The sequence below is a fragment of the Hemicordylus capensis genome, chromosome 15 (assembly GCF_027244095.1).
Source record: "Hemicordylus capensis ecotype Gifberg chromosome 15, rHemCap1.1.pri, whole genome shotgun sequence".
Classification (NCBI taxonomy): Eukaryota; Metazoa; Chordata; class Lepidosauria; order Squamata; family Cordylidae; genus Hemicordylus; species Hemicordylus capensis.
This window is the reverse complement of record NC_069671.1, coordinates 13,418,385-13,561,261: the sequence shown is the minus strand read 5'-3', so window position 1 is coordinate 13,561,261 and position 142,877 is coordinate 13,418,385. Positions and strand designations below refer to the sequence as shown.

Genomic DNA, 142,877 nt, shown 5'->3' with positions numbered 1-142,877 from the left:
GCTGCTGCCTTTCAGCCTGGACAGATTCTTTGGCAAGAAGTGGGGAGAGATAAGAAGTTGGTTGGGGTGAGGACTTTTTCAGGCACTGCCTGTGCTCTTCTGGAGAGAATCTGGGGGAGGGGGGGCTCCCCCATGCACTAAAGAAGGAGCAGAGGGCTCTGGACTTGCACCCGGAAATCCAGCCTAGGTAGAGGAAATCTGTTGCAATGCAAGCAAAAATATTTTTACACAGAAAGACATTTTCTTCATGGCTTGCAAACGGCAGGCCATGTGTTGGCAGATGTTCACAAGTTGTTCTTGTGAACTGCTCATCCCGCAAGCCGTTCTGAAAGTGAAATGTTATGCATTATTCACTTGTGGCATTAAAGGACTGGAAATTCATGTGACCACTGATTCAGTGACACACCACAAATAAAAATGAAATGTGTTAAAATGGAGCTTGCTAAAACAAAACCTGCAGGAGGAAGAAAGAGTCGCATGTGCTTTGCTTCTGGTTAAGTTCTAGGCTTGCAAAATGGACCTTGCTGATCTTACTAATCTGATGAGGGGGTCAGAAAGACCTCAAATAAGTCACACTTTTAAAATGAAACAATGAGATTTATTTTACAATGTCTCCAATTTGGCATAAAATTTTGAATCAGATTATGGGTTGTACAGCAATACAGAGATGGTATCGGGTCTGTAATGGCTCATCAGTGTTAAATCCTAATGGCTTATTGCTACGTACATTTGAGCTGCACATAAAATTGTGAAGACTGGACCTCTTGCATTTCCCCCACCTCTGTTCTAATAGATCTGACAAATGAAGATGACATTTAATGCATCTGGGAGGGTGGGAGAATTTTGGTGGAAGTAAAATTCCACCAAATGGTAAATTCCACCATGGCTACTCTGTGCCAAGTTCATGATTTGTATCAGGCACCTAATTAGGTGAAGTATTTCACTAATTTAGCCCAGAATGATTAAATTAGAGAGCCAGCGTGGTGTGGTGTTAGAGTGCTGGACTAGGACCGGGGAGACCCGAGTTCTAATCCCCGTTCAGCCATGAGACCTGCTGGGTGATCCTGGGCCAGTCACTTCTCTCTCAGCCTAACCTACTTCACAGGGCTGTTGTGAGGAGAAACTTAAGTATGTAGTACACGGCTCTCGGCTCCTTGGAGGAAAAAGCGGGATATAAAATTTAATAAATAAATAAAATAAAAACTTACTTGCGCTCTTTTCCCTTCAACTCAAAACCTCCCAGAGGTATGAATAATTCTTAAAATCCTGAATGGCTAACCTCCAACTCATTTTAACTGTGGAGTGGCTACTGTGCTGTCGCCTGAGAGTTGTCACCATTTGGGGATCATTTGGATCTCAGGCCATTTGCTTGAATTGGCATCTACAACTGACCCTCAAAACACTCACTCCCCCATGATGTCTGGAGACACCACAGAACAACTGAACTCACCCCCTCCACGTCTTGTGGTGGTGTGTGGGGAATGGCACAGGTCAGGGGAAAAGGTTTTACCAAGGTGGTTGATATCTGTGTGCAGAAGCGCTCTCACCCCTGGACTCCACACACCCTGGGGGCTCCCAAATCCACTTTAGTCTGTCCCGGGTAGGTGTGGTTGCCGTGCTGGGGAAAAGAAATATGTGGGATGGGAATATGTTGAGTTGCGTGTTGAAATGTTTCTGGTAATGCCTATTTGCATAAATATACCTGTTTTATATTCTTACATTCTTGTGAGTTCAGTTGCTGTTTGTGCCCTCAAGAACCCCATGTGTTCAAAAATGCTGTGTGTGTGTGTGTGTGTGTGTGTGTGTGTGTGTGTGTAGGGGATGATGCTTAACTTGCGGGTGGTGGGTGGGCTCCAAAGGCCTTTAGGTCCAGGCTCCAAAATTACCTAGGTGCACCTCTGTCTGTCTGGGGCCAGTTATGACCCCCCCACCCATGTGCAGGCGGGGAGGGGAGTTAAATAGAAACCATTGAACAAGTTTTCTCTCTCCCCCACCCTCCCCTCTTTTTTCAGGAAAAGGGAAAAAGGGGGACTCTGCTGCAGGAGGGGAAGTTCAGCAGACCCAGCCGGTGCCTCTGACTGTGGAATTCAAAATGCAACACCTTAAGTGGGAATCGGCCTCACACATCCTAATAAATCTGAAATCTTCTGAATAATTGCTGTGTGAGTAGCACAGCTTTTACTAGAGAGAGAGCAACAGAAGTAACTGATGCGAATCCTGGTGCAGTAGGAATGTGAGGCCACCGCTCTCCCGGAGGTGGAGTATAGGGGCCTGTGGGCTAAGCAGTGCCCCTTTTCCTTAAACAGTTTTCTCGCTTCCGGGTCAGGAAGGAAAAGGGATCTTCATCCTCTTCTCTTCAAGTTAGCAACCCCCACCCCCAGAAAAGTGGCTCACCGCCCCCATTTCTGCTTCTGTGCCCCCTACTTTCGATATTTCCCCTGGTGCCACCACACTGAGAAGAAATCAAAGCAGCCCTCCTTGGGGGGTGGGTGGGGGTGGATATGATTCACCAAGGGAAGGTGAGGTGCAAAAGGCCTTCAGGGGCAGCAAGACGGGGGTGGGGGGGGCAGAGCTGGTCCCCTCCTGTATCCCCATCTCTCTGCATCTCCATCATCACTACAGGTCAGGGAGTCTAAAGGTTGGCAGCAGCAGCAGCAGCCGCCGCCGCCGCCGCCGCCGCCCCTTTTTGCGGTCCAAAGAGCCGGGAGTCTCAGAAACCTTTGGGGATTGGCTGCCAACCATCCCGCAGGTCTGTCTCCTGCGGCGCAGCAGCAGCCGCAGCCGCCCCAACTGGAGCGCGCGCGCGCGCACACACACACACACACACACACACAGCCCCTCGGACCGGGGGTCTTCCTGCTGCAGCGGCCGCGCGCCGTTGCTATGGCGACCCCGGCCCGGTCCCCCGGAGGAGCGGCGCGCGCCTCCTCCTCCTCCCTCCTCCTCCTCCTCCCCGCAGCCTGTGCGGCTCCTTTTAAAAGCCGGGCGAGTGGCGGCCGCTTCTCTCCTCCTCAGCGAGTGCGGCGGGAAAGGAGGCGGAGGCGGCGCCCGTGCTTCTCGCTTGGGCGCGGGAGGGGTTGCAAGAGGCGGCAGCGGCGGCAGCAGAACCCTGCCCGTGTGGCTGCCCAGGGAGAGGAGCCCGAGGCGGCGGAGGCGGCGGCGGCGCAGCCGGGAAGGTGAGGGCAGCGCCTCCTTCCGAAGAGGCATTGGGGAGGGGGGGGGCGTGCGCTTCTTGCAAGGTCGGGTGGTTGCAAAAGAGGCATGTGGGGCTGGCGCGGGGAGCTGAGCTCCCGCGGGCTCGCAGCAATGCCAGGCGGACCCTCCGCGGAAGGGGCAAAGCGCCACCGCCCGTCTCCCTGAGGTGGTCGTCCTCTCCTCCCTCCCCGGGCCGAAGCCTGCTCTGCCTGTCGCGTTTCGAGCCTGCCAGCTAGACCTCTTCCCCAGCTGTCTTCGGCGGCTGGGAACGGTTTTTAAATCTCAGCTGTTCGTGTCCTACACTGGAAAAGTCTTGCTGTTTGTGTAGAGGAGCATTTATTATTATTATTATTATTTATTATTATTATTAATTGCTATTTTCGTATACTTTGATGAGTCTCTCTGATGCCTTTTAGAGGAAAAAGTGGAATACAAACATGTATCCCAGTGTTTACATTTATTTATTTATCTATATACCACCCAACACGCAAGTCTCTGGGGCCCAGGGTTTCTTAACCTGGGGCCCCCAGATGTTGTTGGACTACAACTCCCATCACCCTCAGATATGGCCTTTGTGGCTGAGGATGATGGGAGTTGTAGTCCAAAAACATCTGGGGGGGCCACATTAAGAAACCCTGCTCTGGGTGGTTGACATGCTTGACTAACAAGCAGAAGGTTGCCAGTTGGAATCCCTGCTGGTACTTGGTCGGGCAGCAGCGATCTAGGAAGATGTGGAAAGGCACCCTCTCATACTGTGTGGGAGGAGGCAATGGCAAACCTCTCCTGTATTCTACCAAAGACAACCACAGGGCTCTGTGGCTGCCAGGAGTCAAAATTGACTTGACGGCACACTTTACCTTTGCAATGGGGCTTGCTCCAAAGGAAGCGTGCCTAGGGTCACAGCATTAATCTTTCTTGCATGAGACAGGCCTCATTTGTTGCTGGCCCTCCTAGCCTCTTGAACTGTTGCCAAAAACGCAGCAATTTACCAGTTGGAGCGGTAAAGATGGAAAAAAGGAAGGATGAATCTGCAGGATTTCTGCTTGCGGTTCCCACCTCTTGCTCAGCACTTCTGCGAGGTGCGTCAGGCACCTGTTACCCCCATTTTGCGAGCAACAGGGTGAGCTTGTGGCTGGAGGGATTTGAGCGAGTGGCTACCTTTCCAGTCAAAACTTTTTCTCCTGAGCTACTGTGCTACAGTGGCTTATAAGAAGCTTCAGAACACCTGGTTTTTAGGAAGCAGATTGAGTAATTATTGTTTAGTTATTAACTGAAGGCTGCTTGATGCATTTGTGCAGTATGCACAAAATGTGATAACGGAGGGGAGTAATAAGGATGTAATTTGAAATACTTCTATAGTAATTGTGTACATATGTGTACATGGCATGCAATGATTCCCTGCTCTCTGTGTACACTTCTTTAAAAGTATGCCTCCCCCCTGCCCCGCCACTGTGTTGTGTCCAAATGACCTTCAGGTCCTGACTGGCTATCCTTTTTGTTTGAAGGATTGCTTGGTTGATGCTTCACCAACAGGAGCTAATGGCAAAAGGTGTTTTTCGCATTTTTGGAATGCAGTAGGAATCCCCTGCTAACTGGGCAAAGATGTACCTTTTAAAAGTGATGATTCTCTTATATTTAGCAAGGGGAGAGCAACTGGCCCTATCCAACCCCAGCACAGCATACCTCCCATGGCTGTTGCTGGTGTCTACCTTATATTTCATTTTAGACTGTAAGTCTTTTGGGGACCAAATTTGACCATCTTTTGTTATTTACTTTTTCTGTGTAAACCACTTTGAGAACTTCTGTTTAAAAGCAGTATATAAGTAGCCCTCAGACTTTGGGAGGTGAGGTGATACCCTGCAGCTGGAAGGGATGGCAGGGGAACAGTTTGAGCATCTTTGGAGTGTGAGTGTGTGAATATGTGTATCTGGTGTGGGCTTTGCAGCAATGCTGTCTGCTTTTATATTTGCACTTAAAACAGATAGCATAAAATGATCGCACATCTCCAGTGCACTCTCATCCAAATGACACAAAACTTTAGTGTTGACCTTGGAACTTCTTGCTACTTGGAGAAGTGTATTGTATGAATGCATTACATAAATGGCATTCATATTGTATTCTCTGCTTTGGAAACTTGCAGGTTGCTGCTGGTATGTCCCTGTGAGAGGATGCCTGGGGGAGGCCCTCTTTTCATATGAGCTGCTTGATTAGCTGGCCCTTCACCCTTTTTGCTGGCAAATGGCTTTTCATGCTGCTGCTCATCAGTCACTTCTTGGGGCTCTTGGCTGCTGCCTTGCATGCTCCGCTGAGTCTTCAAGTTCTAACTGAGGGATGCTGGTAAATGCTGCTAATAGCGGCTTGCCTTGGCGGCTGGGAGCAGGTTCATTGGCTCATCTGCTGGGCTCTGCAGTTTCACAATGAGAGGCTTGTGTGTACCACAGCAGGTGGCCTGTCCAGCTAAATATAATTTGCACCATGCTGGTTGCGGAAAGCCAAGAGGGGAGTCCTGTTGTGCCCAGTGAACTGCGCTTGCTTCCCAAGCACCCCTTAGGCAGTTCAAAACTCTGGTCAAATCATGCAAATCCCTTTATGGCTTATTGACACTTGGTTATTTTGCATTGGCTTGCTCAAACAGTTTGCAGCTGGAAGCTCAGATTGGAGGCATCAGCAAAGATTCAGATCCTTGCCCAACAGATCTCCTTTATTCTGATGCTTGGGAGTGCCAAAATTCCCCATATTTGCCCACCAAAACAGTATGTTTGGAGGGTGCCATCTTGTTGAACATTATAGCTTTGGATGTATTGAGCAAGCCCTAGAAATGTCTACTTGCTTTTCAACACCTTATATTTTTGAGCTTGCTCTTTTTCTGCCAGACTTCTGAAAAATACAAATTTGAATGCAGGAGTGTAAACTGGAGCCAGTGGGGAAGAGATTCCGAAAGCAAGTGGAGAGGAGAGCTGGTCTGGTGGTAGTAATCTTGACTTGTCCCCTTAGCTAAGCAGGGTCTGCCCTGGTTACATATGAATGGGAGACTAGAAGTGTGAGCACTGTAAGAGATTCCCCTTAGGGGATGGAGCCGCTCTGGGAAGAGCAGAAAGTTCCAAGTTCCCTCCCTGGCAGCATCTCCAAGATAGGGCTGAGAGAGATTCCTGCCTGCAACCTCAGAGAAGGCGCTGCCAGTCTGTGAAGACAATCCTGAGCTAGATGGACCAAGGGTCTGACTCGGTAGAAGGCAGTTTCCTATGTTCCTATGTAAGTTACCTTTCCCATAGACTCCATTTGTGGGGCACAACCCCCCATAAGGAGTGAGGGTCCCACATCCTGCAGTTCATTTGGCTTTGAAATCACAGCACTCTCAAGGTTTGGCCAACCGTCTGTAGCATTTCAGATGCAATTTTTGCAGCCGTGAAGACTAGTAACCTTTTTTGTGTGTGTTGGGGGGGGGATGGGAGGCTGCCGCTCTCAGAATCACCTGAGTGAGCCCCTTATGTTGCAGAATGGCAGAAGATGAATGTCCCTGCTTATGCCCACGTTGGGAATTGTGTGTTGACAAAAATAGGAGCAGAGCCTTCAAGACAGATTGTGTATGAAATTCCTTCCATTTGCAGTGATGCTGGTAATCATAAGATGTGGGGTTGTGTGACTGTAGCAAGCCAGAAGGAATTGTATTTCAGATTAAATAAGCAGAAATGTGTTCTGTCCCCCCTCACCCGGCATGTGATTGGACTCACTTGCTTAATCTCTCTGCTGCATAGGACCTGGCAGTGATGTGTGTCTTTTTACCATACAGGTGCTCAGACCTCCTGCAGCGTTTGAGATGCAGCCCAGGACGAGAAGACTTGCAGTATACCTCTTATCTGTGTTGTTGCTTGCATTCCTGGTGTACTTAAGGAAAGACACCAAGTCAGTTGTGTCTTCAGCAAGCAAGAAACCCTACAGGCCCAACCAGAAGCGTGCTTTCAGGGCGCCAGAACTGGTGGAGTCTACATGCTTGCCAGACCTCAGCATTGCCAACTCCTCCACCAACCTTCCTGAGATTCACCGTGTTTTCTTAACATACAAGCACTGCCGGAACTTCTCAACTCTCCTGAAGCCTTCTCCATGCGACACTGAGACGTTCCTTCTACTGGCTATCAAATCGGCTCCTGTTAACATAGACCGTCGGGTGACCATCAGGAATACGTGGGGAAAGAACACCATTGTTGGCAACAAATTGGTGCGGTTAGTGTTTCTACTGGGCCGCTCAGAGGTCAAAGTTCAGGCTCACTCCCTCAGCCAGCTGTTGGCCTACGAGAGCCTGGAGTTCGATGATATAATCCAGTGGGACTTTGTGGACAACTTCTTCAACCTGACGCTGAAGGAACTGCACTTCCTTCGGTGGTTTGCAGAGGATTGTCCTGATACTCGCTTTGTGCTGAAGGGGGACGATGATGTCTTTGTGAATACCTACAACATTGTTGAGTTCCTTAAAGATCTGGATCCTGAGAAGGATCTCTTTGCTGGCGATGTCATCAGCAAAGCCCGGCCAGTCAGGAACACCAACATAAAGTATTTCATCCCAGAGTCGATGTATCCAGCCTCCTTCTATCCTCTCTACGCTGGGGGTGGCGGCTACGTCATGTCTCGGCTGACAGTGCAAAGGCTGCAGGTGACTGTGGAGGACACTGAGCTGTTCCCAATAGATGATGTCTTTGTTGGGATGTGTCTTGCAAAGATGGGCATGAGCCCAGCCCTCCATCCTGGCTTTAAGACCTTTGGAATCCAGAGGCCGTTTAATCCATTTGATCCCTGCCTGTACAAAGAACTGATGATCATACACAAACTGAACCCGACAGAGCTTTGGGTCATGTGGACGTTGCTGAAAGGCGACGGCCTCAGATGTGCCGTGTCAGGAAGTCACAAACTATAGAACCAATTTGCTTGTGTCTAGCCCAGTGCGACGGGCAGGGAGGGGGTGGGGGGTGGGGAGACCTTGACAGGAGATGGCTTGCCCTGATACTAACACATAACCTTTTAAAGTTGTTTATGGTAGGGTAACGTTTGCACGGATTACCTCTTCCCCCCCCCCCAAGAGAATGGTTTACAGAAACCTCCAAAGGATAGACCAGGATGGCCAATGATTCCCAATGGCTGTTACTCATAATTACTTAATGGAACCTCAATATTCAAAGGCAATATGCTATTGAATGCCAGTTGCAGACGACAGGCGGGGGGTTTTGTGAAGGGCAACAGCAGGCGAGGGTGTGGCTTGCCTCCCCCAAAACATCTGGTGGCCACTTTGGGAAACAGGATGCTGGACTTGATGGGCCTTTGGTCTAATCCAGCAGGACTCTTGTGTACTTAAGAACAGGTTTTGCCACTGGTGTGCTTACTTTGGATCGCTGTTCTTTTGTTCTGGACCAGAGCCTGCACTCATTCAGGGGGTCCTGGATACTGGACTGTAAAGAGCAAACTCCTGGGTGCTTTACTCTTTTAAGGTGTGGCACACTGAACATTGCCCAATATATACTCTTACCTGTCAGTAGTAATGTGTCTTGGAGTTTGTAACAAGACGCAGCATTTGTTGCAGCAAAACACTACAATGGGTCTTGTGGCGTCTTAAAAGAAGCTGCCCTCGTTGATAGCTTATGCTACAATAAATCTGTTAGTGTTTAAGATGCCGCTAAACTGTTAATTGCATCTGGACTTCGTATGGAATAACTTCACGTATCCTATTTTTCACTGGCATTTGTGCATTGAGGCCTATACTAACCCTGGCTTCTTTCCTTTCCTTCACAGCAGATGTGAATAAATTGTTTGGAAAATAGTGACAAACGCCTTCTGCAACGAAGGAAAGTGGATAGAGGGAATTAATAGGTGAAGATGGGTGGCAGGGCAGTGGAAAGTGAGCCTTGTAAACAGCCTCTGGCATCATCTCTTGTGACATGAATAACCCCACAGGTGACCACACAGGAAGGGGTGAGCAATTAGCTCTTTTTGTTTTCCCCTTCTGCCATCCATGACTCACAAAAGTATATGCTTGGTGAGCAGGCTGGAAGCAAATTTCTGCAGCAAGTAACTTTTCTGGACTTCTGTATTTGCAAGTTAATGCACTGCATTTCAAAGAGGCACTGCATTTCACCTTAAACAAGCTTCCCCCTGCCCCTTTGGTCATTTAATTTAAAACAGCTTGGAAAATTTTCTGGCTTAAAAAAAAAAACTATCTAAAAAATCCTCTAAGTGGCTTGTTTCATGGCAGAAAATTATAAAAACTTCTGGAACAAACAATATTATATTTATTTATTCATTCATTCATTTATAAATGCACTTATGCTCAAGTTGTTTTGCAACCCAGAAGGTCTGAGTGAGAACTGTGAAGCATGTGTGGTGCTTTTATTTTATTTTGTGTGTGAACTGCTCCCCAATAACTCGCAGGGACTTCAGGGTCAATCTGGCCAACATGTGAATGCAGCACCTCCATACCAGAGGAGATGTGTGTTAAAGGGCTTTAAAAGCCTCCTGTGAAAAACCTCCTGCAATCAAACTTTACTGAATTTGTTCAAAATTCTGAGAAAACATACATAGGCTCACCCTGCATGGTTGAAAGTCTCCTTTGCTAATCTGCGAGGGTCCCATTTTAATAATTAGTGTTTCTAGTGTTTAAACGGAGCACAAATATATAGTACTCAATGTATATCACTATATATTGTGAAGTGTGTGTGTGTATTCAGTGAAATATATTTCTAGGCAGCATACTTATTTTGAAATATCAGACTTAAATCCTTGGGGGCCTGGACTTTGAGAAGGGGCCCCATTTTAAAATCTGGTCTCTGGGCCCACTCCAAACTTGCTACACCCCTGCATTGACCCATTGACCCATTGCCCCTTTGTCCATTTGACCCATTGCCCCTTTGTCCATTTGACGCATCGCCCCTTTGTACCTTTGTCCATTTGACCCATCACCCCTTTAACCCTTTGCCCGTTTGTAACTTTGTCCCATCGCCCCTTTGTCCGATCGCCCCTTTGTATCTTTGACCCATCGCCCCTTTGACCCATCGCCCCTTTGTACCTTTGTAACTTTGACCCATCACCCCATTGTACCTTTGTATCTTTGACCCTTTGTACCTTTGACCCATCGCCCCTTTGACCCATCGCCCCTTTGTACCTTTGACCCTTTGTAACTTTGACCCATCGCCCCTTTGTAACTTTGTATATTTGACCCATCGCCCCTTTGTATATTTGACCCATCGCCCCTTTGTATCTTTGACCAATCGCCCTTTTGTAACTTTGTATCTTTGACCCATCGCCCCATTGTAGCTTTGACCCATTGTACCTTTGTATCTTTGACCCATTGCCCCTTTGTATCTTTGACCCATCGCCCCTTTGACCCATTGCCCCTTTGTAACTTTGACCCATCGTCCCTTTGTAACTTTGACCCATCGCCCCATTGCCCCTTTGTAGCTTTGACCCATTGCCCCTTTGTAGCTTTGACCCATTGCCCCTTTGTAGCTTTGACCCATTGCCCCTTTGTAGCTTTGACCCATTGCCCCTTTGTAGCTTTGACCCATTGCCCCTTTGTAGCTTTGACCCATTGCCCCTTTGTAGCTTTGACCCATTGCCCCTTTGTAGCTTTGACCCATCGCCCCTTTGACCCATTGCCCCTTTGTATCTTTGCCCCATTGCCCCTTTGTAACTTTGACCCATCGCCCCTTTGACCCATCGCCCCTTTGTACCTTTGTATCTTTGTATCTTTGACCCATTGCCCCTTTGTATCTTTGTATCTTTGACCCATTGCCCCTTTGTAACTTTGACCCATCGCCCCTTTGTACCTTTGACCCATCGCCCCATTGTAGCTTTGTATCTTTGACCCATCGCCCCTTTGTAACTTTGACCCATCGCCCCATTGCCCCTTTGTAGCTTTGACCCATTGACCCTTTGTATCTTTGACCCATCGCCCCTTTGACCCATTGCCCCTTTGTAACTTTGTATCTTTGACCCATTGCCCCTTTGTAACTTTGTATCTTTGACCCATTGCCCCTTTGTAACTTTGACCCATTGCCCCTTTGTAACTTTGACCCATCGCCCCTTTGTAACTTTGACCCATCGCCCCTTTGTAACTTTGTATCTTTGACCCATTGCCCCTTTGTAACTTTGTATCTTTGACCCATTGCCCCTTTGTAACTTTGACCCATCGCCCCTTTGTAACTTTGTATCTTTGACCCATTGCCCCTTTGTATCTTTGACCCATCGCCCCTTTGTAACTTTGACCCATTGCCCCATTGCCCCTTTGTAACTGTGACCCATCGCCCCTTTGACCCATTGCCCCTTTGTAACTTTGACCCATCGCCCCTTTGTATCTTTGACCCATCGCCCCTTTGTAACTTTGTATCTTTGACCCATTGCCCCTTTGTAACTTTGACCCATCGCCCCTTTGTAACTTTGTATCTTTGACCCATCGCCCCTTTGTAACTTTGTATCTTTGACCCATCGCCCCTTTGTAACTTTGACCCATTGCCCCATTGCCCCTTTGTAACTGTGACCCATCGCCCCTTTGACCCATTGCCCCTTTGTAACTTTGACCCATCGCCCCTTTGTACCTTTGACCCATCGCCCCTTTGTAACTTTGTATCTTTGACCCATTGCCCCTTTGTAACTTTGTATCTTTGACCCATTGCCCCTTTGTATCTTTGACCCATCGCCCCTATTACCCATTGCCCCTTTGTATCTTTGACCCATTGCCCCTTTGTAACTTTGACTCATTGCCCCTTTCACCCATTGCCCCTTTGTAACTTTGACCCATTGCCCCATTGTAGCCTTGTAACTTTGACCCATCGCCCCTTTGTAACTTTGTAACTTTGACCCATCGCCCCTTTGTAACTTTGTATCTTTGACCCATTGCCCCTTTGTAACTTTGACCCATTGCCCCATTGCCCCTTTGTAACTGTGACCCATCGCCCCTTTGTACCTTTGACCCATCGCCCCGTTGTAACTTTGTATCTTTGACCCATCGTCCCTTTGTAACTTTGTATCTTTGACCCATCGCCCCTTTGTAACTTTGTACCTTTGACCCATCGCCCCTTTGTAACTTTGACCCATTGCCCCATTGCCCCTTTGTAACTGTGACCCATCGCCCCTTTGACCCATTGCCCCTTTGTAACTTTGACCCATCGCCCCTTTGTACCTTTGACCCATTGCCCCTTTGTAACTTTGTATCTTTGACCCATTGCCCCTTTGTAACTTTGTATCTTTGACCCATTGCCCCTTTGCCCCATTGCCCCTTTGTAACTTTGTATCTTTGACCCATTGCCCCTTTGTAACTTTGTATCTTTGACCCATTGCCCCTTTGTATCTTTGACCCATTGCCCCTTTGACCCATTGCCCCTTTGTAACTTTGACCCATCGCCCCTTTGTAACTTTGACCCATCGCCCCATTGCCCCTTTGTAGCTTTGACCCATTGCCCCTTTGTATCTTTGACCCATTGCCCCTTTGTATCTTTGACCCATCGCCCCTATTACCCATTGCCCCTTTGTAACTTTGACCCATCGCCCCTTTGTAACTTTGTATCTTTGACCCATTGCCCCTTTGTAACTTTGACCCATTGCCCCTTTGACCCATTGCCCCTTTGTAACTTTGACCCATCGCCCCTTTTTACCTTTGACCCATCGCCCCTTTGTAACTTTGTATCTTTGACCCATCGCCCCTTTGTAACTTTGTATCTTTGACCCATCGCCCCTTTGTAACTTTGTATCTTTGACCCATTGCCCCTTTGTAACTTTGACCCATCGCCCCTTTGTACCTTTGACCCATCGCCCCGTTGTAACTTTGTATCTTTGACCCATTGCCCCTTTGTAACTTTGTAATCTTTGACCCATTGCCCCTTTGTAACTTTGACCCATCGCCCCTTTGTAACTTTGTATCTTTGACCCATTGCCCCTTTGTAACTTTGACCCATCGCCCCTTTGTATCTTTGACCCATCGCCCCTTTGTAACTTTGACCCATTGCCCCTTTGTAACTGTGACCCATCGCCCCTTTGACCCATTGCCCCTTTGTACCTTTGACCCATTGCCCCTTTGTAACTTTGTATCTTTGACCCATTGCCCCTTTGTATCTTTGACCCATTGCCCCTTTGTAACTTTGTATCTTTGACCCATTGCCCCTTTGTATCTTTGTATCTTTGACCCATTGCCCCATTGCCCCTTTGTAACTTTGACCCTTCGCCCCTTTGACCCATTGCCCCTTTGTAACTTTGACCCATCGCCCCTTTGTACCTTTGACCCATCGCCCCTTTGTAACTTTGTATCTTTGACCCATTGTCCCTTTGTAACTTTGACCCATTGCCCCTTTGCCCCTTTGACCCATTGCCCCTTTGTAACTTTGTATCTTTGACCCATTGCCCCTTTGTAACTTTGTATCTTTGACCCATTGCCCCTTTGTATCTTTGCCCCATTGCCCCATTGCCCCTTTGTAACTTTGACCCATCGCCCCTTTGACCCATTGCCCCTTTGTAACTTTGACCCATCGCCCCTTTGTACCTTTGACCCATCGCCCCATTGCCCCTTTGTAGCTTTGACCCATTGCCCCTTTGTATCTTTGACCCATCGCCCCTATTACCCATTGCCCCTTTGTAACTTTGACCCATCGCCCCTTTGTAACTTTGTATCTTTGACCCATTGCCCCTTTGACCCATTGCCCCTTTGTAACTTTGACCCATCGCCCCTTTGTACCTTTGACCCATTGCCCCATTGTAGCTTTGTATCTTTGACCCATCGCCCCTTTGTAACTTTGTATCTTTGACCCATTGCCCCTTTGTAACTTTGTATCTTTGACCCATTGCCCCATTACCCCTTTGTAACTTTGACCCATCGCCCCTTTGTAACTTTGTATCTTTGACCCATCGCCCCATTGTAGCTTTGACCCATTGCCCCTTTGTATCTTTGACCCATCGCCCCTTTGTAACTTTGACCCATCGCCCCATTGTAGCTTTGTATCTTTGACCCATTGCCCCTTTGTATCTTTGACCCATCGCCCCTTTGTAACTTTGTATCTTTGACCCATCGCCCCATTGTAGCTTTGTATCTTTGACCCATTGCCCCTTTGTAATTTTGACCCATCACCCCTTTGACCCATTGCCCCTTTGTACCTTTGACCCATTGCCCCTTTGTAACTTTGACCCATTGCCCCTTTGTAACTTTGTATCTTTGACCCATCGCCCCATTGTAGCTTTGACCCATTGCCCCTTTGTACCTTTGACCCATCGCCCCTTTGTAACTTTGACCCATCGCCCCATCGCCCCTTTGTACCTTTGACCCATCGCCCCTTTGTACCTTTGACCCATCGCCCCTTTGTACCTTTGACCCATTGCCCCTTTGTAACTTTGACCCATCGCCCCTTTGTAACTTTGTCTCTTTGACCCATTGCCCCTTTGTACCTTTGACCATTCGGCCCTTTGTAACTTTGTATCTTTGACCCATCGACCCTTTGTAACTTTGACCCATCGCCCCTTTGTAACTTTGTATCTTTGACCCATTGTAGCTTTGACCCATTGCCCTTTTTACCCATTGCCCCTTTGTAACTGTGACCCATCGCCCCTTTGACCCATTGCCCCTTTGTAACTTTGACCCATCGCCCCTTTGTAACTTTGTATCTTTGACCCATTGCCCCATTGTAACTTTGACCCATCGCCCCTTTGACCCATTGCCCCTTTGTAACTTTGACCCATCGCCCCTTTGTACCTTTGACCCATCGCCCCATTGTAGCTTTGTATCTTTGACCCATCGCCCCTTTGTAACTTTGACCCATTGCCCCTTTGTAGCTTTGACCCATTGCCCCTTTGTATCTTTGACCCATCGCCCCTATTACCCATTGCCCCTTTGTAACTTTGACCCATCGCCCCTTTGTACCTTTGACCCATTGCCCCATTGTAGCCTTGTATCTTTGACCCATCGCCCCTTTGTATCTTTGACCCATCGCCCCTTTGTAACTTTGTATCTTTGACCCATTGCCCCTTTGTAACTTTGACCCATCGCCCCATTGTAGCTTTGTATCTTTGACCCATTGCCCCTTTGACCCATTGCCCCTTTGTATCTTTGACCCATTGCCCCTTTGTAACTTTGACCCATCGCCCCTTTGTACCTTTGACCCATCGCCCCATTGCCCCTTTGTATCTTTGACCCATTGCCCCTTTGTAACTTTGACCCAGCGCCCCTTTGTAACTTTGTATCTTTGACCCAGCGCCCCTTTGTAACTTTGTAATCTTTGACCCATTGCCCCTTTGTAACTTTGACCCATCGCCCCTTTGTAACTTTGTATCTTTGACCCATTGCCCCTTTGTAACTTTGACCCATCGCCCCTTTGTATCTTTGACCCATCGCCCCTTTGTAACTTTGACCCATTGCCCCTTTGTAACTGTGACCCATCGCCCCTTTGACCCATTGCCCCTTTGTACCTTTGACCCATTGCCCCTTTGTAACTTTGTATCTTTGACCCATTGCCCCTTTGTATCTTTGACCCATTGCCCCTTTGTAACTTTGTATCTTTGACCCATTGCCCCTTTGTATCTTTGTATCTTTGACCCATTGCCCCATTGCCCCTTTGTAACTTTGACCCTTCGCCCCTTTGACCCATTGCCCCTTTGTAACTTTGACCCATCGCCCCTTTGTACCTTTGACCCATCGCCCCTTTGTAACTTTGTATCTTTGACCCATTGTCCCTTTGTAACTTTGACCCATTGCCCCTTTGCCCCTTTGACCCATTGCCCCTTTGTAACTTTGTATCTTTGACCCATTGCCCCTTTGTAACTTTGTATCTTTGACCCATTGCCCCTTTGTATCTTTGCCCCATTGCCCCATTGCCCCTTTGTAACTTTGACCCATCGCCCCTTTGACCCATTGCCCCTTTGTAACTTTGACCCATCGCCCCTTTGTACCTTTGACCCATCGCCCCATTGCCCCTTTGTAGCTTTGACCCATTGCCCCTTTGTATCTTTGACCCATCGCCCCTATTACCCATTGCCCCTTTGTAACTTTGACCCATCGCCCCTTTGTAACTTTGTATCTTTGACCCATTGCCCCTTTGACCCATTGCCCCTTTGTAACTTTGACCCATCGCCCCTTTGTACCTTTGACCCATTGCCCCATTGTAGCTTTGTATCTTTGACCCATCGCCCCTTTGTAACTTTGTATCTTTGACCCATTGCCCCTTTGTAACTTTGTATCTTTGACCCATTGCCCCATTACCCCTTTGTAACTTTGACCCATCGCCCCTTTGTAACTTTGTATCTTTGACCCATCGCCCCATTGTAGCTTTGACCCATTGCCCCTTTGTATCTTTGACCCATCGCCCCTTTGTAACTTTGACCCATCGCCCCATTGTAGCTTTGTATCTTTGACCCATTGCCCCTTTGTATCTTTGACCCATCGCCCCTTTGTAACTTTGTATCTTTGACCCATCGCCCCATTGTAGCTTTGTATCTTTGACCCATTGCCCCTTTGTAATTTTGACCCATCACCCCTTTGACCCATTGCCCCTTTGTACCTTTGACCCATTGCCCCTTTGTAACTTTGACCCATTGCCCCTTTGTAACTTTGTATCTTTGACCCATCGCCCCATTGTAGCTTTGACCCATTGCCCCTTTGTACCTTTGACCCATCGCCCCTTTGTAACTTTGACCCATCGCCCCATCGCCCCTTTGTACCTTTGACCCATCGCCCCTTTGTACCTTTGACCCATCGCCCCTTTGTACCTTTGACCCATTGCCCCTTTGTAACTTTGACCCATCGCCCCTTTGTAACTTTGTCTCTTTGACCCATTGCCCCTTTGTACCTTTGACCATTCGGCCCTTTGTAACTTTGTATCTTTGACCCATCGACCCTTTGTAACTTTGACCCATCGCCCCTTTGTAACTTTGTATCTTTGACCCATTGTAGCTTTGACCCATTGCCCTTTTTACCCATTGCCCCTTTGTAACTGTGACCCATCGCCCCTTTGACCCATTGCCCCTTTGTAACTTTGACCCATCGCCCCTTTGTAACTTTGTATCTTTGACCCATTGCCCCATTGTAACTTTGACCCATCGCCCCTTTGACCCATTGCCCCTTTGTAACTTTGACCCATCGCCCCTTTGTACCTTTGACCCATCGCCCCATTGTAGCTTTGTATCTTTGACCCATCGCCCCTTTGTAACTTTGACCCATTGCCCCTTTGTAGCTTTGACCCATTGCCCCTTTGTATCTTTGACCCATCGCCCCTATTACCCATTGCCCCTTTGTAACTTTGACCCATCGCCCCTTTGTACCTTTGACCCATTGCCCCATTGTAGCCTTGTATCTTTGACCCATCGCCCCTTTGTATCTTTGACCCATCGCCCCTTTGTAACTTTGTATCTTTGACCCATTGCCCCTTTGTAACTTTGACCCATCGCCCCATTGTAGCTTTGTATCTTTGACCCATTGCCCCTTTGACCCATTGCCCCTTTGTATCTTTGACCCATTGCCCCTTTGTAACTTTGACCCATCGCCCCTTTGTACCTTTGACCCATCGCCCCATTGCCCCTTTGTATCTTTGACCCATTGCCCCTTTGTAACTTTGACCCAGCGCCCCTTTGTAACTTTGTATCTTTGACCCAGCGCCCCTTTGTAACTTTGTATCTTTGACCCATTGCCCCTTTGTAACTTTGTATCTTTGACCCATTGCCCCTTTGTAACTTTGTATCTTTGACCCATCGCCCCTTTGTATCTTTGTATCTTTGACCCATCGCCCCATTGTAGCTTTGTATCTTTGACCCAGCGCCCCTTTGTAACTTTGTATCTTTGACCCATTGCCCCTTTGACCCATTGCCCCTTTGTAACTTTGTATCTTTGACCCATTGCCCCTTTGTATCTTTGACCCATTGCCCCTTTGTAACTTTGACCCATCGCCCCTTTGTAACTTTGACCCATCGCCCCATTGTAGCTTTGTATCTTTGACCCATCGCCCCATTGTAGCTTTGACCCATCGCCCCATTGTATCTTTGACCCATTGCCCCTTTGTATCTTTGACCCATTGCCCCTTTGACCTATCGCCCCATTGCCCCTTTGTACCTTTGACCCATCGCCCCTTTGTACCTTTGACCCATCGCCCCATTGTAACTTTGACCCATCGCCCCTTTGTAACTTTGTCTCTTTGACCCATTGCCCCTTTGTACCTTTGACCCATCGGCCCTTTGTAACTTTGTATCTTTGACCCATCGCCCCTTTGTAACTTTGTATCTTTGACCCATTGTAGCTTTGACCCATTGCCCTTTTTACCCATTGCCCCTTTGTAACTTTGACCCATTGCCCCTTTTACCCATTGCCCCTTTGTAACTTTGACCCATCGCCCCATTGTAGCTTTGTAACTTTGACCCATCGCCCCATTGTAGCTTTGTAACTTCGACCCATCGCCCCATTGTAGCTTTGTAACTTCGACCCATCGCCCCATTGTAGCTTTGTATCTTTGACCCATTGCCCCATTGTAGCTTTGTCCGATCGCCCCTTTGTACCTTTGTCACTTCGACCCATTGCCCCTTTGTACAATATAACCTATAACCCCCTGGTCTGCACCACCAGTGGAAGATGGCGGTCCCCTTTATGACCTCGCCAGATTATGATGGGCTACAACTCCCATCATGCCCAGCAACTTGCGATGATAAAAGCGACCCCCTGCTGGACTGGTAGACCTGATTTGTCCAAGGCCTGTCAGCAATTGCACACGTGGTTAAGTCCGAAATTCTGTCCAGAAAATTCAGTTATATCATCTGACAACTCTACTACCTATTAACTTAACTACACTGAGGTGTAGAACTATTAGGCTGCTAGTTGCCACTTGGGAAAGAAAGAAAGAAGGAAAGAAAGCTTCTGAAGTTTGAAACTGCAGGCTACGGAGCTATTAAAATCTTCCCCTTCAGTTACTATTAAGAAAAAAGGAGAAGTCAGACTGCTGAAGTTCTATTCAAACACACTCTTTACTGCAAGTTGTTTGAGTTCACATAATTAAAAAAAACATATCCTCCTAGCTGGCTTTCTGGCAATGCTGCTACTGAGTTCCAAGTGCAGTAGTCTGTGACATGACGTAGTTTCCTTTATAACATAAACAGCCCTCTTGGATTGGAACCTATGATTACATCCAAGCTTCAGGGAGTTAGGGATCTATTACTGAATCATCTCAATTAGCCATTCCAATAATAGATCTCAACAGCTAGGAAAACACACCTCCGCTAGCTCTTGCAATTTTCACATTTAAACAAAGGGGGGAAAACCTCCCAATAGATGTGAAATGCAGGCTTGAAAGTTCAGGGCCTACAGCTGGCTCGTTTGGTAACACAAAAAGAGGCTGTAGATGCCCTTCTGGTTCCCATCTTTCTGCCTCATGTCAACTTTCCCTTCAAGGCTGTCGCCACCTCAGTCTTCCCGCAGGTAGGCTTCATCTGCTTCTCCGGCGCTCCCTCGTTGACTGGATGGCAGCGAAGGTTCCTCTTCCTTCTGTTTCAGCAGCTCCTCGGTCTGTGCTTCAGCCAGCTTGGTCTCTGCCTTCTGGGACAACTGCCTTATATCTTGCACTTGGGTTTTCACCAGCTGAATGTGGCTGTGTGTTGACACAGCGGCCTGATCAGCTCCTGAAATGGTAATGTTGGGGTCAGAGTGGCTTCATACCACAATCCTGTCTGCACACATGCCCGGGTGTTCAAGGTGCGGTAGCTGGCGGTTCACAGTACAGCAACGTGACTGTACACATTTATAACCACTCCCAGTACTCTTACATTTTTACATATACACATTGACAACCACTCGCCATACTGTCCCCTTAATCCGTTACACTCTCCGTTTCTTCATGCCCGAGAAGCAGCAGCAAATCTTGAGACAGGCATACATAAAAGCTGCTTAAGTGTTATGTTTAGGAAGACGGATGGTCCGTACAACGCCCGCGCCCTTTTGGGGGCTGAACAAGCAATAGCAAAAGGATAACCACATTAAGATGGGAAGACATCAGTTCACAATACCTGATTGATATGCTGCTTCTGCTGCCATCTCTGAAAGACGCAAGGCGGTCATCCATCTGGATTCTAACTTCAGGTACTCTTGCTGCTTTGTACTCATCTAATAAAAACCAAGTATCACATTGACACTATTTGACAACTCCATTTGAGCTTGCTTATTCCTCTCTAAGTTGTATTTTACAAACAGATTAAATAAGCACACAAGCCCTTTCCTACCCTACTCCCACAAGGCCTTACAGTTGTTCACTTGTTTGATCCGGAGAGAAATCACTTCATCATGCCTGGTTTTATGGATTTGAGACCAAATTGACTCAGCAAGTCCGAATTCAGTGTCCTCTAATTCGCAATTCACAACTGTTTTAGGCTGGAGTGTTTGGATGACTGAAGGGTAAGAAGGTTGGTTCCTCACCTCTACTCGAGCACCAATGATAACCTGCCACACGGCATCCTCCTCTTTGGGATTCATTTTTCCAAGAAGATGTGTGTATTTCTGGTACAGCGACACCAGTGTGTAGACTGCCTACAGAGAGAGATGAGTCTAGTAATTGATTTAGAATGTATGGCAAGCAACAGAGAAAGTTTAAAAGCGGTATCAAAGGTAGAGTTTTTTGCACACACAAGACCAATGAAAAAGCACAAACAGCAGCAAGATGAGCCAATCTTAAAGGCAATTTGGTGCGGCAGAAAAGGCAGAAACCTGCCTTGATTTTCAAAGAGAGTCATTGGAACATAGGAAGCTGCCTTACACTTGAGTCAGACTATTGGTCCAATCTAGCTCAGTATTGCCTACACAGACTGGCAGCGGCTTCTCCAAGGTTGCAGGCAGGAGTCTCTCTCAGCCCTATCTTGGAGATGCTGCCAGGGAGGGAACTTGGAACCTTCTGCATGAAAGCATGCAGATGCTTTTTCCACAGCAGCCTCATCCCCTAAGGGACAGGGCTCACATTGTTATTTTATTTTATAACATATTTTTGTACAAATCAGGACCCAGCTTGATTTCCCAGCCACTTAAAGCATTAAGTGGCACTGGTTTAGATTATAATAGTATTCATATGATCTCCTGAAACAAGGAATTTCTTACCGTTGTGTACTCGGTTAGAGCATCAATTAAGGCATATGTGGTTTGACTGAGAAGGGTACCAGTGCTATCAGTTACCAAAGAGACAGCTCTTCGGATCAAGGCTTCATTGCTAAGAGAACCTGGGTCATGTTTCTGAAAGAAAAACATTACACTCTAGTCAAATTGCACTCTAAACAGAGTGGTTCTTCAGAATCTGGGGCATGAGAAAACGTTACAAATTACTGCCAACAAGAGAAAGCCCTAGGTGACATGAATACCATAAAAGGATTTGCAGTATCAAGGGCCCTTTTCCAAACCTATCACAAGCAGAAGATTAACTTTTAGTGTTTTAACATGTAATTCTCAAAGTTTTGTTTTAGTTAACTGAGATTTTGTTAGCTTCTATTTTATTAGTTTTATATTGCTTCACAGTGTGATTTTGTTAGCACTCCGAGCAGCAGTGTAGTGGAGGAGCAGGGCATAAATTTAAAAATAAAATAAAAAGTATCATGGGCTAATTTGAGGGTTTTGGATAATAGGTGATGTCATCTCTTTCTACCCATATTTACCCAAATAGAAGACGACCTTGAATTTAAGACGGCCCCCTTAAAAAACAGAAGCTGAATACATGTTAGACCTGCATTTACCCAAAAGGAACAGCACTTTGAATTTAAGATGACCTCGCAATTTCTAACATTAAATAACTTGAGGGGGGGGGGACGAAGTCTTGGATTCAGGTAAATACACTACTAGTCTTTTTCAAGGACCTGAAATGTTACTCTTCTCTCATTTTACACTTTGGGATGTAAACATTGGGATGTGGATCTGATGAGAGGTAACAGCTTTTCCAAGGCTATAGACAGCACTTTATGGTTTGGACAAGAGTTCGAACTTTGTTCTTCCACAGCAAAGTGCAAATTTTGGGACAGATTATAGTTCCTCCAGCACAGTAAGTGGTCAGCCAGAGACTCCCTCAGGGCTGCCACTTCCCTACCACTGTCTTCATTCAAAGGGCAGAATATAAGTGACTCTTAACACTATATGCATTGGACGTCAAGAAATAATTGGTTTTGCTCATCTCATATTGCGCTTTTATCTTTCAACATGGCATGGTGGAAAATGTGTGCCCTGGCAATGTAATCAAGTTGTATGTGCCAGAAGGTTACCTGTGCAATAGGAATTGCAGACAAAGTGATGCCAAACCCCAGTGCTGCTACTTTCTTCCATGGTCCCCTCAATCCCAACACATGGCGAGTCCTCACATTTGCCAGGACTGGAAAACTCTGCCTAGAAAAGATACCCATTTTAGGTACAAGAGCAGCACACAGAACACACAAAGAAAGCTACATTCTGGAGGAAGAAACACCTCCAACCCTAAAGCGCTGCCACTTTCAGCTACAAGGGAAGGTAACATTCAATATGATTGCAAATATGCTGATTTTGGTGGCTGCATATGCAGAAATGGCTTAAAAATATAAGGAGTAGAAATAGCAATTATATGTTTCTTGATTTTCCACAACAAATCCTCAGCTAGGATGGAGGAGAATGTTCAACAACATGGCTTTCTCTAAACATACTGGTTTTGGTGGACAAATATTGGGAATATTGGCATTTTACAGACATCCTGCAGAAAAAGAAATGGCATATATATGTATATGTATGGGGCAGGAATAGAAACTCTTATTTTTTTCCTGGTTTTGTTCAATATATCCTCAGTTACGGGGGAAGGGAAGCTAACATGATGGCACCTTCCAAATATACCAATTTTAATGGTAAAATATGGGGAACCTAGGAAACTGCTACATACTGAGTGAGACCATTGGTCTATCTAGCTCAGTATTGTCTACCCAGACTGTCAGCGGCTTCTCCAAGGTTGCAGGCAGAAATCTCTCTCTCAGCTCTATCTTGGAGATGCTGCCAAGGAGGGAACTTGGACCCTTCTGCAATTCCAGAGTAGCTTCATCCCCTGAGGGTCATATCTTCCAGTGCTCACACATCAAGTCTCCCATTCATATGCAACCAGGGTGGACCCTGCTTAGCTAAGGGGACAAGTCATGCTTGCTAACACCAGACCAGCTCTCCTGTTGGCTGTTTTCAGAAACCTGGCAGAGAAAGGAAGGACTTAAAAATAAAGCGGGTTTCGAGAGCAAATAGATTTTTCTTGGGCTTGCTCAGCACATCCTCAGCTATCGGAGAAAGGAACATTCAACATGATGGCACCCTCCCAATAAATAGCCAGGGCTATTTTTAAAGGAAAATTCATAACGGAATAATGTTATACATATGTAATTTGCGTGCACTAGTGCAAGCTGCATCTGTGTATTTTCCTTGTCTGTGCACACATACTTTTTTTTTTTTTTTTGCCTAGAGTCACATTTCATCACATTTAGAAGCCTATATACTATTGTCAAATTCCCAGTTCTGAGGATTTTCTTCCACTCTATTGCAAGAGAGTGTCTGCAGCAGGAGGAGAAATGGGTACATTTGACTAAGGTCTGGGTTCCAGAGGAGCTCCTCACTTTACTTTTCCCACTGTTATCAATCACTTTTTACACCATCTAACATAATACAGTTTTTGCATGACATTAATTTTTGAACTGCAGAAATATTATTTTAGAACTGTGTAATTGTCTTTAGAACTGCACATTTTGTATTTGGTTGCACACTGAAGGAGCCGTGTACAGGTGTTTGTACTCATACACATGTTTTTGTGTGAATTTACTATACATGTGTTAATTTAAGAAAGCAACCTCGGCATGGTTGATTAAAATGAGAGATAACAGCCTTATCAATCCTGTTCTTCAGGTTGTGTACATGCAACACAAAAAGTCAAGCTCCTTGCCCGCCACCTCTAAAAGTGCAGAGTCATTAGGCCCATTCATATGTTATGTCCAAAACTTGTACATCTGTGTACAGTCTACACAGGTACAGATTTGTACATGAGTTCACATGTTATGTTGAACGCAGGTACAGCAGTGCACTTCCTATCTGTACCATGCATTTGAAGAGCCTGTATCCAGGTTCACTTTTAAAATGAACCCAGGTAGAGTCATTCACACAAACATATGTACAAGTGTACAGACATCTGTACACTCATACAGCATAATGTCTAAATCAGGCTGAAGAAGGCCAATGAACGGATAGAAGATTTGGGGAAATGATGGAGTAGATCTGAGCAAAGAGGAGACACCTGCCTGGATATAAGTGCAAGGGATAGGGGAAGGGAATAGAAAGTGAAACAACAAGTTAATAGAACGTATTCATGGAAACGTTTTCTGAGTGTATTCTCCATCGTAAAAGGGAAACACGTATCATGGCAGCAGGCCATGAGAGAGACCCTGTTTCAGAACATTTTTATGATGTTTCTGTACTGGTTGGTAAGATAGGCATGCGTGTGAAATGAAATGCAAACCTGGTTGCCCAAATGAAAAAGCATTATGAGAAGTGTGTTCCTACGCTCTAAAAATGAAACCTACCTCTATCTCTGAATAAGTATTAAGGTCCTATTAGACAACAATAATGCACTTTTACTAGAAAGTGAGGATTTCCTAGATTTACTAGAAAATGATAATTTCCCTGACTAGATATTTAAATGAAAGAGCATTATGAGAAATGTGCACTTATTATAGTGTGTACCTACCTTCTAAAATTTAAATCTAACCCTGAATATGTATTAAAGTATATTAAACAACAAAAATTACTTTTACTAGAAAATGATGATTAAATAGCATCTTCCATGCTCGTGATTTAAATACGATAAATAAAATGAGTCCATCCATGAAGGGATTTAAATAATGATTTAAATCAAGTCAAACCTGAAAGCAGGTGCCAACCCAATATGGCAAGCTCTTTGGGCTATCAGAGTTGCCCATGAACTATTACGGCCATCACATACTTACTATGTACATGTAAAATATGCAAGTTGTATGGGCGTACAGATCTACATGTATACAGAATGCTAATATTATACAAACTTTGAATATAGCATCTGAATAGGGCTAGAAGCTTCTAGTTCTGTTATTTCATGGCTTGATTTCTCTTCTGAACAATGCAACACAAAGTGAACATGCAAACACAGTTAAAATGCAGAACTGCCTCAATTAAAGTTAGTTAACAAAAAGCCCCAATTGCATTTTGTCACCCTGGCAAAATGGATCCCGCCCTGGCTAGGCTTAAGGGGCGCCCTTTCTTTCTTATCACCACCCCCACCCCACAACACGGGAGGCTCAGCCTCTTGTCAGATAATAAATCCACCACAAAGAATAAATTCTGGCCTCTCAGAGAATAAATCCACCACAAGGGATTGGGATTCGGAGGTGTGGACACCCCCCCCCGTTGCTTCCCCCCAAGGCTGGAGAACATTTTCAATTTCTTCCGTCTCCGGCCTGGGGCGGTGGGGCTGGGAAACAAACACCCCCTTGCCGGGCCTGCAAGTCTCTAGTCTAGAGAGCCTCATAGATGGCGCGGGAAGCCGCTTTTACAGGAGGAGGACTTAAGAGCCAAGAAGCGGGCTTGAGGAGAAGGAAACCCACTTCTTACTGAGAAAAAGCACCTCCGTTACTCGGTGGCGGAGCGTAACGGGGAAGAGGGCGGCTCCCACCGCGGGTACCTGAGGAGGGCGCAGCAGTTCCTCAGCCAACGTCCACTCGCCGCCGCCATCTTGGTTCCGCGTTAGTAGAGTCGCGCAGGAAATTACGTCACACGGCGCCTGGGCCGATACCATGGAGTTGCGGGCCCGAGGGCCAGTGTAGCAGTACGTTCCCGTGTCTATCAACGAGCCTTGCCCGATGCATCTGAACATGCTTAGTATGGTCAAACGAAGCTCCTCTTCGTTTTCTGCCCGAAACCCCTCTCAGATTTTTAATCCTGGAGTACACATCTGATAGAAAAAGAGAAAATGCGGAGGAAACCAGGCGCTACTAAATAATGGAGAGTGTTGCTACACCTGTAGCAGTAATTTCCCCTGTCCATCAACGAGCCCTGCCCGGTGCATCTGAGCATGCTCATAAACATTCGAGCATGCTCAGTATGGTCAACCTGCCCCATAGAGCGATCTCTCTCTCCTAACTATTATAGAGCATCGCAGAAATTCCAGAGTGACATCTACCGTTGCCTCTACAGGCGATTTCCGCAGTTTCACTCAGGACACTTTTTTTATAATTCGCCCCCGCGACGGCAGTAAGAAAATCAATTGAGAACTCCAGGATAGCTAACGGAGCTGGATTTTATATCTTCGTGATAGCAGATTTTTTTTTTTTTTAAAGGAAACAGGATAGACGTTGCATGTGCCTCTAGCCTTTTTTCAGCCTGTATGTGCTGCTTTTGAGAACTAGATTTTAATGTGTTTTTTATTCATTGAGATTTTCTCTGTTTTATTAATTTTGTTTTATACTGTTTTATGTTTTAATTTGTACACCACCTGGAGATTTCTATATTGTATTTCGGTATAGAAATACAATAAATAAATAGTAAACGTCCAGAGTTGGTAAACACACACTTCTAAATATTTCCTGAGAATTTAAAAAGTGTCTGCTTGGTCATTGTAGGAGAAACAGGAGGCAGCCATTCTGCCCTAGTCGTTTCTGGTAAATTTAAGGCTGTGCATTTAGGAAAATTCAGATCTGCACGCAGACTCCACTGCAACTCCCCACGTCAGCGACTTCTCTAATGAATATAACTCTTTTGCAATATTGATCTTAAATTCCCAGTTCGCAGGCGTTCCCCCTGACTCTAGAGTAGGCTTTTAAATATCATAGAATGTGCCTCTAAGAATGTCCTATAGCTGTTCTGGGGGAGACACTTGCACATAATTGTGCTGCATTATGGCCTTCATGCTGGACAGATGCTTATTTATTTGCAGGTATTGTCTTTTAACAACTCCAGCAACTGGTAAAATTGCACTTAGATAACATCTCAACCTCACACTTAAGTATGATAAAATTAAAACAAACAAATATTCAGAAATAAAAAATGAATACCTCTCTTAACTGTCACTTTTACTGTGATTTGAGTTTACTGTATACTAATGAAGCAGTCCTAGCAGACTTGCTGCAAGAACTAAACAGTCTTATAAAATTCTGTGCCATGGCTGGTAATATAAGGAAGCAACAGAGTAAGTCCTCTGTTAATTGTACATAGAGTATACAGACTGTTTATCTAGTGGTGCTAGCCTGGGGTAATGTTATTGGGTTGGTTGTGTATTGCACTTCATTGGTACTGTATTTGTATTCTCATTTTTCTTATTGGCTGGTCTTGGACTATAATAATAAAGATTGATTGTTTTAGGTAACAAAAAGTGGAAATAGTATAGCTGTCCCTGGGGCACGGGAGAGAGAATCACAATTACTACAAGAAATCTGTATCAATCACTTTTCGGTATCTGCAGCAGTCCAGATTTTCAAAACACTGAAGGCTTATGGATGAATTTCTGTAATGTTGGATCTTATGGAATTAATTCCCACAGAGTGTGGTGGGATCCATTCTTACGTTCTTATCTGACGATTTGTTTTTGGGCTTAATGCACACAATTCAAATCTGAACAAAAGAAATGAGATAAGCTCTGTAGTTCAATTTATTGAACTTTTCAAAAGCGAAGAACAGCACAGTGTTTTAACCCTGAACCCAGCTCAGTTTTAGCTCACAAAAAAACCCAAAACACACAGAAAAACTAAAGGTGATGTTTATAGAGTGCCCTGAGCAAAGTCAATAAACAAATACAAAGAGTTGTAGTAGACATCTGAGCCTCTACAATTAACTAAGACAAGTTACAGCTTGATCAGTCAGCCTCTGCTTTTATAGAGGCAGTCCCATGGAGAAAAGGGAGAGAAAGAATGAATTTAAGAGGATTAACTTGTCATCAATCCTCACTAAATGAGATGTTAGTTCCTGAGAGAATATGTAACAAAAATAATTTGGAAAAAAATGATCTAGTTTAGCAGGAGCCAAATAAGAGGTCTGCAAAAATTTGTGGACTAAAAAGTGGTATCGTGTTTATTGATCAGGCATCGGATGTAGAACATTATCTAGATGAAATCTGTTGCTGCAGGTGGAGTACAAGAGCAGCGGTCATTTGAGCACCAGAAAATAAGTGGTCCATCCAGCCAAGAGCAATGCACCCAACAGCACTGTGTAACTGAACAGCACGAAGGCCAGGAGTTCCTTCAGCACCTTCAGGAAGTGGACAGCGAAGGACTCCTGCATGATTCTGGCTTTGTAGGTTGGTGGAGTTAAATGCATGGGCATAGCCTGATCTGTAAGGGGGTGGGGAGAGAAAGTGAGAAAGAGAGAGAGAGAGAGAAAGCACATCCAATAGACAGGATTAAGGATGTTATAAAGCAGATATTGAGCTTGTGAAGTGTCTAGAGCTGTAGTTTAAACACAACGTGGGTTACAAATTACTTTTACAAGTTCATGAATGGCTGGTGATCTGTGTTCAGGTTGTTGGTGCCAGTAGTAGTACTTTAGATATGGAACGACTGTTTTTATGAAATATCTATTTAAATTATATATTTTATATTGTGCTATCTATGTATATGGTGCTTTACAAAGTACAAGATGACGGGTTTCTGCCCTGAGGAGTCTTCAATTGATAATTCAACACAAGAGAGACTGAGGGAAGAGAGGAAAATGGCAGGGACAAATGGGGAAAGAGTATGCATTTAAATCTAATCATGAGTTCAAGACATCAGGTGAGCTGTAAAATATAGATTTTAACCACCTACCACTGCAAGGGGTCAGCCTAATGTAAGAAATCAAGATATCTGAGCTACTCTCTCTCTCTCTCAAATGGGACTGTGTGCAGTTGGAGAACAAAATCTCTACATAAATGGCCGATAATGCATTGGTACCAACTAAATGCACTAATCAAAGTAGCTGATTCCTCCAAAGGGATTCTGCTTTAATATTTAATGTTATAATTGCATCTAATGGACAGGCTGGCAGAAATAAAGGCTTCTGTTTATGATTTGGGGGCTAAGTACAAATTGTTTGGCTTGCATTCTTTATGTCTACCCAAAATAACCAGAGAAATAGGAGAAAAATATTTCAGATTCATTCCTGGTGAAATCAATATGCACCACTCACGTACTACAATAAGCTGCAGGGATTCAACAACTTCAGGAAAGTAAGAGGGTAGCCCTCCCAACCCCAATATTTTGGGGCAGATCTTTGGCTGCTTCATTAATTCTGCAAAGTATTGCCTTTACTATTTCTTTCTCTCTTTTTTAGGTATATCGATATAAAAGTAAAAGATTCCACCTCTTTCTCGGGGTATTAGGTATACGGAACTTTCATAAATAGTAAAAAGAAAGGAAAAAAACACCCAGGTTAGATAATAAATAATCCTATCTTTGTCTAAGCAACAGAAAAACCAGCCAGCAGAAGTCTAGAGCTGATCTATGAGGATTATCTATCTTCCAAACAATAGGAAAGCTCTTGTAAGCAAACTGAGTTTCCAACGTACCAAGCACTTACAATAATTTTTAAAAGCTACCAATAGTGCAGTGTCAAGTCAGTCTCTATTAAATGAATGTGTTAATTATTTCCAATATCTCTTGCATGATCAAATATATAAACTACTATTCTAAAAGAAATAGATTTATCAGAGTATAAGCATTTAAAAATATTTCACGTTAAAAGAAATTAGTTAAGAGGGAGCAGTTGCTTACCCTGGACAAACAGCCGCATTCACTTTAAGTTGCTCTTTAGTTTTGTTCCTGGCTTCTTTGTCAAATGCCTGGCTTGCAGAAAGGCTCGTGATGTAGCTGGGTCCTCTTCTTGTCTGTTAATCTGAAGAGGCAGGCGTGATGAGGCTGTATTTGTAAGGCTGCTCTCGCACTAATGGACTAGGTGTGGTCAGCAATCAGTTCTAGGACAGAAGATACAATCACTCCTTTGTTCACCCTTCATTGTTTGTGCAAACAATACTCCCAATATATGTTTTTTTCTAAACATGACCTCCAGTTACAACATTTTCTTAAGCTGTCATCCCTGTAATTTATATATTTTTTTAAAAAAGAAAGAGGATGGCTGATCTGTATTGCTGTACTTGCGATATGTTAAAGATTAGCCACAAAAATGCCCCAAAGCATTTCTCTCTCTTGGCTTTCACTTTAGTTTTGAATTATACATGCCCGTAAACTTGCTAAAAACTTGCCTCCCCTCCCCACCAAAGTGGTGTTGCTGATGGCCGTTAGTATACTTATGTAATATCACAAATATCATTTAATACCATGAATATCATTTTTAGCACTGACCAGCTTTCTCTCGAGGCACAGAAACCGGCTCCTTTCATTAAGGAGCCTTTCACTTTGATCATCCAGAAACAGTGACACACCTTCGTATTAAGCTGCAAGCGAACAGATGTAAGCATTTTAAAGTCCCATGGCAGTCCACTACACACTCTTTGGGGGCAGCGAAATCAAGATGTAAGGCAGTTTTCCCTCCTGTGACTTGAGCTCTGCTTTCCCCTAACTTCACAATGCATCTGACAGATGTACTAGAAAGTGAAGTGAACACGAATTCAATAGTCCGTCTTGTCTCTTCTCCCATTCTTCAGGCAGATTGTCCACTATTTTATTTGCATGTAAATTTATCCCTTCCCCTTAAAAGAAGAATAAGTGCTTGAAATGTTGAAACCCTGGTTTTGGAAGGAGGGTTGGTGATGTAACTGGTTTCTAGCCACATATACACATAAGTGCAGGGATCTGGTTTCAATCCAAAGAGAGAAAAATTGCACATCTAAAGCAAAACAAAACCCAATGGCAAATGTGCTTCTATGGCAGGCTTACTGCTCAAATTATGTTATGTTGGTGCTTTATCTGACAAGGCACTGTGCCCACCAACCCTTTTAAAAACATTTATTTTTTGGCTCTTAATGATGCCTGCCTCCTCCTGACCATTTCAGATGAAGACATCTCTACCGCAAATAATTTCCCTCCCATAAATGAATTATAGCTTGGCAAATGGACTCTGAATTTAATCAGGCTTTCCTGTTATCAAATTATTAGCCTTGTGATCAGCAAAGCCTTCACCAAGCAGCAGGTCACTATCAAGTTGCTCAGGAAACCTGTTGGGTTGTAATTACTCCTCCAGGAATTTGGTCAAGGCTGTCTCCTTTCCCCCAGAAACAAGGAAGTCTACTCTAGTTTAGGGATCTGTATCAAGGCTCGACAATTAAATAAAGAGAAAACACAGTAAGATACATAGCTGCCTTTATAATAATGATGAAGCATTAATGGGAAATTACTTCTTTAAAAGTTCTTGTTTAGAAACAAATGAATTCCCTCTGTTACTGGTATCCGGCGATTACTGTAAACTAACAATTCCATTCTGCTTACATTTGTGCCTGGATTAATAATCTGGGCACATAGTTTTCCTATTTATATATAGTTTCACCTTGTTTGGAGGAAATCACTGTTTCCAGTGAAGTCAAAGACAAAATATTAATTTCAAAGCAAATCTATTTTAAGGTTTGGAGTTCTCAGCCCATAAAGAAATTGACTTGGTCACATCAGAGGCTTTACCCTACGCTTCCTTTGGAATATTCACGACAACATGACAGAACTTGAAATGCAACACAAATTAACAGTTACGGGCAATCAAGTCTCTAGGAGAAAAGTGTGAGGCAGCATAGAGGGAAGGTGAATACTCAGAGACAAAAGCTGTAGTTAACCCTCCCCTTTCTCATCACACATGGAAAATGAGTTCTGCCACCTTAAACCAGATAAAATGGGTTTGAACCTAAATACCCTCTACGAGAAGCAGTGCACTACAATATTAGATAGATTTAGGGGAGAAGCTTCTCTTTCCCTTCATATGAAGCACAGCTACCGAAAGGTCCTATGCTCTTTTCTTCCATTTTCTTTATGGTAAATTTTACAAACTCATTTGATACAGGGCCTGGAAGAAGGAAACACTGACATTCAACAAGCAATTCAGTCATTTTTTTACAGCCTATAGTGAGAATAATTTTCTCATTTTCCCACACAGACAATGGAAGAACACAAATTCACTGCTCAGGATGCACACGAGGCCTGAGGGAATACAGGGCAAGAGGCCTTGGATGCTGCAGTCACTTGCACACTTTACAAACACAAGGAAGTCTGTGGAGCATGTCTGTGGACTCAGAGGTTTGAAAGGGATTTTAGAAAAGTGGCACCAAGAGGGAAGGCAGCTCTGTAAACCTGGGCCTGTTAACGTGACGATTTTGTTTGGGAAGGAAGTGTAGGAAGGGTGAAGAAATGAAACAGAGTGCAGAGGGGAGCCAAGTATCAGAGGGAGCCTGGGAAGAATGCACATCCTTTGGATGCCAGCCAAAGCGGCCGTTTTACGTTGCCTCCCATATCAGTGTTTCAGAAACCTCCTTTCTGAACTGCAACACTTCTTCACGCTCTACCAGAAGCATCAGCTCCTTACAAAAGTTCTGAACACATCAAAGCAAGAGAACTGTACAGAGAGGAGAATGCTCTGGTTGTTCACACACTGTACCCAGCAAATGCCAGAAGTCATACTTCACGCCAGAAGTCATACTTCATGGCCAGCATGTTTCTCTACTCCTTACGAAGACACTGGCCTGTGACAGATAACGGCCTCACGTGATCTTTGTGCAATATTCTCATTCTAAAAAGGCGGAGGCTCCAGCTTCTCCATCAGAGACTTGATCCAAGTTGTTCCGTTGATCAGTTTGGTTGCTGCAATTACATATTCTGTGCCCCCATCTTCCATCTGAGAGAGAAACCGGAGGGCTGCGATTTCAGCGTAGGTCACACCACCCAGGAAAAATACCAAAGTGACTCTGTTTTCTCCATGCTGACCTGCAGTATTGATAGGGAGAGAAAACTGCAAACTGGCTTCCACACAATCTTTTGTGCTCTGCCACTTTTCCACCCACCCACCCACCCCCTCATTTTCCAAAGCCCACTTTAGCAGACAGTATAAACCAGGGCTGCTCAACTTTGGCCTGCCTGCAGATGTTGGCCTACAATTCCCATAATCCCCTGCTATTGGCCACTGTGGCTGGGGATTATGGGAGTTGTAGTTCAAACACAGCTGGGGGGGGCTAAGTTGAGCAGGCCTGGCATAAACAAACAACACACATATAAGCAATGTGTATCACTTAGATATGGGGTGCAACGCAGAGGCTAATACATGCCTGTTGCATTGAAATCTATGGGGCTTGTATGCAATCCTTAGATTGAAACCATGCACCCAGTCCAGAGCTCCGTATGTTCTGCAATGTGCACACAGAGCGTCTGCAGTTACAGGGTTCCTTGTTCAAAATATGCATGGAAAGCTACCTCTCTCTGGGGACATGGAAACCCTCATATGTATGTGTCCACAAGAGATCGCTAGATCCCAGGAAAGGCATGGGTGTCATTAGCAGCCTTTTAAGCATTTAAGAGCAACGTTTCCCCACGACAATATTACAAGGCCAATGGCGTGTCCAAAGATACTTACGCTTTTTTTGAAGCCCGGTAGGTAACTGCTGCCTCTCTTCAAAGTGTGGGCCAGGAAGCATCTTTAAGACTTCTTCGATGCTTCGCCACCCGGGGCGAGCCAGCAGCTGTGCCAGGCGTACACTTAGAGGAGCATAACCACTGTATACGTAGGAAATATCATTTGGATTCTGCAGAAAGCAAGGGGAAGATGAGGAGCAGCATAGTAGCTAATGATCCTTCATACAACCCTTTGCACCCCACTGCAGGGCTTAGGGCTGGCAGGTCATACCAGCAACACAGCTCAAAGACAGACACTTACTTGTTCATTAACGTCATCCATCCATAGGCGCATGGTTTTCCGAATTGTTGGGTAGTTGTTTCTACTGCTTAATTGGGGTTTCAGGAGTCCAGCTTTTTCTAGGTTATTTAAGGTCAGTATGTGCTCATAACCGTAAGTCTGTAACAAGACATCTGGTTCTTAGTACTGGCAGATGTTTATTTCACACATCATATATGGAATTGTCTGTTCAGCTGCTTAAGATAGATGCTGTCTATCTGCAAGGAAGTGGTATTTTTCAGAACAGATCTAAGTGTTAACTTCTCCCAGCTCTCTGGGACTTCAGTCTGCAAACCTGTGGACTAGAACTAGAACTAAGAGGATGGTGAAAAGCTAAGCAGCAAACAAGCAAGTTTGTTGAAACACAACAAAACAATGAATGGTAGGAAGATGACATTTCTTGGTAGTTGCTGACAAAGTTTTTCTTCCACTATCCACATCCACCCCAGTTCTGCAGATCTTACAGATAATGTTCAATTTCAAGTACTTGAGTTACGTACACACCCCAGACAACTGTGCACACAACCTGACCCAGAGCTGACTTTTCCAACAGGTGACCTCTCCTTAAGTCTCACCTGGAGGATCTCTCTCCTGTAATAATCCAGGACCTTCTGCTTCAGCCCACTGTTGCACACCGACTGCAGACAAACAAGCCTTAATATCTTGATCAAAGGATGCTTTTGGGCAATACAATCTTCAATGAAAGTGTTGACCTGCAGAGAAAGATAAACTATTAACACACCCACCCCAGAAGAGATGTTGAGAGAAGATAAAAAGAAGTATAGTTTTAATATTCAGGGACACAGCAAACTACGTTAAAGTATTGTTCACCTACCTTATCAGTGTCTATTCCAGACATAAACTCTTGCTCCACTGTTAAGTTGTCGAAGAAGTCTTCTGATGCTTTAAAACAAACACACACCAGAACAGTAAATAAACAGGTGGTCTTTATGTGAAGAGAAGTGCCAGTATCCAGCCAATGGCACCTTATTTAAATGGATTCGTCAGAGTTGTCTTATACACAAGAAGTTCACAAAGAAAAAAGGTGAAGCTGCAACACTCACTAGTGATGTCTTTGATGAGCTCCGCAATGGAAGTGTGGTTAGCTAAAGAGCTTTTGGCTGCTTGCATATGTGGCAGTTGCGAAACAAATTGTTTGATCTCTCCTACTGTTTTTGCATGGTGCCTTTCCTGGGAAAACGAAGAGAGCAGTCACAGCTTAGAGTTCAGCTCCACTGGCACAAAGACAAACCATACGTATATTCTATGCTTTCCTGCTTCACAGTTTTATGTCGAAAGATGTCCCCTTCCCCTTGCCCAATACTCCCAATTCCTTCCTCGCTATAAAAATATCACAAAAATCTGTCCAAGGTTTGGAATTTCCAGAGTCAATTTTGCAGTGTATGTAATTGCCAAATGAAGGGCAAGATTCATCTGATGGTGCAGGCAGCTTCCTTACTCAAACTGACGGGCAGCTTCTTTAGGGAGGGGGCTGTAGAGCTCAGTGGTGAAGTACGTGTCTTGCATGCACAAGGCGATCCTAGGCTTAATCCCCAACATCCTAAGCTAAAAGGAGCCGGCGATGGGAAAGGCCTCTGCTTGGAACCCTGGAGAGCTTGCACTATACAGACCAAGGGTATGACTCAGTCCAAGGCAGCCTCATATGTTCACATAGGTATTTTCACGTGTACAGTTGGTTTACATGTTGAAAGAATTCTAACTTTTCTAATGTCCAAAAAACAGCTATTGTGATGCGGTTAGGGTCATAGCCAGCGGTGTCCCCACGTGCCCTCTGAACACAGGCTGCCATGCCCCCAGGAGCCATCGGGGCCCTGTCATTTGCTGCCGTCTCCTTCCTCCCCCTCCTCTTGCCGCAGCCACCACTGCCTTCCTTCTCTTGATGCCACCATTGTTTGAGAGTAAGCAGCAGGAGGGATGCATGTATCCATCCCCCTCCAGAACTCCTGGCAAACTCTTGGAGGCGAGTGATGGGGTCTGCTCCCCCTCCCCGCTTACCCCAAAACAATGAGGAGTGGAATGACAGCAGCGAGGGAAGGTGGGGGGGATGGGAGGGAGCAGGCAAGGCAAGTGGGGTATGAAAGGATTAGCATCAGTCCTCACAAACAAGGGGGGGGCGCGATACACAGGCTGCCGGGAGCTTTCTACACCCCTGGATGCAGTAGACCGTATGCCTCAGCATAATGCACTTCACAGCATTCCAGCAAGGTTAAGATCGGGAGGTTATGGTATAACTCCTGTGGGGCTCTCAAGACAGGGTGGGACAGAAATGCAAATAAAACAGAAGAAACTGGCCCAAGACCTCTCCCTTCCACCGCCAAACTGGTGGAATACAACTGTTTCCTTTTATTAGTAGGTCACATCTTGTTTTCTGTTATTAGTAATATTGACTCTTGCAGTTATGAGGTGTCCTTCTGCCTGTTTTGCTGCTTGCATTTTATTGTTTTTGTTTTTAAAGTTCTGTTCCCTGCTTTGGGAATCCTGATTGAAAAACAAGTAATAAATTTTCTAAAATAAAAACCACTGATCCATTGTAATGGTGTGAGACACTATCTACTGACAAACCAGACACGTAAATTTTGGGCGGTATTAAAATATGTAAAATAAATAAATATAAATAAATAAATGTTTCCCCAACTAGGCAGAAATCTTGTTATCTCAATTAGGATGAAAAGCCTAGAGCTGAAGTCTAAGGAGTATATTGTCAGAGGCGTGTAGTGGCCCATTAATAAAGATAATCCAGAAGTTCATATTCTATGTCCAGCTTCAATCAAAGCAAGAAGACAACACATTTATTTAGAAGCGGTACTTGGCTGGCAAGCCTGGACAGGAAAGCAATAATTAAGTCTGCCGTTAATAGGCCCTGTGCTGCACACAGGCTGCTGTTTCATTATCACCTATTACATCTGACAACCTTGCATCTCTTTTTCTTTCCCTCCAGCACAAAGCACTAATATCCCTGTAAGTGCCAATTATGGAACTCAAACTTTAAATGGGGTCCCGTGTTCAACAGACAACTGCTCAGGCTTTTAGATTGGCTGCAGGAAATGCAGAAGTGGTAAAAAAAATTTTAGCTGAGCAATTGTTCAGCTGAGCAACCTGAAGTGTATTCCTTCATCTGCAGAATAGCAGACATGATGGCAATTCCCGCAACTGGCAACTATCTGTGGGATAACGGTGACACATACCCACATGCTGTTAGCCGCCTAGAGATGGCAGTTTGGGGCGGTGCACAAATCCAATGAATGAAATCATTTTGCAAGGCACAAGATTTCAGTCACATTTCCTCAAGGTTAGATGTGGGACCTCAACTCCTTGAGATAACACCATGTTGGGAATTTTTCCACTGTTTCTAGCACACACGGCCTTGGCAACTGATAGCATGCAGGACTCTTAACCATGGCCACCTCAGAAGAAAAAAAATGTAGATCTGACACCCAAACTGACCAGCATCTGAAATGGCAAGGTGTATCGCGTCAAATCCTTTCAAGGTTGACTGGACAATGCAGATAGATCCACACTCTGGAAATGCAAGATGAATATTCCATGCTTTGGAGGCTAGGATGGTGCAGGTTTTATTACCTCAAAAGCTGCAGAGATTATTTTCGCCCTCTTGCTAAGCACAGAGCCCACGGCATTGAAGTTCTTATCTCTGATTTCTGCATAGAGCTCCTCAGCGGAATTCAGCAGCAGCTTCTTGGGCTCTGTGGGGAGATCTTTGCTGCTCTCCCCCTGCTGCTTAGGAGCAAACTTTTCTGGGGGGAGTTTCACATAAGCTGCCAAAACACAAGTTTTTGATTTCTTTAAAGCATCCTGGAGGCTTTTAAAGCATGTGATGGGATACACATGGGGAGGCAGCGGAAAAACATGAAATAATTAAATAGGGCAATGCAATATCTTTTCATTGACAGTGTTAAGCACACTCCTGAACCTCTTGTGGCAGCCGTTTCAATTCTTTCCAGCAGAAATGGAGCCACTGCCTAATTTTCTCTTTCTCAGGGACTACCATGGCAACTACATCTCCACCACACTAACAGAAGAGCAAAAGATTTATCCACGAACCCCCTGTGAAATATAAGGGAGCTGCAAAACTGCTGTCACTGATTATCAGGCACAGAAACATATGGCAATGTGTTTCTTTATAGTCATGTTTAGAATATTAGATCCACACCAGGAGAAAGCAAGTTCTTATAGCCCACTGATGGATCACGATCCACTCTTTGGCAAATAGGGTTACACAGCAGTAGACAAAGAGGACGGGGGCCTGTTCTTGTCCTCCCAAATCTCTCCCTAAACCTCAGAAAGAGATACAGAAACTACTAGGTAGAGGAGGAGCAAGAGACCCTGAAAATCCCTTGAGGAAGAGAAAGAAAGACAGGTATGAAATTAAAGTTTGAACACTATTTGGTGGATGCTTTGGATAGTTGAGAGGCCAGCTACTGAAGCTGGACATCTCTAGGGATTGTTAACCCTTCCCTGGACAGGACACTTGTATTCCCCCTGGCCAAGGAAGGAGCATAAGCCATATCTGGAAACTGTCCACTGAGGCATGAAGAAAGAATCAGGATTTATGGACTAACCAGAGAGGGTTGCCCGTTTCCCAAGTAATAAAGGATTACTTATCCAAAGAGCTGAGGTAATTTCATTACATCCTAGCTGCACCTGTGTACTTACTATTCTGAATTCCATAGATTTCATCAATAAGTCCCTCATAGGTCAGCTGTGTGGCCAGAGGTGATATCAGGTCTACATTGCGGTCAAGCAGCAAGAGGGTATCAAAGACAGGGAATATTGGATTCTGGCTCCCAGAGAACTCTCTCTTCATCCTGATCATCATATTTGCTACATGCTGTAAATAAAAGTATGCAGGAAGTTATGGACCAGGCCACAAGCAGTGGCTATCACATTGAACATTTTAGATTTGCTGAATAGGCATTTTTCATGTTCTGCTGTTGCAAATGGCTCTAGGTTAGGATTGCATTTTCTTCAGTGTAGGAGACAGGCACAATTTGACTGGTGTCCCTTGATTCCATCAAGGAAAGGGCCAGATTAACCAACACTCCCAGCTTTTGCTCTTTTAGTAAATATACAAATCAAAGATACAGAGAGTGGATTCCTTAGAAGTGAAAAGTGGACAGTCAAAGAAATGAGCAATTTCATGTAGACTGTCATGATTTTGACAGTTGGTACAAAGAGACACAGATACTGTGAAATGGCAGGTTAACCAGGTTAACACTACTGCTAAGAAAAGGAGAAATTTCCATTCATCTTTACCCGTGCACACTCCCCCTTCCCAAAAATCTGTGGGATGGTTCCATAAAGAGCCTGGAGAGTCATGAGTCCTTTTGCTGCATGGTAGAGGCTGGTCTGGTCATTTTCCAAGTAGCACTCCTGCAGGAAACACAAAACAAGAACACAAGGGAAGAATGGTAAGAGATACAGGATGCAGTCGGTATCCTTGGTTTAACACAACAATGATTCCAAAGTAGGCTGCAGAACTGGGAGAGGCTGGAGGAGCTGCCTTCCAATCCTCCAGTGAGCCCAAAATCTGCTGTGGCTGATTATTATATACCAGACATTTGGCCAGCCTCCCCTGAAAAACCACCAAGGAGAGAGAGGAATATGGAAAAAATGGTTCTAACATATGGACCTCAGTTCAATGGAGAGTCCAAGACACTGCTAGCACTGGGAGGCAACAGCTGCAGTGAGTTGCAGGCTAACAGTGACTTGGACTTTCCACTGGACTCCGAGAACCTTCATACTGCTAAGACAACCTCACAATATACTACCCGTACAAAGAAACAAAACACTGACTTTAAAGGCACTTTCAGACTCCATGGATAACAGGTCTCCATCAAATGGAATGAGGTCCAGGCTGTACTCCTCTCGGTGGATGAAGGAGCCTAGGACTCCCTGCTCTTTCAGGCGCTGCTCACACAACAAACTGCGGCGTGGCACGAACAGGATGTGGAAATCCCTCAGCGGGGAACGGATTCTGTCTTCACTGGAAAGGGACAAGATGACGGCGTCAGAAGTACCAAAACTACCAGAGTAGCCCAAGAACAAGCTTTCAGGCAGGGAGTCTGTCCCAGCCCTACCTGGAGATGCTGCCAGGGATTGAACTTGGGACCTCCTGCCTGCCAGCAGATGCTCTCCCACTGAACGATGGCCCCGTCCCCTAAGGGGAATAACTTAAGGCAGACAGTGCTCCCACATAGTCACCCATCCAAATGCAGACCAAGACAAACCCTGCTTAGCAATGGGGGCAATTCATGCTTGCTATCACAAGATCAGTTCGCCACTCATACCGTACCTGAGCACGTTTTCAGCAATAATATCCATGAGCTCTAGTCTTGGTCTGACAAAGAAAATAATATTCTTGACATCAGCAAGGGGCAGGCGGCCTGCTTTGAGGGTGAACATTTTCTCCACTTCATGTTCCTGGAAGGAGACGAAGAAGAAGAAGAAGAAGAAGAACCATTATCAGACCATGGGTTCCTCTAGCTCTACAATGACAGATAGCAGCTCTCTTCAAGGTTTCAGGCAGGGGTCTTACAGTCTGGAGATGTGCGAGGGATAGAACCTGGGACCTTTTCTGTATGACCAATTTCCTATATTGCTGCATACATTATATGGAGTACTACGGGCTATCTGGGGTATTCTTGTGAGAAAGCTGCTAGATAAAACACATACAACAGCACATGTCTTCTGCAACATTTCCAAATGCTAACACTCACTGTGACACATTCTGCTTGTGCACTGGTAAAACACTTATTCATTTCAACAGGGCTGGAAATAAGGGGCATTCACTGTGCACTGTGCCTTCTGCAGTATTTAAGGATTATTCCAGAAGGTTCAACAAGTTCTTTAGTTCTCCTTTTCAAGCCTTCCTATCCTAGTATGTATTAACATGCATGTATACTGCTTTTCCTAAAGTAAGACAGTTTACAGTAGGAGTGACTAACCTGCAGCTCCCCAGCTGCTGCTGGACTACATTTCCCATCATCCCCAACTGCAAAATTGCAATTGAGGATGATGGGAGTCATGGTCCAACAACAGACTCAGGTTGTCCACCCCAGATTTACAGTGTATCGATTACAACCAAGGGTTTCTGATATATCAATTACAAACCAAGGGGACAAAAACAAAAACAATGATGCAAGGAAGACGACGACATCTCTTTTGCACAAAGTTATGTACTGGTTCTGTGCTGCTCTATTTCTACAGGAGTAGGACGAGGTAAGCAAAGTGGCTGACATCCAGACTAAGAGACTCACGAGCAGACCCACTGAATTTAGGGACTACCCACAAGCAGAGCTGCTCTTACCTCTGGACTTCCGGGCCAAAGTCCAGGGAATCCACACCCCCTGGGGGCCCCCAAATCCTTTTTAGTCAGTGGTTTTGTTAACAATGTATTAAAAATACTCTCTGTGTGGCAGGGGGGACTCCAAAATCTGTTAGGTCCAGGTGCCAAAACTACCTAGGTGCACCTAGGTAATCAAGCGTGTGCATGCGTGTGTGTATTTTATATATAACCTCTCAAGACTCTCCTGTTCTCACAAGCTTTTCATTAGAATTACTTTTAATAATTTGTTTTAGTCACTGTTTTATACGTTTTATCGTGTCTTGTGTATTTAGGAACATAGGAAGCTGCCATATACCGAGTCAGACCATTGGTCCATCTAGCTCAGTACTGTCTTCACAGACTGGCAGCAGCTTCTCCAAGGTTGCAGGCAGGACCCTGCTTAGCTAAGGGGACAAGTCATGCTTGCTACCCCAAGACCAGCTCTCTAGTACACCACCTAGAGATGCACATATCAGGCAGTATACAACTATGATAAACATATATAACTATATTATACATAGAAAGTGTGTGTGTGTGAGATTTAGTCTAGCTGTCTTTGTTGTAGCACCCCGCAGGTACTCCTGCCTGGCACCATCCCCTCCTCAGCCATCTCTTCTCTCCCTCTCGGAGAGAACAAGCCGTGTGGGTTGGTAATCCCGGGGCCCAGCCTTACCTTCAAAAGCGAGTATTGCGCGATGAGTCCAAAGGGGCCTGTCAGATACTCGTCCCACACAATGGCCTGCCAAGGAGCGGGGAGGAGGAGGAGAAGCAACAACAACAACAGTGTCAGCAGCTGCTGCGGCCCCCGCACGGTTATTTGCGGCGGGCTGGCTGGCCAGCCCGGGAGGGGAGCATCCCCGGCCCGAGGCAGCCACCCCCCGGAGGAGGCCGCTCCCGAGGGGCTGCGGCTGGGCCTACTACCTTGGAGCCGGCGCACTTGTCCAGGAACTCGCGCAGCTCCTTGCGGCCGGCCTCCCGCAGCGCCGTCAGGTTGACCCGGCCGGAGCTGAGGTGGGCTGCGCCTGCCGCCATGTCTGCCTCGCTCCCTCAGGGCTCACTCGCTTCTCCCCAGCGGGCGGGCGGGCTCTCCCTTCCGCTTCTCCCCCCCAAGCCAGGCCCGCCCAGCGGACGGAGTGGAGAGCCGGGGAGGCCGTCCTAGCGGGCTCCGCCTCGGCCCCGCCGCGAGTCATGTGAGCAGGAGGCGGAGGCCGCTGTCTTCGTCGTCGACGCTGCCGGTGTACCGACCTGGCACAGAAATTAACATTTGTCCTTGGGGAGCCCTGTTGTAGTCGTTCTTTGTTGTTGTTGTTTCAGAGTAATTCAACTACAACCCCACTGGATTTTTCCCTGCAGAACCTGGGTGTGGCCTTTCTTTGGTATTTATTTTAAGCGGGAATGAAAAATCTGAGAGAGGGTTTGGGCGGAAAAGGGAAAGGAGCTTCGTTTGACCATACTGAGCATGCTCGAAGGCTGATGGTGACTGAGCATGCTCAGATGCACCGGGCTGGGGAAAGTGTGTGTCTCGCTCGGTCTCTACGCCGGCTCATGCGCGCTGTCTGAGACAACAGGGAGGCGGCGGCGCCGCCTGGGGAAGGGGATAGGGGAAGGACAGGCCGCCGCCTCGGGTGGATGAGCCCCGGAGGGGCCGCGATCCGAGGTAAGCGCGCAGGCTTACTTGGGAGAAAGCCCCATCAGTACTAAGCATGACGACAGTGGGCTCTGCTGGGGAGCATGAAGCTTTTTAAAAAAAAGCTCCTTAAAAAAAAATTTTTTTTAAAGGCTGTTGCAGCTAGGGATGCTGGGAGTTGTAGTCAACATCAGGGAATTCCAGGTCGAGGGGACACTGCACCAGTGTCCCCTTGAACAGGGATTCCCAGATATTGACTACAACTCCCCGCATCCCCAAGCAAAAGCCATTCTAGCTGGGGATGCTGGGAGTTGTAGTCAACAATATCTGGGGATCCCTGTTAGAGGGGACACTGGCACCTTTTTCTTCTTCTTCTGACTCCTCAGAGGTGCACGGGGTAATTTTGGAGCCTGGCCTGGACCTAAAGGCCTTTGGAGCAAGCCTTCCCCTCCCCAAGTTAAGCACACACACACCGTGACACACACAGTATTTTTAACCCATGGATTCTGGAGGACACACACAGCAACTGAACTCATGAGAATGGAAGAAGAGAAAACAGGTCTGTATATGCAAACAGGGGCGTAGCCATAATTGAGCGAAAGGGTTCAAAGAACACAGGCCCCCCAGCTCCTGAGCAGGGGCGTAACTACCATTAGGCAAGGGGAGACAGCAGTCTTAGGGTCCCCCAGAGGCACATCACATGACTCCCCACCTGCCCATGTTGCACCCCCTATGAATTATGTTGAGTCTCTTGGAGATCGGCAGTAGCAGAGAGTAAAAAAACTAGATTCAATGTGAACTAGATATTCACCATATTCATGATGGGGGTGTGAGTGCACTATATATATTGTGAAGTGTGTTTTTGTATATCAGTGAGGGGCCCATTTTAAAATCTTGTCTCTGGACCCACTCCAACCTTGCTATGCCCCTGCTCCTGAGGGCTCTCTAGCTCCAACCCTTCCTATATTCTTCATTATCTACCTCACTCTGGGGGGCTGCCAGAGAGAGGGATGAACACGGCCCCCTCTCCCCTAGCTACGTCCCTGTATGCAAATATGCATTTGCAGAAATGTTTCAACAGGCAGCTTAACATACTCCCATCCCACATATAGGGAATAAGCAGCCATCGCGGTGGCAGCCGGGAGGAAGAGCCCGCCTGGTCAACTGTTGCTGCTCCTGTGGGGAGGGGGAGGGGAAGGAGCGGGACTTAGGTGAAGGCGGGAGGTCTCTGGAGACAGGGGGCAGCAGCTTGGCTAATAGGAGCCACAACGCTGCAGCCGCGACCAAGAAAGGTGAGTGGGATGGAGTAAAGGAATGGAGCAGGTGGAGCAGCAGGAGTGCAGCTCAGGTGAGGGTGGAGAGATCTCTGAGGGGAGGGGGCTGTGGCAGGGGGTGAGGGGAGCAATCCAGTACTAGCGTGCAGATGCTCTGTGCGGGTTAAGCTAGTTATCCCATCCCACACAGAGCATCTGTGCTCTAGGGCTTTATTAAAAATAAAGAGCAGTGAGACCCATCAAGGGGGTCACTTAGACTTCCCACATCCATCCCTGTGTCAAAAAATGTTGGTAAAGCTCTGGTTTTAATAACTCCAAGGCAAAGGAAGAACAAAACAAGTGTGACAAGAGAATAACCATTTTATTAAAGATACAGTACACTTAGTTTAGTTTAATACTGATTTCCCTGCTTTTTGCTTCTATCACTATAATACATTCATTACTCAAAATTTCAAGCAATTACATTAGATTGGCTTTAGATTCATATGCCAAATACTGTCTGTAATCTGGGGGAAATTAAACAAGAGGTGTATGTGTGCGCGTGTAGATATATATATCTATATATCTCTATATAGCTATATCTATATACATATATATATATACACACATACATATTTACACACATTATACAAGAGTTAAATTCCTCTTTAATGTACAGAGAGCAGGGAAGATATAATTTCTCTCTTTTACATTTATGTTTGAGACATTCAAAAGAAGAGAGAGATTTAAATCAGGTTTTGTGGTATAATTTTTACTTATGTTAAGCAGAACTCCATGACAGAGTAATCTCACCAGGAACTACACATGCAATAAGTAAGCATGGCACAGTTTCACCCATAACAGTGCGTTCCATTGGTTTTTAAAGTTTTCTTCATTCCTTGTAAGGTTCTTGACTTTAGAAAATTCACAATTATTAAATATTGAATTTTCTGTTTTACATTCATCTGGAACAAAATTCAAACCAAGGATGGGGGAAAAATAAATAAACTACTTATTTATCAAAAAAGGCTTGATTTCTGAATGGACTTTAAATTTTGTAAAAAAGCCTGTTACAGGATACAAATTCCACAGTAAACAAAGAAATCTCCCAAGCTTGAGGCTTTTTAAAGTCATTGCATCAAGTTACTAGGCTGTGCACAAGGGAGTCCGAGGAGAACAGATGAAAAGAAGCACTGAAGAAAATAAGATAAACTTTCCCAAAATATAAACCTTTTCTTAAATATATATCTTTATATATGTACGTATGTACAATTCTACAGAAGCTGAAAGGACACGGAAAAGGATGTTGCCAGAATGTGCACAGCGCAAGAGGTTTCTTTAGAAAAAGGTTTTCCCACAGTAGCTTGTTTGCTTACCTGCTTCATGATATTTTTTTAAACAAAAATTTCACACTGTTAAGAAGTCTTGTTGAAATAAAGGCACTACTGATCTCTAGGTAGTGCACCAGAGCTCACGGGTTCAAGAGATAACTGAGCAGTTGAAAACAATTAAAAAGAAGAGTTCGTCTCCTAACTCATTCCAGTGTCAAAACTTTACAAAATCTAAAAACATACAAATGCAGCTTGAAGAGCTTAGTGCAAATATGAAAATTAACAGCATAATTTTTAAAGGTCTTTAAATAACCTAAAACATAACTAGAGTGGTGTTTTGTTTTTAAATTTCCTATAGGTGACATATGGGAAGTTTCCCTTTAAAGATGATGCAAACCCAGAAGTTGGAAAAGAAAATGGCAGAAACCTGCCTAGTAAACTATTTATTTGAAATTTGATTTTAGCTTATGCAAGGGCAGAATAAAATATTTTTTTCCTGTGGAAGATCAAAATATCTTTCTAAGCCAGTTGGTTGTGAAGAGTCTGGGAGGGCAAGAACAGCCATCCTCAATTCCTGACGTCGGCATGCTTGAATGCTGGTGGTGGTCATTGTCCGGCTGATGTGCAGAGCAAGGTTTTTTCTCCCTGGTCCTCTCCCGCATCAGAAGGTCTCATCATCATTGCAATTTGTAGCCCAATGCCCAAACATTTCACAGATTTCACAATAGGGACGCTCTTCTTTCCGGCTGCCATGGTAAGTCGAATGTGGAGGATCGTCCGATGCCTGGGCTTGAGTTGGACAATCTTCAGTGTCATGGAGATCAAAACAGTCACAAATGTCACAAAAAAGACGAGGCTTCTTCTTGGTTTGGTTTTCTTCCTCACTGTCAAGAGAACAATTTAGCAAATAAGGCTGGAGTTTCACCATTATGTCTTTGCTAAAGAAATGGGCAGGGCTATGGGGAAAGATTATGTAAATCAAGACACCTGTGAACAGGCATATTTACATAACAAAGGAACATAAGAATAGCACTGCTGAATCAGGCCCAAGGCCTATAAAGTCCAGCATCCTGTTACTCATGGTGGACCACCAGATGCCTACGAGAAGCCCACAGGCAAGAGCTGCTCTCCCTCCTGCTGTTGCTCCCCTGCAACTGGTACTGAGAGACATCTTGTTTCTTAGGCTGGAGATGGTCTATAGCCCTCAGACTAGTAGCCATTGATAGATCTGTTCTCCATGAATGTATCTAAACCCTTCTTAAAGCCATCCAGGCTGTTAACTGTCACCACATCTTATGGCAGAGAATTGCATGGGTTAATTATGCATTGTGTGAAAAAGAACTTCCTTTTGCCGGTCTTAAATTTCTTGGCAATCAGTTTCATGGGACTGATAAGGGCCGAGTGACTCTGCCTGGACTCTTGTGGGGGAGGGGTGCTAGGCAAGGGTTCCCTGAAGGTATACCACTTGAAAACCATTACCAAATGACAGTGGACCATAGCACATTTTGAAGAGCCAAACATGCTCAGCATTTCGGTCCTATGGGGTTTCTGGCTGGCGTTTGGTGGAGGTTGAACCCAACAGCCATAACAGTGAATGCAACCAAGATTCCCAAGTAATATTAGAAGTGCCCAACCTGTCGAAATTAGTAACTTCTTCCTCATTGCCATTGAGTGCTGCCTCAGACATCATTTCCACTTTCAGTTTCAACTCATTGTTTTTCCTTTGAAGATCCACTATGACAGAGTTTAGGAAGTCAATCTGAAGGTTTATAGGGGAAGGAGGAGACAGAATTAATAACTCAGAACATGTAAGGTTTTCTTTTGAAGAAAACATTAGCTAAAAACAAAGTGTGGCATAAGCAAAGTGCAGAAACTGAGCATCAAAGCAAAATGAACTGAGTGGATTTTGAAGAAGGCCTAAAAATAATCACACACATGAGTCACTTTTAAGCATTAAACCGTGCTGATCAGTCTCATTCTAGAATAAGGTGGAAGTGTGAGTTGTCACACCAGGGAAACATATCTTACAGGATAGAACTGTTTTGAGATAAGCATGCTTTGATCTGCTGCCAGGAGTTTCTCTCTTCAGCAGCTCTCTTGAGTAGCACAGCATAATCACAAGGCTGGCTGAAGGCCTCACCCCAAGTGGCACATTTGGATGGCAAATCTTAGAAAGAATGAGCTTAGGATCGACATCAGAACGTGAAACATCAGAAAATCCTTGCTGGGCCAGACCAAAGATCCTGCAAGACTAGCACTCCCTTCTTCAAAGAGACCAGTTGGATGCCTCCAGGAAATAGGATATGAAGGCAAAACTCCTCTCCAGCTGCTGCTCAACAGCCAGGCCCATAGCCAGCTGGAGGCATGGTGTGTACCTGCCACACCAAAAAATTATCTTTCTTCCCCAGCCTCACTGACTGTTTTCACTGAACATTTTATAACCTGCCTCCCCTGACTTGTGCAATCCCCTCAAAAATTTGTTTTGAGGCTGGTTACAGGCCTGTCAACAGCTGATATTCAGGGTCTACTGTCTCTGAACATGGATGTTTCAATAGCCATGATGACTAATAGTCATCAACAGACTTCAAGCATTTGTCCAGTTCCTTTTTAAAGCAATTTTAACCAGCAGCCGCCACCACATCTGGGCGCTTTCCAGATCAGACCCTGCAACAGGGTCACGTCGTATCTCGGAAATGTGCTTCCACACTTCCTGTGTTGTGACACCACAGTCTGTACGCAGACAGCAGAGCAAGGACATCAGATATCCGGTGTAAGAAAGTTGCTGTTTTTTCAGGTTGTTCGCTTCCACAAGACTGCTGCCCTGCTGTTCACTTTTTGAATGTGACTTGCTTGAATGGAGGCATTTTGTTGCCGTTGAGCAGCTAGCCTGGAAAGCGCCCTTGAGGATAGTGACTTAAGCAAGTTAAAATTCTGCACTGTGTGAAGAATTCTCTTTTGCCTATCCTGAATCTATGGCAAGTTTTACTGGACAACCTCAAGTTCTATATTATCAAGAAGAAACCTCTCTGTCAGCTTCTTCCACATGATGCATCATTATCAGTTATATATCCTTCCGGGCATCTTTTTCCTTAAATTAAAAAATCCCAATGCTCTATCCTTTCCTCATAAGGAAGGTGCGCTTACCCCTCAATAACATTTGTTACCCTCTTTGTCTATTTATTTAATAAAGGAGTTCTTGAACTTGAGTCCCCAGATGTTGTTGACCACAACTCCCATCATCCCCAGCCACAACAGTTCAGCTATTGTGGCAAGGGATGATGTGAACTGCAGTCCAACAACATCTGAGAGGACCCATGTTTGAGGACCCCCAATTTAATACATGTCTGTTCCACCTTTCATCCGCTGGGGGCATACATGAGGTTCCTCGGTGGTCTCTAATCCAGGCACTGGTCAGATCTAGCACAGGGCTGCACTGTGCCCTTTCTGCACCCCCCCTTTCCAGCTCTACAGTACCCCCACCCCCGTTCCTAACCTCAGTGCTCCCATTGTCATGGGCAGGGGAAGGAAAAAAAGAAAAACTCTAAGATGTCCTTGACAGATTGTGCAAATAGTGGTCTTGGTGGCTCAGCATCCCACAAAACCAGTGTAATTTAGTACACAGCACCCACATTACTCTCCTGGGGACCTTATAAGCCCTACTGTCACCCCCAGGGTCTGGACACTTTACTCATGGAAAGGTTGCCAGAGCTCGTCCCACCCTTTGGCTTGAGTGCCTCTGTCCACTAAGGAGAAAACGACTCCCTTTCTAGACGGCGTAGCAGAGAACTCTGGGGCAGCCTCACAAGAGAAGAGAGACTAAAGCTTGCCCTGCTGGATCATACCAAGCTGATTAAAACAGACAGGTGGTCAATTTTTTTAAAAAAGCAGAGAAAGCAGAAACAAACCATATGCTGATTGGAGGAAAATGTTCGTAGCAGCAGTTGAAAGCAAAAGCCAAAAGAGGAAAGAAGAAAGAGACCAAGCATTAGTATGCGAATTATGCTCCTTACTATTACTTAGTATGCGCAATATGTTACCATGAATTAGGCCTGGGGTACACATAATCTCTGACACACACACACCCACTGTATTTTTTAAACAGTCCACATGTTGTGAAATCTGCTGAAGAATTGGAAGTTACTACTACCAGTTATTAACTGGTAGTTAAATTTCACCATTTAAGGGGCAGGGGCAACCTTGTACAAATGCTGACATCCCAGTGCCTTGGCAGGGCTGACTGCCGACACCTGTCATAAGAGGAACACAGAACATAGGAAGCTGCCATATACTGAGTCAGATCGTTGGTCTATCTAGCTCAGTACTGTCTTCACAGACTGGCAGTGCCTTCTCCAAGGCTGCAGGAAAGAATCCCCCTCAGCCCTATCTTGGAGATGTTTCCAGGTAGGGAACTTGGAACCTTCTGCATGCAAGTAGGCAGATGCTCTTCCCAGAGCAGCCCCATCCCCTAAGGGGAATATCTTACAGTGCTCACATGTGGTCTCCCATTCAAATGCAACCAGGGCAGACCTTGCTTAGCAAAGGGGACCAACGATGTGCTCTATCACTGTGTTATGGGCCCTCACCCAGGATGCTTCAGGCTCCCCGCAAATTATAATTGGCTTTAAGACGTCCTCCCTCACCTCCACAGCTGGCCCCTTTTCTCACCCTTCTCCCTCATTCCCATTAGAAACAAAGTGAGGGAGAACCACCGACCATGCTAACACCGTGTAGCATCTAGCAGGTCAGCTGCTTTGCAGTTAACAGGCTGCTTGCGAAGTGGGGCCGACAGGGAAGAAACAATACCTGGCTTTCATGGCTGTTTTCGTCCTGGAGGGTGCCACCAGCTGTATCATCTTGGGGGGAAAGAAAAGCAAAGTGTCAAAGTATTTGAGGGGGAAAGTGGGGGTATTTGAGCTTCCTTTCCTCTGTGGTTCTGGCAGTGAGCTTGGGAAGAGGGCAATGCTCCCAACTTCCGGTTCCCTCGATCTTGAACACAGTGTGCATGACCAGGGGATGAAGAAATACTGGAAATATCAGCCAGACAAAATATTTTACTCGTCAAGCGATTATGGTACATTGCTCATCAGGGCTTTTTTCACTCGTCAGGCATCATTTTTCACTCATGGCAGACTAGTACATAGGAAGCTGCCATATACTGAGTCAGACCATTGGTCTATCTAGCTCAGTATTGTCTTCACAGACTGGCAGCAGCTTCTCCAGAGTTGCAGGCAGGAGTCTCTCTCAGCCCTATCTTGGAGATGATTCCAGGAAGGGAACTTGGAACCTAGATGTTCTTCCCAGAGCAGCTCCATCCCCTGAGGGGAATCTCTTCCAGTGCTCACACTTCTAGTCTCTCTTTCATATGCAACCAGGGCGGACCCTGCTTTGCTAAGGGGACAAGTCATGCTTGCTACCACAAGACCAGCTCTCCTCTCCATAAGCTTGGGCCCCTCTCTCGGGGCGATCCCATTCCAGGGCGCCCTGCCCCTCACAAAGAAAAGAGAACTCTCCCCGGGGCTCCCGCCAGCTTCTTGGGAACTAGTTGCGTTACAGCACTGGATGCTTCGCGGTGCCCATCTCCGCCACTCTGGATTCGGGGATCTGAACCCGACTCCCTTTCAATCTACTAGTAGACTAGTGGATTTCGGCAGCCCTGTGTAGGACTAAGACTTTGGTCTTCCCTCTGCAGGGGAAGTGGGGGCGGGAGGGGCAGAAGATTTTGGCAGCCCTGTGTAGGACTAAGACTTTGGTCTTCCCTCTGCAGGGGAAGTGGGGGCGGGAGGGGCAGAAGAGCCATGGCGACAATTTTTTGCTGGCTACCACGGCCAGCCCAAATCTTAGGACCCCGGTAATGAGGGAACTTACTACTTGGGAAATGGCTGAATGGAGTCACACTCTAATTAGAGAAGCAGGTGACCATGCTGTGAAAAAGCATGTTTGTGACAGGGAATTCTTGTCCATAAATTACTGGTACGTTTTTTGTGTAGACACTCAACAATATGGACAGGTGTATCCCCACCCCCAAGATCACATGACAACCAACAGCAGTTCCACATATCAGGTGATAACTTCAAGAAATGTAACATAATGAGAGATCTCACCCTAGCTGAACCACTAACATCAAGTGAGGATAGATTCCCTTCTTTGAGAGGACGATTTAGACCAAATGGCTTTTACCACCACAAGGAGACTCTCGCTGTCACCACATGGAGGGACCCCTGCTTAAGTGATGTCATCTGAAGGGATCCAGCATATGATAAACAGACCAGAGCTGGTTTTACCTGAGGAGCTGGGTTTCTGGCTCTCTCTGAGCTTCTGCTCCAGGTTCTTTACTTTTAGCTCAAGTTTTAGTTTATCAGACTCAAGCGACTGAACGACGGAATGCAAATTCCTTGCAGTGGCATTCTCTCCACGCAACACTGTGACCTGCAAACGTTAGAGACAAAGAGAGAGTAGGCACACCCGAGGAAAACAAATCTTGTAAGGGGACACTGGAATCAATACATTAAGGGTATATACTAGTCATAATATCCTGCACTGTTACTTCTGCCATATACTGAGTCAGGCCCTTGGTCTATCTCGTTCAGTATTCTCTACACAGACTGGCAGCAGCTACTCCAAGGTTGCAGGCAGGACTCTCTCTCAGCCCTATCTTGGAGATGCTGCCAGGGAGGGAACTGCTCTTCCCAGAGTGGCTCCATCCCATGAGGGGAATATCTTACAGTGCTCACATGTGGTTTCCCATTCAAATACAACCAGGGCGGACCCTGCTTAGCTAAGGGGACAAGTCATGCTTGCTACCACCAGACCAGCTCTCCTCTTTCTTCTGTTTAGAGATGGTATTTCTGAGTACTGAATACTGAAGACTAGCAATAGGTGTTAATATTATTAGAGATTTTGGAGACACCTGATAGACTTTGGCCCAGATATGAGCTCTGGGAGCTCACACTCTTTAAATTAATTCCCTGTTGAAAGAAATCGTTGCTCCTGAATGGCATTGCAATTGTGTTTTGTTGCTTTTAAAGAATATCGTGTCAAGTCAAGTCTGAAAAAACATGAAAGGGTAACACAGAAAATATTGGACTGCAATGATCTGTCAAGATGTTGTCTGGATTCTCTGTAAAAAGTGAGCAAATGAAGAACAGGATTTTTAGAGAAAAGGGCTAGGATGAAAGCACCTCCGTCATTTTAGAAGATAACTTTTCCTTTGAATCATTTGGCGGAATCTGGTACAGTATTTATACATTCCAGTTGATTAGTTTTCCATGGAACATCTTTGCACAGCAAATCTGTGATCAGCTGATTCACCCATTACATTTGCCCACGTTCACTACATGCCAGAGAAAGGCTGAGATTGCAGTACTTCCATAAAATTTAAATTTTAATGCTGGTTTTAAATTATTTTAATGTTAATGTTTTTAATGTTTCAATGATTTTAATTGTTTAATTGATTTAGTTTTGATCTTAACTGTTAATTGATTTTGTTTTTATTTGTTGTAAACTGCCCTGAGCCATTTTTGGAGGGGCGGTATATAAATCAAATAAATACACAAATAAATCAAATAAATAAATAAAAGGGAGGAAAGGAGGTAATTTGTGAACCAGCCAAAAAATAAAACACAAATCAGCAGATGGCATAAATCATACACTTCTAGAACAGTACCTCATTTCTGAGTTTATCCAGTTCTTCATCTTTTTCTGTGATCAAGGCACTAGTAATACTGATGGATTTCTGTAAAGAAGCTCTCTCTTCATCAATTTCTTTTTTAAAGTTGGATTCTCTAAAAGAGAGTGTCAAATTGTTTCAGGAATTAGGTGAAGGCAAATCCTGTTGATGTTACTCAAAGCCCAGACAGGGGGATAAGGGGGAAAGAGGACAATTTCTAAAAGAAAGGATATATTAACGGAAGCGATTCTTAACAGAAGTTTCAGTTCTGGTTTAGTGGACTGAGACTTTTTTATTTGGCAAGATTGTCTGGGATTTTACAATAGTGGAAATAAAAGTGAAAAGTTTTACCTACGTAGATTTATGCCAGAATCTGCATATCATGGTATCCATTTGAATTTAAAGAAAAATGTTAATAGAATTAGGAGAGAGAGAGTTGGAAAGGGCTGGGTGGGGAGAAGGGTTGCATGGAGTGAGCCTCACTCCAAAGTATTGTTACTTCTTGGAATAGTTGTGAACAAGCAACAAAAAACAGACATGCAAAGCTCCATTACACAGTTGTCATGCAAAGCATGGATGAAGCTGGAAATATTAGATGGTCCTCACTAATTTCTGTAAGGTCAGGAATTTCACAGCAGGCCTGTTTTATATCTGCTGGGCCTTAGCAATGGGGCATATTTGATCAGAGTGCAGTTTTGTTGTGGGAGGGGAAAGAAAGAGCAAGGAATCCCTAAGATTGTATCCTAGCCTTATTCAACGTAGAAGACAAGGCTAACATCTTCCTCTCTCACAGAGTGACTTCCCGACACATGGTGGTTAAGACAAGGCACCATGTGGAAAAATACTATCTGTAGAATGGACCCTCTATTGGTGGAGCCTCAGTTCATCTTTACTGGACTGTGGATGAAGCAGTTTCTATTTGCCTGTATTGTAAAAGCTGTGTTGTGGCATTTGGGGTGGAGAGAGGGAGTTTGACTTTACATCTCTCTCAGAATCAAGGGAAGGCTTGGCAGCCAGTATGGTGTAGCAGTCAGAGGCTGCATTCACATGAAATGTGGAACTGGGGGGTCCAATGGACCCATGGTCCTGCTTCCCAACTCACTCTCCTGTCCACATTTTGACATAATGGAGAGCAGGGAGCCTGCTGTCAGTGAGACTGCAGAGAGGAGGGGGAACTGGTGCTGCGGGCTTCCTTCTTGCACGAAGGACAGCCCGCACAGCCAATCACAGCCAGAGAGAGGGAGGAGCTTCCTCCCTCAACTTTGGTCACAGGAAACGGAGCCTGTGGCTCCAAATTCAAATGTAACGCAGGCTGCGTTTAACCCTGGGTTGGGGTGACAAATTGGAGTTCTAAAAAGAAAGCCTCAGGCTGGTTGAATTTCCTGCATTCAGATGTGCAGATTTGGCAACCTCTGGCCCCTTAAACTCCGGTTTTGCCATGAATCTTGGGCCACTTACTACCTCTCAGCCTAACCTAGACGCCTGTAAACTGTACATCCTGAAACCCACATGAAAACACTCAAAAGCCAAGCTAATTTGAGCAGCTACTGAAAAAAACAAGTGGTGGTGAAAATAATCAACAAGCTGCCTCCAGGCTTCCTTTAAGCCAGGCACAAGCTTTTCAAAAGAATTGGAATGCAGCGCCTTTTCCGTACAATTGGATTATATGAATACTACTTCTGGGGGACAAATTCCACAATTTTAAAAAACTCATCTAGAAGCCTCTCTGAATATATTGAGATGCCGCTGTATCATTCCTGTTTGCTACCATGGGGCCTGCACAGGAGGCAATTCCAATGGGTTCACGTCCTTTAGAGGAAAGCAGTCTACTGCTTAAAAGAACTGTCATACAAGGAATATAAAATCTAGCAGAACTGAGCAGTGAGACAGAATATAAACATGCATGTCTTGGGACAGCACAATGCAAATCCAGAAAGAGAGATTCAAGGGGCCCAATCGGTGAGTGTCTACAATATCTCTACAGTTAGTGAGAACCACAATAACCAGCGTGCAAAATACAGTACGATCCTTGCAGTAGCCCAGAATAAAATTTCAGAACAAGCAATGATGGAAATACAGCACAGAAGTCCTTTGAATTTATGCAGATGTTTATTCTTAGTAATGGAAGCAGCAAGTAGAGAATCTGGGATGTACAGACACAGAGGCACGCAGCACAGCTCAGATGATTGTTTTCGTGTAAAACACAGTGTGAAAGAGTTGAAGAAATTAAGCCACAGCCCTGAACATCTGCCCGGAGTGGCTTTCCTAAACATCACAAGTGTCAGGTTTTTGTTTTGTTTTGTTCCAGTAAAGCTCAATGATATTTAAACCTAATTCTGATTGTGCAGAATACTGAAGCACTTGAATGCATTCACCTAGATTTCAAGGGCTGAATCTTGACCACACATTTAGTTAGTTGTAAAGTAAAGTGTGCCGTCGAGTCGGTTTCGACTCCTGGCGACCACAGAGCCCTGTGGTTGTCTTTGGTAGAATACAGGAGGGGTTGACCATTGCCATCTCCCGCGTAGTATTAGATGATGCCTTTCAGCATCTTCCTATAGCGCTGCTGCCTGATATAGAACATACCAGTGGGGATTCGAACCAGCAACCTCTGGCTTGGTAGTCAAAGAGACTGAAAATGGCAGAGGCAGTGGCATAGCAAGGTTGGAGTGGGCCCAGTGACAAGATTTTAAAATGCCCCCCCCCCAAGCTCAGTTCACGAAGTAAAGAAATCTTAAATGAGGCTGAATAGTGGTAACAAAAAGCACAGTAAAATTTATATATATATATATAACCTATGTGCCACAATAGAACATCATCCTAAATTATTTTTTAAAAGGTTTTATAAATTGTGGACGATGCAAGTCATTTAATGGTACTAGAGAAAGACATGCTGTTCTGGTAGCTCCAGGTTACTTAACACTTACATCAGTTTTGGAGGATGAATACAACTGAAGGAAGCCTGGGCAGGTGCGTGGCTGGGGGAGTCAGTCATGTGATTTGCCTCTGTGGGGGGCCCCCCAACGCAGTGGGTGCCCAGACAGCTGTCTTCCCTTGCCCTATTATAGTTTCGCCCCTGGGCAGAGGGCAAGCGCATGGAGAGCTTTATAAGCTTTTCTCCACACCATGAGGACTAGTAACTTGCTTTAAAAGAAAAGCTGAGCTTCTCAGGATGGAAAATGTTGTGCTTCTGGGCGATCCCATAGGTGTGCAGAATACACATAGTTTTGGAGATTTCCACAGCTTATCATGAAGGCTCTCCTTTAGAGCATTAGCATTCTACGCTCCTTCTGCAAACTGGGAAGTGCAGTGCCAGTAACTACTCATTTCACCAAGTGCCCTTTCTTCAAACATCTAAGCTCCCTTATACAGAGCCAGCCAGTTGGTGTCTCTAGCCCAGGATTATCTACTCAGACTGGTTGTGGCTTTCCAGGGGCTCAGGAAGAGGTCATTCCTATCCCTGATACTTGAGATTCTTTTTAACAGGAGATGCCAGAAAGTCTTTCTGCATGCAAAGCAGGTGCTCTGCTGCTGGCCTCCTTCTGTCCCTCTGTCATTTATTCTCAGTTTTAAAACTGTCCCATATTTCCCTTCCGCCTTGACTTTGAACAGTCTCTCTGCTGACAGCTCCAAATACTCCAAGCAATGTCAGGAGACATTCCTAGTGGATTGCAGACAGGTCTGAACAATCCATCCAGATCACATGGATTACTCCCAATAACCCCTTGCCAGAATGACCACCCAGATTCTTCCCTTGCCACAAAAAAAACCAAGAAATTCCAATAATGAAGCAAGTACCTTAAAGTGATACTGGGCAAGCTTTAAAAATGCAAGATAACAAGAACCACATGTTAGAAACATGGAAGAGAAATGCAAAATACAGTAAAGGAAGAACTAAATTTGCACTGAAGTGGATTCTGTTGTTGTAAAAAAATTAAAAAAAAAGATTTTTTTTGCTGAGTATTTTACAAAAACAAAAGAAAAAAAGCAAGACACTGAGGGAACAAAAGGCAGCCAAAAATATGTACAACAACTTTATTGGAGAAAAAAAAGTTATTTATTGTAACGTGGATAGACTTTCTTTAGTCTTACCATTAAAGACACACAGATATAGCAAAGGAAGCAAGGGTAGGAAAGGGAAGAGAGAGGAGTGGAATGAGTATTGAGAAAATAGCGCAAGCTCAGAGACAGTTAGACAGTTAGCAAATCCACAATGGGTCTTAATGAGCTGAAGTAACATTGTGCCCCCTCGTTAGCTAGAGAGTCCTAAATAGCTGAGACAGCCATCTAATTTTATACATCACAAGGAACACTTTTTGGAAATGAAAAAGAAGAAGGAAAGAATTCTGGTGGGTGGAATGGTAATAGGGAAAAGGTCTCAGAGTTGGAGATCTGACCACCCCACCCTGCCCCTGGCCTCTTGTCTTTTGCAAATCTGGAGGGGCTGCTCTAGGGGGCCAGCATCTTGACCATCAAACAGACCCCCCAACTTCATCTGCAGCTCCTTCTGCCCTCTCCCCTCTGGCGAGAGGAGCTTGGAACCTGGTCTGCATTAGAAGCCAGAAGTCGCTGTCCACTTGCCCCTGTTCTAATTGCAACTTGGTGTAAATTCCAATTGCCTGCTTCTTAGGGAGTGAATCTGGGCTTAAAGTGCAGGGCATCAATAAGAAACCTTTGCATCCCAGATTAGAAAGAAAACCTCTTGCAATTTTTTAAGTCACAGAAATAGATTTTTTTTAAGTGGGTCTCTGGTTGGTTTAATTCTTTGGTTTATTGTTGTAGAAATAATACTACGACTGAATAAAAAGACAGACATTTTCTGTAGGCCAGCTGTATGCACAGTTTAGAAATACAACTCATTCATGCTTCCATGCAAGTGGGGTAGCTATTTTTTTTTTGTTTGTTCCAAAACTAAGTAGTGCCAGTGCTAAGTGTAGGATTCTGAGAGTGTTAATTGGGTGGCTGCAGCTGAAGAAGGGAAGCATCAGGAACTCAGGATAATTATACATTTTCCTGGGTGCTTTCTGTTTGGAATTAGCCATGTCCCTGGGTGGTGCTAAAATGTCAATTTGAAGATGCTGCATTCTCAGGCTAGGCTCTTGGCAGAGCTACTTTACAAAGGATTTGAAGCTCATCAGTGGGGATGGCTTTGTGCATTTTCTAGAGCTCCAACTGATACAAAATTTAGTGCTAAAAATAGCACTAAATTATCTGGGTGCTGAAATGCAGAGAACAGAGGGAAACATCTAACTGAGGAACAGAGGATGGGACGTGCTAGGGATGTTAAATGCTTCTTTAAATCAAGCATTTTCACACAACTTTTTAGTAATGAGAAGGATGCAACTATTTGCATGTGTGTAGTATTTCACATGCAAAGACATTTTGAAAAAGCCGAAATGTGCAGTCCCGGCCATTTCAACTCCAAATGGGGAGCAGGAATCACAACAGTCCTATCACAGTTTTATTTTGTCCAATTTCCCTAATTGTCTGTACGTACAAACACACACACACGAAAGCATACCTCTTTTTCATCTCTAACAGCTGATTATTGAGGACAGATCTCTCTTCGTCCAGCTGAAAGACACACAGAGAACAAAGCGGCATTTACTAAGCATGTTACAGACAGAAAATGACCATCTTCCATTGCAAACATTCCATGCAATTTGCAGAGTCTCAGTGGCAAAGCAAAAGCAATCCGCTATTTCCAGAGGCACAAAGAGGGAAAAAAACCAGTTTCTAACTTAGTCTCGTTCATAGATCTCGGTCATTCCCAGTGACGTGAGGTCAACAGGTCTCTTTAACACATACCATATTTACCCAAATAGAAGACAAGACTGAATTTAAGACGAACCCCTTAGAAAACACAAGGTAAATACAATTTATAGCTGTATTTGCCTAAGAGGAAGAGGACTCTGAATTTAAGATGACCCCCTGATTGGTAACATCAAATCTTGGGGACGAGGAGTATGATACTGGTAAATAGGGTTCAACTCTGAACCACTCCCCCCAATCTTATTTGGCCTGTGGGTTTCTTGTGCCCCAACATAAGAGGTCCTCTTTTGCCTCTTCCAGGCCCACAGATCCAGTAACTGGGACAACCCCACCAAGACCTCCCTAGCTAGTTGTTCCCAACCATGTCCCTTGGTGACCCTGGCTCTTCGATCCTAATGGGTTGCTGCTTCTCACCTAAAAGAAGTGACTGCAATCCACAGGGGGTCTGGCCTAGAACAGCCTTCCAATTGTATTAAGAAATGTGCTGGAAGTCAAAAATAGCTATTTTGGTGACAGCACAAAGCACATCCCCAGCTTCTGAGGACAGCTCGTCTGCCTCCCCCACACAGGCAGGCTAAATGCATTGCTGTACTCAATTTCAAGGCTTGCCATACAACCAAGAGAAAGAAAAGCACTCTGTAAGGGGAGGGAAAGGAGGATCTGGAGGGAATCGGTTCCATCCTCAAGTCCTAACGGATACAGGCGACAGTGTTTTTAAAGTTAAGACTTCAAGAAGAGAAAAACAAAGATACGAAGGTATGGATTATACTAGAAGTAGCTGATTCCACAATTGTTTTTACTTCACATATAAGCACAAAATCACAAGCACGAACAACCTTTGTAGAAAGGACGTTTAAGAAGAGAGTCACTAAAAGTTTAAAGTACAAATAATAATGCAAAACATCTAATTTTAAATTGCTCCAAGGCTGCAACCCTCCAATTCAAAATCCAACAAACCGGAACATTTCCCCAAGCGAAGGGCGCTATCTGGCTGGAAATCCCTTAATTAATTAAGAAGCAGCTAATTATTTGTCCAGCCTCACAGATAACCATCCCGCCCCCCCCCCCCCAGCACAGAGAGCAAAAACTGCTTTAACCTTTAGATGTCAGTGTAAATCATTCATGAAACAATATTCATTAAATTTGCAAAATGTGTCAGGCATACACTGATTTGTTAATACACAGTGGCCAGACATTTATATTGATACCATAGCAACTGCTCAGGAACACCTGCCACTTATGTTAAAACCCATCACATTTATCTTAGAAGGCACTGATTTTTAAAGACTGGAAAAGATTAAGACATTTGGTTGACCATTTTCTGACTTTCTCTGGACAAAAGCAGGCCTGATGCTCTGAATTTTATGGAAGTCCTCTTCTTGCATACACTGAAGATCTGAGCTTTCCAAACCTTCTAGATTTAGGGAACCCTTCCTGTCCACATTGGCTTCCCAGTCACAGCACCCCCATGCATTTCAGAGTGCTCTTCTAGGTCTCACTTATGCCCGAGACCACTGCAGTGTTCTCTATAACTGGGATTCCCAGATGTTGTTGACTACAACTCCCAGCATCCCCAGATCAAATGGCCTTTGGCCGGGGATTCTGGGAGCTGTAGTCAACAACATCTGGGAATCCCTGTTAGAGGGAACAGTGGACCACTGTAAGGTATTCCCCTTAGGGGATGGGGCTGCTCTGAGAAGAGCACCTGCCTGCCTGCATGCAAAAGGTTCCAAGTTCCCTCCCTGGCAGCATCTCCAAGATAGGACAAGATTTATTTATTTTTAGGGCTGAGAGAGATTCCTGCCTGCAACCTTAGAGAAGCCGCTGCCAGTCTGTGTAGACCAGTGTTTCTCAACCTTTTTGGAGTCAAGGACCGCTAAATTCTTCGTGCAGAGTTTCAAGGACTGCTACATTCTTCATGCGCAGTTTCCCGGACCGGCAGTTAGTAAAGGGGTTTCAAATCTATCTATCTATCTATCTATCTATCTATCTATCTATCTATCTATCTATCAGACTTCTATACTGCCCAAAACTTGCATCTCTGGGCAGTTTACAATTAAAATAATATAAGCATTAAAATAATTAAATTTGGAATCTTTTGCAAACATGGAATATTAGGGGTTCTCAACCTTGGGTCCCTCAGTTAAACTCCCATAACCCCCAACCACAGTGGCATTTGGCCATTATGGCTGGGGATTATGGGAGTAGAAGTCCACCAACGTCTGGATACCCAAGGTTGAGAACCCCTGAATCTAAAAGCCTGGGTGAACAAATCTGTCACCAGTATGTCTTCAGTATGTGTGGGGTGGGGGTGGAGGTGCTTGTGATTACTCAATGGAGAGGGGATGTTGGGCCATTAGAAAAATTCAAAAGCTACATGGGGGCAATGAAAACAACACACAAGCAAGCTTTTGAATCCCCCAAAATGCTTCATCAGGCTGGATGTCAAGCAAAGCAAAAAGGAGGTGAGGAGAGGAGAGCAGGGCAAGCTCAGTAGAGCCGGAAATCTACAGTTTAACCCTCTCATGATGGAGGTGGAGTTTTAGCAGGAGTTGTGTAGTCGCAGGGCAGGATCCAGACAACGTTAGTCACGCCCACCCACTGAAATTAATTTAATCATCTCTCATTTGTGTCAATGCTGCTTGGTCATGATCACCTGACTTGATCTGGATCCTGCTCTTAGATGTGCACTTTGTGAGGTGGACCTAATGAAACCCGTGCAGCTCCTCCAAAACTCGTTAAATTCGTTACATGGCAGGTGCTGGGAATTGGGTTTTTTTTAATGGTGAAAGAAAATGTGAAGAAGAGCGGTGGAGACCTGGCATTAAAAGAAAGGGGGTGATTCTGAGATGGCGGAGGGTATGGGGCGTTGTAGTGGTAGATGCCTCATTTTCCTCGCTGGGGAGACGAGGCACTGTTCAGGGTGGGTGAGGCAATGGTGCACCGGACTGCACTCGGAAGGTCGCCTGGGTCCAAGAGCTGCCGCCACTGTGCTTGCGCACCAGAGTGTAGCAAGTGTTCCCCATCCTCTCTCACAATGTGCACTTCTGTGCCCCCCTCCCAACTCCCCTGCGGGAGCCAATCACACCAGCCTGCCTTTGGGGCCACGCAGCTCACGTGGTCCCACATGCTGCCCGCGCATACCTGTGAGGTGAGCCAAGGCGGCCCTCCTCCCTCCCTCCTCTGCTTAGCCCTCACCGCGGCATGATCCCGGCCAGAGATTGTCCCCCGCACCCGGCGAGGTCATAAAGGGGACCGCCGTCCTCCACCGGCGGTGCAGACCAGGGGGTTACAGGGGGCAGAGGGACCACAACACCCCACCGATGCAAGAGGGAAACAGCGTTCCCTCTCAAGGCGCCTCGACCACAATAGGCAGCTGGGTTTCAATCAATCAACCTTTGGCTGCAAACAATGAGCATGCAAGAACCAGCAGCCCTTCAAGTGGCAGCCCTTCAGGTGGCATACCTTTTCATGCCCCCACACCGCATACAGTTTGAAGCTGTAAAGATAGGGAATAAAATAGCTGTAGGAAGATCACAGCAGCACGTGGAGGCAAGGGACAAGAAGGTGATACTCTTCCTCTTCCATACCATGTGCAAAATTGAGGAAGTGAGTGCCTTGATTGCAGTTGTTGGGGGGGGGGGTGTTGACTCCCAGTCAGGGACCGGCGCTCAACCCTTCGGGGACCGGCAGCGGTCCCCGGACCGGTGGTTGAGAAACTCTGGTGTAGACAATACTGAGCTAGATGGACCAAGAATCTGACTTGGTATATGTACCATTCCCAGCACTCCTCTACAGCCGCACACTACAGAGATATACCAGTAATGACATAATCTCCTGCAGCACCTTAAAGATTCACACATTTATTTTGGCTGCAGTTTTTGTGGGCTAGAGTCCACTTCATCAGTGGCATGCCATATCTGATGAATTCATCAGTTCACTTCTGATGAAGTTGGCCATGCAAGCTTTTGCTACAATAAGTCTTTAAGGTGCCAGAAAACTTTATGTGGTTTTTGCTCCTCTGGACTAACAATGGCAACCCGTCTAGAAGTGACAAGCAAGTTGTATCACTTAGGGGAGGAGAGCTGATCTTGTGGCAGCAAGCATGCATTGTCCTTTTGCCAAGGAGGGTCGACTTTGGTTGCATTTGAATGGGAAACTACATGTATGAGCACTGTAAGAGATTCCCCTTAGCTGGTGGGGCTGCTCTTGGAAGAGCAAAAAAATAGCATCTGTATGCAGAAGGCTCCAAGTTCCCTCCCTGGCATCTCCAAGAGAGAGAGACTCCTGCCTGCAACGTTGGAGAAGCTGCCACCAGTCTGTGTAGACAATACTGAGCTAGATGGACCAGTGGTCTGACTTGGTAGAAGGCAGCTTCCTATGTTTCTCCCTATGTCTTTCTGATTATACCGAGGAGCTCCTGGCAAGATTCAAAGGAACCCGAGGGTTGCCTGGAGCATGGCATGAAAATCCCTGTCTTGCCAACCAGGTTCCTTAACTGAATTTTGGGCCAGGCCATTTTGCACTGCCACCTTGGAGCAGATGCTCTTCCTGTGCCAACACACTCCCTCTCCAGCCACCAGGTTTCCTTTGGACATTGCTCAAGCACACTCGGGACTTGAGGTGCTGGCCATGGTCATGAGAGAGATGGAGGGGCGCCAGCAGCAGGAGATGGAGGGCCACTCACAAGGAGGCTTTAGGCAAGGGCACTGCTTTCTCAGCCTCAGTCCTTCTACCCCCACTACAGCCTGCAGGCATTTCTACCAACCCAATCCACAAAGTGATTTCTTGGTGCAAATCCAGGTCTGCAGCTTGAACATGCAATAAACTCTGCATTCAATTTCAGCTTAAGTTAATTAGTCTGGGGACTCAGACAGAGGGGCAAGGACTGCTGTAAGAGGCTGAAACACAACGCCTGGGCTCCTTGCATCACTGCCCCGGTTTCTTCCTTGCTTCACAACAGCAGTCGATACAATTTTGGTGCTCAAGTGATACTAAAAGCAGAACTGTAGGCATTTAACCCATCCCTAGGTTGCTGCCCAAGATAAATCTGCTCTTCAGAGCAAAATCTGTCACTCTGGAGGAGGAGATCTGATTTTTAAAATTAATCGTAAAAAAAAAAGAACAAGCTAGGTTCCTAGTCCTCATGTTTCCAAAAGAAAACTTTGAAGAAGCCTCCATACTTTTCCTCTGTTATGATTATCCTGCCACTTCGAAAAATTGATAATTCCAAATTATTTGATAAAGCCTGACTCATGGAGACAATATTATTTAAAAAGACACACGCACCTAAGTGTATGCAGATACTTGGGTTTGTTCCAACTGCAGAAACTGAATTATTTTGTTATTTTTGCACAGAAAACACTTAAAACCCTGACCTGGGAGGACAATGGGCAGGTTGCAGGAACACAAATGTGTCTTCTAAGGAGTTGGGGTCATTATGAAGCCCAGGTTGACTACACTGCATTCTTAGATTCTTGATTCAGAAGTATTCTTGGGTGTGGCTAAATCCCTTTCCCAGTTTAGTAGCATAATCCTAAGCACGTTTACTCAGAAGTAAGCCCCTTTGTTCAATGGGACTCACTTTCTCAAATACATGTGTTCAGAACACAGGTGCAGCTCTTACTTGTTTTAAAACAGGGCTTTTGCAGAAGAAATCCCCAGCAGATTTGTGTGTGTGTATTCTGAAGCATTCAGTACCTCTTTAAAAGACAATAAATCTCTCATTAAGTCTATGCAGGCACTCAGACTGCACCCCTATCTGAGCCTTATAAATCTCTCTGCAAGTACAAAAAGACTCATTCACATGTATTCCAGGGCAACATTCATCCACATACGCTCACACAGCTTTCCAGTACTGGAAATGCACTCTTTCTCACTCAAGCAACCTCCTCCGTAAATATTAGTACGGATTCATTTTTAACAAGTTGCTGCAGAATCTCATTACAGAGGTGTTAAAGCCAGAAAAACCAATGAATCGGGAAATTAGAAATGCTAAGAGGAGGCCGGCTGTCTTCTCAAATGCCCTATATAGAGACCTTTCATTAAGACTCACTAGCAGTTCTTCCCATCAAACTCGCCTGCAAAGGACTCTTTATGTGTTATGCAATTTCCCCCTCATCTCAGATCCTTGTGCAGGTGATGTGCAAATACTTGAGAACTGAAGGGATCAGCTACCTGGGCGTTCTTCACACAGCAGGCTTTACTCTGAACTGAAAGTTGCCCCAAAAAACCAACACAAAAAGTGGATTTTTAAAAATCCCAGATATAAATTGAGGTACAGTAACACACAGTGAAAAACCCAAATCGTGTGTGAAGTGCTCCCTGACAGCTTGCAGGGTCTTGGGGGTAAATCTGCCCGATATTTGAACATGCACACCCTCCATTCTGAAGGAGATATGAGCTAAAAGCCCTGTGTGAAAAGTGCCCTGGAGATGAACTGGTTTTATGCAGCAAGATAAAGAGATACAGTGTGCCATCGAGTCAGTGTAGATTCCTGGCCATCAAAGAGCCATGCGGTTTTCTTGGTAGAATACAGGAGGGATTTACCATTGCCATTTCCTGCACAGTACAAGCATCTTCCTATATTGCTGCTGCCCGACAGAGGTGTCTCCCATAGTCTGGGAAATATACCAGCGGGGATTCGAACTGGCAACCAGCAAGAGTGCTCTTTTATCAGCTACAACTGCCTATGAGAGTTCATGCCACAATAAAACCAGCTTATCTCTAAAGTGGCTCCGCTTCTGTTGCCCTCCTGCTGCTACTGGCTAACTCCCCTGGAATTTGTAACCTGAAAGGTAAATTGCCTAAATCATAAACATGCTCTGCTATGCTTCTCTCCCCTCCACCCTGGAGCCAGCCCAAGCAAACGTCACACCGGGAAAACCAAACCAAAAGGACCTACCTTCTGGTGACTGGTGACTTCCCCTTTGCCCAGCTCCTCGGCAAGTTTAACGTTCTCCTCTTGCAGCGCGATGAGCTGCTGGGACTTCTCAGCCTCTGCCAGCTTTAGCACTTCTCTGCGGGGACAGGGAGCGCATGGTTACCATAGGAACAAGAAGGGCAAGAGGGGGGAAAAGGCACTGTGGGAGAGAATCAGCCTGGCAGCTTGCAAAAATAAAAAAATAAAAAAGCAAGTAATGTGCTTAAGGAGACCTTTAATAAGGTGACAACACACAGCCCAAATGCACCTCCTCCATCGCGTCAATCCTCGAAAGCAAATCCGCGGGCGTTTGGTTGGAATTGTATCCAATATGTCCTTTGGAGTGAGGGAAAAATCCATCCAGTGTGCACACTGAGAGCTGGGTGGGCTGGGTTAAAAATAAATGGATTGGATTGAAAATACAGGGAGTGTATTCCAGGTTTCCTCCCACCCTTATGAATGGCGCGAGCTGAGAGAGACCGATCGAGAGGCAGCAGGACCACATGAATGCCTGCACACGAGACTGACCAGATCTCAACATTTGGAAATAACAGGAGGCTTGAACAACTCATTTCCAAAGATTAAAAACCAACAAAAACCCCTAACACAAGTGAAGGCTGAAGTGCCCAAGAAGGATTAAGTTACATAAGACAACCCACAAGCATATTATTGTCGTGGCTTGAGCAGATGGTTGATATTTCAGGGTTGATTTCTAGCATTTAATGCAGCTGCCAGATGATAGGGGTCCCTCCTACTCCTCCCCGCTGCCTCACACCGCTGACTGCTCTCTGATGATTGCTTCTGTCACTGCTCGTCAGCGAGTGGTGGATGTTAGCAAACCAACTGGAACCTTGACAGGCTGGGCGCAGAGCCCACCAGCCGCCTTTTGTGTGTGCATGGGGATATTTACGTCACACACACACACAACTGCACTGCTTGCCTACTAGTGGCTCCCTGATGCCAAACAGCTATAGGGAAACAGTGGGAGAAACAGAGCCACCCCACCAGCCAGACACACCATTCACTGTGTTCTTGGGTGTGTCCGAGATGCTTTCCAATGCCAAGAATTGGCAGAAGATTCGGGATAGACTAAAGAGAACACTTCTTCACACAGCTTAGGGAATTGGTTGTCTGCCTGTCAACTTAACTGTGGCAATACATGGTGGTTTATTCCAGGAATTTTTGGCAGGTGATCTTATGGATGAAATTGATGTGCATCTACGTGTTCTAAAGTAGGATTAAAACAAATCCTAGACCACAGGTCTTCAGACATCTCTTGATCAATAGCAAGTTTAGAAACTATCCTCAGTCATGCCAGATTGCTTTGTTGTGCAAGCATACTAGTGAATCGTGAATCAAAGTTTCAAGTCTCGATATTTTTTAGAGACAAATGGTTCCCCATTCCCCTTTTAGCTTATCTCGGGGTTCTCACTTCTGATATGTGCATTAGTGTGGCATAAATTAGGTGCAAAATTTGCTGGAGAGACTTTGGCCCCCTTCAGACGTAACGCAGGACCATTGGACCCGCTGTTCCACGCCCCTCCCTCCACTCTCCCTTCTGAGCAGGAGAGCTGCCTCTCTGCAGTCAACGAGACTGCAGAGAGGTGGGAGAGCTGGCTGTGCAGGCTTCCTTCTTATTTACATTTTTTTTTTAACATTTCTATCCCACTCTTCTTCTGAGGTGCATGGTTATTTTTATCCTCACAACAACCCTGTGAGGTAAGTTAGGCTGAGACACACATGACTGGCCCAGAGTCACCCAGTGAGTTTCATAGTGGAATGGAGATTCGAACTCAGGTCCTCTAGGTCCGAGTCCAACACTCTAACCATTAAGCTATGCTGGCTCTTGACAGGACGACAGCCCACACAACCAATCAGGTTGGAGTGAGGGAGGAGCTTTCTCCCTCAACTCCAGCTCTGTAGGGCTGAATCTGCATTTCGGCCTCTGTGGGGCATTCAGATGTAACGCTGGCACCGCAGAACTGGAATTGGAGGCACCCAAACTCCACTCTGAACTGAAGGTTCAGAGTGGAGTTTGGGAAGGGAAACAGTGGGCCCCTTCTTGCCTTCAGTTTCCTGAATTTGGACATGTGTCCAAGGAAACCAGAGGTGAAGGGGCCTCTAGTTTCTGGTTACGTCTGAATTCAGCATTTGCATGGGTTTTAAGAAGTGTTAAATGAGACTTAAAGTCTCCACTAAAACTTCTGAAAGGGGGGGGAAAACCAATAAAAATGGTTGCTGAAGTTTGGTTAGCGGATCACCGTGCTTCAGTTCCATCCAGTTGCACAATGAATTCTAGGGTGAACAGCGGATGTCCTCTTTACGAGCAATCTGGTTTTAAAAACTGTTTGTAGCTGCTCAACCCTATTTTAAATCATATAGCAGCAGTATGCCTGCAGAGACAGCCGCTCTTGAACACAACACCCACGCACACACCTGAGAACTGAGGGTGCCCCAATTATGGCATAAAAGTGGCACAGGAAGTCTAAGTCACTGAGAAGCAGCCATTTCAAAGGCTGAATTCTCCACTGCATTCTGCAAGATCTAGCGGTTTATATCATAGGCCTCGGAATCCCCCCTTGCTGAAAATGCATTCCCTATGCACAGTCCTGGCAAGCCTGATTTCTTCTTCACGTCTGCTAGATCTCTCACTGCACATACCGAAGGACAACCTCAGGGAAACAGGTGAATAGGCTGTGAGCCCTTTTAACCTTAATCTGATTCCCAGTGACTTTGGGTTGACCTTGCACTTGCCCATGCCTCCCCTCTTATTGTCTTTTACTGCTTTTTATTTTTTTTAATAATTTTTAATCTAGATTTTACCATTTTATACTTCCCTTTTTATCTTCTCTGTGCATTTTTATAATAGAAATAGTATTTTATTTTTAGCAGTTTTAGTTCTTTAGTATTAATGGGCATATATGTAATTTTTATCTATTTTAGTTTGTCTCTTTTTAAATTGCAATTATTTTTAATTTTAGCCTTTTCATGATATTTATCATCATATTTGCTGTCACCTTTATCCTCCTGTATTTTTTTAAACATGTAACTTTTAACTTGTACTCTATATTAGTTTTTTTAGTATCACCCTCATTTAACATATAATTTTATGCTGGTCCCCGACCAGCATAAAGGTTGATTGATTGATTGGAAAACAGGTGTCAATGAACTCAATTCCTTCTTACCTGCAAGGCCAACTGGACAATTGTGATTCTGATGTGTAATGCATTTTGTTATCAAGAAACAAAAGACTGAAACAGTAGGACACAGGGGCCTGCTCTTGGTCAAAGGGATGGACTCTAGCTCAGTGGTATAGCACATACACTACACGCAGAAAGTCCCAGGTTCAATTCCTCAATTCCTGGCATTTCCAGGTAGGACTGGGAAATACTTCCCCTGGAGAGCCGCTGCTAATCCTGAGCTAGATAGGTTGTTGTTGTTGTTATTATTAATACAGTGCCATTCATGTGCATGGTGCTGTACAAAGGATAAGAGGACAGGTCCCTGCCCCTGCCCCATATCAACACAGGAGGAAGTGGAGTGAAAAGGGAGGCAGGAAGAATATGTCAAAGTCACAACTCAGTATGGGGACTAAGGGGTTGAGCCAAACACTTCACAGAAATGGTGGGTCTGAAGAAGTGATCTGAAAGAAGGACGGACGGACCAATGGCCTGATTCAGTAGAAGGCAGCTTCTTATGTAAAGGCAGGTCTGAGCATCCTATTCAGCATCAGCTCCCTGTATGACTATTCCACAAGCCATCAGTAAAGAAAACGGACATGTGGCATCTGCCCTAACTTCTTCGACAAAAACACAAGCCGCTGGGGGGAGAGGAAGAGCCAGATAATCATTCCTCTTTAGCTTCTTGAAATGAAGACTACAGAGTGCTTTCTATACCGGCCATTTGAACTCAACTTATTTCTTTCGCATTTCTTGCAAAACCTAGAAGCAGCAGCAGCAGCAGCAGCTACTCCTGCTTGTTTCAGGAGCGGAGTCTACCTACAAACAGGGACTCTCCACAATCAGGGTTTTCAGTTGGTTTTCCCCACCCTGCTGTAAAAAGTGAGCTGAGTTTGGAACAGATGGTGACAGAGTCTCACTCAGAGTCTGGCTGTACAGTACCTGCATCCCCCCCAGAGCCCACTGCGTAACACACATTTGCTTCAGATAAGGCAAAATTTAAAATAGGCACCCACCCACCCACGTCCTCCACTGGAAATTAAAAATAAAGACATGTTTGCAAACAAGATTTCTTCATCAATTTGCGTTGAGCATTCCACATACTCTGCTGTCTCCGCCAAGACATTAGTTGTGGTTACTCTTGTAAGGCATTGCCCGTAATGCTATTAGGAGGATTAGTAGCAGGCTGTGCAATGAGAAGGCAAAAACGAATAAAGGCTGTACAAGGCACAGGTGATGGGGAGAGGGGGAATGGCCCCTGTTTAAAAAGAACTGGCACCCCCCAGTGGAAGAACTATAAATGGCTTCAAAATAAACACAGACACATTAGAATCAATGCTCCAGGACTGAAATCCATCACCAGATTAAGAAATCCAATAACCTCCAGTGACCCATAATTGTGTTCCGTTTAGACATTTCAGGAGACAGAATAGCTGTTTACATACAAATGCCCTCTGGCCCTTTTTATACTAACCAAAACACCAGCACCCTGAATAAGCCTCATTTGCTCTCATGCATACAATTAAAGCCTCCCATCAATCACAGAGTCACCGAGTTAAATACTCACAGTTCTTTTCTAATCTCGTCTACTTTCTTGTTCTCCGCATTCAGAAGCTCCTTGGACTTGTTAAGCTCCTCTTTATTTTTCAGGTTGTTTTGTTTGAGGCTATCCAACTTGCAAGAGAAAAAGAAAAGAAAATCATTCCGGGCTTCAGATCCCCTGGGGACAGAAGGGCCAGCTAGATGAGGCTCTGGAGATCTGGGAGTGGGTCCCCAGTCCCCTTTAAAAGCTGCTGCAGGGGTCTCCCAGTTGGATCAGGACTGTGGGGAGATGATCCTTTCAGTAACAAACACTGATGAATGTTTAGAATCAAACTGGACAAGATGTCGAAAAATTGCGGGGCTGGAGAAGGAGAGGCTTAACCTACTTTCCTGGAGCCACTTTCCTCCTGGTCTAAATTGCGTCCCAGGTTGTATGTTTCCCCTAATGGTGCTAAGAACTGCTTCGGAGGGCAACTTGAATCAGAAAATGATACAGGCGGGGACTGGATTAAGCCCCTCCTTCTCCAACACTAGAGCCCTGATCCAATATTCATCCTCTCTCTCTCTCTCTCTCTGCTCTAAAGATTCAGAGGTTTTGCTGTGACTCTTATAGTGTGGACTTTTCCAAATCTAAAGCTGTAGTGCCTGTTTTATTTTAAAGGTAACCACACTTGCTGAAAATATCACTCTAAAAGAGGGCTGTGCAGCCCCAAATGTACTGATCCTTTGCTTACACAGTTGGATTAATGAGAGTTCCTACACAGCTTCATATCTCTTTTAAATCAAGTGTTGGCAGTATCACCCTCTCTTGTGCTTTCTAAAGATTAAATATATGAAAAGGAACCAGCTTCAAACCAGAACATTAGGGTTAAGTGGCAGTAGCCAAAAATGCCAGGCAGCCAAAGGCAGGTCTTTCTATCACCGGTCATACAAACCTGAATTGCAACATGTTTAGGAAAAAGAGCCAGATGGTGCTTTCACAGGAAAAAGAAGGTCCTCTACTATGAGGCATGACTGTACCTTAGTCTGTGAAAAGCAGAGCGCTGAGCATGGAGTTTGTGGTGCTGGGAATACCCTCATTTCAATGGGCTGGATGGTTCTGGCCCAAACTGAGTGCCATGCTGCATTTTAGAGCCTCTTCATCTAACTTGTAAGCGCCTGCCTCCAGCTTGTAAGCCTCATCTGTTCACAGGCACCCAGGGATGTATTTGATTATGTAACAGATAATTTCCGGCCACTCTTGCAGAATTACAGGGAGGCCAGATTTTAATTTTAATTTCCCGCTATCTAGAAAGCGGCCACTGGCATTAACTGACATCAAGTCCCTTAATTCTCTGTGATCTACAGCAATACTGATGGCTTATGCTTTGACAGACACCTGTCTCATTTAAGCCTTCTTCCGGGAGGCCTTAGCTCAGTGGCAGAGCTCATTAGAAAGAGAGAGAGAGAGACCAACTGAGACCAGCTTCCAATCCCTGGCATCTCCAGTTGGAAGGATGTTGAGTAGCACAGGGAGAAGACCTTTGCCTGAGACTGGTTGCTACCCAGAGTAGACAGTAAAGCATAAGAACAGCCCTGCTGGATCAGGCCCAAGGCCCATCTAGTCCAGCATCCTGTTTCTCACAGTAGCCCACCAGATGCCTCTGAGAAGCCTAAAGGCAAGAGGGGAGGGCATGTCATCTCTCCTGCTGTTGCTCCCCTGCAACTGGGATTGAGAGGCATCATGCCTCTGAGGCTGGAGGTGGCCCATAGCCACCGGACTAGTAGACACTGATAGACGGTCCTCCATGCATTTGTCTAAGCCCCTCTTAAAGCCATCCAAACTAATAAGTACATAAATACTGGGACCAACAGACACCTCATTATAAAGCAGCCAGCTTCTTATGCTTACATAATTTAGATAGCTGAACAGTTCTTTACAGCCACCAAGAGAAGTTACGCAAACTGCAGGCTCCTTAAAGCTTGGCAGGCTGAGATGAGAGAAGAACGGGCGGAAGGGACTGGTATCCCCTCCCTGAAAGCAAGTTAAAGTTCAAACTCTGACCAGCAGCCGCCACATGTGCACTAGTCCCTTCAAAACCATAACACCGACCAGTCCACAGAAATGGGGCAATGATCTGCTGTGAACGTTGGAGCAGATTCGAAAGGTCTGAAGGTGGATACCTTTAAGGACTGCGGAGGGTGGTCTTCCCGGCCCCACTGCATTTCCCCTGCTGGCGCTGCCGTTTAAAAGGGCAGCATACCTCCCTGCCACCCCGTTGCCTCCTTGGACCAGAAGTGATTGGAAGTACCTGGCACGCATGCGCACATCACACTTGCCGGGTACTTCCAGTAATTTCTGGTCTGAGGAGGCAATGGGGCAGCAGGGAGGTACGCTGCTGCCTGGGGGGGCAGGAGGGGAGAGCCCCCTCCCCAGTCCCTTAAAGGTATCCCCCCTCCACCCTCGAGCAGCCCCCCGCCGCTTCCGTGCATATCCCTACTTCGTGGAGAGCTGGTCTTGTGGTAGCAAGCATGAATTGTCCCCTTTCCTAAGCAGGGTCCATCCTGGTTGCATATGAATGAGAGACTACATGTGTGAGCACTATAAGATTTTCCACTTGGGGGATGATGGGGCCACTCTGGGAAGAGCATCCACATGCTTGCATGCAGAAGGTTCCAAGTTCCCTCCCTGGCAGCATCTCCAAGATAGTTACCTCCTTCTGCAGCTTCTGATTCGCCTGTTTTGAAGCCTCCAGCGAAGCCAAAGTTTCCATCTTCTCGTGACTGAGAGCTTCCTTCTCTTTGGTCACTTGCTCAACTATCTGCAAAGCATCTTCTGCTGTTTTTGCAGTCTGGAAAGATAAAAACATTCGTGTGAAGGCCGGTGCAAAACTGCTCTGGTTTCGGATCTATGAACCACATACTCCATGGTTGGTTCTTCAAATAAATGGGATTCCTCTTGAGTAAGCAGTGTGTGGATGGCAATGTAGTTATTTTATGCAGCACTTAGATGCAAGCTGCAACCAGATACTGACAGTTCGTCTGCAATCTGAAGCATCATAAAGTACAATTAAATCTATCAGTCTTATTCCATGCAGAAATTACAATTCTCATGCTAGTGTCATTCTTGAAGTGAGATTGGTGGCCTTAATTAAACCATCCCTTGAGAATATTATGGGAGTGGGGGTTGCCATGGTGGATATATATATATATTTATTTTTAATAGGAGCAGTTCAAGGTATATTTCACTACCAACAGACTGGACCCTCTAGTTTAATAAGGCTGAGAAACAAGGGCCACAAGACCTGATGTTGGTCTTGTCAGATGACATGGTAGTTAAAACAGGTCAGGACAAGGATCTGGTTAAAATATTTTAGTATCGTGATCTCAAAAGTCCTCTGGGGAAGTAAAAGCAAAGATTCAGGTTGAGGCAAGATGATCTAAAATAGTTCTTGCAATACATGGTTTATGAAGCCCAGGAAAGAACAGCTCAAAATTCCATTCTGTCCTCTGTTGGTGGTGAACACAAACCCTACTGTGAATAAAAAGATACTAGAGATTGCCAAATCCTTTGCTACATTAACTTCACAGGCAATTCTGCTTGAAGATTGCCCCTTGCCTTCTGTCCAATTAGAGCTACAGCCTTAGGAGGTTAAACAGCTCAACGTTTGGATTCCAATTTAACGTGCACTACAAAGATATTCCATATAAGGCCGCATCCAAGGCTGTGCCAAAATATCTCTGTCCACTCTTAGCTCCTACAGATCTGGAAACCTGCCTTTTTATTCACAACTGAAAAAAATTATCTTGCAACATTCAGTCGCTAGGAAGCTCTTCCTCCCCCACCCACCTCCCCACATGATTACAGCAGTTAAGCGATTAATCAAACAGGTGGGATAAATACATTGAGAACAAGATCATTAAGGAAGGTGCCCAGGCTGCACCAAGGTGCCAGACCGTGCAAAATTAAGTGCAGACACCAACACAAGTGGCGTTAGTGCGAGGTGTTAGTAAATGTACTTGACTGATTTATCAGTGCTCTGATACCTCAAATCTTTGCGTGACCCCATGTGCCTGAAGAGTCTCGATTTCTTTCAGTTTCAAGACAAGCTCATCCCTTTCTGTCTGCAGCAACAGGTTTCTGTTCTGAGAGGTCAAAAGACTGGCCGACATCTCGTTGTTTTCCTGTGCCAGGAGCATTACTTCTTCGTGCAGTTTGTAGTAGTCATTGGAGAACTTTTCCTTCTCTTTCAAGATCTCTTCCTTGATTGTGATCAGATGCTTCTGCTCGGAGAGCAGGACCTCGTTGTCCTGAAGAAGCTTGGCACGCTCCAGTTCAGACCTCTCGTGGCTGGATCGGAGGTCTTCTAGGATCCTGGAGACGGAGCCGTGCACTTCCTGAAGCTCTGCTTTCGACTTTGTCAGGGCTACAAACTCGCTCTTTAGCTTCTCAATGTTGGACGCGAGTTGGTCTGTCTCAGCACTAAGGATCTCCTTTTCTTTCATAATCTCCTCTAGTTTGGATTCCGACTTTAGCTTTTCTTGCTTCAATTTATCTCTTTCAGCCAACAGCTCTTTGCTTTTAGATTTTAGCTGTTCACTCTCCCTCTCTAACTGGCTGACCCTGTTATGAAGTTGTGTGTTTTCTACCACAAAGGACTCTTTCTCCAGCCTCCTACCTTCTCGTTCTATTGTCAGGTTATTGTGAACCGTTTTGAGCTCCTTGCTTAACTTCTGGCATTCTTCTTGCAACTGAGTTTTCTCTTTGCTCAGTACCTCCTTCTCAGAAGAACTGCTTTTAAATGAAGCCGCAAGCAGCTGTTTCGCATGAAGCAGGGCAGAGTATTCATTTTCTAACACTGTTTTGGCACTTTGGGCCTCTTTCAAGATTTTAGACAGCTCGCATTTGTAACTGGCCAGCTCGTGATTTTCTTCCATTTTCTGGTCAAGCTCTCGCTTCAGAGTCTCAACGCTGCCCTGGAGCCTGGCCTTCTCTTGGGTCAGCACTCTCTTGGCCGAGATGTCCAGCTCGTGCTTCCTCTTCAGGTCACACAGAGCTTTGGTAGAGGACTGCTTCTCAGTATGGAGCTCAGCACACTTCACCTCCAAAGTGGCTTTTTCCTTTGTGAGGCTTTCGTTCTGCTTCTTCAGCTTGCAGGCCTTCTGAGAAGCCAGTTCCTTCTCTGTGCTCACCTGGCTCAGCTTCTCATTCAACGTTCTCTCGGTGACAGCCGCATCTTCCGAGACCTTGGCCAGTTTTTCGGAAAGCGCCTTGTTTTCATTCACAAGCTCTTCTTTTTCACCCAAGAGTCTCGCCTCGGATGAAGCCAAGGCTTCCTTCTCTTGCAGCAACTGAATGCATTCTGAATCCGTTGTCTCCCGGCTGGCCTTAATCTCTTCCAGCAGCTTCGAAAGGCTGGCATGAGAGGCCTGCAGTTGTGCCTTGTCTTTGGTGATCACCTTCAGCTCTTTATTGGCCCCTTCTAGCTCCGCTTGCAAGACTTCGGTCTTCTCACTGAGCTTCTGTTTCTCATCGAGAGCCTGCTCTAAGTTTTTACGCAGCTCCTCCTGGCTTTGCAGGAGAGCCTCCTTGTCCAATTGTAGATCCTGGCTAGTCTGCAAGAAGATATCCTTCTCCCTTTTCAAAGTCACATACTTGTTTTCAAGATCCAAGTGTTCTCCCAAGAGTGAGTCCCTCTCAGCTGCCAGGGAAGTTACTTCCTGAAGGAGCTCCTTTTGGTCTCTGGCCATGTCTTCGTAAGAACTCTTCAGCTTCTGAATGACGTCATCCTTGTCTTTGAGAAGGGCGGCATTTTCCTCTGAAAGCTTCCTCTGACAGTCCTCCAACTCTTCCCTCTGGCTGACGTGCTGCTGACATTCCTGTGCTAAGGCATCACTACGGGCCTGGACCTCGTCCACCTGGTGGAGCAGAGCTGCTTTGGAAGAGTGTAGCGTGTCATTCTCTCTCGCTATCTTAAGAAGATCATCTTGGGCTGCCTCAATTTCCAACAGCAACTTTCCTTTCTCAGAAATGAGGTCGTCGTTCTTTGCTTTTTCCTCCTGGGTTTTACGTTCAGCTTCTTGCTTCTCCTTTATGACTTTCTTGTTCTCTAGATTAAGCTCTTCATTCACTGTCCAAAGTTTTTCCTGATCTTGTTTTAACAACCCAATCTTGGACTCCAACTCTACAAGTTTTGAGAGCAAGGAACCTTTCTCTAACTTTAAAGCATTCCCCTCCTGAGCCAAGGTTTCTTTCTCTGATATCAAAGCCCTCATCTCGTCTGACATTAGTTCAATCTCTTTCCTGGCTGTTGCTAACATAGAGGTTAAAGACTAAAGAAACAAAGGTCGGGGAGGAAGGAAACAAAAAATGGAAAAATGAAGTCAAGCAGACTAGCGCAAAGTGTGGATTAAAGACAAACAGCATTGATACTTTTAAAAATAAATGCGTGTATATAGTGACACACACTGCCCTGCTGAAGGGCTTCCAAGTCATGCCAATGCCATGATCCCGGAAAGGCAAGCTCACACATCCTATGGGTTTTATTGACACTTATGAGCTCACTCACAATCACATCCCCAAATGTTAAATGAGAGCTTAAGGCGACACTGTAACTGGACTATTTCACAGGGTTATGACCAGACAGGGCCTAGTTTAGTCCTGGGAATGATTGGTTAAGACTCCGAAACTGCCTCCTCCCTGCTTGCTGGCCCTCCCCTATATTCTCTTCACTGAGTAAATGTTGGAAAAAGAAAACACTGGAAAAAAACCAGCAATAAAAATCAAAAAAGGCCTTGAGACTGCCTCTGGTGTGAGGGGAGGTGAGGCACATAAGATTGCCCCAGTGAAGCAGACCTCCTTGGTTTAGGAGAGAGCTGGTCTTGCGGTAAAGGTAAAGTGTGCCGTCGAGTTGGTTTCGACTCCTGGTTGGCTTTTGGTAACAGGAGGGGTTGACCATTGCCTCCTCCTGTGCAGTATGAGATGATGACTTTCAGCATCTTCCTATATCGCTGCTGCCTGATACAGGTGTTTCCCATACTCTGGGAAACACACCAGCGGGGATTCAAACTGGCAACCTCTGGCTTGCTAGTCAAGTCACTTTCTCACTGCGCCATTAGGTGGCAAGAATGAGTTGTCCTCTTTGCTAAGCAGGATTTGCATTTGAATGGGAGACTACACAACCAAGCCTGAGATGGGTTGCCAACTTGGTCTGCTGTTGAGTTTTTGCAAATTTCTATCAACCAGTTATCAGTTGACTCTTGTTGATTATGCTTTTGTATTTAGGCTTCTGAAAATTCATCCCTTGGTATATGGTGAATTACTGTTTATTTCCAGCTTCTCTCTATCATGAGCTGCAACTCATTATACCAACAAATCCAATCATCATAAACTTGGATATCAGCCCACAGCTTTTTGGCCAGTGTGTCAATATATACACCTAATATTTTGCTACAGAACAAACAAAATGTATAGCTTAAAAGCATGGAGGCAATGAACAGGAGATGGACGCAAGGAACAATGTCAAGGAAAAGCAGAAAAAAGGGAAAAAAGAACACAAACAGAAGCTCTTCAAGTCAAGCTTAGGGTAATGCAGGACATAGATAGCTTTTGCAGGAAATAAATCCATAATAAATCTTTGTAAAACCCACCACCTCTAAGCCTGCTGTGCCTCTTTCAATAGGTTTTCTAAGCATCCAAAGAATGGAATAAGAGTAAGAATGTTAGCTTGCTACAGAACGGCAGAATCAGGAATTGTAGAGGGCTGGAAAAGGTCTACAAAATATTACTGCCCAACCTTTGTGCAGGCCGGGGGTGGAGTGGGTGGGCGCAAGACTAATTGTCCTTCACAGTGCTCCTGGAAAATGCTCCTTGTCCTTATCACAGGGCTTCTCAAAGTGGGGTCCCCAGATGTTGCTAGACTACAACCCCCTCAGCACTAGCCACAAGGGGACCCCACTTTGAGAAAACTATATGGAGGATCAATGTCAGCTGAGAGAGCCACAAACAGGAAACAAAAAGTGGCTGCAGGATAGAGGATTTATTCTAAAGTGTTTCGATTAATATCGTTTTCAAGGAATATTTTCACTAAACTGCCTGGAAGAGATATTTTCTTGCACAAATCCTAGGCAGACTGCCTGGGGTCCATCTAGAATTCTTGGAAGATAGTATCTCTTCCAGGCAGCTCAGTGAAAATATCCCTTGAAAACGATATTAATCGAAACACTTTGGAATAAATCCTCTGTTCTGCAGGTGCTTTTTGTTTCATTGTTGAGGCTCTGCAGTATCCCTAGAGCACCTTTTCTCTCTGGCTGACCTTTCCTATAACCATAACAGCCTCCCATTGTTGAAGTTATAAAACTCCTTTCTTGCTTCTTAACTCCTCTTTTCAAAAACCAGAAAGCAACAGTATGAAGCGGAGAACAGCATTTTTATCTTGCCCTGAGGGTGAGGGTGTGTGTTTTATGCAAGAGGGAGAAACACACACACATGTACACATCCTTTTAAAATATAGATTATCTGATCGCTGTTGAGCATCATAAAACTTGGCAGTCAACAGAGTGCTAGACTCCATCCTGGAAATTTCTGTGTTCAAGACATTAAGCGGGCTACTACTGATAAAGGGGTGCCTGCTTTACAAAAGTCAGCCTGGCCAAGTATCCAGTGCAGGGAACCCTGGCAGGTCAGAGGCCACAAATCTATGCCATTCTCACACAGTGCCCAATGGACCTTGATTTAAATAGTCAAACGTGTAATTGATTTGGAGCCAGGGGTGGATTCATGGAAATAAAGAGTCCAGATGCTGGCTCCCTGCTTCAGACAGATACATACCTTTGCGCGCTCCGCTTCCTTCTTGAGCCCGTCAACTTGCTTTTCCAAGTCACCGTTTTTGCTGTGTGCGCTTCTTAATAGCTCTTCCATCTCCTGCAGTTTCTGCTTAAGCTCCTTGATAGCTGTGTCATGCTTGGCGGCCATCTCAGAATGGGTTTTTTCCTGCATGGCCTGAAGGTCCTTACACTGATTCTGGCTGGTGACAATTTTCTTCTCCTGTGAGGACAGAGGGAGGCATGATCGACCACTGCTGGAGCAGAGGAACCTCTCTTTTCTCACACAAGTAGACACAGCAGCCTACCCTTAATTGTCTTTCCAGGTCACCTAATTTTTTCTTGCATCATAGAGCTGAAAGGGCAACCTTGTGCTAAAGCTGGGATTAAAGCAAGCAGGACTTCTGAAGTCGTGTGGTTTTATAAAGAGCAGAACAGTCGTGGGGGCAAGGGTGCTGATGAAGCAATACAAATTGGGGTGGCAACCAGTGTTCCTTCTTTATGTCTGTTCAGTTAATTTTAGTTTAGCTCAGGTTGAATCAGGAAGGCCCCGTTCTGAATGCACATGTGCACACACTGCCTTGATACTGCCACCCAGAACAAAACTCATCCACAGCTGAAAAAAATTAGAGGAAGCATTGATGGCAATCTCTCGGACAGGGTTTCTTAACCAGATGTTGTTGGACTACAACTCCCAGAATCCCCAGCCACAAAGGCCATGTCTGGGGATTCTGGGAGTTGTAGTCCAACAATATCTAGGGGCCCAAGGTTAAGAAACTCTGCTCTAGGAGACAGGGCTTCAGACTTGGAGGCAAAAGTAGCACTACGTTTCAGAGTGTATATTGGCCATAGAAAAGATCATCGGGCTTGACACCAGGGGTATAGCAAGGTTGGAGTGGGCCCAGAGACAAGATTTTTTAAAATAGGCCCCTCCTTCACTGAAGCTCAGCTCATGAAGTAAAGAAATCTTAAATGAGGCTGAATAGAAAACATTTTTTAAATTGTGGACGATGCAAGTCATTTAATGGTCCTAGAGAAAGACATGCTGTTCTGGTAGCTCCAGGTCTTAAGACTCACATCAATTTCAGAGGATGAATACAACTGAAGGAAGCCCGGACGGGTGCGCAGCTGGGGAAGTCAGTCATGTGACTTGCCTCTGGGGGGCCCCCCAAGGCAGTGGGTATTATAGTTATGCCCCTGCCCCCAATACCATTCTCAGTGAGATTACTAACTTTATCTAGGAGGGGATACGGTAGCAATAATGCAGAGTGCCCATTTATGCTGGTTTCCTGGTTACTGCATCCTGAATCCTTCTCTGAGGAAATTTCTTCCCAGGCAAGAAGCCTGGGAAGATCCCTACAATAGTTCTTACCAGGTGGCCCAGTTTCTCCCGCATCTTTTGCAGTTCTGCCTGATGCTTCTTATGCGTTTCCTGTTGCATGTCTTCGGCTGTTCGTGCTGCACTCTCCATGCTGGCCTGCAGCTCATGCTCTCTCTCATTGGCCTTGGTGAGCTGAATATGGAGTTCCTCTAGTTGCCTAAAATTAATTGTAATGCAGAACATCAGGACTGGAACCCTCAATATCTATGCTTCAGAGGAACATCAGTCAATGGCTATCCCACTCAAACACACACACACCCTTTTCTGGGATGCTTTTGACTTCACTTCTTAGTCCTCCGCCTTAATGGAAATGAAGTCAAAGCCCACGCGTAAGCCTTTGCATAATTGCATTGGTACATATATTTTCCACTCTCCTCCTGTTGTCTTTCCCTGTCTCTAGGTTTAGACAATAAGCTCCATGGGGCCATCTTTCTTGCGTATTTTACTTTTGAAAGGTATAAAGAATCCAAGTTCTGTTAATGCATGTTTTCATGGTGAAGAATTTAGGGGTGGAGAATAGCAGATGGTATGAACTACATTGTCTGTAGATCATTCAGATGGGGATTTGCAAAAAAATGTTTGTAGGGGTGGACCAAGGCAAATAAAAGGAAATATTTCCCCCTTCCACACACTCTCTCCACGCATCTTTTCTCACCCTTGCGACAATGGAGGAGATCTCTGCATGGAAGCAGACTTCTATGTGTACCGTTTGCAACATCAGCAACTATAGGTATCATCCAGAGCCTAACCTTTCTCCTTTAGGCTTTTGTTTCCCCTCCAGCTAAACTCCCAGCCTTGGCTGACTGAGAGCTTCTGTCTGCTGATGGCTCCCTGACGACAAAGCATGTGCTACCCTTACTTATTCATTTAGTAAATTTATTGAATGCCTGACTTCCTTAGACTCGGAGGCAGTTTACATAAATTAAAACAACAATGAAGATAAGAGAAGAAGGGGGGGAAAGGGTGGGAGAAAGAAAAAAGAAAGAACACATTAAAAAACTAAAAGCCTAATATAAAACTAAAACTAAAAGACTAATAGGTTGTCAGGAGCTTCTTAAAGGACAGAAGAGAGGAAGCATTACGAATCTCAGGAGGCAACAGAGTGTTCCATAATCCTTGACCTGATAATTTCTTGGGGGAAATTGGGGGCCTTTTTTAAAAAAAAGCAATATTCTCCTGCGTGCCTCAAGTATTCTCCTGGTATATAAGAACCCACTCTTGTTCTTTCTGGGCCCCTTTTGGGCTTTTGGCACACAGCATGCCTGCACACGACACCCTCATTGTACTAACTGGGGAGCCGTGAAGCTGCCTTTGCCATGAATGAGGCCACTGGTCTATCACTGAACCCTTTTTCACGATACGCAGTGAGGAGCAGCACATGCCCGTGACGTCACGGGCATGTGACGCTCGATACTACTGTGCAGGCACACCCGCCATTTACAGGCCAACCAGCCGCTGTATCTGTGGCCCACCACTGCTGCCGCCCCCACCGGGGGGGAGGCCTGCTCCACACGGCCACTTCCCACCCCCACCCCTGGCCGTGAGGATGACAAATATCGGCAGAGCAGGTGCAGGGAAGTGGTGCAGCGGTAGGGCTCTGGCAAGGCCCCCCGATCACTTGCAGCTTCCCCCCCGTGACAGGAGCAGCAGTGGCTTTAGCCACAGGTAAACACAAAATTAATTTGGGGGGGGGGGTGTCCAAAGCCCTTTAAAGTCCGGGCTCCTTTTTGCCCTAGGTGCACCACTGGTTTTAAGCAGCATTATTTCTCAAGATCCAGTCAAAGGGAGTTTGATAGCATGAAAATACTGCAACGCGCTCTACGTTGGGCTGCCTTTGTATGTAGTTCAGAAACTGCAGATAGTACAGAATGCAGCAGCCAGGTTGGTCTCTGGGGTTGCCCAAAGAGATCACATTACACCCATCTGAAAAGAACTGCACTGGCTGCCAATATGTTTCCGGGAGAAATGCAAAGTGCTGGTTATTACCTATAAAGCCATGGACGGCTTGAGGAATTTAAGAGAACACCTTCTTTTTCATCAATCATACCACCTATTAAGATCATCTGGGGAGGTCCTGTTGCGGCTGCCACCGACTCAGTTGGTGGCGACTTGAAACCAGGCCTTTTCTAGAGTTGCCCCAAGGACTCTGGAATGCACTTCCTAATGAAGTTAGCGTTTCCCCTTCGCTGAATGTTTTTTAAGAAGGACCTGAAAACATACCTGTTCAGCCAGGCTTTGAGTTTGTAGTTTTAGAGCTTCGGTTTTTCAAATTTATATTTGTATCTCAATTGGTTTTAATCATATTAATGTTTTAATGGTTGTTTTGAGATTTGAACCACCCAGGGACTTCTATATGGGGCAGTATAGAAATGCACTAGATAAATAAATGTACTCTTTCCCCCCTGGCCCCACCATCAGTGACTCGCAAAAGGGTAAGGACAGCAGAAAATGTTATGAAGAGATTGCACAGGAGAAGGGAATTACTTCTCTTTTAACCGCAGCTCATCATTCATCTTTGTAAGTTGTGAGGAACTGTCTCCTGAGGATTTCATTATTTCAGCGATATCGTTTTCAAGTTTGACTTTAGACTCAATCAGCTGCTGTTCCTTCTCTTCTCTCTCTTTCAATTTCTTCTCCATGGCTGAAGAAAGACAGACGTTCAGCAAATAAATGAATGGCAGGTTCAAAGCAAAATGCTACATGTCCTGAAAATCTAGCAGAGATCAAGCATAAGCCTCACGCAGCAGATTTCCAATGGAAACTGGTACAGAGAGGGATTCAAATTTGGAATGGTAGGTTATGGTGAAAAGGAAGATGCAAAAGGATTCCATTAATAAAGGGCAAGGGGCAAAGTGACTCCTGTACTAAGTAGCTCCAGAGCATAAAGCTGCAAACAGAACACAAAAACTCTCCTCCTGGCCACCGGGGTCATAGCTTCAGTTCAGTGAAAAAGCACGTGGTTTGCATGCATCTCCAGGAAGGGCTGGGAAAGACTCCTGCTTGAATAAAAATACGATGAATATTTATATACCGCTTTTCAACAAAAGTTCCCAAAGCGGTTTTACATAGACAGACAGATAGGCTACCTGCCCCAAAGGGCTCACAATCTAAAAAAGAAACATAAGATAGGCACCAGCAAAATCACTGGAGGGATGCTGTGCTGAGGTTTGACAGGGCCAGTTGCTCTCCTCCTGCTAAAGTTAGAGAATTGCCACTTTAAAAAAGGTGCCTCTTGCTCAGTTAGCAGGGGACAAACCCTGCTTGAAACCCTGGAGAGCTGCTGCCAGGTGTAGACAAGACTCTAGATGGACCAAGGGGCTGAATCAGTATAAGGCAGCTTCCTATGCTCAAAGGCTTGTACAGTCTGAGAGTGAATGGGAGAAGCTAACCCATCCCAGTCCCCCAGACAGAAGCACCCATGGGGTTGATCGAATGAAGAATCTGGACAGGAGTCCTGGCACCTGCCAGAACCTGAGGGGTATACTCGTGGGTCAAATGGGCCGTAACCAAAATTTGGCTTTTAAAAAGCCAATCTGGGGTGGTGATGAGATTATACTCAAGGAGGTTGTTTGACGTCATGGTCTATTGGTCCTTTGCAAAGTCTATACTTCCTAGTGAAATGGCCAGGCGTCACATGCAACCTTCCAGGGCTCAGTGCAGAATTGACAAACACATTCATGCACCTCCTTGTAACAGCAAACACATCACAAGAAAACACATACATCATTTCTTTTGCCCCACCCTGCTTACCTGTCAAGTTAGTTCTGAGCTGATCTAGATCCGATGACATAAGTGCAAATTGCTGTTCTTTTTGGTTTAGTTTTTCAAGAGTTTCTAAGAGAATAAAATGGCGGTGTTAGTCAAAGGCCAGTCCCACTTCTTGGAAGAGCTATTCTTATTTCGTGAGGCATGTATGAGAGAAAGATTAACTTAAATTCTAAAGAAACCTACCTTGCATAGATTTTTGTACACTTTCTGACTCATCAGCAGCTTTAGTAAACTTTCCTTTCTAGGGGAATGAAAAAACATTAAGAAGCACAGCTTAAATACTCGGTTTGATATGTCTGGATGTACAGACCACACTGGAAAATACCACCAACATTTTTTTTTAGATCCAATAGGCTCAATATAGCTTTAAACCAGATTTCTTTAAAAAAAAAAATCTCCTTTTCATATTCATCATAGCACCTGACAATTAATAATGAATCTGAACAAGAATTTTTTATTAAATGATCTCACAGATAAGTTACAGAGGAAAGATTGCTAATATTGCAGAGGGTATGCAAAAGTTTTCATAACACTATTTAAAAACGTTATTCTCCAGATGTCAGCTCCTGTGCAGGATGGGTACAGCGGGAGGGCACACAATAAGTGAAGAATTAATAAGAAAAAACCCCAGCGTTTCAACCAAATGCCACAGGAGCAGCGTGTGCAGGAGAATGTGTTGCGTGTCCCTAATTTTGTTTCAGACAATACCCAATAGATGCCTGTGATACTCCCACCACTACATTAGCAGTGAATATTCTATGGGGAAGAAGGAAGAGAGCATAGCTTTTTGCCAGATACACAATATTGCACTTGAAATGCTTAGAAAAGATGATGTGCCTGAAACGACAGGAGAGCCATGCAGACTACCTGCAACAAGAACAACAACTGGAAAGCAAAGATTCAGTTGTGCAAATATCCCCCCAAACCGATCATGCAGAAAGGCTCCTCAGTGTTCCCTCTAACAGAAAAACCCAGATGTCCTTGACTACAACTCCCAGCATCTTCAAGCCAAAGCCCATTGCAGCTAAGGATTCTGGAAGCTGTCGTCAACAACATCTGGGATTCCCTCTTACAGGGAACACGGATATTTCGGGCATACGCTAAGGTGGCAATGTTCAAAGTCATGGAGTTTGAGCCTACCCGTTCTTTGCTCTATGTCACTCAAGAAACAGAAGCTTGCCCGTGTAAGGATGTGAAAATCTTTCCCCTCTAAGATGTCCCAAAGCAAAATTTAAGAGTATAGAGCACGATTACCCATTGTTACTCACCAAATCTAGAAGTTCCTCTTCCAAAGAATCTTTTAGTTGATTTACTGCAATCAAGTTACTCTCAAGACTAAGCAGCTTTTGCTCTTTCTCCTTAAGTTCTTTGACAGTATTACCAGCCTAGCAAGAATGATCATGTGAGGTGAAAAATAAAAGTCACAAAAGGAACAAAATGAAGGATGTTGTTGAAATGGCAAATTATATGTATATATATATATGTATGTGTGTGTGTATATATACAATAATTAAAATAAAATTACACACACACACACACACACATCTGAGATGAAGCTAAATAAACACAGACATAAACTGAAGAGGAAAATGGTATATTAAATAAATTTGAATTGTGCTCAGAAGTGTTATTTATAGTATTATTTATGCCTAAAGAACATATTGTTGCAATTTGAAAGTCCTCTCCTTTTAAGGTTCCAGTCCAAAAACAAGTTCTATTGAAATCAACTGAGCTTAGCTCTAAATTTAAGACTCAGCAGATAATTATTTTGATCACACTGAAAATATTATGGTGTATGTTATTATGGTCACATTATGGTGTATGTTAGTGGGACCAAAACTGTGAGCTATTGTGTAGAAGAGGAATAGCCTCTGAATGATAAAGATTTAACTTTAGCAACTGGAGGAGGAACTAAAGCTGTCAACTTCTACAAGATTTTGTTCCCAATTTCTAAAGATGTAGGCTCTCTCTCATTGGGTCAGGGAGATCCTGTGTTCCAGGCATAATGGGGTGGAGGATAAGGGCAGGGAACACAAGCTCAATACCTACTCCTTAGCTCAATCTGGACAGAATACTGAGAGCCAAGTAAATTAGCTAGATAGAGCTCTCCCTCCCTCTCTCTCTCTCTCTCTCTCTATATATATAACTCTCTCTCTCTCTCTCTCTCTCTCTCTATATATATATATATCTATATATCTAAAACTCTCTCTATAGATAACACTCTCTCTCTCTCTCTAAATATTCCAGAGAAGGAGTGGAGGAGAGGGAGGGGGCGAGAGGGAGGGAGCAAGGGGGGCAAGAGGGAGGGAGCGAGGGGGGCAAGAGGGAGGAGAGTTTGGAACCCTAGAAATCAAGATTTTTAGATTAGGAGTCTGGAAACTAGCAGTACAAAACACATACAAAAAAAGAAGTGTGCCCAATGCTACATGAAATATTCTACAAAAACAGTCTTCCAGTTGCATTGTGTATGTGGTGCCTGTTTTGTGTATATATTCTTAAAATTTCAGATGAGCAAAAATACTATTTCAAAACACAGTTTTGTAGAGATGCTTGCCTGAAATAGAGCACATCAAATTAAAGTTTAAAAGAAGGGAAAAAGAGGGGGAAATGCAACAAAATGGATGGATGATGGTACGAACCTGGCTACTTTCATTATTCCTTTCGTTCTCTAAGTTTTGTATCTTTTTTTCAGCTGCCTCAAGCTCCTTGCTAAGTTTCTCCAACTTCAGTTTACCTTCAGAACCAGCCTTCTGAAGAGCATCAAGTTCCAAGAGCTTCGCTTCAGTGGTTTTGATCTTGGCTTTGAAATCATCAATAGCCTTGGCCTGTTCATTGCACTTGGCCTGGAACTCCTCTAGCCCCTTTACCTTGATTTCAGCTTCCTGCAACTTATTTAGAGCGTCTTCCATTTCTACCAGATGCTGATCTTCAGCGCTTTCCAGCTTGGTCTTTAAGGCCTCCAGGTTTCTCTCCTTCTCGTCAGCGACCTCCAGCAGTTTCTCTTTCAGAGCGTTCACCTCCTTCTGGTGCAGTGACCTCTCACTTTCTTGCTTGAGCTTCAAATTGGATGTTTCACTCTGGTGCTCTACTCTCATCTTCTCAATCTGGGTCTTGAGCTCTGCAAATTCAGCCTCCTGGGCCCCAACCCCTTTGCTGAAAGAAGTCTTCAACCCTTCCATGGTTTGTTGGTGGGAAGCAATAGCAGACTCTAGCTTGGATTTCCACAGCTCAGTCACTTCTAGATTCTCCTTGTGGGCATCATCCAGTCTTGTTTTCAGAGACTCATTCTCTTTTGTCATCTTTTTGTGGGATGCCAGCAACGTTTTGATCTCCTTCTGATAAGATTCTCCACTGGTCTCAAGCTTCTCTTTCAACGACTTCATCTCATCCTGATGTTCTTTGCTTAGCAATGCCATTCTTTCTTGCAGAGTGCTGATTTCTTGTAACAACGAGAGAGAAGTGTCCACATTACTGACGGGTTTACTGGACTCTAGTCTTGCTCGTAGCTCAGTTACTTCCTTTGCCCGCAGTGCTAGATCCCTTTCTAATTCCATGATTCGAGATTTTTCAGATACAGTGGCCACCTAGGATCAACAGCATATATGAGAGAGAGAGAGAGAGAAATTACAATAGATGACACTTAAAAATACAGAGGGATAAACTGCTCAGCATCTCAATGTAACAATATAACTTTTCTAGGACCTTGAATGCGGGCTTCTAGAAGGTGAACTATGTATTGGCAATCTAGTTTGAATGTCTGTTCTTGATGATATTGCTAATAGAACTCTATAAAGGCTATACTAAAAGTAATTGAACATGCCCTTCATTTTGCCTCTCTTTATACTAAAAGCCACAGTCCTCTTGCATATTCAATATTTTGACTCCAGCTGAAAAGAAGGGTTGGTTATCTGGCTGAAGTTAGTGAAAGACAGACAGATTATTAAGCAATAAGCTTAAAAACTGTAGCTTGCAGATGTTATCAAAGTTTAGCAGACCACCTCACTGAGGAGTTGTTTTTAAGTGAAAAGGTAAATGTTGAGAATAGTGGAATGTTGCTATTTTATACAGATACTGAAAGCAGCATTATCTTATAAGAGACATTAACTGGAGGGTTTAAACATCTAAGACCATCACACAGAGGAGCATGTTTTACTTGTAGTTTTCAAAGAATGAGGCAGGTTGTGTTTTGACTGGACCTGGGAGTATGGACCTCTGATCATACTGCAAGGAGTGGCCTTGGATCCTATATATTTAAGAAGCTACCACTTCCCTTGGCTTTTTCAGGTACATTAATAGAATCTCTCATCTGTAAACTTTTTAAAAAGTTGGGTGCACTTCTTTAAACTTTGCACATTTCTGAGATTTTTAAAAAAAGTGTTGCTGTGAACAGCAAGGACTTGACTAAAGGTGACCAACATGAAGGTATCTAGTCAAGAAGAACCTATTATCTTTAGTGAAGTTCCAAGAGAATTGTCTCCAATCACACCCACTGACTATTTACCAAGGAGACACAAGATGCTAAAAAAATAGACAAATTTCTCTAAATAAATCATTATAAGCACCAGTTCAATGCAAAATGAGAAAGCTAGCAATTGCGGGGAAACTTCATTCTAATTCAGCACGAATTTGGATGCTGGTTTAAAGAGCACTTGACTCAGTTCTTAGTGAAATATGTGAATTTATTTGTATTCACAGGAGTACAACATGGCCCCTTGCTCTCGGAAACCAAATTAGAAGTTCACTAGAGATGATTCTGTGTTAGACATAGGAGTCCACATATGGTGCCTGCAAATAACGCAACTAGAATTGCAGAATAAAAATAAACTTGTCAAAGTCCTCGATGTGGAGATTTCCCCCCAGTCCCTGAAAACCAGGAGAAATTTTCTAACTTCATCCACACAAGCTCACTCCTTATCCTTGTGAAGTCCCTCCTTTTTGTAAAAAGACTGTAAACAAGCAACATGCCAATATTTAGGCAGTGGCACTTTTCTGACAGGGAGCAAGTGGATCAATTTAATTAAAACTCTCATGCAGCCGCAAAAGCGAACTGGATCGTCTGTAAGAGCAGCTCAGAGAAGGTGTCAGCAAGCTAACATCCCTGATGTAAAGAACTGGGGCTTGGTCTCTAGCTCAGAAGTGGAATGCCCAGTTGGCACAGGTTAAAAACTAAAGGGATGCTCCAAGCGGTACTTGCACACCATTATCTCTGTCAAGACAGAACATGAAAAACAGCTGTGCTGTGTTTGCTAAGGAGTACAAAAGAGAAGTTTATCATTACAGTTTGGTTGACAGCAAAAACTGAACTTCCCCAAACCTTGGGAAGGGGTGAGACGTCCAAGATAATCTAGATCCAGGTAAGATGCCATAGAGTGGATGACTGCTCCATGCGTCGTGACCTCAGGAGCAAGGCTTGCTGCTCTGTAGAGGTCTTCAAGGAAGCTCATGCCAGTGCACACCAAGGACTGGGGTTGCTACCATTAAGCTTTAAAACTGAGCAGAGTTCATAGCAATAGGCCAAGCAGTGCTGACTGCATCCTTAGATGGGTGGGCAGGGTTATGTAAGAAGGAGAATTGGATAAGTGTGCTGCAGAATGTAGAACCCCAAGAAGCCCTCATAAAAAGCCTTAAACCACCAGCCAAGCAATAAAGCAAGGTACTGAGCTAGCTAGGTAGTATCAAGACTTTTCCGTAGAACATAGATGACCACTGGAATAACTACCAGTCTGAACCACCACCAACTTTGTCCTCAACAAGGCATTATTTTATCATTTGCTGAAGAGTGAGGTTTAATTAAAAACACTGAGCAATAAAAGCCTTCTCTGTGGAATACTGTCCCATAGATTTGTAACATTCTTGGTTGCTTTAGGCAGCTCCACTCTGTCTTTTTCTTCGAAAGTATCTTTCCTAAGTTTGGTTGTGGAAAAAAGCTATTTTAAGTAGAGCACTGTAGGCAGAACTGAGGTTGATATCGTGGCACTATTCTTGAACAGTGGAATGGCAGTGGGAGGCAGGAACATGGGCTGTCCCCAGACATTTTTCCAGCATCCATTACCATCATAAACAAAAAAACCCATATACCAAAAAGAAAAAAAGAAGAGAGGGGAAAAAAAAAAAAAACACCACCAAAAAAAAAACCAAAAACACAAAACCCAGAAAAAAAATAAAACAAAACCACCAGGTCTTGTCCACGTAAATATCGAAGTCCATTACCCTAGTATCTTCTAACTCCCTCTGGAGTTTGTCAGCTTTGGTCTTTTCAAAGAGCAGGCTCTGTTCAAGCTCCTTAATGCGGGCATGCTCCAGTTTGGTCTGCGTCTGTTAGTAAAAAGGGAAAGGAAGAGAACACAACAGTGCCACCATCACATGCCAGCACAAGAGGGGAAAAGAGGAGTTGCATGCAGGCCGTGCCACCCGTTGTCTTCTCCCAGTGATGAGCAGCAAAAATGCAAGTGGACAACACAAGAAAAAGGGAACAAAACACAAAACAGGGTGAGGGGGCAGATGAGAGAGACCGACGGGGAAGTGTGACTGATGGCTGATAGGCTGAAAGAAGAGATGGAGGCACACACAGGTATACAGGTGTACACACACAGAGACAGAGACAGAGACGGTGGAGCATGGACAAAAACATGAGAGTGGCAAGGTAAAGTCATGCAGCCAAGTTATTTCTCCGTTTGTGACAATTATCAGCACAAATTAGAATAGTTAATGCGTTGCCAGGCGCTATTCTGTCCATCTCCTTGCTGCGAATGAGGAGTTCCTGTCTGCATTGGCCTTCTAGGGTTTATCAGGAAATGTGGCTGGCTTTTTTTTTTTTTTAAATAGACTGTAGTAGGCAAAAGTCTGACCTCATTTTCTGCAAAGTATGAATGTTACTTTAGAGCAGGCCTGCCCAACTGTTTTTGGACTACAACTCCCATAATCCCTAGCCACAGTGGCCAATAGTCAGGGATTCTGGGAACTGTAGGCCAACATCTGCAGGACCACCAAATTTGAGCAGCCCTGCTTTAGAGGGTTATAAACCTCTCTCTCTTGCTATGGTGATCAGTTTCTGCTGTCAAAGCTAGAAGAGTTAAGATTCATACCTTGCTCGAAGCATAGAAATGGTACATATCTGCCCCAAATTTAAGCCATTGCTTCCTAGGAGAGGAACTAAATATAACTTTAGCTCTTTGGAAGTACATTTTTGAAGTCATCTGTGGTCTCTCAGCAACATCTTATTAGTAGATTTGTGCAGAATGTGTATTCACAAGGGTCTGCTAAAAACTGCTCAGAAGACATGAAGAAAAGGAGGAAACCCAGCTTAGTGGTTGGAAACTGCTTCTGGTAAGGAAGTGAACTAAGAGGAGTTGAGTGGTTTGCAATGTTCAAAGGCACAAAGGCACTGAACACATGTATAAAGGCATGCTTCTGAACCCCAATGGCAAGCAGTGAGGTTTACACATTATGGTACTTCAGAACAGTCACTTGGGAACATACAGCAAGGAATCCTTTCATTTTCCACCAGGGTGGGGCTGGGGGGGGGGAGAAACATGATGTGGAGAAGTAAGGGGTGCTGGCCGAGGGCCAGGAGTCCTCAAACCCCATCCTTGAAGTGGGCTGCACGGAAAACGGCTTACACAGGAAGCGGCCTTATCGTGAGGCAGACCCTTGCTCCATCGAGCTCAATACTGTCTGCACTGACTGGCAGCAGCGTCTCCAAGGTTTCAGACAGGAGTCTTTCCCAGGCCTATCTTGGAGATGCTGCCAGGGATTGAACCTGGGACCTTCTGCATGCCAAGCAGATGTTCTGCCACTGAGCGAGGGCCCATTCTGGCTTACACGCCTCTCTCTTGCTGCAACTGTTACAACAGATACCCATTTTCATTCACATCTTTTGCTGCTCACTTGGCAACTGGAGGGCCAGGCAGCAAGCGGGCAGATTCGGCTCTGGAGCCTCCAGCTGCTGACACTCAGCACAGACCCTAAACACAGAACTTGGAAGTGAAAACTGAGTGACAAATGGGGCATATTGCTGTGCTACATGTTTAGGACGTGGATATAAATGGTATTTCTAAACTCTACCAAGAAAAGCCTACATTCAAGACAGATGATGAAAGAGTTTATTCATTTCATGACTAGCCTGCCTGGCAGGGGAGGTGCCTCCAGAATTAAAATTATTGGGTGTGACCTGGGAGGTCTTGGTTGAGTTTTGTTCTTGCCTGAAGACACAGCAGGCTTAGTGAGATCAAAGAAAAGCCAGTTTTAAAAATGACTCCCTTCCCCGTGAGAGTATCTAAGGCCTGTTCTACATATGCAGGGAGGTGAGCAGACCAAATCCTGAGTGGGGGGGGAGAATGGACCGTGCCAGTTCAGGCTAGCAGTGGGGAACTACAGTTAGATGCTCTCCTCCACATTGTCAATCCCCCTCTGGTTAACAACTCCATGCAAGCAGTAAGTTAGCCCACCGGAGAGCGAACTGGACTAGAACCTCTCCCCTTGCTGGGCAAGTTGTCTATTTGCAGGGAGTTTTTATATAGAGGGGCCTTAGAAATGCATATTATAATAATAATCATAAATTTTAGAAGAGGGACCGTTCTGGGAGTGCCTGTTTCCACCATGGAAACTGCAAAATGGAGAGAGTGGTTCAGAGGTGTATGTATGTGTGTGTGCGTACGTGCGCACACACACACACTCAGAGGGGAGGATTCTTTATTTTTTGCAAATGCTCAAATAAAAGCATTCTGTGCAGAGGCGTAACAAGGTTGGAGTGGGCCCAGAGACAATATTTTAGAATGCGCCCCCCTCACTGAAGCTCAGCTCATGAAGTCAAGAAATCTTAAATGAGGCTGAATAGTGGTAACAAAAAGCAGAGTTAAAAATTTATAAAAAATTTATATTATATATATAATAAATATATATATAAACCCCTATGTGCCACAATAGAACATCGTCCTAAATTTTTTTTTAAAGGTTTTGTAAACTGTGGACGATGCAAGTCATTTAATAGTACTAGAGAAAGACATGCTGTTCTGGTAGTTCCAGGTCTTAAGACTCACATCAGTTTCGGAGGATGCATACAACTGAAGGAAGCCTGGGCGGGTGCGCGGCTGGGGGAGTCAGTCATGTGACTTGCCTCTGGGCCCCCCCCCAGGCAGTGGGCCCCCAGACAACTGTCTCCCCTTGTCCTATTATAGTTACGCCCCTGATTCTGTGAACATCTGTGGGGTAGGCGAGTGGGGCAGGCCTTCCAAGAGGGAAGATGCCTGAAGGAGACAGGGAGGCTCAACACAGAAAAGATTTGGGCAGGTGTGGAGAGCATAAAATACGAAAAAGGGGCAGGCTACATGCAAATTTCATTTGACCCCGCTATGAGCTTTATTGGGAAGACGACAAGAGCCCCAGATCACTGCAGAAGCACCGCACACGGAATACCGAAGAATGCATAGCAGGAAACAAGAATTTCGCTTGGGAGCTGGGTGGGAGTAGGCAGCCAGTTCTTTCGCAGATATCTTCTTGAAAATGCTTTTGTGTGTCGAGGAAGTGAGCAAAAAAGATCCTAACTAGACTGGTAAAGTTCTTTCTAGACATTGAGGGGAAAAAATAAATAAAAAATAACCTATGGAAACGAAGGAAGATATAATAACCCACTGATAATTGGACAGCTGGGTGAAACTGCAAGTGCTGATTAGCATTTATAGTGTCTTTCTCCGCTGTAAATGATCCTCTCTCTTCTTTTATGGAAGGAAAACCATGCAGGATAATATCCAATTTAGGCTCTGCAATTATTATTCACTGAACACTAGTGGGAGCTCTTGAGTCAGCCAGCAGAATACTGGTATGATGTTGAAAGCTCTGGGAGTTCTAAAGAAATGGACTACAAGATCGTATTTCTACAAAACCTTCCACAACTGAATTAAACTTGAGGACTGGAACAACACACACACACACACACGTTTGCAACTACTGAGTTCCTTTCTTGAATTAAAAGGCTGCCTGTGAAGTTCCTAGATATAAAATTGCTGCAACGGTTGTTGAAGCTACATGCACACAAACAGGGAAGCTGATGCCTCAACTGCGAATTAAGTAATTAGTGGTTTAAGCAGATCATCCACAAATGTTCTATTGGTAAATCATCTGTGTTAAGGTGGGGAATGCCTCCACACGTTCAGATGTCCTCTTACATTCTCGTGTTCTTCCGAAATCTGCCTCTTTCGCTAACAGCAAAAATGAAACAAAAAGAGTTCTTCACCTTAATGCTCAATATCAAAGGTAATAAACGGAGGCAAAAACACTCAGGGCAAGCTCTTGAAACAGGTGGGGTGGGGGGTGGATTTATAAAATTGCTTTGGTCTCTCTCAGGGAATCTCCCTCCCTTTCCCATTATGACCTTAGGATGAAAATGGAAAGAGGCAGAGCAGTCTAGGAACCATTCCTCTATGATGGGATCTCACATCACTGGAGGCATGTATTAATGCTGAAACCACCTAGCTGCGTCTGTGGTGTAGTGGTTAGAGGGCTGGACTGAGGAGCAGGGAGACCCGGGTTCAAATCCGCATTCAGCCACGAAACTCACTGGGTGACTCTGGGCCAGCCACTTTTCTCTCAACCTAGCCTACCTCACATGGTTGGTGTGAGGATAAATATAACAATGTACACCGCTCTGGTCTCCTTGAAGAGTGGGATAGAAATAAATAAAATAAATAGGTGGCAGACATACACGTGATTGGCCCTGCCCACATGATGCCTGCCATATTTGTGTCTGCTTTCCAGGGGCGAGGGATCACACTACAGAAAAGCAGCGTGGTGTAGTGGTTAGAGTGCTGGAATAGAACTGGGGAGACCCGAGTTCCAATCCCCATTCAGCCATGATACTAGCTGGGTGACTCTGGGCCAATCACTTCTCTCTCAGACTAAACTACTTCACAGGGTTGTTGTGAAAGAGAAACTTAAGTATGTAGTACACTGCTCTGGGCTCCTTGGTGGAAGAGCGGGATATAAATGTAATAATAATAATAATAATAATAATAATAATAATAATAATAATAATGTGTGTGTGTGTGTGTGTGTGTGTGTGTGTGTGTGTGTGTGTGTGTGTGTGAGAGAGAGAGAGAGAGAGAGAGAGAGAGAGAGAGAGAGAGAGAGAGAGAGAGAGAGAGAGAGAGAGAGAGAGAGAGAAGAAAGTGAAGGGCTGGGTGATCTTTTTGGTCAAACCTGTAAATACAGTGAGTCATTGTTTGAGAGGTCTAGGATGCAAGCCTGGCAAGCAGCCCACATGCCTTCCGTAAACTGAATTTGCCAGAGACCAAAAGAGTGTGTTGAAATACTGAGAAGAGGGAAACAGTCACCACCACGACTACAAATATTTATAGACCACTTTTCAACAAAGGTTCCCAGAGCGGAGAAATAAATAAAGATGGATCCCTGTCCCCAAAGGGCTCACAATCTAAAAGAAACACAAGACAGGCACCAGCAACAGTCACTGGTGGGACGCTGGGCTGGGGGTAGCTAGGGCCAGTTACTCTCCCCCTGCTCAATAAAGAAAACCACCACTTTAAAAAGGTGCCTCTTTGCTCAGTTAGCAGGGATTCCTCCCACACACGGCGGGAGGAAGATTGTAGAACTCCACCCTTTATCATACTGAAGACAGTCCTTAAAAAATAAAATCCATTTGACAAAACAAAAACATATATACGATCACAGGCTGAGGAGGTAAATGAGCAGTCCACAAAGGTCCCAGATAAAAATGGATGAAAGACTAAACAGAACTACAGAAGATGTTAATGTGAAAGCGACATCTCGACAGACGGCTGGCACCTCCAGCCAAAAACGGTTCGCAGCTCTATAAGTCAGTTTTGAAACCTGCATTGCACATGACACAGGGATAAAAGCACCTAACTAAGCATCCTGGTTTTTTAAAGGTGAAATGAGAATACAGTAAAGCAACTTCAAGGCAGCCAATATTAGTAATGAGGCTTACAAAACTGGCAGTGTTTGCCTTGAGTTTCTCCTCTAACTCTGAATCCACAAATCGAACATGTGCCTACAGAGGTTGGCATGGGTGTGCATTTATTTATTTTCTTTCATCTTATTTCTATATCACCCAATATATGCATGTCTAGCAATGAAGTAAGGATGCTCAGCACCAGTGTTCCCTCTAACAGGGATACCCAGATGTTGTTGACTACGACTCCCAGAATGCCCAAGCAAAAGGCATTGCAGGATTCTGGGAATTGTAGTCATCTGGGAATCCCTGTTAGAGGGAACACTACTCAGCACCAACTGTTGCACCTCACCCGAAAATTTAATGGAACACCATCTTGGAAAGTCAAATCTTTGCTGAGGAGTGCAGGACAACATTTAGCAAAAGTAATTATCTAGCAGTTGCCAACCTGTGGCACTCCAGATGTTGCTGAAGTACAACTCCCATAATCCCCAGCCACAATCCATTGTAGCTGGGGCTGATGGAAGTTGTAGTTCAGCAACATCTGGAGTGCCACTGGTTGGGAAACCCCTGGCCAAGGCTAATTAGCAGTGCTAGGCTATTCCTCTGGCCTTAGAGCAAATTTTACTGGCCTCCAGCATTAACTTCAGTAGCTGTACATTGCGAGTTTAATAAGTTCAGCATTGGATTGCTAGTTGGCAATTTTACTAAATAATCTGGAAAAACGTTAGCAAAGTTGTATTTAAAGAGAGTGAAAACAATGGAATTAAAAAACAAGAGTACTTGTTCAGATATATAACCCATGACATAGAATTATAAAAAAAAATAGTGTTACCAATCCTTTAAGTCACAGAATATTAGAACGGATTCCAGAAAGTGAGATGGTATCTCCACTTGTTACGTCTGTTTCTGGACTGTCGTCTTACAGCTTAAATGCAATATTTTTATACTCTTATGACTAACAGCAAATAGAACAGGCTTGCTTTTGAGTGTCCTACCAAATAACCAGCATAACAGAATTGGAGGCATTTTACCTCTAAGTCGCCTTTGGTAATGGATTCTTCTTCTACACGGAATTGGAGGTCTTCGACCTTCCTGTGAGTATAAAGTACAAATGAAGTCTGTTGGATTTCCCCAGGTACTTTTTATGGGGGTGGGGTGGGAGGGATGGAATCAAGCATCACAGTGACATGATTTTTGATCATTTAGGAAAAGAAAGAGATGTCAGGTCATGGGACGTGAACTGGAATCCCTACAGAATAGGCCCGGGTTCTCTGCTCCTATCCAGTTCCAACTGAGGCATTTGCATAACAACCTATAATCCTCCTGCTCTAGTCAGGCAACATCAGAGGGCCAAATCTAGTACCATTTGATAGGAAAGCTCCCAGATCTGCTATCTTCTCTTAGTCTCGGTGGCTGCCAGGCTGCCACTGGCAGAGTGACCAAGAAAGCCACCCAGCTTCATCATAGGGGCTTTTCTACAGGTGCATAGTTCAATTTGTACTTAGATACCATTTGGAAGTAGTCCTGCTCTGAGACAAGGTGAAGGGACTACCTCAGGCAGTGGATTTGAAGATGTCCATCTTCTTATTCACAGAAACATAAGAAGCTACCAACGGAATCAGATCTTTGGTCCATCTAGCTTAGTATTGTCTACCCAGACTGGCAGCAGCTTCTCCAAGGTTGCAGGCAGGAGTCTCTCCCAGCCCAATCTTGGAGATGCTGTCAGGGAGGGAACTTGGAACCTTCTGCCAGCAAGCATGCAGATGTTTTTCCCAGAGTGGCCCAATCCCCTAAGGCAGTAGTTCTTAACATGGGCTCCACCAGATGTTGCTGAACTACAACTCCCAGCATCCTCAGCCTGTGGCTAGGGATGCTGGGAGTTGTAGTTCAGCAACATCTGAAGGACCCTACATTAGGAATCACTGCCTTCAGGGGAATATCTTCCAGTGCTCACACATCAAGTCTCCCATTCATATGCAACCAGGACAGACCTGCTTAGCAAATGGGACAATTCATGCTTGCTACCACAGTCCCAGCTCTCCTCCACTTCTGCTATTCTGAATATATCTGCTAAAGATATATTGCTTCTGCTACATAAACCACTTTGAGCACATTCTTGTTGAAACATGGTATATAGGCATTTATAAATAGGTTTAATATTTTTTATTGTAAACATGTATTTTTTTTTTTATTATTGTAAGAATTCCTATGCGCCTTTAGAAGCCATACAAGCTAAGTTTATTAGACACTGCAAGTCCCTCGCTGCGTGCCATACGCAGTGAGGTGGGACTTATTAGGCTTGAGTCATGTTATTGGTGTTGTATGATTCTGTTTTGGCTAAAATTGGCTCTTGTTCAAGGGGGATTAGCCTCCTTAATAATGATGGATGGTCACAAATTTAAATGGAAGTCTTTAGTCATAAATAAATTCACTCATTACGGACTCTCCCCAGTTGAATTAATTGGCCTAGGACTAGAACAGGCCACGAAGGTGGTTAAACAACGCATTTTAGCTATAGAACTACAGGATGAACTGGCTGGTCTCAAGAGTGGTATTTATACAGGGAACCAAACCATCAACTTTAAACCAGCGGGATATTTAAGTGAAGTATCTCTGTCTAAATTTAGGCGTGCCTTTACTTTAGCGTGTGTTAATGCACTACCTAGGGCAGTTCTTGGAGGTTTGGAGGGATACCTTTTTCCTCCTGACTGTGCCCATGTGGCTCTGGGGCCGCAGGAACCGCTTCACATGTCATCCTATATTGTGCTTTCTATAAGGATATTCGTTTAAGATTAATTTCCCCTCTATTGGAAAACCTCCCTGGATGTCCTGATGACTTTAATTTTTTTATTAGCAAACACCAATAAGGAGATTATTTGCAGAATGGCTAGGTTTTGTTATATTGTCTGTAAAATTTGTTCTGAGTCTGTGTAACTGTATTCTTTACTGGTCAATGACTGAAATAAAAATCTATCTATCTATGTTGCCCCTCATACTGCATCATGGCCAATGTGCGAGCACTGTAAGACATTCCCCTGGGAAGAACACCTGCCTGCTTGCATGCAGAAGGTTCCAGGTTCCCTCCCTGGCAGCATCTCCAAGATAGGGCTGAGACAGACTCCTGCCTGCAACGTTGGAGACAGTCTGTGTAGGCAATACACAGCTAGATGGACTCTGACTCATTATATGGCAGCTTTCTATGTTCCTAATGTCTGAACACTAGAGAAAAACTAGAACATTCTTCTGAATTCAAGCAGATTTTATGGTCAACGTAATGTATGAATCAGACCCACATCAGAAACAGAACTTGGGAGGACGGGACAATGAGGTTTTGAAAGTGGGAAGCAGAGAGACTCCATTTTACACGTGCATTTCTCAGTAGTTTCTGTTGACTCTGCAGTTCTTTTTCTGAGGATGAAAGGCCTACAGGCTGTTCAATTACAAGTTATAAGGGAAGCAGGAGAAATACTAGATGGCCAACGCCGTGAACATCTCCTGAGCTGTAAAATGCCAGTTCAGTTAATGCATACCAGCCAAGTACAGGCGTACTGTTAGGTTGCCTAGCAACTTGCTCAAGGTGAGCTCAAGGCCAACTAGGGACAGAATTAAAGTGTCCCTGAGCTGCAATTTCCATGCATTGCAGTAGCTATGCATGCCTCTGTCCTGTCATCAAACTGGTGTCCCATCATGGCTTTCTCATCAGCCAAAAGTAGAGAGTTTGCCTCAGAGCCTCCATAAACATTATCCGGTTCATCCTCACAACCTTGCAAAAGAGAGGTGAGGAACTGAGAGAGAGGGCAAATCCTACCACCTAAGGCATCCTGAATCACTAGAGAGAGAACCATCAGCAATTTCATAAAAATTCCCAGGTTCTTTCAGGAAAGCCATAACAGAGAGAAGTGGCATGAATAGAGGCGGGTTCACAGTACAGAAGACGGGAGAGTAAGTGTCTCACAATCATACTCTAAATCAAAGGGCAGTTAGGATTTCTTCCTCACCATCTTCACCAGGATTTGAGCCTTCTTCTTCCTCATCACTACCACCAGTAACTTATGCGGGTGACTTGCTAAAACCTACTCAGGTAACAGGAATAATTGATCCCAAAAGAACACACCATGTCTTTCTACATTTGTTGGAGCTTTTCCAGACAGAAGGCTTTCCCAGACAGCAGGGTTTTACTGCTGTGAGGCTTTACTGCTAGTTTGAAATTGCCCCAAGAAACCAATGCAAAAAGTGTTTTTTTTTTTTAAACCCAGGATATAAAGCGGGCTACAATGCATGATGAAAAACTCAAATTTTGGGTGAATTGCTTCGTGATAGCTCACAGGGACCTTGGGGCAAATTTGGACGATATGTGAACGCACACCCTCCATTCTGGAGGAGCTTTGAACTAAAAGCCGGGTGTGAAAAACTTCCTGGTGGTGTTGCTGAAGCTTACCTTCTCTCTTCTTCCAGCTGGTTAAGCAGTTCTACTTTCTCTCTATCAGCAGCTTCAACCAAGGCCCGCAACTGGTCCATCTTGGCTTCCATTTCCAGGATACGCTGATGGAAAAAGATGTGTAATAAAATGAGTGGCACGTTGATTGAAATCAAGCTATATTAGACTCTAACTCAGGGCTGAACAACTTCCGCCCTCCTGCAGATGCTGAATTACAATTCTCATAACCCCTAGCTATTTGCCACTGTAGCGGGGGATGATGGGAATTGTAGTCCAAAAACAGCTGGAGGGCCAAACATGTGAAGCCCTGCATTAAATAAAAGCTACTGTTTCAAAAAGGGTAACCAAAGTTTACCCTTTCCCCAAAAAGGTTAACTCCTTTTCCCCAAAAGTAACCATAATCGCAATCATGTCAGGCTGGACGTGGTCTGCAACTGTGATATAATTTCATGTTTCAACAAACTGCACTGATGCAGAGCTAATATGTTTTGTCCAAAGAACTTATTTGGCCCAATGTAGAAAGTGCTATGGAAGGGGTAGCAAGGATTACAAAACTATTTAGAAAAGGGGTTCTCAAACTTTGGTCCCCAGATGTTGTTAGTACAGCTCCCATTATGGCTGGGGAAGATGGCAGTTGTACTTCCAGAACAAAGGAGCAAAAGAAACTGCCATGTACCGAGTGAAATCATTGGCCCATTGGCTCGGAACGGTCTACACTGACTGGCAGCAGCTCTCCAAGGTTTCAGGCAGGAGTCTTTCCTGGCCCTACTTGGAGATGCTGCCAGGGAGTGAACTTGGGACATTCTGCATGCAAAGCAGATGTTCTACCACTGAGCTACATTCCTATCCCCAATATCTGAGGACCCAAGTTTGAGAACCCCTGACATCTATTTTTTTTTAAAGAGAATCCAACCATGGGGCCTCCTTGGGGAACCCTCCCTCCTTTCTTTCTACTTATCCCTCCCCTCTCCTTTTTCTGCGACCACCACTTGTGCAGGCAAATCCTCCTGGCCAACCTGATCGTGCCCATCTTGGGCCAAGGCTAGCTGCTGCTCTACTTCTCCAACGTGGCTGGTGGCCTTGGCGACCTCAGCTCTTTCCAGGTCCCTCTCGGCCAGGAGCTGCTCGATGTGCTGCTGTTTCTCTTTCAGCGCCTCCTGCAGCGCGGTGGTGCCCGAAATCTTCCTTGCGTAGCGTGAAGACGTTTCTGTCAACTTCAAAAAGGTGAGAGGGGCATTTTAAGAACCTAGCTGCTGAGTTTAAAAAGCGTAAAGTAGGCTTGAACTGCCACTGAAATACGATGTTGGAACCAGTGTGATTCTGCATCTATTTCATGTCCAGTTGTCCAAGATGGGGCATTGCAGGACAGAGCACTACGCTTCCATCATAACAGTCAGAGAAGGTTATGATGCTACCATTTGCGTGTGAGCGGCACCATTCTGCAAATGGACCAGTTCTGCCTCTGACACCAGGGCTAAAACTATGCATCCCACTCCGGGCACTGCTGTTGCCTACTGAAAGAGGCGGATAGCTAAAGCAACAAACCGCACATGCTTCTATAGGATTTGCTCTTGCGTTTAGAAGCAGAACTACTAGGAAAAGATGCCCACAGTAGTATGAGGATTTTTGAACAGACGTTGCTGCCTCCTTTGTCCCAACTGCATACTCCATACCGAGGGTGTGATTCTCAGTTGTTGTGTGGACAGAGTGAAGGGGAGGGAAAGGGGGCAAAGAATCAGGCTAGGTTTTATACGGACATCTTCTGACGGGTCTGGGATGCATTGAATAAGTGTATCCAAAACATGAGGGGAAATTCAGCGTGGAAGCAACCTTATAGTCACTTTAAAAAAAAAAGTGTGCAGCTAAGATGTTGTCAGTGAACACCTACAAATGAAATGCGTGAAAGCAATAAATGTATTTCTAGTCTCACACATTACACTCTTTCTGTGCATGTAATATGAGAGATGTCCTTCAGTTTTTGCCCTCCAATGCAAATCATAATCGGCTTCTGTTCCAAGAAAGCATAACAAGACTGTACAAAATGAGCGTGTTAGGTTTCCATCAGAGTGGCAGTTGAAGCCCCTCAGGAGAAGGAGAGGCCACCTTGGCACCAGGTCTTCTGTTGTGATGTCCTCACAGCCACACCAGAGGTGGAAGGGAGGAACGGCACAGAGTCAGCACTGAAGGTCACGGATTTGCAAAGGGACAGGAGTCTGGCCTCCTGTTTGGAGGTTGGAAAGCTTAGTAAAGATTTATCCCCAGCAAAATATCTTTACAATCTTGTAACATCGAAGTACTGAGGAGCCTTCACCTTAGCCCAGCTTAATGTGCTGCCATCAGCTGTACTGGAGGGGAAATACCTCCGAATCCCTTATGCAGGTCAGATTTGTCTCTGCCAGATGGGAGAGGCTGAAACTGTGGACCATATTATATTGCCTGTTTTATAGCGACATTCATTTTCTTTTTATAATCTCAACTGTAAAGAAATTTCCAGGCAGGTCAGATAAACTGTATACCCCTCTTCTTTCAGACTCCAACATGGACATTACTCTTAATGTTGCAGAATTTTGCTCCAGGGTCTGCTCCATTAGAAGTCAGATAGTTAAATCTGTAATTTTATTCCCTAGGGAAGTGTTGGTCTCTGATTTAGTGTATCCGTAATATGTAAATAGATATGATGTAAGATATAAGCTGTACTGGTCTTTCTGTAACTTTGCATTTCCCCCCTTGTTTCCGTTTGTTTTCTGGTCTCGAACCATAATACACGTAATATCTGAATCTATACTGCAAGAGATAATGTGCAATTGCTATCACTTCATGCCAGCTCTTCTTTGGGATGGGAGGTGGTAATCACAGCAGGAGCAGATCTGGGGCAGGGTGTGCCTGCTCCATGTAACAGAGGCAATGGGTGGAGGAGGTTGCCTGACAGCTTTTGGGAGGTGCATCTTCTTGAAGAAAGGTCGAAAAAAAGCTGGTATTTGCTTTCCCATTAGAAATGAAAGAAAGGAAGCGAACATACCTGTGTGGCAAAATTCTTAATGCAGCAATCAGAAGGTAGGAAACTGAAGGGTTCAAAAGGAAGCAAAGGGCTGGCCTCAACCTAAGGTGGGAGCCTCAACCGCAGATTAGCTTGTTAAGCTGCTAAGCATTCTCTGACATGAGCGCAGGCTAAATATAAAAAATGTCCTCCTGTTAAGCCAAAGAATTTGCTCACCTACCAAGTCAACCTGGGGTCACATGCAGCAAAATGTGGGTTGCCAATACTTTGCAAAGAAGCTACTCCTAGGATGCCACTGCTAGAGGTTGGGACTGCCAGAGCATTCAAAATGAACTATGGGCGAAATGGACCTGCTCAAAGGGATTCTGCAGGCAAAGTGTGCTGATTAAGGGTTGCCTCTGTTCAGAGGATGCTGGGGGGATCCAGGTGATCGACTGGGACCACCTCAAGTCCCAGTCGATAGAGAGGCCTTCTCCTTGGCAGAGGAAGGCAAGCTAGAGAAGCAGAGAATTGCTTATGAATCGACAGAGCCTCTCTTTTTATTCCAGAAAACTCACTTTTGTTTGCCACATTCACTTTGCTGTGTGCCCAAGTGAGATTTAGCAGTGATTTCTATGTTTCCTATTACTCTATCAACATTCCAGACTTACTTTTGGGGGGGCGTATTTTGTCAATGTAACAATGTCGGCTCTGGGGGTATTAGTAGCCAATGCAGTGTGGTGCAGAGCACCACACCGGGACCCTTTCGCTCCAATATCTGCTCAGCCCTAAAGCTCACTTGGGCAAGTCCTAACCTAATCACTAACATGAGAACACCATCCGTGACACATTATCTGTGATAGATTCTTGTTGCCAAGCTACCACTGGTTAAAAATGGTCATGTGAACTGATACAAAGACTGGCAGATAAACAAGTTTAGAAGTCTTCTGTGATGTCTGGTCAAATCTCAGTCTATCCATTTAGCGATAACTGCAGGTTTCCATTTGCTGCATGTGACCCAAGACTGGGTATTTAACATTAACGTTCATTTAAAGTTTAAGCATTTGATGCACAGTTAGTAGGATGTTAAAATAATCTCAGCTATTTTACAGTAAATAGATAGTGTACGATTATATTGTTACGGTTAACTTAAATCAAAGAAAGAGGCCTTATCACCAAAAATATGCTTTACAATTTGGCAATACATTCAATTTATTGGCCAATTACATCCAATTTTGATTGCTGGGGCAAAGATGGGGACATAACCTACTTTCAACATAGGCAATGCTCAAAAAACTGAGTGTGAATTTCTCTTTGTAATTACATCACAATTAGCATTGTACATTACTTGGAAGTAGGTTCCACTGACATCAATGGAACCTGCTTCTGATTAAGTTCACTGAGGCCCAGTTTTAATACAAAATGCAATCTGGGGGAAATGAAGGTGTAGAGCCCAGGCAGCAGGAAAGCCAGAACCCCTTGGCTTGATTGTTGCTGGAAACACCCCTTTCTTATTCAAGCAGCAATTGTTAGTTTGAGTTAAATGTCAAGTATGCAAAGCTTAAAAATAAACTAACTCTTCTATTCTCCAGGGCTAGCTAAGGTTTTTTTCATGCATGCTTTGAGCGAACAAGGAAGTGGGCAATGGAAAAGGGTCTTTGCTCTTCCCAAGACCTGCACTAGCCTCCATTTTACAAAAGCCCACCCCAGGCCATGTGCCGTGCCAATTTCTGCTCGGGGGGTGGGGGGTGGGGGCATAAAGCATGCAGTTAGAAAAGAAGCTTACTAGTCCTGTACGGCTTGGCTTGCTGCTTACTGATGATGCCACAGAGCTCAGGGAGCTGAGAGAAGAGGCACTTGGGCTGCGTTTCAAGCTGGAGGGAGTCGGGATGACTTTCCTGACCGCCGTCTTGGCTTTTGCTGGCGTCGTCGATGGGAAGCCAATCTTGGTGACTTTGTGGACAGGGGCAAACAGGCCATATTTCGGCTGGCACTGGAAGTACCTTGGGGGAGGGGGGGGAAGAACACCCAAAAATGAACACAGGCTCCCCAGAGAAGTGTACTTGTTTATACACAATTCTAATTAGGAGAGGAGAGCTGGCCTTGTGGTAGCAAGCATGACTTGTTCTAGTTAATCAGGGTCCGCCCTGGTTGCATATGGATGGGAGACTAGAAGTGTGAGCACTGTCAGAGATTCCCCTCAGGGGGTGGGGCCACTCTGGGAAGGGCATCTAGCTTCCAAGTTCCCTCCCTGGCATCTCCAAGATAGGGCTGAGAGAGATTCCTGCCTGAAACCTTGCAGAAGCTGCTGCCAGTTTGTGAAGACAATACTGAGCTAGACAGAACAATGGTCTGACTCAGTATATGCAGATTTATTTATTTAATAATAATAATTAATAATAATAATAATAATAATAATTATTATTATTATTATTATTATTATTAACAGCAACTACATTTTTACACCACCTTTCTGCCTTGACAAAGGCACCCAAAGCAGTTTACAATATTAAAAGAAGCAAATAACAGATTAATAAAACGTTATCTCAGGTTGTTGATCTTTTCAGGAGCTGAGGACAAGAGCTCCCTGGCCTGGGTGCCTCCTTTCTTGCCTTCCTCTCAGGGCACACTGGTCTTTCCATACTCCTGGGAAGTGGGGGGGGGCCTGCCCTTAGCTTCCTATGTTCCTAACCAAATAGGTTAAACAAGGGGTGTGTTTGTGTGTACAGATGCACATACTTCAAACACATGTCATTAATACTTTGTGACAGGACCTCTTGTACAAGGGAAACCGTGTGAAGTCAATAGGGCCATGCCAGCATATAAAGAAATGAAATTGCTCTCTTACGACTTGTACAGATTAATTTTTTATTCAACTGATAATCTCCCTCCCTATGCATATTACTGGCATGTTGCACTTCTTAGCAAGGAGAACACGCAAATGAATGTTACTGATGTTCACTACTCAGCACTTCCCAAGACATTCAGGAACGGGTTTGTTCTGCTCCTTCATTCACCGCCCCTACCCCAAGACTTCCATTTCTCCAAGTTTCTTGGAGACACTCGAGTGGGTCTTCTGAGCAGCGTGTGTTTTGGGAACCATACAATTCTAAGAGCAACATTTTTAAGAGAGGAAGAAAGGTCTGTGCTGCTCCGTGACTTCAGCTCACAATGTGGTTCAGAGTACCAGTTCTAGATCATTCTCGAAGCTGGCTCAGTGCCCATATACAAGGACACAAAGAAACCATGAAGAACAGCAGCTCTTGAACTCATGAAACCATCATAGGGACACAGGAAGCTGAGTCAGGCCCTTGGTCCACCTAGCTCAGGATTATACTGAGTCAGACCCTGTAGCTCAGGACTATCTACACTGACTGGCAGTGGCTCTCCAAGGCTACAGGCAGAAGTCTCTCCAAGCCCAATCTCGGAGATGCTGCCAGGGAGGGAACGCTGAACCCTCTTCATACAAGGACACAGGTGCTCTTCCCAGAGTGGCCCCAACCCCTAAGAGGAATCTCTTACTGCACTCACATGTGGTCTCCCATCCAAATGCAAACCACAGCCGAATGAGATTCACACTCACTAGTGACTAGTAGTCCCAGGTGCTAAGCTGGTTTCCTGGATTTCACCCTCACCTTGTTCCAGCCACGGCTCCATCATTCTTCCCCAGCGGTTCGTCCAATTCAACACCGCACCATTCTCCCTTCGCAAAGTCAGTCTCCCCAAGAAAGCGGACGACACCAGCTTTAGTACCACCAACCTGATTAGGGAGAGAAGGAGAGAATGGAGGAGGAAGGCTATATATATATATTATTGCCTTAAAACAAACGAACACACACACACACACACACACACACACACACCCATGTTAAATTAGAAACAAAACAATTCTGCATATTCAGAGAGCATATTGCTTGTCTTTTCAGATACCTAATACAGAATTTAGCCACTTTCTTCCTGCCATCAAGAAAACGGGGTTTTAAACACGGGCTTTGCAAAGCAGAGTTGGTGCTAACTATGGCTGGGCATGGTGTCTGAATTGACAGGCCACAGTTATAGCTGTTGCTTCATCTGAAGAGGCCGCTGCACCCTATTAAGGCCAGCGGCAGCCTCCATCAACACAAAATGCAGTTCCCTGACTCGTTCTTTATTGGACCTGTGTGAAGCTTCTGACAAAGCTGAATACTCTGCACGAAGCCCCCTGGCACCATGCGGAGGCGACCATTCTCACTGTGCAGCGCCAGGGAGAGGGGCTCCTTTAAGGGAAACGGAGCCATCCTGGGCCCTTGCACCATCTTGGACGGTGTGTACAGAGTGCTGGGAGGGCAGCCCTTCCTAGAGCATTCCTCCTGGAGCTCTTAAGAAAGGGCTCTCTCTGTCTCTCTCCTAAAAGGCCTTCCCAGGACTGAGAAAATGACCATGCGGAGGTGAAGATCACCAATAAACAGATCTGCTAAGCAGATAGAAAAGAAAATAAGGGGAGCTGCCCTCAACCATGGCTTGTTGGTATGCGTGGAAGCTCAATAATGGCTTGGGTTCTCAACAATGGCTAGTAAAAGTCAGGTTTTGACACAGTGCCTGAATCGAGCCACCGTGGATGCATCCGCAAGCCAGCAAGAACTGCACCGATGTCAAATTCAGAATAGTAACTAGTTCCTCAGGAAGCCTCCCACAAGCAGAATTGAGTTATTTTGGGCAATTTATTTTTTGACAGAGGAAGCTACCTGCTGCAGCCGCCAACAAGCACACTCGATAGGAAATGTACCCTTTAACCTCAACAGGAAGGTTGAGGAGTGAACCAGCAATGCCAAAGCATTCAGAGCCGGCCTAGTTATAATACAAATTGCCCCAAAGAGAGCTACGCAAGAATAAAAATGAAATCTTCTTTTAAACATGTGGATATTCAGTTTTAACTGCAGCTTTCCAAAATTTTACATTGCAACTGCAGAACTTAAAACCGAGGATTTAAAAGAGGAACTATTCTCTAGGAACTATGTATATGGGGCTTGCATTTTCTGAACAGCATAACACAATCATGACTTTTCCTGGAATAAAAACAAATACCTTGAGCTTTCCCAGTCAGCAGGCTTTACCACGGGGTTTCTGTGAGGCTCTACTGCAAGTTCGAAGTTGCCCAAAAAACCCAACGCAAAAAGTGGAATTTTTTTTTACCCCGGATATAAATTGGGCTACACCCTAATGCTCAGTGAAAAACCTGAATTGTGTGTGAAGTGCTCCTGATAGCTCGCAGGGACTTTGGAGTAAATTTGGCTGAAATGTGAATGCACACCTCCATTCCGGAGGAGATCCGAATGAAAAGCCGGGCGTAAAAAACTTCCAGGAGAACAACTTCGGAAAAGTACAGGCTGGACTTAACAAGCGAACAATTCATGCTTCTTCCCATCATGCAACTTGCAAATTAAGCATACTTTTATAAGGCTATATAATTTACCCTGAAACAAAATGCAAATCAAGGCTTATAAAGTGATTTTTTTTAAATGGAGTTAATTCACTAGTTGAACGTCACTAGCTTCTGAGCAGCAAAAATTAACTTGGTTAACTTGTAAATCAAGTCTGATTTAACCAACCTTCATTCAAGTTTTGATTTTAATCTTTTGCCTGAAGAAAAGCTACAAGGGGTATAACCGTTCACAAAAAGAATTTGGCCCAATGGCATCTCCTTGCCTTATCTCTTCTTACAGTGCACATACACACATCTAGTCTCCCATACAAATGTAAACCAGGGTGGACCCTGCTTAGCAAAGGAGACAATTCATGCTTGCTGCCACAAGACCAGTTCTCCTCCCTAAGCAGGCCTCCCTTAGGTCTCTCTCACAGAAGACAATGTTGTTGCTTCTTTTCCCACTTTCTAAAAGCCAACTTAAGACAAGTTTACCGAAAATAAGGGCAACATTACAATGTGATTAAAACAGCTGCACTAGTGACCTTCACTCATACTGAGGCAGAGTGTTAAAAAATTGAAGAGCAAAGAGAAGATCTGCCAAATCTTTTTTTAGCAGATCACAACAACTCCATATAATTCAGGAGGGATGATATAAAATAGTAATGAGCCAGAGCAGCTGAGCTGGGGATCACTAGGACTTCTGCAGGCTTTGGTGTGGAGGGGCGGGTGGGGGGAGAATTTGGTTTGGTACCCAGTTGGGTTTTTAATCACAGGCATGGATAAGGCGGTGATTAAATGCTGTTTGTCAAATTCGAAGGCTGCCTGCATTTCCCACAATTTGGAGTTGAGGGGGATGTTTAGCTCTCTCTTTTTACAAGCAAGCACATAAAAAGCTTCCTGATGAGAGCAGATGGCGTGAACAAGCCCCACCATGTAAACAGACGTCTTTAAAATTCTGCTTTTGCTGAACACAAGACTGAAGGTGCGGGATGTATCATCAGCTTCCTTCCCCAGGGGGAAAGGGACAGTGGCCTAAATCATCTGCATTCTGTATACACACAAGCGGGCCAGCAGATTTTTAAACAAGTTGTTCTAGTAAGAACTAATCAGCCTACTTTCCTTTCACTGTCTACAACTGGATTAAATTTGGTTCAGATCAAGGTCCACAAGTTAGATCTCTTGCACCTCAAATGTTCATGTGTCCGCCATCTTGGATCGGGGTGGACGACATCATTACAAACCACATCATTGAGGTATCCCTGTGTGCCACTCACTACAACTGTACCGAATTTGGTTCAGATCGAGCAGACAGTCCTCAAGTTAGTGTATTTGTGCCTCAAAAGTTCACACGCCCACCATCTTTGATCAGAGTGGATGATATCACCACAAACTACACCATTGGGGCATCCCTATGTGTCCATACAGCTGTAGCAAATTTGGTTCAAATTCATTAAGTGGTTTACAGGTAAGTCCACTTGCACCTCAAAGGTTCATGTGTCCGCCATCTTGAATTGGGGTAGATGACACCATCACAAACTATGCTGTTGAGGTGTCCTTGTGTGTCACTCACTGCAACTGTACCCAATTTGGTTCAAATGGGTTAGGCAGTCCATAAATTAACCCGCTTGCGCCTCAGATGTTCCTATGGCCACCATTTTGAATTGGAGTGGATGACATCATCACACATCACACCATTGGGGCATCCCTATGTGTTCCTACAGCTGTAGCAAATTTGGTCCAAATTGGTTAAGCAGTTCACAAGTTAACCCACTTGCACCTCAAAAGTTTATGTGGCTGCAAACTTGGATCGGGGTGGATGACACCATCACAAACTATGTCGTTGAGGTGTCCCTAAAATGTACATAATTTGGTTCACATTGGTCCAGACGTTGCAAAGTTGGTGGGGTGGGGTGGGGCACACAAACACGGACGGATACACACACACACACACACACACACACACACACACACACACACACACACACAATCAATCAATGCCGGGTGATCTCATAAGCCTCCAGGAAAGTAGGCTAAAAATGGTTACACACTGAACTGAGCCTGTAATTCCTTTTATCCAGCCCTGCACAACATAAGGCCTGGGGGCCAGATCCAGCCCACAGGGACATTTTTGATGACCCAGGTAGCGACCAACAGCAGGAGCCCCCAAATTTGGCATTTATGTGGGGCTGGAACAGTCAGGTGCCCACTGACTGAGCAAGGACAGGGCTTATTTTTGGGCCATTATCTTTGGTTAAAATAGTGGGCCCCTGCGGGGAGGGAAGGACCCACAACTAACTAGTAATTGCTTTAATATTTATCTTTATAATTTTACTACAGTAATTAATGCCCTGGTGATTGACTCCCCACCCCCCACCTCCAATACACCATCATGGTTGTTTCTGGCCCACTGGACATTTGAGTTGTGCACCCCTGCTTTTATCCATCCATCCCTAGACCTCTCAACACTGCAAAGAGACAATGTGGTGTAGCAGAAAGAATTCTGGGCTTGGACCAGAGGGACTTGGGTTCAAATCCACATGCAGTGGTCTTCTACTAGTCACCACTGCTGAACCTAATCTACTCTACAAGACTGTTGCAAGGATTACACGGGTTAGCCTCTGTGTATGTTATCCTCGGCATTTTGGAGGATGGCAAAACATTATGCCAGGGGTTCCCAACCCGTGGTACTCCAGATGTTGCTGAACTACACAATTTATTGTGGCTGGGGATGATGAGCGTTGCAGTTCAGCAACATCAGGGAGGAGAGCTGGTCTTGTCTTAGCAAGCATAAATTGCCCCCTTTGTTGAACAGGGTCCACCCTGGTTTGCATATGAATGGGAGACTATATGTGTGAGCACAGTAAAATATTCCCCTCAGCGGATGGGGCCGCTCTGGGAAGAGCACCTGCCTGCTTGAGTGCAGAAAGTTCCAGGTTCCCTCCCTGGCAGCATCTCCAAGGTAGGGCTGAGAGAGACTCCTGCTTGCCACCTTGGAGAAGCCGCTGCCAGTCTGTGAAGACAATCCTGAGCTAGATGGACCAAGGGTCTGACTCGATGGACAGCAGATTCCTGGGTTCCTAACATCTGAAGTATCACAGATTGGGAACCCCTGCAGGATGCAATAATTTTTTTAAAGTTCTTCGTGGCCCTGAATTCTGCCACTTCGTTCTTAACTCAAGAAGCCCACATCAACTACCAAGGACCCTTGCGATAAGAATAAACATTGACTTCACAGAGGGCCTTGCTACTTTTCACGTACAGTCACAGAAAAATTATATGTATCCCCATTATATGTATATTATATGGGAATACATGTACACACAAGGCTGGGGCCACAAATGATACTGAGAGAAAGATGGCATTCGTTGATCCTAAGGACTTACACAAGGCTTCATCCACATTATTCCCATGTCGGATAATTTTTAATTCTGTTCTACTGACCTACCAGTGTGTGTGTGTGTGAGACTTATAATGACACAACAGTACAATTATCACATGTACTTAGTTACTATTGTCAGACTTGTCTAGGGACAGCTATATTTAAACAGATACTCCAATGCTTTTTTGGCTGTGAAGCTTTAAGGTTTTATGTGGATTTTGCCTTATCTATAATCAGAAGATGCCCGATCAAACAGAGATGAACCAGCACAAAGAAGTCCACAACACAGAGAGCTACCTCCCCCAAAGATGCACACTAGCCTGCAGATTGGTTTTGCAACATTTTGTGAACATCTGGCTGGGCACTAAAGTTACAGCTTTAGAACTCATATACTCATACACACACACACACACACACACACACACACGAGATTCAGTCAAGCTTTAAATTGCTGAAGCTGTATGAAAAACAGCCTTAAGCCCTACCAGGAGTAAGCTTCCCGAGGTTGCTTAGAAGGCACAGCATTTTATCCAGCCAGCCATAAACAGATTTGACTCTTCACTCAGGTGACCCCACCCCAAATGGGACCTGAGACAACATTTTCTGCAATGAGACTCTGAGGCAGGCAGGCATGATGGTCCAGAGCAGCTAGAAAGGACAACATCACGATTGCCCTTGATTCAGTCTTAGTAGAATCACTATGTATAAGCCTGATAAAGTTTTAATGGAAACTGAAGAGCAATTAAATGTGCTTCTTTAACTCCTTCTTCCCAGCTTTTAATGTGTGTGTCATCACATGTTAACTTATTCCTGCAGCCATGAGGGCTAGAAACTTAATTTTTTAAAAAATACTTGTATATACCACTTTTCCTCCAAAGAGCCCAGAGTGGTGTAGTTGGTTATGCTTATCCTCATAAGAACCCTGTGAGGTAGGCTAGGCTGAGAGATAAGTAATTGGCCCAGTGCCCAGTGACTGCCCAGTGAATTTCATGGCTGAACAGGGATGTGAACCTGGGTCTCCCCAATTCTAGTCCAACATTCTAACCACTATGCCACACTGGAGCACAGAGCACTCTTTCACTTGTGAATATCTGTACACTTAAATTATTTACTAACATATTTTTATTCCCTTGGCCTACCACTCTGACTCAAATATAAATTCCTGCTTTGGACAACTGTGCTCTTATCTCATCAGTACCACCCTCTGGGCCATGCTTTATCTCCTGGACTCTTACTTCTAACCCCCCCCCCCAAAAAAAACCCAACACAAATCAGTCCTTTACTCCCTAGGGACTACAAGAACTTCAAGTATATCCAATACTTGGAAACTCTGAAAAAGCATAACAGCAGGGATCTCCTTCCCTTCAAACTGGTGAGGTGCTTTGGATACCACTTCAGGGAAAGCAAGTTTTAGATTCCCCCCCGCCCCCAGTTGGAATTGCTTCTATCAAGTCCTAGAAGTCCACCCGCTTCTAACAAGGAGAGAAACTTCATCTGGCTGCCAGATGCAGCCGTATCCTTGGCTTTCCTGCACTCCTCCTCTTCCAGGAGAAAGCTGCTTGGCGGTAACTCCACGTGCCCTGAAGCTAGCATATACCGTCTCTTGCAGTATTTGTGGGACCTTTGTCATGCAGAGCCTTGAGGAACACAACCGTCTCTGCAGACATTAAAAAAACCTGACAAGCATGAAGTGGAGGTCCTTGGGCATCGGAGTCATTTAAGATCATTCCTATTATACGAATGTTCAGTGTGACCTTTGAAGGTAAGGCCTTCTTGGGTGAGCCAAGACGACAGCGAGGAGCACAGCATTTGCCCAATGGAGGCAGCTGCGTCCCTCTTCCTTTGACAAGCACCAACTCTGAAGGAGCGCCACAAATGCTTAGGCTCACTTCTGTCATCACTGTTCTCCCTAATGGAAAGTGAATCTGAAGAACATCGCTTAGGGCTCTTTTCTTGGTGTTTGATGCATCCAGAGACTGAAGTGGGCCGGAAAGACCTCTTAGGGACTATCTGCTTGTGATCAACAGAGCTGCGGGGTTGGAAGAAACCACAAAGGCTGCTGTGACCCATCATTAAAAACCGGATCTGAGCCATCCATTGAGAAACAGGGCTTTGACAGCTCTAACTGTGCCCTTCTAAGACCACAACTATACGTCTTCCGTGACCTGGGGATAGGATATGGGATGCTGCCTTTTACCAAGTCAGACCCTTGGTCCACCTAGCTCCGTATTGTCTACACTGACTGGCAGCAGCTCTCCAAGGTTTCAGGCAGTCTTTCCCAGGCCTACCTGGAGATGCTGCCAGGAAATAAACCTGGGACCTTCTGCATGCAAAGCAGATGTTCTACCAGTAAGCTACGGCCCCATCCCCAACGGCGTCATAATTCCCGACTCAAATTCTTTCCTGTCCCTATGATGTTTAGGTTAATTTTCTGTGTGTCATGCTGTCACTACATTGCAAACTCCCCAAATCTGGATCCAGCCCGACACGGGCTGTGTGTGTGGGGTGGTGGTAGGGTCTCAGAAATTCACATTCCAGACTGATCTGCACTTCCAAATTTGGCACCAGCGCAAGAGAAGGGCCACCTCTTCTGGAGTGTCTAGACAGAACGAATTCCTCACAGTCTTCAGCTGGGCAATGTCGTGTGTACAAAAGTGACTCACAAATGACAGACCCTGAAAGCCTCTCTAGCCTGTTCTCGTTGACAGCCCAGTCAAACCAAAGCATGGCAGCTTGTATCAAGCAGGTCTCTGAGGTTAAGCCATGCCCAAGAGGAGGAAAATGGCCAGGCCTGCAGAGCTATGACAAACGGGGACACTTAACTTGTCCAAAAAAATAAATAAGAAGAAGTCCACGCAATGCTCCTGCTGTCAGTGTGCATCAAACAACGAGCTTCTCTCTTTGAACCAGACAGTTCCAATGGCATGGATGCCGCCCTGCAGAAGAATATTCAGGCACGGCACGGCAGGTGCCAGGCTGGTCCTCCAAGCAACTGCCAATGACTACTGGCCTTGATGGTTGCCTGCAGGCCAGAGCAACAGCAGGAGCGCTTCCAGGACGTCTGGGTCACTGGATGCAGAATGCGGAGGGCTGGGCGGCGGGGGGTGGGGGGCCTTTAAGACCAAAGAGGCTGATTCTGTGAAAGGAGGACTGTGCCTTGGCAAAGATTCAGACTCATTTTAAACGTGTTTGGTGAGTTTAAACACACCATAGAAGGCTCTAGAATGGGATAATTGAAATCTAGATTTTAAAGCTACTTGAAATGATGTGGCCATATGGAAAAGCAGTCTCTAGAACAGGAGGACACAAGAGTGCTCGAGAGGCACTATGGCCGTTATTCCCTAGCTGTGTGATGCTAGAAATGTCGACTCAATAATTAGGAGACCCCCGCGAGTCCGTTCTGCCCCTCTAAACACAAAGACACACACACGGCTGCCTGCTATGTCTCTGCATGATCCTGTTCGTTTCCAGGCAGCCGTCACCAGGAATTTTTTCACACCCGACTTTTGGTTCGGACCTGCTCCCGAATGGAGGGGGTGTGTTCACATATCAGCCAGATTTACTCCGAAGTCCCTGCAAGCAACCGGGGAGCACTTCACACGCCATTTAGGATTTTCATCGCACGTTAAGAGTGTAGCCCGATTTATATCTGGGGTAAAAACCTCCACTTTGTGTGTCTTTTTTTAGACATCGCAGTAAAGCCTGCTGTCTGGGAAAGCTCCAGGGGAGATCCGGCCACATCTCTGCATGAGTTGCAGCTGGATCACACAATCTCTCCCAATCTGGGGGGACAGCAGAATTACCTGCCTCAGAAGAGGCTGCCTTTTATGCCTCTGGAGCCACTTGTCCGGGCTTCCTTCCTTCCTGCAGAAGCAGAAGCGGGTGGGCTCCTTTGAGGGCAGGTAATTCTAACGCATACTTTGAAAGGAAACCTTGAACACACGAAGGGTGCCTAATTCTGAGTCAACTCCTTGGTCCAAGGAGCTAGATGGACCCATGGCCTGACTTGAGATAAGGCAGCTTCCTATGTTTCCTGTGAATACCGAGTTTCGTCAACGGCTCAACCCACCTTTTTCTGAGAGGAGGCAGATTGAACCATGGGACCTACTCGTATAGCTTGCGGGTTAGAAAAAGTAACAAGAACTTACCAAAACCCGGTCTCCCATTTTGAGTTCCCGTTCTCCTTTCTTTACCGAGCCGGCTTCGGAAAGGTTCGATATGGATTCGCTTGCTGTCTTGGAAAGATTGCTAACTTGAGAAACGGGATGTTCCTTAGCAGCAGCAGGAGAGGTCTTGTGGGGAATACCTGTGGGAGGCAGGTGAGCTGCTGCAGAAGGCGACGACACGAGGCTAGCAGCTGAGACGGAGGTTGGCGAAGTGGCGCGAGAAGCACAGGAGGCCTGCGTACCGTTGGCTTCATCCTCAGCCACCACTTTCCTTGTTAGCTTCGAGGGCCTCGTAAAGATTCCTCGTAAGGGCTCGCACTGGAAGTACCGGAGTCCTGCCACAGAGCCATCGTTCTTGCCGATGGGCTCATCCAAAACAATCCCTGCCCACTGCCCCGGAGCAAACTGTGTCTCTCCCAGGAACTGGATAAAGCCAGGCTTATTCCCATTGACCCAAACACGCTCCCCGATTCGGAAATCATCCACAAACTCATCCTGTGCTTCCGAGGCGGGTGCAGTTGGTGCCTTCTCACTGGCTGCTGCCTTTTCTGCCGGGGCTGGAACCAATGCAGAAGAGACAGTCATATTTATTCTATAGTAATGAACACGCCATACAGAACAACTGATGTCTGCATTTCTCCCCGCCCCCCAAAAAGCAAATTTGAAGTTGCCTGCAGAACCCACAACAACACAGGCACACCTGCCCTACCTCAAGGCTGACTTTGCATCGGATGCGATGTGTGAAGAGAGTCTATGACCCTCTAAGGGCAATGTAGATGAGGTGACAGGTCATATAGAGTGGCTTTGGCCAATAAAAGCCAGCTTGGGTGGCTTTTGAAGGGGCCTAAACAATTTAATGGAGGATTTGAATGGGACACTACAAGTGTGAGCACTGTTAGATATTCTCCTTGGGGATGGGGCTGCTCTGGGAAAAGCATCTGCTTTCTTAAGAACATAAGAACAGCCCTGCTCAAGCTCAAGGCCCATCTAGTCCAGCATCCTGTTTCGCACAGTGGCCCACCAGATGCCGCTGGAAGCCACAGGCAGGAGTTGAGGGCGTGCCCTCTCTCCTGCCATTGCTCCCCTGCAACTGGTACTCAGAGGCACACCCTTAAGGCTGGAGGTGGCCCACAGCCCTCTTCTTGCATCCAGAAGGTTTCAAGTTCCCTCCCTGGCATCTCTAGAAGATAGGGCTGAGAGAGACTCCTGCCTGTAACCTTGGAGAGGCCACTGTCAGTCTGTGTAGACAATACTGAGTGAGATGGACCAAGGGTCTGACTCAGTAGAAGGAAGCTTCCTAGGTTCCTATAGCTACTAGTCTTGACAACTATAGACTAACTCCAGGTTCAGAGGTAGGATACTGCAGAACCCGAGTTGCAGGGGAACACAGGAAGGGGCATACCTTCATCTCCTGGGGTGGATCACTGTGGGAAACAGGGTGCTGGCCTAGAGAGGCCTTGGGCCTGACCCAGCAAGGCTCTTTTTAGGTTCTTATGCCCCTCCCAAACCAGCACTTGTGAATGAAGAGGATACAACATTTCAAGAACTGGAAAAAGACACATGCCACAGCATGTGCGTGCATGCATGCACGCATGCACAAGCACACACACACACCACCAAGTCTCTCTTTCCCCCTAAAAATGTAAAAATGTTTTTCAGAGGGCTGCAAGCTTTAATCAACTGACAGATTAGAGCAGGCCTGCTCAACTTAGGCCTCCCAACTGTTTTTGAACTGCAACTCCCAGAATCCTCAGCCACAGTGGCCAATAGCCAAGGATTATGGGAGTTGTAGGCCAACATCTGCAGGAGGGCCGAAGTTGAGCAGCCCTGGATCAGAGCAATCAAAACCCTTCTAACTAGCGAAAAAGGCACTACTGTAAATTGCCCAGAGCTATTTAGATGGAGCGGAATAAAAATATGATAAACAATAATAAATAATCCCGACTAATTGGGCACAGTCTTCCCTGCAACAGGGATTCCCAGATGTTGTTGACTACAACTCCTATCATTCCCAACGTCTGGCCATTGCAGCTGGGGATGATGGGAGTTGTAGTCTACAACATCTGGGAATCCCTGTTATAGGGAGCACTGATTGGGCAACAGATAAAAAAGAACAATTTCAAATAAAGCAGCAGGTAGAAGGCACCATCGTAAGAGGCATTCCCCCTATATGCTCACTCAGGATGGAAAGCCACGCCTGCCCACTGCAACACACACAGGTGCACCCTCTAAAACGAAAGCAGGCGTTTTTCTTCAAATCTATTTAGTCATATGCAAATCCATGCAATGTAATCCTTTACAAATTCATGCAGAAATAATCAAAACTGACCATGCTTTTGTTAATTGGATGGCACCCATTTCCACCACCACGCCAAATATAGCCATTAAAAATTAAGCTGGGATCAGAAACAGAACATTGTTCCTTTTCTTGTAAAGGGTGTAAAACTTTCTTACCAGGAGCGGCGGCAGACGTTTTCAGCAGCGTACTTCCAGGTTTGCTGATCTTAGTGGGAGCCTTAAGCCCACTCGGTTTCAACATACTCATCTTTTCTTTTGCTGTCGGTGTCTGATCCCCTCTAGCTGCAGTAACTATGTTTTCCCAAACATGGATGCAATGTGGACTTTAAGCTGCGTATATATTAGAGAGAGAGAGAGAGAGAGAAATAAGCTTTCTTATTTTCTTATTTCTTCTAAGAGACTTGTAAAGGAAACTTCTTTGCACCCTAAGTAACAACAAAGAAACCTTCACAGGGTGAAATGGGCAATTCCTGAACACTGGGAGCCAGTCTCCTTATTAAAAACATCTTGACTTTTGGATACTCCAGACATCCGGAATGTTTGCAACATTAAAAACAGGCTGCCATTTCCATCTGGAGCTTTCACCTACACGCTGCCTCAGGAACAGGAAAATAAAACCCGCGACAGCATTATAATCATCACCACAGAAACAGGCTTTGCTATTTGAAGCATTCTGACCATCCTGGGTATCTGTAAAACGTGGAGACATCCCAAAGTAACACACACAGACTAGCAAAGGAGCAAAGCGGGGGTGGAGTGGGGGGTGAGAAGGGAAATACAAAATCAGTCCCTGACGATGGAGTCTCAAAGCGCTTTTTAAGAACTGGGGGAGCGGGGGAAGCCCTTCAAGATGGCTTAGCAAAGCATTATCCCTCGACAGCTAATGAACAGACGCCCACCTCTGCTCTGCTAGAATTTCTTGCTCATGATCACGAGACTATTGGAAAGTCCCCCGTACAGTGCCCCAGCTCCACTTCTTTGGAGCCAGCCTTAGAAAGGAGTCTCTCCTCCTCCTCCGTTGCTAGGAAAAGAGAATAGCTTTGATTTAGAGGACTGTTATAGGGTTTTCAGAAGGAACTTGATGGCAAGATTCTTTCTTCGGAAGCAATTTTAATCAAATAATACTGCTCACTTGGTGATCAGGGCCGCCTGGCTTTCGTTGCAACAAGAAAGGGATGAGTTGTTTTTTTAAATATCAGATCAGTATTTTCTAACGGATCTTTTCGCTATTTGCAAAAACACAAATTAAGCCAAAAGCGCCTGGAGACAGGCGGCATGCTGGTGTCGGAGAGAAGAGAAGGATTCAATCACCTACAGCTAGAACTCCGAAGGGGCAGTGGAGAAGCTCTTCAACACATACCAAAAAGACAGTCTGCTTGCTCAACTGCTTGCTCAGAACTTGACACACACGTTATGGAACGCAGCGCTCGGGCCCGATGTTTACACAGGTTCTTGGCACTAGCACAAGCCTGTGCACACGTACCATTTAGGTCATCCCACATGACTGCCAGCAATACCCTGGCCAGGCACAGAAGCTGATCTCTGAAGAGCAGCAGGAGGAGAGAATGCTCATTTCCCCTGCCAACTTAAAACCATTTTGTTTCAGACTTGCTCTATCCCCCCTCACTTTTGTTTATATGTTCCCAGAAAAATAAAAATAGGTAGCCTCTCCCTCTCACTCCACTTTGTACAAAGCAAGAGATCTTGTTGCTGTTTGGGGAAATAGGGAGCTGCCTTATTCCAATTCAGACCCTTGGTCCGTCCCTCTAGCTCAGTGCTGCCTACACACTGACTGAGAGAGGCTTCTCCAAGGTTGCAGGCAAGAATCTTTCCCAGCTGTACCTGGAGATGTTGCTAGGGATTGAACCTGGGACCTGATGCGTGCAAAGCAGATGCGGGTTGCTGCCCACTTGACCAGGTCATCTGAGGGGGCTCTGCTTCGGGTGCCGACAATGAGGGAGGCTCAATTGTCATGCACGCAGGACAGGGCCTTCTCTGTTGCTGCCCCCAGACTCTGGAATGCTCTCCTGGTGGCTATTTGCTCCTCAGTCTCCATCACAGCTTTTAGAAAAAATGTAAAATCTTGGCTTTTTGCCCAGGCATTTATTTGATTCTCTGCTGCTGCTCTTTATAATCTTTATTGCTTTTATGCTTTTTGTTTTAAATTTTTTAATCAAATTTGTTTAATATTCCCCCCCCCCTTAATATTTTAATTGTGTCTTTTTTACCATCTTGTGTTAAAATTCTTTTGCTGTAAATCGCCTTGGGATTGCTTTAATGAAAGGCGGTATATAAATTTAACAACAAATAAATAAATAAATAAACAAACAAACAAACAAAGTGCTCTACCCCTGAGCTATGGCCCCACCCCAAAGGTGGCATACATGGGTCTCCCATCCAGTCAATGGCCAAACCAAGACCTGCTTCGTCTCAGCAAGGTGCCTGTATCCAGGCATCTACAAGTCCACCTGCCTGCTTGCCAAGGGTGAATCCCATCAGCCCTCTAGCAAGCACAACACCCAGCTTCATACAGATCTCCTCCTCAGAGGGCTCATTTCCATTGCCAGTTTTGAGAAGGTAAGCGATGGCAGGAATCCCTTCTGATCAGTAGGAGAGGGCTCACCCTGTTTCTTATTATCTCCCCGAGTGCAAATGACAGAAGACCCACTTCTCTCCCAGGGGCATCATTAGGGGATGGTCCATGGGGGACAGGCCCCCAGTGAATTGCTCAGAGCCCCAAATCCTAAGGGAGCTCTTGGGAGATTGAAGGGAGATTCTGCAAATTCCAGTGGAACAGCGCCTCTGCCCCAGAGCGTTGGCCAAGTGGAGGACATTATCCACTGTGTTTTACACTGTCCCATCTATGATGTGATCAAGGGGGAAAATGCTGGGACAGATTATAGATAAATCTCAGGGCTGGGATGCAGAATGTTTGACTTTTCTTCTTGCTGATGTGTTTCCATACGTCAGTTGTCAAGTTTAGCTTTACTTTCTTTTAAGCAGAAATAAATTTCTAGCTCCCATGCTCTGTCCTAAATTGTAGCATTGGTTTTAGTAGACTGTTGAAGTAACTTTACAGACCCTTTTCTGGCACAAAGCTAACTCCATCACACACACCCCGCCCCAAGAATAGTGACATATTTTGAAAGTCTAATATTATAATACGGCCCCTATGAAGGTGGAAGAAGCAGAGGGCTCAGTGAGGGTAGAAACGTTCTCCCCTGCTCATGTTTTATGTTATATTATGTGAAGACCCGACTCCCTTGAGAGGTCCATAATGCTGGGAAAAGTTGAAAGAAAGAGAAGAAGATGACGACCAGCAGCAATGGATGGACTAGATTACAACAGCAATGAATGCACCACTGAGAGTCCTTAAAGGCCAAGTTGAAGACAGATCATCCTGGAGAGAATCTATCTATGTGGTCGCTAAGAGTCAACACTGACTTGATGGCACGTAATCAATCAATCAATCAATCAATCAATTAACTTATGACCAGTGGTCCCAACAATAAACTTCATAGAGCAGGGAAAGGAGAGAGCTCCTACCCTCACCAAGCCCACTACTACTGCCACCTTCATAGTGGCTGCATTATAATATTAGACTTTTAAAACATATTATCCTTGGGGGTGAGTGATGGAGTTAGCCTTGTGCTAGAAAAGGGTCCGAGGGAAGAGAGGAGATTGATGGCGGCCACAAATAATGGCTGGCTAGTGTGCTAAGCCTACATTTGTGGATCCCTCCTGTATGGTGTGCTGCCCTTAGACCATGATCCGGGTACCCCGGCACAAATGCCTTGTCCTCTGTTTCAAGGTTCTTCTGGGCCTTGCTCAACCCTCATTCGCTGCCCTCATTTCTCATTATGCACCTTGGAGCAACAGCCTGTCGTCTTTGCTTATGCTACTCTATAAAGTGCTAGGTACACTCCTGATAGCTACAAAACAGCAACAGCAGACCTTGGTGTGCACAGACGGTCATGAAACTGAAAATCAAGTTCAGGCCACAGGCTACTTACAGCCTGTTCATGCCACCCATGGCTTGGTGTGACATGTGAATTCACCCAGTGAGTGGCTGCTACCAAGCTCAGACGTCTATTTTCACACAGGCCAGGCTTCTAAGCATTTTCGCAGCCTATTTAGTTGGCAAAATCTTTAAACCTAACACATGACTCGTTGAAATGTTCAGACAGAAAAAAAGAGTTATGTGGGACTATTTATAAGTCACACATTAAGGGCTACTGAAGGGGTAGCAAAGTTGTGACAAAGAAGAAACTGGCCATGGGTAATGGGGAATAAGGTGACAAAGGCCTTAAATAAAAAGTGTGACACACTTTATGGATGACCCCTATGCAGCGTGCATGGGTGGGTGGGGGGACTAAGGGAAGCTCTTCTCTCTCTTGTCTGATCTATTCCCTGGTATTTCACAGGCACTTAAAAGCTACAATTCATTTAGTCTAATGCTACTGGTGTAAATCCCTTGAGCCCAAACACCCCCTGAAACCCTTCAGATTATTATTCCAGCAGATTAACCACAAGAAATGGCTGTGGGGGAGGAAACTGGCCAAACACTGAAAATCTGTCTGATAGAATATCAACAAGAAGCAACAATTACCAATTATAAAGTATGCTAAAAACAAAAGCACAAGCCAGGCACAAGGGGAAGGCAGCCATGTACCTGTGGAGTTATTAACAAATTAAAAACACATCAAATTTCTGGTACCCAAGGCCAACTGCAGACATAAGTGGCAACAGAGCATGCAAATGGCAGAATATGGCTATCGAGGAAATGACACGATTAGGAAGAAAACATGCTCAGAGGTTCAGGGTCTCTCTCAAATTCCTTTTGGAGGGTCGAGTTTTCTCTCTGTCTCTCCTTTGTGTTAGCTTGCTTTCCAGTTGCTCTGAAAATTCCGCCTGCATTTAACATTGTTTTAAAGTGATGCCACTGTTTATACAAAGCTCAACAGAGGCAGTTTGTCCTTACTATGGCATTAATTTAAGAACGCATCAGCAACCCTACTCGGTCTGGCCAAAGGTCCACCCTGACCCAGCCCATCAGTGACACGACAGCCAGTTCCAGATGCAAATTCTCCCTAACTGTAATTCCAGCAATCCCCTCTTTTGTAACCCCAAAGCTTAGGGACATGCTGAGCACCTTTGTTCATGCATCAGACAGTCAAAAGGCCTGAAGTTCCAAATATCAAACACACTCAGCAATCAAGGCCACAGGAAGCCTGATGCTTCACACATTCAGCAACATGCCAGCTACCTTGCAATGAGGAGACGTCTACAAAGCGAGTTTTTCCCAATGCTTTCCCTGCCTCTCCTTAGACTCAGAATGAATTTCCTCCTATTCAGGCCGAGTGCTAAGGATTTCCCTTGTCCCATCACCCACCCTTCCTTCGTCCAAACAGTTTGGCTTATTCAGCAACTAGACCAAGAGCTAAACCAGCTCAGCCTGTTGTGTTATCTATCTTCTAATAAATAATAATAATACTACAATATAATAGCATTAGGGCCGCGTCTATCACCCACAGCATTGCTCTGGGGTAGCATAGCTGCTCCCACAGTTCTTGTAGCTGTTCACATTCCTTTTCATCCTACACCACTCCCCGGCTGCAGGCAACTGGGTGGTTTATTGCCTGACAGGAGAGAGAGAGGGAGGAGCCAGGTACAGGTGAGATGCTGAGCAATGCCAACTGGATTCTCGGTTGTCTCACAGCTGTAGTGGTGGCAGCGTAAAGTGGCCCTTCAGCTAAAGAATAAACTGAATTCATATATATAAATTATAGATATATGAGAGAGAGATTGTGTTAGTTTAAAACTCTGCTCCCTGGGAATGATATGTTCCGTATCCAAAAGGTCGGAAATTATATCTTAAACTTGGCATCCTGTTTCGGGGACTTTAAAGTGAAACTTCAGTTAACCATGGAAACGGGATACTGGATTGAGCCACACACAGAGGAAAATACCTGAAGAGCTCCTGGCGTAAGGAGGCTGAAGGAGTCACCAAAACAATGGAAGTGTGGCTGTTTCAGCAGTTCAGGCTCACCTGCAAAATAGCTACCTCCAAAGATTTCTACCCTACGACGATGTTGTGTGCCTGGGTGCACACACAGGCCTGAAAATGACAACCTGTCTACGTAGAAGCTGACAGTGTGTTTGCTCTCCAAGCGACCCACCCAAACTGAAGACGCGGCTTCTCTCTTTCCGACAACGGTTAATCGCAACACTAATACAGCCAGGACAGCTTCCAGGGGGATCAGATCTCCGAGTGGCTCGGGAAAGCGTCAAGGGCCACAGCCTGAAATTCCCTCCGCTGGTGCTCTTTAATTAGCAGTACTAGAATGCAGAGGAAGCCTGGGAGGGAGGGGGCTCTCTCCCCCTCCTCCCTTTTGTATTATGACTTCACTGGCTCTTACCTCATAGCCAGGCATTCAGGAATGTCTGCAAGAACCCTGCTAGGAATGCCACTGTAGGACTCGCGGAGTGGGGGAAGAGCGCCCCCATCTCCTGCCATTCCTAAGGGAAACGCCCACCACCACTGCCCGCTTTGTTACTGCCCTCCTCCTCAGGAGAACAGGAGCTGTTAACACCAATATATAAATTATATATTAAGCTACCTAGGCACCATACGTTCTGTCATGGGATGTGGTGATGTCCACCAGCTTGGATGACTTAAAAAGGGCCCTAGACAAATTCGTGGAGGACACGTCTACCAATGCCTACTAGCTTTAATGGCTTCAGGCTCCCTCCAGGCTCCGAGGCAGGAGTATCAGTTGTTGCAAGGGAAGAACAGCAAGAGAGGAGGCATTTCTTCATCTCCTGGTTGTGGGCTTCCCAGTAGCTTCTGGAGGGCAACTGTGGGAAGCAGGATGCTGGGCCAGATAGGCTTTGAATCTAGGAACATAGGAAATGGCCTTATGCCAAGTCAGACCATTGGTCCATCTAGCTCAGAATTACCTACACTGACTGGCAGTTTCAGGCAGGAGTCTCTCACAGTCCTACCTGGCAATAAGCTATGGCCCCATCCCCTAAGGGGAATCTCTTCCAGCAGACCATGTTCACTCATCTAAATGTAACCACAGCAGACCCTCCTTAGCAAAGGGGACAATTCATGTTCCCCCAAGACCAGATCGGGAGTACCAGCTTCCCGATCCAGCAAGGTCAGGACCCTGTTCCAAGGAGCTTATAGTCTAGATTTCAACAGAAGGGGAGGGTGACAGAAGCAAGGATTACAGGAAGTAGTGTGCACAAATGAAGTTACTTATACTTATGAGGAGGGCTAAGGGGTTGAGCCAAGGGCTTCATGGGAAAGCTGGATTCTGAGGTGGGATTAGGAGGAGAGAACTGGCAGCACGTAGGCGGTCCAGGCATAAAACACAGTGAGAGAGATAATAAGCGGGGTCGTTTAAGAGAACCGGAGACTTCTAGACAGCAGAGATTTGGATTTGGAGGAGTGGAGATCACAGGCAGGGAAATGTCAGGCTAGGTGCATAGAAAACCTTGGAGATGCTGCTGCCAGTCTACGTAGAGAATACTGAGCGAGATGGACCTATGGCCTGTATATGGTAGCTTCCTATGTTCCTATGAAAAGAGAGGAGCCAAGCCATGGATCTGTCCAACATTGGACAGATCTGCTCATTCTCATCACCACCCCCAAGATTCTTCGTTTGGGACCAAGAAAACCAGTTACTGAGCTGTCAAGTTGTGCAAATGACAAGACAGTCAGAGAATAGGAAACATGGATCTTGGAGAACTAGGTTGAAATACTAAGGCATATAAGGCTTAACTAACTGGCTTTTGGGGGAGCCACTTTCTCCCCCAGCTCTAAATGAGATAAGAATGACCTGCTTCATTAGAAGTGTGTCCCATACTTAAATAATGTGAGTATGGTACACAATGGACAGGACCTACAGATGCCTCTGCCCCAAGAAACTTGGATGAAAGTGATTAATGGGCAACAGTAATTAAGGGCTATACACTGCTCTTTAGCACAGTTTTAAATGGAAGATAACTATTTTGCTCCTTCCACTCAGCATTCTGCAAGAAAATTAAAACAAAGCATCTCTTTGTTGACAATTCTAGGTCTCTACTAGTTAGGGCAAAGCAAAGCACCTCACTGCCAAAGGATGACAGCCAAGTGAAGGGCAGGAGTCTTTTTCATGAATGGAGTACAGTTACTTCTCTGTCCACAGGTTATCGAACGTAGTCTCACTTTCATGGAAGAGGATAGGTGTCAGAGAAACCAGGCTTTTGCACAGCACAACCTGACTGCACTGCATCTCCAAAACGTTCCCCAAGGTCTCCTTTCCCCCCCCAAAGATTCCATTTTCTTTCTAGCAACTCCTATACAGTTACCTTTTGCTTTTGCACCAGCAGCTCCTGACACTTAGCTGCAAAGAGTCTGACAGCCCTCCAGCAAAGACGTTCCGATATTGCATTTCTTGGCGCAGGGTGCTCATTCATATTTTAAGCCTCTTCTCTGCAGTCAGGGGTTTTGTATCTGCTGTGTCATTTGTTTTTCTCGTCCACAGGGGCCTCCAGCCAAGCCACAGACAAACGCCCTCATACCCATACGCTTTTACCGCAAGTGTCATGCCAGCCAAACCATTACAGCAGGAACATTCAATAAGTCATAAACAATAGAGCCATCTTCAGCACGACAGTGCATTTCCTCAACTCAGGAAGAACCACCCTCACTTCCCCTTTTCACAGATCTTGCTCCTTAGAGAAAGTCAAGCTATTCTTTCCCCACGGATGAAGGCGACTGAGTATTTTCCCATTTGCCTTTTGGTTCTGAATAGTTAGAAACACAGGTAGCTGCCTGATTCCGAGTCAGACCACCAGTCCTTCTCACTCAGTATTGTCTACAAGGAGGAGAGCTGGTCTTGTGGTAGCAAGCATGAATTGTCCTCTTTGCTAAGCAGGTTCTGCCCTGGTTGCATTTGAACGGGAGACCACATGTATGAGCACTGTAAGATATTTCCCTTAGGAATGGGGCCACTCTGGGAAGAGCAGCTACATATTTGCCTGCAGAAGGTCCCAAGTTCCCTCCCTGGCAGCTTCTCCAAGATCGGGCTGAGAGAGATTCATGCCTGCAACCTTGGAGAAGCCGCTGCCAGTCTGTGTAGACAATATTGAGCTAGACAGACCAACGGTCTGACTCAGTATATGGCAGTTGCCTATGTTCCTATGACTGGCAGTAGCTCTTCAAGACTTTAGGCAAGAGGCTTCTGCTCTTCCACAGCGCTATGGCTCCATTCCTAATGGAAATATCTTATAGTTCTTACATGTAGTCGCCTTTTGAAGAGCAAACCAAGGTGGACCCTGCTTAGCAAAGGAGACAATTCATACATTCCTACCACAAGACCAGCTTTCCTCCCTCAAATCAATGCAGCCAGCTACTGTGGATCTTAAAACTATGCAACAGCACTGGCCCACTTCCTTCATTGGAAACTTCTGCCTGCACCTCCCTGTGTTCTGGTTTCCTCCTCATACCAAAGGAGCGTATAACTCAAGACTCTGAAGGGGACATTCTGCACTCAAAGCACATCCTTGACAAGTGAGGTATGGCCTCTCTCTGATCCAACATAAGGATGTTTTTTCCTTTCTGGACAGGCACAGTGGGCATATGGATTATGTATGACTAGCCTGGAGAATGAAATAGCACCGGGACGTTTTGACAACACCTACATTTCTTAAAGGCCTTGCACCAGTTTTACTGTATGAACACGTGCAGCTGCCAAACCAGATAACCAGTCCATATACTCTGTGAGGCACTGCTCTGGGGGTCTCAAACAAACAAGGTCATTTCCCCTTGTTACTACTCAAGTCCCTCTTAATTGTAGGGTACCAGAGATTGAAGCTGGGATTTCCTGCACACAAAGCAGGTGCCTACTTGCCCAGCAGTCTTCCCTCTAACAGAGATTCCCAGATGTTGACTACAACTCCCAGAATCCCCAGCTGTGATGGCTTTTGCTTAGGGGTTCTGGGAGTTGTAGTCAACAACATCTGGGAATCCCTGTTAGAGGGAACACTGCTGCCCAGCTCAGGACTTTTTAGAAAGGCAAGATAGAAGATCCGTCTTCAGCATCTTTTAAAGATCCAGCCACTGACAGAGCAACAGGCAACCACACCAGGCCTCCCTCTTGCCTGATGGGATTACATTACAATTAATTAGCATGTAAGCCAGCAAATGAGGACTCCAATTTATGGTACAGCTTTTGCTGTTTTTCAAAAGGAGGAACCCCTAGGTCCAGGGGTGGGCAGCCTTGGCTCCACTGTTCCCTCTAAGGCGTGTACACACTCACAAGTTTTCTTATGTCTGCTCAGTTAATTTTAGATCCTGCTCAGGTTGAATTAAGAAGGCCCCTCTCTGAATGCAGTTGTGTGCACACTGCCTTGATACTGCCACCCAGAACGAAACTCATTCCACACAGAGATGGAAAAAATTAGAGGGACCACTGCTTGGCTCTCCAGCTGTGGTTGAACTATGACTCCCATCAGTCCCAATTTACTATGGCTGGGGATGGTGGGAGTTGTAGTTCAACCTCCGTTGGAGAGCCAAGATTGCCTGCCCCTGGACTAGTCCACTGCTCTTCACCGTAGGACCCATAAACACCAGTGGTGGCGCCCAGCAATCCTAAGCGTGGCTCCCCAATTCATTGTCTAGTGAGACTTCGGCCAAAGCTGATTACTCTAAACTGTCCCCTGGCACCATGAGGAAATGGCCATTCTGACCGGGCAGTGCTTTATTTACTTATCAAATTTGTATGCCGCCCCAAATTTACGTCTCTGAATGACTCACAACATCATGAAAAGTTAACACACAACAATAAAACAATTTAAAACCACAATTAAGTTAAAACGTTTGGGTGAAAAGGTAAGTCTTTCAGGATTTTTTAAACGATGCCAGAGATGGGGAGGCTCAGCAGGGAGCGCATCCTAGAGTCTCGGGGCAGCTACCAGATGAGCTGGTGGCAGCTGCAGACGGGCCTCTCCCTGCGTGATCTCAATGAGCGGTGGGGCTCATGGCGGAGAAGATATTCTCTTAAATACCCAGGGCCGAAGCTGATTAGGGCATTATAGGTTATAACCAGCACTTTGAATTTGGCCTGGAAACGTATCTGTAGTCAGTCTAGCTCTTTCATATAGGAGTAATATGGTCTCTTCTAGATGACCCGGAGACCAACCTGGCTGCTGTACCAACTGCAGTTTCCGGACTACATGCAAGGGCAGCTCCACACAGAGCACATGGCAGGAGTCAAGTCTGGAGGTTACCAGCATATGTACCACTCTTCTGAATCACCACACTTTGCCCATTGCTGGGGGCAGGGGCTCATTTAAGGGAAAGGAAACTCTCTGGAGCTCCAGGCATCATGTTGGAAGGCGTGTACAGAGTGCTGAGGAGTGAAGCCCTTCCCTGCGCTTTCCTCCTAGAGCTCTAAAGAGAGGGCTCCCATCCTTAGAGGGGGCCCCAGCACTTAGGAAAGCCACTTTGGGGAGGTCAGCGCATTAGATCTTACACTGAAGCTGTATTGCCGAAGTGCCCCTCCCTTGAAAAACAGGCTCTAGTCTCTTTCTAAGACTTGTGGCTCAAAATACAAACCACAAATTAGAATTTAAGTTTAGAATTTACATGGAACATCAGAAACTAATAATATGGCTAGGACAACAGCCATACATTTCTCTACCCAAAACATGTTCTTCTACATGGAGAAAGCGCACACTGCAAAGGAAATTCTGAGTAGATAAAGCCACAGAATAAAATATTCCATTTGCTGCACAATGTCTGGAGATGGGGGAGAAACCCCAAGCTAAATCAACATTGAAGCTGTCCATTTCTCAGAGCTAGTAACATATAATCACCCTGCTAACTGAGTCAAGAGGCATCTTTTACAGTGCCGAGTCTCTGGTATTTAGCAGGGGGAGAGCAACTGGCCCTCTCCAGCCCTAGCACAGCATTCCCCCAGTGATTGTTGCTGGTGTCTATCTTCTGTTTCTTGTTGGACTATGAGCCCTTTGGGGACAGGGAACCATCTTATTTCTTTTTATTTGTAAACTACTTTGTGAACTTCTTGTTGAAAAGCGGTATACGCATATTTATAATAATAAAATAATAAACAGTCCATATAAACTTAGAGGCAATTGTGAGCCACTGGCAGTCAAGGATGGAATTAGATGAGCCAGCAATTGACTCAGTATAAGGCAGCTTTGTATGTTCATTACTTGTCCAAGAGCACTTGACCTGAAGTATCAGGGCTAAACTTGCGTTGGAAAACTCCACCTCTAATACCCTACCGACTACATCATGCTGAGAATTTACCCTGGTGATCAGTCATAAGAACAGCCCTGCTGGATCAGGCTCAAGGCCCACCCAGCCCAGCATCCTGTTTCACACAGTGACCTACCAGATGCCTCTGGAAAGCCTGCAGGCAAGAGCTAAGGGCATGCCCTCTCTCTTATTGTTGCTCCCCTGCAATTGGTATTTAGAGGCCTCTGGGGCTGGAGGTGGCCTTTAGCCCTCAGACTAGTATCCATTGATAGACCTGTCCTCCATGAATTTATCTAATCCCCTCTTAAAGCCATCCAGGCTGCTGGCAGTCACCACATCCTGTGGCAGAGAGTTCCGCAAGTTGATTATGCGTTGTGTGAAAAAGTACTTCCTTTTGTTGGTCCTAAATTTCTTGGTCAGCGGCCAAACCGCTGCTTATCACTGGCCCAGAACATCTACAATTCCTTCATCATATGATATCCAGTTGACTATTTCGTTTGCAGGGGGAGATGGGAGAGAAATCTCACTGCAGAAAGACAGCATTACTTATTTCATCTCTTGCTTTGAAATCATCTATAGAGTTGGGCACTCTGAAGAGGGTACAATATTGTGGCACTACACACAAGTATTCAAGGTGCAAGGGGTGGGGGAGAAGAGAGAGAGAGACACCTGATGGAAGTTATTGTGTTAGTTCCTCATCTCATCACAGCAGCCATGCCTACTTATTTCTTTGGCACCCACACAGCAACGCAGAACTTTATCAGTGACACCACCAGTTTTGGGAACCGAGTAACTCTCGTTGATGCCTGCTGATATCAGGCAAAAAGAAAGAAAGAAAGAAAGAAAGAAAGAAAGAAAGAAAGAAAGAAAGAAAGAAAGAAAATCTTAAATCTCATGGGAAGCCATATTAATAAATTATTGACTGCCCACCACTTCTGCTAAGACTTTAAAGCGATCTGTGCACACAAGAGCTGTAGTTACAGCAGTTGTGTGACATTCAGAAGCTCTTCTCACAATTGAGAAGTCACGGAGCCGGCAGGGGCTGCAGGGATCGGGGGCCGCGTGGCCCCCAGAAGTTCCAGGATGCCCCGCGCAAGTTCGCGGGGCATCCTGGAGAGACCCCCGAGACTGCTTGCAGCCTCCCAGTCAAGGGTCTACTCGTATGTTACTGTGTGCCGCGGAGACACACAAGCCACCAAATGAGGTTAACGGAGTGCTCGCTCCGTTAACTTCATTTAAGGGGAGGGGGAATGAGGCGGGCTAGCCACCTTGGGAGCACCAGGCTCGCCTGCAAGCCCAGTGGTTCCCATGATCCCTGGAAAGCGGGCTTTCCAGGGATCGTGGGAATAGCCTCTCAGTGTCTGGTTGCATCACTGCCTTACCTGTATCTGTTTGTGGGGTTTTAACCACCAAACAACAGTATGGCTAAGCAGCCATTGTGAACTGCTGTAGATGGTTGAGGTCGTGCTATTTCAAAACAGTAACTGGCAAACTGAGAAAAATCCCACCTTTAACTTCACAGAGAGAGGAAAGATCAGATATTTTTAAGAAAGGTGTGAGCTGTTAACACTTCAGTTCAATTTACCTAGCCAGAGTTGTTGTTTGTCAGAGTGATAAATACTTCAACAATGTCTGCAGGTGAGGTAGCCTATTTCTTTGCTACACCCGTGTCACAACCTTCTTCCAAAGTGCTCAGAGGTGTATTTTAACTTGGCAATAGCCCCGCGGGGCAGTAAGTTGCCCAAGGCCACCTGTTGAACTTCATGACTGAGTGACTATCTGATGAATAAGTTTCCCACAATCAAGTCCAACATTCTACCTGCTAGACCACACAGGCTTATAAGTTCCTCTGCTATAACTGAACAAAGAGGCACCTTTTCAAAGTGGTGGTTCTCTTCATTTATTGGGCGAGAGCAACTGGCCCTATCCATCCCCAGCACAGCATCCCTCCAGTAGCTGTTGCTGGTGTCTATCTTAGGTTTCTTTTTTAGATTGTGAGCACTTTGGGGACAGGGAGCCATTTTATTTAGTTATTTATATCTATGTAAACCGCTTTGGGAAATTTTGTTGAAAAGCGGAATAGAAATATTTGTCGGATTTGTATTCTGAAAGCCAGGGTGGATGTGGCCTAGTGGGTACATTGCTGGATGTAGCAAAGAACGCCAGCTGTGCCCACGATACATGCAGCAGAATGAGGTTCTAGAATATTCCACTTCAGGCTGCAGAGGGACAGATTGCACTTTTTGATGTTACTGCATGCAAAACAAAAAACAAAACCACAAACCAACCACGCTCTTCCTATGTAGAAAGCTAGCTGCGCTAGAAACTAGTTTGCTATACTGCAGGGAGTTTTCCCTGAGAGGAGTGTTCAGACTTTGTATCTGCCACCTGCAGTGTAGAGGGGTATGGTCCGTTCTACTGCCTCATACTGCTACAGAAGAACAACTTCATTTATATGGCTACCCCTAACAAATTGTTCTCTGGGTAGCTCACAAAAACATACAATGAAGACTCATAAAGGTAAACAAAACTACCAACAAATACAACTAAAAAACAAAAGTATTTTAAAACTTTTAAAAAGATTTTAAAAGCTTGGTTTGCGCCTGGTCTTTTAAAAGACCAGGCGCAAACCTAATTGGAAATCTACTTCCAAAAGCTAAACACTCCATCCCAGAGGGTTTATTTCTAGGAAGAGGGAAGGGCAGAACTTCCACAGACTCCAGATGCACAAGAGAGAACATAAGAAGCTGCCATTTATGGAGTAAGACCATTTATGGAGTAAGACCACTGGTCCTTCTAGCTTAGTATTGTTCACTGACTGGCAGTGGCGCTCCAGAGTTTCAGGCAGGAGACAGATGCTCCACCACCGAGCTACGGCCCCTTCCCCTATGGGGACTATCTTACAGCAGACAGCAGCCACATGTAGTCATCCATCCAAAAGGCACACCCTGCTTAGCAAATGAGACAATTCATGCTTGACCAAGTTAATATACTCAGCATAGAGACTGTGGCACCTGTGCTGAATTTCTGTGTATAGTTCCAAGTCTACGTTACAACAGGAAGACACAAAGGGCTACCATTAACTGAAGGATTAGTTAGTTCACGCCACTCTTCACAAAGTCCACACAGGAAAGGCTACACTACTGGGTTGCACCTGCCTAGTCCTAATTGTATGTCTGAATTCCTAATGAGTGTTTGAGAATGAAAATAGTTCACGCTGAAGGAGGAGGGGGGTGGGAATCGAGTCCCAAGAACAATCCAGGATTGCGCATGTAAGAATGGAATGCATAGCAATGAGATCCAACTCCTCAGGCTTCGAACTGATGCAACAGAGAACAAAGCCGCTGAGTGGGGAGGAAGCAACTTGCAGGGGGAAATGCTTTATTCCAGTGGAGCCTTTCAGACGAAGGAAAGGGGTCAACTAACAGAAAGGAAGGTCCTTCGACCTTTCATAAGGGCAGTAGGGGGAAGAATGCACTTCTCCTGGCACATGGTAATCTGCCGACAAGTTTAAAACCTCCTCCTTGTAAGCTTTAAGTAGATATTCTACTCATAAAATAGTTAAGAAGCTCCGTTAGTAGGGGTGAAACTTAAACTCCATTTTATACTCGCTCTTGCCCAGTCCTGAAACACCCTGAGCAATGGTATCTATCTCTTATACCAGATCCAAATTTGAAGTGTTATCACAATTTTCTAGAGGGATGAAGGAGTCCCCTTTTAAAAAAGATTAAAAGGCAGAATTCCCGTATGCTTAGGCAATCTTCAAGCTCCCTTTGCATGTATAATTTCTGTTCCTAATTTATTATCCCTGTGCAATGTTATAGAAGCATTTGGAACATGTTTGGAACTGTTCAAAACGCAGAGCAAGCAGCCACATTAATTAGAACTTGAAGCTTCTAATAAGGGTGAAGGAAGAGAAGGGGGGAAAGGCAGTGGACTGGTGTTTGACTGCCTTCCTGATTTATTTCTGCTCTACATACACACACAGGTTGTTCCGGGGGCTAGTAACTTGGCTCTAAAGCTGCCAACAAGCAGGTTAAGTATAGTGGTTTACAGTCAACTTCCCCAGTAGCTGAAAATATGCTTCAGGAAAGCTGAGATCACCCTCAATGTGCTATTTAAAGACCAAAAAGCAAAACAAAAACCCTTCTCCAGCTGAGGCACCTGGAAACATATTAACCCAATATCATTCCTGAGAAGGTAGGAAATACTTGCTAATGCCAAGGGTATAAACAAAGGTGGCTTTTCATCAGTCACACTTCTCTCCTCCAATCCTCAGGCACCAGAGACAAAGATGAACATTTAAACACCTGGCTTTTTTAAAAGGAGAAGGGAGGATGAAAGGAGAAGGGAGAAAGGTGCAAAGCCCAATGAGAAGTTTGCTGAAGGGAAGCCAAGATGATGTGTTTTGTCAACTACCCCCAAATAGGACACAGGGAATAGCACAGGGTGAAACGAACTGTTTCAGCAGGTGCACATTTCAACTAAAGTGGGAAGATTTCCCATTATGATCATTCTTGGCTTGAGCGCTAAGGTCTGTTAGGTCACTGCTTATAAAGGGAGTCCCTAAAGAAGCCTCAAGGAAATTCGAAACAAATGGTGCCAACAAATGCATGGTTCTCCTCACCTTCAACCTTGTTTATACATGAATGCTTTTAAGCACACAGCCCTTAAGTGTCTGCATGGGTGGATCAGAGGTTGCAGTGAACTAGCTGGACTTAAGGCAAAGAATAATGGGAGGTGGCTGTAAGGAGTAAGAATTAGGAGGTCATGTCATTTCAGCCACATCAGGGAAGAACAGGAGGCCCAGGAGGCCCAGGACACCCAAACACCTCTCTGATGCAGGGTGGGCAGAATGTAGGGTATGGACCACGGGCCAGTTTCTAGTGAACCACTTGGAATGTGCTGGTTGCTGGAATTCTTTAGAAGAATATTGGATTAGGTGGAGTTGATCTGTGTCATCCAGCAAGGCACTGATTGCTTAAGAACATCAAAAGTAAAGTAAAGTTGTGCCATTGAGTCAGTGTCGCATCCTGGCGCCCACAGAGCCCTGTGGTTGTCTTTGGCAGAATACAGGAGGGGTTGACCATTGCCATCTCCCGCACAGAATGAGATGATGCCTTTCAGCATCTACCTAGATCGCTGCTGACTGATATAGAAACATACCAGCGAGGATTCAAACTAGCAACCTCTTGCTCCCTAGGTAAGTAACTTCCCCACTGCGCAATTAGGTGGCTCAAAGGCAAACATTATTCTCTATTTTGTTTACTTGTTTGTACTTTTCTTGTTTCGAGAAAGGAGTACAGACAAAAAGGAAGGCTTTGAATAAAACTTTAAATCTCAGGAATGGCCATTCCCACCCTTCCCATCACGGAGGGTCATGACATCATCAGAGCAGAAGGTTTCAAGTTCCCTCCCTGGCAGCATCTCCAAGATAGGGCTGTGAGAGATTCCTGCCTGCAACCTTGGAGAAGCCGTTGCCAGTCTGTGAAGACAATACTGAGCTAGATAGACCAAAGGTCTGACTCAGTATATGGCAGTTTCCTATGTTCCTATCGGGAGTTACAAGACCTGCATTACCACTTATTGGGAAATACATTGAAGGATGTGGTAGCAACCTTAACTCTGTGTGCAGTACACAGAAGCAGGTCCATGTGTCAGGGCCCGCCCAAGCCACCTGTCTCTAGACATCGTTTAGATTCCATTCATGCAAGTTTGGAACAGAATACCTCTATACAGAAATCAGGGACTCTACCTGTTTCGTGAGAGCCTGGGCTCAATAGATGGATATACAGAATCAAGGGCTGAAACTTAACTCTACAATATTCTATGACACAACGATTGTCCCTTCCCACAGTTCACAGAAAACAAACTGGGCAGAGCCCTAGTCCCACCCATAATTACTATGATTAAACGAATGATACACAAAACATGAAACCTAGTATGCTTTTGGTTACATACATTGACCATATGTACTAAGGACAGAAAAGGGTGGACTAATTTAGTGTAACTATTTCATTTAGGTAGATTTCTCTTCCAAAGATTCAAAACCGGCAGTATAAGAAAAGTAAGTCAAATATACCCCCTCCTTCTCAGTTCATTTATCTATCTGAATTTTTATTTATTTATTTTAAAGGAGAAAAGTGCAGGTCATGAGTAGTATAGCCCTCAAAGCCAAACAAAAGCATATCTTGATCAGAAGAACTAGTTAGGACATGTATCTTATTGTATTCCACGGTGTTACAGTGCTGTGCAACAGTGATCCCTCTAATTTTTTTCATCTCTGTGCAGAATGAATTTTGTTCTGGGCAGCAGTTATCAAAGCAGCATGTGCGCACCTGCATTCAGAATGGGGCCTTCCTGATTCAACCTGAGCGGGATATAAAATGAACTGAGCGAACATCCAAAAACTTGTGAGCGCACGCACGTGCACACGCCTTAGAGGGAACACTGCTGTGCAACCTCATATTTAGCCATTATTTCTGCACTTTCATTCTGACTGATCTGGCAAACCCCCAGGAGAGTCCAAAAGTGATTTTTCTCTTTGTTTTTAAAACTGAAAGCTACTAACACAGACAAAGGTTTTTTTGAAAGTAACAATAATTCTGACACGCAGCACGTGCAGCCATTTTGTCATTATTTCCCAAAATGCAGGGTAGTACTACTAACAGAGCCACCTAAGGGTGCAGAGGGGAAATGACTTGACTAGCAAGCCAGAGGCTGCCAGTTCAAATCCCTGCTGGAATGTTTCCCAGACTATGGGAAACACCTATATCGGGCAGCAGCGATATAGGAAGATGCTGAAAGGCATCATCTCACACTGCATGGGAGGAGGCAACAGTAAACCCCTCCTACCAAAGACAACCACAGGGCTCTGTGGTCCCCAGGAGTCGACACTGACTCGACGGCACACTTTACCTTTACTACTAACAGAGGAAACCCTTCTTGCAGTAGGAGGATGAAATTTTAGGGAAGTTAAACCCCAAGTCTCCTCACTTGCTTTCCCACTGGAACTATGGGAACATCATAAAGATCTGGTATATTCTCACAATCACACATCTGACTGCAGTTAAATACCTACAGATTTCAAAGATTAGGAAACCATGTTATTAAGAGGAACATAAAAGGGATGCTAATCAATGTACTTCAGTTTACATAATCTGCAATTTCATTTCAAGCTGGAACAGGAACAAAACAGGATCCGCTCATTGTACTACAAACATACAGTCTTTCAAAGCTTATTATAATTCACTCACTCGTTCTTTAAAAGTATACATTTGCAAGATGGCAGAACAGCACCATATCTTTTGCCTGCATTTTTGTACAACAGATACTAGTCTGCCTCTTACATTACTAAAAGCTCACACAGAAAGGACTGTTTATTAGGACTCATACCATACTTTTCAATGTTCCTAAGTAAGGCACTGTGGAAACTCTCTCAAACAAACAACTGCAACCTGTACTGAACTGCAACACAATGCATACATATTTATAACATCCTTTTCTAGTCCAGCAGGTATTCTGTTTTATACAGGGCAACCATGTAACAGAGTGAAGCAGAAGCATACCACTCTCCTGATTTTCAGCCATGTGTTTTAAGCATTAGATGTATTTGGGCAAAGATAATTTTGCGCCATCACCAAACACTGGACACACAGAGAGATCTCTGCTGCCCACCCACCACAGTAAAGTTGCAGCAAGGTGCTATTTGTACTCCACGCAATCACACCCCTCCCATCAAAAGCAGAAGCGAATCCCTTAAAGTGAAACTGAACATTCAAAAGTGAGCTGCTAATCAGAAGCGCATTAAGTCTTGGAGAAACAACACTAATGTACCCTAGCACTTGAGATCTTGCAATCAAGGTATACACACCTCAGGATCTCAATCCTTAGAAAGTCGTAGAGATTCTCGGTAACTCTGCAAGGACATTCATAATCCTTTAACACTCGTGGCAGGAAGTAGCGATTTATTCAGTTCCCTTCAGCCAATGGGTGTCCCCACCCCATCACTGATGTCATGCAGCAGATTGCACACCAGTTGATTGCTGCGCCTCTCCACCCAGTTCAAATGGCGCTGCCTGCCTAGTAGATTAGGAGTGCTTTTGTGTCAAAAAGCCGATCTAGAAAAAGCACCTTTGTTGTAGCAGCCTGACCTGGACAGAACCCTTTTCCCTGCTGTGGCCTCACTTTCTTGGTGCTGGTCTCAGTGCCTCTCTCTCTCTGGCACACAGGATCACCACCTTGCTTACCCGTGAAACCTGCTGCTGTCACCCCAGGCAATCGAAGATCAGATGACTTAGCGCAGTCTGTGCGACTCAATTAGCATGCCGACAGATCCGCCAACTTGTCTTCCACCCCACAGTGACCCCTCACTTTCCTCACAATACTGTCGATACCAAGACAAGTTGTGTTCCCCATCTCACACCCCAAAAGGCTGAAGAGCTTAAGAACACGCTGCCCATTCCCAGGATGGCAAAGGGAAAACTTAACAGCCTTGACACTTGCCTGAGGGAGCACTGCACAGCCACTCCAAATAAGACCTGGAGAATCAGACACACAGGCCCTACCTAGACAGACAGACAGACACACACACACCCCTGTCTGATCAGTAGCTCAACACCACCACCACCTCTGCTTTGCATCCTTTTATATTGACAGCCACAGAATCCAACCCCGGAAGAGCTGAAAAGCATGAATTAGACCCCCACATCCACACAAAAAATCTTCTCCCAAGGGTATGAAGATTTGTGACCCCTGAAAGACAAGACATTTGCAAAATAAGTCTCCTCACCTAAGCTTATTTAAGTAGAGTAGGACATCCCCCCTCACATAACCCAGAAATTAATCCTTGAGCTGAAGACTGAGACTGCCTTCAACCACCACCTGGAAAACAGAGCTCTGGATCCTTCCTATTCCATCCTGACAAAGCAAACACCATCCAAGCAAGAAATCAGGACCCTCCCACCCACAAATTATTATTTGCCTTCACAAAGCGTGCAACTCCCAGCAGCAAAATGAATATCCTCCCCTACAATGACCACCAGACCACATAAGCCACACAAGATGCTAGCTAGGGAAATGTGGGGTGCAGATCTTTCCCAAATTCTTGACAAAGAAGCCCAGTCTCTATTACCCCCGCCCCCCACCCGGCCCCACTTATTACTCCACCTTGACAAAACACAAAGAGTTCCTTTAATAGGTGGAGAAATGGGGCCCAGAAGCCTCCGCCTCAGCAGACAATAGAGAGAAAGACCACCCCCCACCAAAAAAATGAAGAGCATGACAGCAGGCATATCCTCTTAACACTCCACCTCTACAACTAGGATGGGGGGGGGAAAATAAACCCAGATCCTTCTCAACATACAACCCCCCCACCAAAAAAACCCCTCATTAATGGAAATGGAGCATGGTTGGCTGTGTGGGGGTGTCACAGATCACTGCCACTGACAAAGCACAGACCAGCTCCCTCCAAGAAAGCCCCCCCACCTTTATTCCTCCTCCCCCCGCAAAAAAAACTCTCACTACAAAAGCAGAATAACCCACCCATATGCAGAAGAAGATGGGGTGGGTTGGGGGGGCTGGGTTTTTTGGGGTTTTTTTTTGGCAGATTCCTCCACACACCTGTAAAATACAACACAAGACCCCTCTTGCCAGGCAAGTCTTGCACCCAAGAGGCGCCCCCCCCGCGCCCCGCATTAAGCTGACAGGCAGCAAAGCGCGCCCCCCACCCACATATATCAGGAAGAGGGCGGGGGGGCAGGCGGGCCCCCCCTTTCAATCCTGAAAGGACACCCCGACGATTAGCACCCCTCCCCAGTCCCCACAGAGAGGCTGTCTCCCCCTTTCCTCGCCTCCCCCTCAGACTGTGGGGGTCGCAGAGCAGCCTCAGGAGGGGGGGTGTCTGTGGGGGGGAGGCAGGCGAGGCGGGCCCCTCCTCAGGGCGAGCCCCGCGGCCTGGTCCTCCGCCTCACCGTGTCGGGTCCCCCTCAGCCGCCTCTCGCGCCGCCGCCGCCGCCGCCGCCACCTCCGTCTTGCCTTCCTTCCCTCCCGGGCTTGGAGAAGGAGAAGGAGGAGGGGGCGGGAAGAAGCAGAAGCCGACTGAAGCGGCGCCGCTCGGAGGGAGGCGGAGACTGCAGCACGCCCAGCCCTGGAGCCGGCCCAGAGAGCGCCTGGCGGTAGCAGCGGCGCCGCCGGCTCCCCTCTCATCTCTTGCCCTCCTGCTGCTGCTGCTAGAGAGTGTCGCGATGCCTATGCCGCCTCTTTTGTTCCTTCTTCGCACCGCCAGCCTCCGCCTGGGCAGGTTTACTCGGGAGTAAGGGAGCCGCCCCACTTACACTGGGCCCGGGGGCGGGAGGGGGCCGCTCACACGCCCAGCCAGGTGGTCCCCGGCCGGGGCTGGGCGGGCTTTTCCTCACCTCTGCTGCAGCCCGCCCGCGCTGCCCAGGTGGCTCCTCGGGTCCTGGCTGCTTTCCTAAGCCCCCCCCGGCCTCATGCTAAGCAACACGCTCCTGCCCTTCGCTCTTTCCTGGAGGTAGATGCAGAGGTGTGTGGGTGAGGCTCCAGGTGTTGGTTGCTCAACATTTCATAGGGACACAAGTTTGTGGGGGCTGAGAGATGTATCATGCAGGGGTAGTCATGAGCCGGAGTATCATCGACGTCTGTGTAATTGAATTATATGCTATTGAGTAAGTGAGGGGCAAAGGCTGCCCCTAGAGGGACCAACATTTCATCCCTGAAATTTTACTTATTTATTACATTTATATCTCGCTCTTCCTCCGAGGTGCTCAGAGCAGCGTACATGCTTATGTTTATCCTCATAACAACCCTGTGAGGAAGGTTAGGCTGAGAGATACATGACTGGCCCAGAGTCACCCAGTGAGTTGCATGGCTGAATGGGGATTCGAACCCGGGTCTTCCCGGTCCTAGTCCAACACTCTAACCACTCCGCTACGCTGGCTCATTACACAGGGACATCCTGCATAATGAGGGACATTTGGCAACCCTACAGCCCGATATCCAGCCCCTCCTGAGGTGCATTTACTCAGGTGTAGGGTTGCCAACTGCCCCTCATTACGCAGGACTTCCCTCGTTTCTCAGGGATGAAATGTTGGTCCCTAGAGGGACAGCATTTGTCCCTCATTTTGGCGGCGGGGCGAGCCGCTTCTTATTTTGAGAAGTTTGGGGTTGAAAAGTGGTATAACTTGAATATGCTCTAAATAATAACAATGCTGGCATTATTCAATAGCATATAATTCAATTACATATACGGCAATGATATTCAGGCTCTTGATTACCATTGCATACACCTCCCCACCGCCCCGCCCCCCACAAAATGTTGGCAACCCTATTCAGGAGGCGGCCACACAGGGCCCAGTGGTGCTTACACCC

At 45.4% G+C, this 142,877-nt stretch overlaps 4 protein-coding genes across 38 annotated transcripts in view; 1 reads left to right on the top strand and 3 right to left on the bottom strand.

Moving 5' to 3' along the window:
- LOC128338248 (N-acetyllactosaminide beta-1,3-N-acetylglucosaminyltransferase 4-like) overlaps positions 1-8,850 on the top strand; it is a 27,732-nt gene extending 18,882 nt beyond the window's left edge. For 3 of the 7 annotated variants that reach the window (XM_053280455.1, XM_053280454.1, XM_053280457.1), the window contains 2 exons: positions 2,013-2,162; positions 6,986-7,121. In XM_053280455.1, coding sequence (XP_053136430.1) covers positions 2,013-2,155 — 143 coding nt within the window. In that variant the 3' untranslated portion in view covers positions 2,156-2,162; positions 6,986-7,121. Of the gene's footprint in view, positions 1-2,012; positions 2,163-2,840; positions 3,177-6,985 lie in introns of those variants that run through there. The other 4 variants (XM_053280459.1, XM_053280458.1, XM_053280460.1 and 1 more) reach the window with 4 other exon arrangements.
- A 10,286-nt stretch (positions 8,851-19,136) lies between these two features.
- On the bottom strand, positions 19,137-30,053 carry DIABLO (diablo IAP-binding mitochondrial protein). 3 transcript variants are annotated; one of them, XM_053279722.1, is made up of 7 exons: positions 29,914-30,053; positions 25,780-26,126; positions 22,414-22,534; positions 21,269-21,400; positions 20,597-20,707; positions 20,191-20,287; positions 19,137-19,806 (listed from the first exon to the last, which is right to left on the bottom strand). In XM_053279722.1, the coding sequence occupies exons 2-7, from the start codon at positions 26,046-26,048 to the stop codon at positions 19,592-19,594; spliced, it is 945 nt and encodes a 314-aa protein (XP_053135697.1). In that variant the 5' UTR covers positions 26,049-26,126; positions 29,914-30,053; the 3' UTR covers positions 19,137-19,591. The 3 variants fall into 3 exon arrangements, with proteins under 3 accessions (XP_053135697.1, XP_053135699.1, XP_053135700.1); XM_053279724.1 differs by having other exon boundaries at positions 22,414-22,530; positions 25,857-26,126; XM_053279725.1 differs by lacking the exon at positions 29,914-30,053 and having other exon boundaries at positions 25,857-26,049.
- Positions 29,975-42,834, bottom strand: VPS33A (VPS33A core subunit of CORVET and HOPS complexes). 3 transcript variants are annotated; one of them, XM_053279720.1, is made up of 14 exons: positions 42,306-42,831; positions 42,058-42,123; positions 40,353-40,480; positions 39,854-40,043; positions 39,314-39,430; positions 38,714-38,888; positions 37,622-37,815; positions 35,086-35,212; positions 34,857-34,924; positions 34,597-34,734; positions 34,004-34,141; positions 33,704-33,872; positions 32,842-33,060; positions 29,975-30,113 (listed from the first exon to the last, which is right to left on the bottom strand). In XM_053279720.1, exons 1-13 carry the CDS (start codon positions 42,414-42,416, stop codon positions 32,867-32,869), a joined length of 1,815 nt encoding a protein of 604 aa, XP_053135695.1. In that variant the 5' UTR covers positions 42,417-42,831; the 3' UTR covers positions 29,975-30,113; positions 32,842-32,866. The 3 variants fall into 3 exon arrangements, with proteins under 3 accessions (XP_053135695.1, XP_053135694.1, XP_053135696.1); XM_053279719.1 differs by lacking the exon at positions 29,975-30,113 and having other exon boundaries at positions 31,442-33,060; positions 42,306-42,830; XM_053279721.1 differs by lacking the exons at positions 29,975-30,113; positions 32,842-33,060; positions 33,704-33,872 and having other exon boundaries at positions 34,106-34,239; positions 42,306-42,834.
- A 1,793-nt stretch (positions 42,835-44,627) lies between these two features.
- Positions 44,628-141,976, bottom strand: CLIP1 (CAP-Gly domain containing linker protein 1). Of its 25 annotated transcripts, none has more exons than XM_053279403.1 (28): positions 141,905-141,976; positions 119,372-119,545; positions 116,900-117,474; positions 107,604-107,728; positions 105,755-105,971; positions 102,008-102,205; positions 100,992-101,095; positions 97,585-97,645; positions 94,791-94,823; positions 90,838-90,942; positions 87,267-88,211; positions 85,896-86,012; positions 84,811-84,868; positions 84,610-84,693; positions 83,344-83,500; positions 80,851-81,016; positions 79,486-79,701; positions 74,703-76,988; positions 73,370-73,507; positions 70,702-70,808; positions 65,938-66,052; positions 58,783-58,835; positions 57,060-57,080; positions 53,259-53,376; positions 51,877-52,021; positions 50,399-50,448; positions 47,230-47,354; positions 44,628-46,479 (listed from the first exon to the last, which is right to left on the bottom strand). In XM_053279403.1, exons 2-28 carry the CDS (start codon positions 119,460-119,462, stop codon positions 46,257-46,259), a joined length of 6,633 nt encoding a protein of 2,210 aa, XP_053135378.1. In that variant the 5' UTR covers positions 119,463-119,545; positions 141,905-141,976; the 3' UTR covers positions 44,628-46,256. The 25 variants fall into 25 exon arrangements, 22 of the variants coding, with proteins under 22 accessions (XP_053135378.1, XP_053135372.1, XP_053135382.1 ...); XM_053279397.1 differs by lacking the exon at positions 141,905-141,976 and adding an exon at positions 141,461-141,752; XM_053279407.1 differs by lacking the exon at positions 141,905-141,976 and adding an exon at positions 141,461-141,752 and having other exon boundaries at positions 105,785-105,971.
- Positions 141,977-142,877: the final 901 nt, after the last annotated feature.

Coding starts and splice junctions, on each gene's coding strand:
- VPS33A (XM_053279720.1), bottom strand. CDS start 42,416: ATGGCGGCAGGCGCAGCCCACCTCAGCTCCGGCCGGGTCAACCTGACG. Junction 34,925..35,085: donor GCTCATCAAAGACATCACTA/GTGAGTGTTGCA, acceptor TTTGTTTTAAAG/CATCAGAAGACTTCTTCGAC. Junction 34,735..34,856: donor CTGGAATAGACACTGATAAG/GTAGGTGAACAA, acceptor CTTTCTCTGCAG/GTCAACACTTTCATTGAAGA.
- CLIP1 (XM_053279403.1), bottom strand. CDS start 119,462: ATGAGTATGTTGAAACCGAGTGGGCTTAAGGCTCCCACTAAGATCAGC. Junction 90,943..94,790: donor TTTCGGAAGAACACGAGAAT/GTAAGAGGACAT, acceptor TTTTACTAACAG/ACGCAGACCAAACTGGAGCA. Junction 81,017..83,343: donor GAGCTGCGGTTAAAAGAGAA/GTAATTCCCTTC, acceptor AATTAATTTTAG/GCAACTAGAGGAACTCCATA.
- DIABLO (XM_053279722.1), bottom strand. CDS start 26,048: ATGTTCAGATGCATCGGGCAAGGCTCGTTGATAGACACGGGAACGTAC. Junction 21,401..22,413: donor CTGCAATTCCTATTGCACAG/GTAACCTTCTGG, acceptor TTTTTCTTTCAG/AAACATGACCCAGGTTCTCT. Junction 19,807..20,190: donor AGAAGCAGCATATCAATCAG/GTATTGTGAACT, acceptor TTACCATTTCAG/GAGCTGATCAGGCCGCTGTG.